Source organism: Clinocottus analis, unplaced genomic scaffold (genome assembly GCF_023055335.1).
Source record: "Clinocottus analis isolate CAN_PGR_092001 unplaced genomic scaffold, fCliAna1.0.p SCAF_17, whole genome shotgun sequence".
Classification (NCBI taxonomy): domain Eukaryota; kingdom Metazoa; phylum Chordata; class Actinopteri; order Perciformes; family Cottidae; genus Clinocottus; species Clinocottus analis.
In genome coordinates, this window is record NW_027175898.1 from 6,543,564 (window position 1) to 6,651,931 (window position 108,368).

The following is a 108,368-nucleotide window of genomic DNA, read 5'->3' on the forward strand; positions in this document are numbered from 1 at the left end:
TCTCCTTTTTCAACACATTTTCAACCAAGTAGCTATCAATAAAACAGCTTGTAATGTTGATTACAGTTTAAGTAAATTAAATGCCCTTTTTTAAATGTATTTCACCCCTAGACTTCCCATTTAACAGCCCGACCACACACACGGATGAAGGAAAGATTGACTAAAATAGTTAGTTGTTTTTTTATATGAGACTGCAGCCTGTTGAGTAATAAAGGTTAATGTGTGTTTACCTTTGCGGCTGGGAATAGATGATGCATATAAACCCCTTTTGCTGGTTGACTCACTGATGACACGTGCCTTCCAGCCTCCAACATGACAGCACATCAATTTGGTATGGTGCTGTGGTTTGGGCCTAACTAATTGCTCGTTGTGTTTTCAAGCAGTGTTCCTCTTCCTATATGAAGCGCTCAGCCTCATGTAATGCTTGTGTTTGACGGCTGCTGGTCTCGCTGGACGAGCCTCGTGCTTGGTTAGCCATGAGCAGAGAATCATGTGCTCTTCAGCAACAGTTAGGTGAATGAAACATCTTCTCCACTGCCCCCAATTAACAGTGAAGGTCGAGCGCCAGAAGGTTATGATGCGATTTAACCCCCTGCATGAGGTCAATTTGACCTGAATAGCTTCCTATTAAGCAGGATAAATTTGTTATTTTTCAATCCATTAAACCTTTTCCCCATAGTCCATTTAGTCAGAACAAACCTTTGGCCCGCCGTAACCTACGTTCTGTTGACGCGAGCAAGCTTCAAGGAAAAAGGGGATGACACAACAATTACCAGAGATGACTTCAAAGTGTTTTCTGCCACAGGCTTTCGCTAATTATCAGTCACCAGTGTTGGATGGGGATCCCTCCAGCGCGAGGGTCAATAGGGTAACACCAACAGCAGCATATAACAAAGACCAAACTTGAGTCCAGCCGGTACAACAGTCATCAATGAAACCTTGTTATGACCATGAGATCCATGGGACAGGACTGCGGGGAAGAATAGGCGTGTGATGCTCAGAGAGGAAGCCTCTCTGACTGCACTGACCTGTCTGCAAGGGCCCCGCGGGCAGACAGATACCAAGGCCTCCGACAGATGTTTTGGGAAAATTGGCCCATTCATCATGACACTAGTGTGGAATCTCTTTGAACTGCTTTTTACATTTTGACATACTTAAACTGTGGTGTGCCAGCACCACAGGAGCTTAATGAAATAGATGGATGATTCTACTGTCATAGATGGACAGATGGATGGATGGATTATTCAGAATGGGGTTCCCTTGTCTGTAAAGTAGGCCTAAGTTCCTGGACGTCTAACGTCACTGCTGGGTTCTTAAATCACACCCCTGAGGGAGCTGTTGGGCTGGATGTGTTCTTGTGCAACTCTGTCTACAAGTCTACACCACACTCTGTTTTGTCCAGCGTACAGGCACACACAAACACACGCACATAAACTGGCATGTCCACAGTTGAGTGTGAAGTCATGGCATGCCTTTTCTTCCCACTCTCCCATACCGCAGCAGTGGGGTTTGAATCACCCAAAGGCAAAGATGACAAGATGGCAATGACAAAGGTTTAAACCAAAACAGTCACGAAGCCATTAAAACTGCTCTCCCCATCAGCTTTCAAATTAATTTCTGCAAAAAATAAAACACAGAGTAGGAAGAATGTATTCTGTGGACTGTCTTTTGTTAACATTCCAGTTCACTGTAATGTAAAAGTGTTTATATGACTCTACCCCAGCCTGCCGGTACAGCTGAGTTTTATACTCAAGCGCTCCGTAGGGAGCAGGAAGAGAGGCCCCGTGTGTTCAGAGCCCCGTCTCCTGAGCAGCACTAAGCACTCAGCGGGCTTCAAGGGCGAATGTTCATTAGGGAGCCAAGTTTTAATAAGCCCGCAGACAGACATGCTGCTAAACAGCCTCAAGTGCCAGAAGAGGTGAGTTTACTTATCCTGCTGGTCCTCGTGATTTCACATGGCATCATGAGCAACGCATCTATGTACACGACCCAACGGTCACCCACTGCACAGCGTTTACCATCAGGTCGGGGAGGGAAGTGTGTGAGACTCATCAGATGCTGAGTTTTCCAGATTGGTGTTGGGTAGATGCAATTGAATCCAGACTAATGGGTCAATGTATATTATAATTCAATCTTTTATGCGAAAGCTGAACATGTGCCGGACGCCCGTCACAGCTGTGCACATTCAATGCAGCTACAGTCGTGGTTAGGGCTAAATGCCCAAGGGCATCTAAGAGAGCTAACAGCGTTCTTGCCCAAAGTTATTTTCTCAGCAGGCCATGAGATGTAAACAGCAACTAGATAATAATATCGACAGTGAAGAGGAAGGAGTAAACAGATCAACTACTTTAGTAAAAGAAACCATATGATCATTTCAAAATACTCATCGTTTTAAATACATTACAAGTTATATTTAAAAAAAAGTCAAAGTAGTAAAGAGTTGTGTGAGCAACATATTGTATCATTGGATTACTGTTACTGATGCGTTAATATGTAGGCAGCATTTGAATGTTGTAGCACAGGGAAGCAACCCGCTTGGCGAAAGCCTTTTATCACATCTAACGTGTATTAATTTAAACATTATGTTCTGTTTGTTTAATCTTCATGAAAACGTTGTTTGCTAGACTTATTCTTGGCATCTTGTCAAGCTCTTAACTTCAATTACACACAAAGAAGTATTTTCCTCCTATACTGAAACATAAGTAGCACAATTTTAAATGGAATAAGTAACATGAGCGGCTAAATATAAATTTGACTACTGTTCATGATATATCCACTCAACTGTATAATACATATCAGCCACCCAAAAAACATATTTTTTTAAACTCTAAATTATGCTCCAAGTAAAGATAAGAACAGGGTTTCCACAGTGGGCGCTTTGGTGTCTTCTGACAAATGGTAAGATGCATGACGGCAGTAATATATTATGTAATGAAGCATACAAACACAAGAGCATATGAAGGTTGAACTCTCACTCTGTCATTATGGAGTGAATTGACTATGATAAGGGATCCAGTGTTGTTTCTGTAATACGTGCTCTCAAATGCAGAATGAGTACCCAGACTCATTCTTCACGGACAGTCTTGGCACAGTCCAGAACAGTGTTTATCTAAGGAAGGGGTAAATGACTAAATGAATAAAATCAGGATGACAACTGAATAGAAAAAGACATGGTGACAGACGTGACAATTATCAAGCGCTGTTAACAAGCGATAAGGTCAGAAATTGTCCTTCAACTGTTTCTACTTTACTGCATTGGCCCCCGAGATAAGATAACCCAGAGGAATCAATCACGTGCCTGTATTGTAAGACGGCGTGGGAGGTTTAGCTAGATTTCAGAGCAAATTCTGGCTAAGCATCCTTGCGCATCTTGTTCTGTATCAGGTTTTGTGTTTGGGATTTGTTAAAAAGGCTGCAAGGGAATTGAAAGGGGCAAATGGAGAATGGAATAGAACAATGTATTGTTTGTTAGAAGTAGATTGATCCAATCTCCCTCTGAAAGTAAACAGTTTTAATAAAACAACAAAGGGTTCCTCTGTGGACCAGTCACCACAAAAAGAAAGGCGTGGCTGATATTAGGCCGCGATGGTCGAATTCCTTGTCCTACTGTTTCCCACCACCCTTTGGTTTTCATCTCACCAGTTGATGGTGTGTGATGAGAAGTTTGGTAATCATTGGCTGTGATTGCTTGCAGAGGGCCCAACCATCTGTCCACCATTTAGCATAAAGAATGGTTTCATGTTTGCAGCGAGGAGTCGGATCTACTTATGAGGTCACTGCGTCATCCCCCATGATGGATAATGTCATATAGGGTCACTCTGTTATTGGGGAATTGATAAAAAAATGCACTCAGTGTGTGTCTGAGGCCAAGCCACATCTGGAGACAACCTGGAGGCTGTTAATCACAAACCTAAACAGAAAATAGCTCAATCTCCTTGTCGCAAACACCCAGGAACTCCGTTAGTTGCATAACAACCTTTATTACGTCATTTTGATGCTTAGCAAAAGACATAAAATGGAAGGTTTTCATATTTATGTGATAATAAACACAGGGTGTCTGCGGATTCTGACTGGAAACTCAAGAGTTACACACTGTATTTACTTGGAAGTTTATTTCCATGCAAAAAGTCCTTGGAGAGGTCTTTCTGGGCAAATTCTTTGCTGATGTAATGTTTACTCTGCCACAAAAATCTTGCTGTTGCATTCTCTGAAGACTGCAACAAGATCACAGATTAATCCAGCGGATGGAAACCAACCACAGTCCATGAACAATGCTGGGTATATCTGATGAAATGTGGATGTCCTTGTAGAACAGGTTGGCTTTGACATGTTGATTGCGGTCTGGAATGGACGGCTTGAAACAGGCAAATTCTCAACAGTAAAGCTGAGAAGGAACTACGCTCTTTTTTTTGGAACCTCGTAACTACTTTGATTGATTATGATAACAGTAACGGCAGAAGATACAATGACTATCAAGGCTTGCTGTGTGGGCAGTATTACCGGTGGGCCTGCTTCCTCTTCTCCAGGTGTGTCTCAATGAAGTAAACAAATCAGAGGCCTGTCAGCTTGTCTATCGTCTGTCTATCAGTCCAGGGGTATGTATTTTCTTTGACTGACTTCATGCAGGAATGTAATAGCACTTCCCATTTGGATCTCAATCTGAGTAAAACTGAGGAAAACTGTAACGCATAAATGCATTCTTTGTTTTGTTAGCGCCAGATGACTCTTAGACCCCCATTAACTTCACACAGTCATAGCATAAAACAGCACACTTTTTTCTTTGAAATTATTCAAAGAGAATGAGTCATATCTCCTCATGTAAACAGACGTGTGAAAGCATGCGTTCAGCAAATGAGAAGAAGCCAAAGGTCTTTAAACTCACATGCCTTAAAGGACAGTTAAAAATACATGTTTCTCCCTGATATTCTTAGTGTAGCAGTGTGATGACCCTTGATGGGGGGTTCCTCTGCAGAGCCTCGTTTCCACTATTCACCATAAAAAGAAAAATATACAGGCAGATCCTCGCATAGCTCACACTCGGAGCAAAGCAAACACTCTCTGCCATGTCCGTGGCCTCTCTCATGTCCTCACTTTAACGTCCTCCCCAGAGTGTCCTGGATGGTTTCCTCATCATCCTGTTGGGTGGCTGACACCCTTTAACAGGAAGGGACTCCTGCCATGACCCACAATGCTAACACAGAAAGCAGAGGGGAGCCTGGATGAGTTACATCATGTCCTCTGCAGGCTGCCTTGCACCTGGAACCTGATAACTTTATGAGGACGGGGACCTGCAGGAGAAATGATTTGTGAAAAATATCATGTTGTGCGTTCCTCATGATTACATACACTGAATCTAATGTCTACATGCAACAATGACTGTGCAGAGGAGTCGTGTGAATCTGCTATTCATGAGAACATAGCTCAAATGAAGTCTCTTTTTCAAAGGTTGCCATCATCTAAACTGAGCGACACGTCTTAGAAGAAGCGGCTGATAGGATGCAGTCAATCTTCCTGTCAGTTCAAACAGAGCCTCAGCCTGTTCCCCTGCCTCAACGGGGTGGTCACTCCTGTACCTACCATCCCTATTCAGGATGGAAGACGCTTCACTCAAACAGCAGTTTCCAGCAGGTGTGCTTACCTCTCTTCTGTTTCATACACATCTCTAACTCACCGGTTTCAGGCAGTTCCCCTTGAGTAAATTCAGCAGTGTGTAGTGTGACGTGTCCAGACTCTCACACACTTCTTCTCTGAGCCAAGCAAAACGTACGCAAATGCAAAATCCTATTAACATCCTGTCTTTGATGCTGCTGTCAAATGGTTTTCCTTTCAACAGATTGGACTTCATGGCACAGTGAAGGTGGAGGTGATATGTGGCTCTGCACTGTAAACATACTGTAAGCTGATCTGTACACAATAGGAAATGGCAAATGTGCAGGCCAGATGTGGATATTGTTGAGGTTGCACGGCTGTGGTCAGTGAAACACGTTGAAAACCTCATCCTCTAACTGGAGAAAGTCAGAATTGACAAACTCTGGGATGACTTTTTCGTTTGAAAGATGACTAACTTCCACGTTGTTGTGGTGTGGCCAAAACCACAGACCAATATGGTGGCTCATTCACCATTATGGAACCATAGGTACTGCAGTGCAGTTGCTCTTGGATACTCCAAGTCCAGCTACTTTATTAGGTTCAGGCGCAGCAGGAGGGTTGTAACATAAAACTCACGCTTGTGAAGAATCTATTTATAAAGTCATTTTAAATCTAGAGATACACTCTTTGAATCATTTGGGGTTAGTTCAGACTGGACAATGCCACAAACGCCGCATCCTGGCTCAGTCCATGTGGATGTGTGGTCAAATGTGACCACTCGGCTGAGCAGGATTTGCTTGGAGAGTTTCAGTGTTCAGGATCAACCCAGTGGCCTGAAGCTCTCCTGGCTTCCAGTAGCTGTGGTTGGAAAGAGGGCCAATGCCAGGCTCTACTGGCAAGTGTCCGCCAGGCTTTGGCGCACTCAAGACCATTTCGGGTGGCAAGCATTAAATCAAGTCTTGCTTATTTTTCTACACCTATTACTGTGGAAGTCAGGATTAATGACAGTGACTTTGGTGCTGACCTTGAGACTCTAAGCCATAGCTATGCAGCTTTTCGTCACATTAGAAGAATGTCTTGTAAACCATGCTGTTCTTCTCTGTGGTTCAGGAACTATATGAAGCATTTTACACGCATGTACAGTTAAAGGGACAATTTGACATGGATATGAGGAGACAGGCAGAGAAGACTAAGAGTCTACAGCCAGTCGCCAGGCCCATGGTCCTGTGAGGCTGTACATATGGGAACACACTTTGAGCAACTAAATGCTTATACCACGCTCTTCATATGTAGCTATTTTAATGTAACACATCAAAGACTGATACGATTGTCATTAGTTTTGTAGGTATTTGTTCATAAACCATAGTATTGGACAAATTAAAATGTTGATGTTGGCACTTGATCGAACTTGAAGGGACAAATTTGTTTTCGTTGCTGACACATTTCACATAAAATCTCTTTGTGGCGCTACAGGAACAGTCAAGGAATCACAAAATCCAATAGGACTCATCCTCTTGGGGCCATAAATATCTGTACATTTCATAAAACTATGAAATATTTTTCACATATTTCAGTCCGGATCAAAAGGGTCGACAGCCTTTAGATTGCCATCCCTATAGCCATGTTACATTTTGTCTGACTTACACACTTCCAGACAGACATGTTAATGAATCTCACTTCACAGCCTATTCAAACCTGCAATGGTGACATGCATACTGATAACAAGGGCGGAGCGGCACAGAGGTGTTTCTGAAACAGAACTACATTAGATATTTGTCTTTACGGAGGAAATACAAGAGTTTTCCAACATACCGAATATAAAACAGCTGCAAATCCCAGCGGGATAACTAACCCCATGAATCAATAGCCTCTCTCATATAAAACATGGACAGCCATCAGCTCGGGGACACTTAATCTCCACGCTTGCAGTTCTTCATGACCGCTTGCGGCTACGAGCTTCTGCTTGTGTCTGACCTCAGCTGCATGGACATTTATATCATTTTCAAAACAGAACATGTGTCGTCAGTCCTCTTTCTGATCCAGGAATGTGAGGCCTTTTCATTTACGCACTGCTAGTTGTACATGTTCAGTGTGGACCTGCAGCATCCCGACTCGGGTGTTGAGAGACAGGTCTCAGCACTTAAATCACAGAGGATAGGAGTAACAGAGAATCTGTGAAATATCAAGAGAAGAGCAGGGAATTCTCTTTAATCAGCAGCGGTATCCCATCCATACATTCCTTTGCTGTACTTAGTCGCCAGCCCAATGTCATCACTGTGATGCACATTTCTCACAGCCGCTTTCTCCATAATCCTGAACAATATCAACTGCAGAACCAGTCATGAAGGAAGCCAGTAAAGACCCTGATAGTGCAACTACAGGCAACACAGCTGAGGCAGAGACCACCTTCCCAAAATGCCAGACAGTCAGGATTGTTTTCGTGAAAGAAGCAGGAGATCTGTTATTTCGTGTGCTGAGCATGCTCACGCTCAGAAATCTGATGGTTCGTGTTTGGACTGAGGCCTGAAGGACCTTTCACATGATACATGAAGTCAGAACACTGTAAAGTGAAGGGTAAACGTCCCGGGGAGAACTTCAGGCCAGGCCTGCTGCTGGAGCGATGCTCTCCTGTCCTTCAACAACGCTGATTAAGATTGGCCCCTAAATCAGCCAAATCATTGCAGATGATGAATACATGCAGCCAATCCAGTTGGCAGTTAATCAGTGACGTCCAATCAGGTAATGAGGACCTGCATGTTGGAATTGGAAGCCCATGGCTGTTCAGTAGGAAGGAGGGAGCGCGGTCAGGATCTAAAGATACTTAAAGCGTGCCACATTTGTGTTCTCTGCCCTGCGAATTACTGTCTGAGGAGAACTATCTTTGATCAGAGGAGCTGATGGACGTCTCCTCAGAGGCAGGGTGTCTGACTCAGAGATGAGCAATGAGGCACTGTGTTTTCGATCAACTAAATTCTTTGGTTGGCTCACCCCGGAACTTCGCAACCCCACGAACCCCAAAACCGAGCTGCAGTCAGGTCTGGAGATGTTTATAGAATGGAACATGGAAAATTTGTCAGAGAAACATGTTTTCTCTGGGAATTAGAATCATCAGATGCATTTACAAAAATGCACAGTATTGTTGTTGAGCGATCTCCCACGGGTTCTCTTGGGAGGGACAAGCGTTCCAACATGGCACATTAGTCTTCATGAGTGCCAGAGGATGACTTTCTGATTTGTGGTCCCTCTTTAGCAACCATTCCTGAGGGGAATTTGAGAGACCATTATGCAAATCCACAGGTGTATGCCAAGACTAAATAACTGGACTCATGCCTCCGAGTACTTCAAGATGCCTTTCAGCCTGCTGCTGATGGTGTTCAGACCACAGGAACACGTGGGTGCAGCGTGGTGGGCCACGGGGCCTGCATGTGCACAGCCGTTTTAAATGTTCATCATCAGACACTGTATGACTCAGGCAGCAAAAATTCAGTCAATGCAAGAGCATACTCCTATCACATCTTGTGCTGATACGGCTGTCAGCTATGCCACCATGGTGAAAGGAAATCAAGCTTTTTTTTAGTTTGGTGTTATTATCACATTTCATACAAAGTACAGCTCTCAAAAGGCTGATTCCATTAGACCTTCGGCTGCCATGAAACCAGCAGGTTTGAATGAACCGTGTTTATATTCATGTGTTCGCGAGGTGTGTATTGTATGTGCGTGGGGAAATGAGAATGTTTGCAATGTTGAAGACTGAAATTGTGGAGGGTCAGCTGAAGACAGGAAAGCTCCTCATCATGTACTGCTGCTGAGCTGTCCCTCCATGAGGCAGCGGAGGAAGTGAGTATCCTCTGGTATGTGATGTGTAGAGCCACTGCCGCCTTGTGTCTGAAACCTGCAATCTGCTGGCCAAGAAGGGAAACCTCTACAAATGAGCTTTGATGATTCTTTATATGTATTCAAATTGTTAGAAAAAACAACTATTTGAATCAATTGTCCCAAGTAAGAAAACAGTGCATTTGAAAGTGCAAAGTGTGTGATCACGAGGCTCAAAAAGTGAGATACGGGGTAAGAATTTATTCCATTATTTGTTTTATTCCCATAAACAAAAGGACCTGCAGTGCGGAAAATTCTCAAACTTTCGCCATCAGAGGCTTGCCATTAAAAAAAAGGAAAGAAAAAAGTATTCCAGCATTAAAGTCAGAGGCAAATATCTACAATGATAAAAGTCACACTCAGGTCATCCAACCCAGAAAAAAACAAACATAAAATGGAGTAGTATATGCTCATGGAAATCAAAACATTCAACAAGAACATAAAACTACAGGACAGACCTCCTTCAAATTTGCTTGTCATGGACATATCTATCAGAACAGCTAACACATGTAATGCTTAAACCACGTTTACTCCTAATAAATGTGATATCAGTCATTGGTACTGGTGCAGAAAACACACCCATCATGAAACATTTTAATAAGCACTTTTTCCACCGTTCTCAGTACATTAGGTCAACATTACACAACCCAAATGAGCACAGAGCCATAGATCCTCTTTTAAACCTCTCAACACCGTAAAAGGTCAGTTAAAACACTCGCAAATGCTCTTCAAATCCCAAGCGGAGGCGGATTTGACTGGTGAGCAAACGCAAAAAATCCCAACCTGCTGCAACTACGGTCAACAATAATGGAGTTAGATGTCTCGGTGGCCCAGTCAAGCTGTTACTGCTGGATGAGACAAATGTGAGGAGTGAAACTGGACCCAGAGTGCTCTGTGGGGAATGTGAAGATATTCAGATGTTCATAATACTATTGAGACTAATTCACTTTTTGCGTCTGAATCTACCTTTACCTAAACGCTCTACAAACCATATGACTGGCAGCACACACTAGTACAAAATGGATACTGAACATGTAAACTCTGGAACAGCAAAATAAATGTTACACATTTACAAAAAGCAAAAAATAGAAAGAAAAAACAACAACAACTCTGTTGGCTCAGGATATTGACAACACTAACAGCATTGTTTTATGGAAGAAGAAAAACAAACTGGGACACAATCTCCACTGATATAATGCTTCAGTTAACTGAAGATGTGGGATAATATGGCTAAAGGAAGGAGGCAGCTATGAACCGACTGGGTGAGTAGGCTTGACCATATGTGTTTAAGGATGAATGGGTAGGTGGCAAAGGAGACTCTGAGGTAAACCCATAACAGGTTGTGAATGTAAACGTGAAAGGGAGACAGTTGTTATATATGGGCTCTCCCCAACATCCACAGTGACCTCTGCATGTACTCGAATAACTGCTATAAACCTTTTACTTACTATTGCCGACTATGCTTCTCTCAGCTATGCACCTCTCGGGATACATTCAGATGCAAAGGGCATGAATAAGGCAGGTTATAAAACATAACAAAAACATTTACAACTCCAGACAAACATAATTTCAACAGTATGGGTCAACACAAATATATTTTTTAAGACGCAATAAGTTAAAAACATGTATAAACCAGAGACATTACTTGGCTTCTTTTAAAACCCATTCCTTCATTGAGGGGAAAAAAATGAATCCATCAAACGTGCCACAATAAAGAAATCCCTTCTCCCTAAATGTCAAACCAAAAAGGTAATAAGATGAAAACCTATGTATACACACTAGTATGTACAAGCATTGGAATAAAAGAGTGATATTATATTTACAAACACACATCAGTCCCTGATCGATTAAGGCCAAAGTGCTGTACATGTCGCTCACGTCACATGGAGGCCGCTGTTGCACCAAAGTGTTCCTCAGTTTGCAAAATGCAAAAGAAGCAGTTATAAAGCAATACTCAAGGCCTTCGCTCTAGCATAACTTGTCTTTCAAACATATAAAACTAAGCAAACTTTAGCATTAAGAAATACAACTAGCCCAAACCTCACCCTTTTCCATCTCTTCCTGGTTTCCTTTTTTACAAAAGCAAGATATTTTATATACAAACAGTAGCACGAGAGTTCATATGTTGAGTTCCAGTTTCAGGACAGTCTTCTGGGGCTCCTTGAAATGCCCTCTCATACCGAGAGAGCATCTATAGAGAGTCTGGGTGATTCTCTGCCAGGAAGCCCACTGTGAAACGCAGATGAATGCAGGAAACTGGTGCACTGGAGCGGGCACTGCTGGTCTCCTCTTGAACAAGTGGAACACAGTGTCAGTGATGGGAGAGTCAGAGCATGCCGAAGCCCTCACTGCCCTCACTGATGGCCAGCTTCAACATCTTGTGCAGTTCCTCATAGGAGTCGTACGTAGGGAGGCACAGCTGGTTAAAACTAGATTGAAAATGGACAACAGAGAGAAAGCCAATGTTTAGATACCAATAAAGCATTTCTGGAGCATTTCCAGATTAAACTCATGGTCACGTAATTAAAACATTTGTAGATCTAAACATTTCAAATATGGTGATATTCTATAACTTTCTTATTAATGAATCAAATTAAATAAACAATAATCTTCTTGTAAATATTTCTGAGCCCGAGTAGTGATTCCTCTGGTCGAAATCAAGACATTTTAAATTATTAAGATATTCCACCATAAATATGAAATCGAGCTGGTGGGGCTGGATGAAAAGTTGATTACCACCTTGATCCGTATATTTAATTCTCTGAAGTCAATAAATGTCTGAATAAACCTTCATCAAAGTAGTTTTTCTTGACATCAGTCTGGATGGAGAATGCAATCGATTAACAGACCGCCATCCTTCCTCCTTTAAGTAAACCTGCCGGTGTTTTCCTACTCACCACGTGTGTGCAGTGGGCAAAGTACTGTGCGTTGGTGCAGCAATGATCTGGAAGGAGGGGCAGAGGGTGTTGAATCCCCCAGGAGGCAGCTGAGAGGAGCCGGTGGTGAACTGTAGCAGACGCGCCAACTCCTCCTGGGTGAAGCTGGACACCACGGCCCAGAACCACTTCATCACCTGTTGAGACAGAAGACAATTTAAATCGCTGGCCTGCTGTTGGAAGAACATGGAGAAACAGTTCCTGTGACATACTTTCTCTCTGAAGTGCCACGATCCTCCAACAATCACAGCATGGGCCTTGAAGTCCTGCACGTTTATATCACCGGTGCCACACATCAATAGCTGAAGAGATTAAAAAGAAAACAAACAACTATTAGCCAGCAGTGTTTTAAAGATCAACTACATTTTATTATGTTCATCACACATACCTCCAACTCATTCTCATCAAATATGGCTAGCAGGTTTTCTGGAACTAGTTCGTTCAAGCCTGCAATTGAACAGGAAATTACACTAATTACGTGCACATTACCGGAGATCTCAAATTAGAGGAATTGGCAAAACAAGTGACTGGCTGCAGCTGTGCTAGTTTCCTCACCTTTCAGGAAGTGTTCTACCTCATCTCTCACCTGGCTGGCTAGTCTGTACTGGGCCAGCAGGTTGAGATAATGCATCTTGTTTTCATTATTCACAGCGATTTGAGATCCCCCTGATATTAGCTCCACCACCTGCAAGAAAACATGTGGCACAATATAAATGTCAAAGAGTATTCGTAAAACAGCACAAGTGTTGGTCTTTGAGAAGTGGCCAGCCGAGGCCAGAAACAGGATTGTGTGCTTGGTTTCACACACTTGACAGTATTAATGGACAAATAATTGTTATCTAAAAGTAACAGTAACAGTTTGAAGCAATATAAATGTATCTAAATAAAAAGAAGTAGGTCAAACTCGACATGGGAAGTTCCTCAGCCAGTTAGTGTGTGGCAATTTATAACAAGCAACAAAGCATCAAACTCTGCTCGTCCACCTTTATATAAACTCACAACTCCCTGTCTTGAAGAACAACGCTCGCCAAAAGAGCAATATGGTTTCTTTTGTTTGGTTTATTCCTCCTATCTCCTGTGGAATTACATCAGGGAAAAGGGGGAGGTTCATTTCCAAAGTGTTGCCTCACCTTCTCCAGCTGTCCCGACTTGCTGTACTTCTCCTCGGCAAACACCAAATCCATTTCACTCACGTCATTGTTTAGGATGAAGCAGACTTTAGTTTTGTAGAACTCCTGGTCATCCGTCTCAAAGTACTGTGTATGGAAAATAAAACGAAAACACAGGAAAATGGCGTTTTTAAATAAACAGGGCCTTTCATCATCTTGATGAACATGATTGGGTGGCTTTAGTTCTCAGCTTTGAAACCTTAAGTTGAATGAATAGCAAAACACGTTTGCTTCTTTCCCGTTAAACAAATCATGCCAAGAAACAAATCAAGTTTATTGGCTACGAGAGGAATGTTGAGAAGTTGATGAGAAAGACCAGTTGACAACATGGCGTAAACAATGAAAACCTTCCAACGTCAGAGGAAAACATCTTTTTCTGTGGGAATGTACCGTGTTTCATACCTTGTAGTTCATCCTGAGGCCAATGATCTGGGCCAAGAAGGAGCGTGTAAAACGAGCTCGGACCAGCTGTTTGTAGGCCCCACCAAGAGCCGATTCATACAAGCACTTCCCCACGACGCGACCGGCAAACTCGTACATCTTGAGACGCAAGTGGGGTGGCCGCTCAGCGTTCGGGTGCACCTGTAAAATGGAGTTGAATGCACTCTTATTTTTTATAGAATAAGAGAAGTGGTTTTAGATGTGGAAGAAGGCACACAGCCCAACTTACCAGGCCCTGGTTGTTGTCGCTGAAGCGGGTGAACAGTTCATTGGAGGTGTCAAAGAGGGTCTTACAGACCAGCTCAAACCACTCCCTGCGAGGCCCTCCCCAGTCCAGAGCTGCAGAGAAAGGTGTGTCTGTAACTTTCATTCTGGTGGAATTTTAAGGCCTTTTTGTTTCGCACGCACACGCACACACACACACACACACACACACACACACACACACACACACACTTTACCTTCCTCATCCTGAAAGACGACCTCAAAGTTCTTACTCCAGTCTGACACCGAGAAGTTCTTTGTAGCCTTCAGGGACTGAGCAACAGCAAGAGGGACAAACACATGAGTCAAGATCATCAATATTGTTAGGATTGCATGGCTGTTTTCAAAATGCAGAGTAATAGTGCAGGAAAGCAGCACTCACCGAGTCTAGAATGGAGTGTCGGGTGATTTTTAGGCAGGTCTTGGTGCGAGGTCTCTTGGAGTGGATGTGCCTGAGTTCACGTTGAAAGAAGTTCACCTTGTCTTGGAACGTTTCAGAGCCACCTGTGGACAATACCATCAAATTACTGCTACGGTCGCCCCAGAAGTATTTACCAAGAGCAGCTCAAGAATGAAACAAACCAATGTTCTTGTGCAGGAAGCGAATGAAGGTGGCAGCCATGATGTTCCTGTCTTTGCAGCTGAGCTCCACAGGAGGCTGTATCCCATCATCCACCACAAGAGTTAGGTACTTGTGAACCGGGTCAGGACCAAAATAGGTGAACTGAAAAGAAAGCCGAAGATTACTGTGAGATTGCCAAACCCCATCAATGTGGCCGGTTCTCCAGGATTTCTGACATGACATCTGCTTACCTTTGTTCCTGGACATACTCGAAAGGTGAAAAGGCGCCATGGGATAATTTTCAGGTAGAACTCCTTCACGGATAATTGCTGTTTGGCATAAAAGTCCAAGTCAGCATCACCTAGCATTCTCGTGTGTTGAGCTCCACCATCTCAAGTACAACATTTCATACTATCTTTTAATGGTCACAAAGTTAAAGCAAATTCCTACTGATTAACATTTTTTTATGCTGCCCACTTACCTTTGGCGATATGTAACAGTAGACCTTTTTTGGTTTCTTGACCTTCTCAGGTTGTCCCTCCACAGGAGAGTCGTGCTCATCCTCCTCTTCTCCCATGGAGGGCCTCCTCTGGGGAGCCAGTAAAGAGGAGGCTGGTAACTGCCATGAAGAACTGTAGTTCCCATTGCTGTAAAGGTATGCCTCGAAGTAGATACTTATGCCTGGAGTGGACACGTTCTTCTCCACACAGGTCTTCTCATTCTCTGTAATATGCAATGAGAGTATGCATATTAGGCTTTGAAAAACAAGCTATCAGGCTAAACAAGTACACTGCATTTTCGTGCCGTGATTTCTTCAATAGTGGTGTATTTTTCTTCTGCTCACCACTGAGAACAATAATGTCAAATTCCCCGTTGCTGAGCGGCTGGTCCGTGTAGGAGATGCGGGCCCTGAAACAGCCTGTCTTCCTCAGAGTCAGTCTCAGCAGAACCTGGCACTGCTGCTTATTGACTTTCACTGACTTACTGTAGTACTCTTCCAGACTGTCATCATCCACCGTGCCCAGCTGCAAGAACAGGAAAACTCAAACTTAATCCTAGCCCAGAACCTGTTCTGTTACACTTTAAAGCTCGTAAACTGTGCAATTTGTGAGCAGAGAGGTGAAACGAAAATGCTGGCTTTCATTTTATAATCATAATCACAAAGTAAATCTTCAAATTACAGTTAACTGGATCATAGAAAAGGGGTTTGATCCCTTACAGAGTGAACATGGACACTGTAGTTGGCTTCATCTGTGAGAGATGTGGAGTTACTGGTGGGGTTCCCATATTCGTCTCTGGGCTCAATCTGCAAAGTGTGCTGCTGGCCATTTGTTAGCACTAGGGTGGAGAAATGGTAGGCTATCTTGGTTTTGGATGGGACAACTGTACCTGAAGTGAATAAAAGAACAGAAAAATAAGCAATTAGCAATAACAATAAGTCAAGTCAATAATCACATGCCGCAAAATAAGAAAAGTTGGATCTAAAACACACACAGAAGTAATACCTGGCTGAAATATCTTGTAATAAGGGCTGTAGGCCACATTGAGGCCACCAAGCTTGACAGCAACCTCATAGCGTCCGGCCTTGCGCACAGTGAAGGCAACTTTTACTACATTGGACTCTGGTTCTTGCAGAACCTCCTGTGTAACAGGGATCTCCAGAGCCAATTCGATGTGGGTGATGTTGACCCTCAGCCCGACAGGCCGGTGGGCCGGAAAAGGCTGGCCATTCTTGTAAAACAGCTAAGACAGAAGCACAAAAGAGACCACACAAAACAAGTTAGGGTGTGTTTACACCAAAAGAGTTGAGAATTATTTGCACCATTAGATTACATGTAAAGATAATGCACAGACATGATTGGTTGCAAAAACCACATTTTCTGACAGGCGGCGCCAATGAGGCAAAGTTTAAATATTTGCCCAACGCTGAGTTGCGAAAGCCAATCAGCGCTGAGATGCTACCAAGAGGTACAGTACATCTTTGGCTTTGGCACATTTGGAGTCAAGTATCACCTGGACTCTGAAGCTCATGGTCTGCCCCACTTCCTGTGGTTCCTTCCAATCCCAAGACACCTTGCAGGAACGTGGGTCAAGGTAGTTTCCCCGGACATAGTCGTAGATGCTGCGGTCACCGCGTCGCCCTGGATCTTCATTCTGCAAGAAGCTGACAACCCTCGCTGCAAGCTCACAGAGGAACTTGATGGTGAAGACAAACGCTATGATGGAAACAGTAATTCCACCTGTCGCAAGAAGGGAAGAAGCACAGAAAGTAAGATGGTGGCAATACACGGTGCTTGCAGAAACCAAAAGAATGAGTTATGTGCCAGGAATGCCAGGACTACCTAAATCACACCAAATCCCAATCCAAACCGCTGACAGTACTTACCAATCACGTAAAACATGAGGTCCCTTATCAAGAAGCACAGCGCCACAGTACAGCCAAATATGAGAGCTCCAGCTGAAAAGACAATTGCACATTGAACCAATGAATGAATCAAATGAAGACAATACACAGTTCCTGCTCTGAGCCTGCTGGTTAAATCTGTATGTTTTTTCTTTATGAATACATAACTCCATGATGGACATCAGCATCCCTACATTGTACATATTCTTTGTCAAATGAAGCAACAAAAAAAAAAGTGGCCGGTTTTTAAATGTGATATGTATGTTTAAATCAATGCCCCGAGCAAGGCTATACAGTGTAACACACAAAGTAATAAGTTTCATAAACCCTACATTTATCCTCAATGTGAAGGAATACCGTGGTTTTGTGAGAGAAAAAGACAAACAAATGTTGGGCTTTACACAGATGATGCAACACTGAACTTCTCCATAAAACACTTGAGCTACTTTCAATGATATGCGGCTCTGGTAGTAAAAACACTTGTGACAACACTTAAAACTTACCAATGGTCCAAGCCATCTGATGTTTACATCTTATATAAAAAATGCCTTTCAATTATCTGCAGCTGTGGAAAGCTACCCAAAGTAAAGTCCAAAGCAGAAAATGATCAGGATCTCACCGATTGTCCACTTCTCATTCAGACGCCTCACAGCAAGGCTGTGCACCAGCCGGATCTCGTAGTCCTGGTCACGACTCCTCCTGGAGCTCTGGAGGATCTTGATGCCTGTGGACAACTTAATGTAGTCTTCGTAGTAGTATCCCCAGCCAGCTAGAGACAGCTGCAGCTGACTGTCAAACTGAGCCAGATCATCCAGATTCATACAACGCAAGTTCTTGAGTCTGAAGAGGAAAACAGAAGTGAAAATATATGAAGTAGAGAACAAAAAAATAAGCGTAATTACTTTTGACCTTAAGTACAACCTTTATAAATAGAACTCTAACATGACTGCTAACTTTCCGTCTATTAACTGCACAAAACTGGTTCTTCCACATAGAAAAGTCTTTACAAGAGTTATCAGCTCAACGCGTCAGTTATGTCAACAGGCTGTAGCGAGACGGTGTGGCGTGTTCCACCAAGTTTTAACAAAGAACTGGAAATGTCCCGATAAACACAGCAGAAAAACATGCTCAGTTTAGCAGATGAGTGGTTATAATTTTAAAAAAAGAAGGTAATCTTGCATGGAAAAGCTACTATCTTTGCTTTGGAACTGGCTTGTGCAGCACTTCACCTTTCATTGTGTGGTTAGCATGGCTAAAATTATGATAGCACACAATATTATCTCCATTATTGCTGAAATAAGATGAAAATCGTCTACCAGTATTAATAGTACTTTAGTGACAACGGAAGAGATTTTTAAACAAAGCTTAAGTATCTGACTTTTCCTTCTTTATCTAATAACATATATCAATAAATGTGACTGTGTTTGTAATTGATCACTCTGATAATCCTAAAAAAAAAAAATCAAGGATATAATTGTATTTATTCTATCATCTTATTCCTAATTACACTATTTATCTGAGAAGTAATGAGAGGTGTATGTGAATCTGCAACCAATCCCCATTTACAGTATATTTTAGCCAATAAATTAGTGTAAAAATTTCCCCAGTGCAGGACTAATAAAGGAATATCTAATCTAATCTAATCAGAAGATCATCTTCTATTAATACGCAATTCGTCACTGAATGAAGTCATACCTGTGTTATATCAATAAAGGTTTAACATCCAGTCAATGGGTTGGAGCAATAGCAGGGGGGACATGACCTTCAGAAATGTGACACAGTGTCCCTTTACTAATATCAAGCTGTTTTACTGAGACATGTGATGACAATGATATGACTTTGTGTTTCAGAAACTCAGTTGACCTTGTTAACTGAGGCAGCAATTTGATAACGCAAGTACTACTTATCATAGCCGGTTCTAGCTGCATCAATAGAGAGCACCCAACGCACATATATAAACACCTGCATTGCTGCAGGGTATCACACAAACAGTCTCTAAAGAATACTTTTTACTGCAGTGACCCTCTGAAACACTGCAGCCTCCACAGCTCAGAGTCAGCAAACTCAGCCAGCCATGAACAGAGAGGCTGCCCTCAAGTGGACATTTGTAATTATAGCCTGTGTTAACTGGCATAAACATGACCACGTAACCAGTTCAAGATACAAAATATGTACATAATCTATGCCGAGAAAAACCAACATGTATGACAAGCCAACAAGAAATTGTTTCCAAAAAAAGAAAAGCTACTCATGTTTAAGTTAAGCCTTTATATTGCTTACGTATGATAATAGTGCCCCAGGCTCTGGGAGCAAAGCCACTCCTGGAAGGCAAAGTCTCGGAGCAGCTGGATGTGGGCCTTTGCAATTTCCCTCCAGCGCTGCTGTTCCTTCACCACCTCCTCCAGACGGCTCAGTACACTCAGACTCAGTTCCTCCAGTGTCTGTACATCTGGGTGACACATGAACAGCACATAAAAATCCCCAATCACAAGCATGCCAACAAATCAGCATCAGTAATGCCCCAGCTCAGGCTTAAATACTGATGAAAGTCTATTATAACAAACATTTAAGCCTGGGCTGATTATCCATGCACACATGCATCTCATAAGCCAGAAAAAGACAAAACCAAAACTAGACTTATTCTGTGATAAGCAACACAATTGCCTTTATTAAACAGGTTTAAGTCAAGTTAGACGTGAGACTTAAACTTGGTATTTCTGCAAAAGCTCAGAAAGGTACTGGATAAAGTTATGGTTGGGGAAAACATCCAAACCAGGAAGTTTTTAGACCAGTCTAGGAGAAGTGTCCTTGTGCAAGTCACTGAAGCTACAACTGCTTACTTCAGTGAGGATCAGAATACCAACCAAACTGCTACACTGCGGTAGCCATGTGGCTGCATCCCCAAATGAAGATGACTGTAAGACACTGACCTTCAAAGAGGTGCCTGTATTGAGAGAGGCTATGTCCTTGGAGCCATTCTTCAATCTGACTTTCTTTTCCTTTCTTCCAGCGCACTTCCCAGAAGAAGATCCACGACACTGAGCAGAAGAGGAATGTCAGGAAGAAGCGGCGGTCCATCAGACCATCTTTCAGCCTTCACTCAGACCCTCAGTGCTCAAAGAAAAGCTGCCACTCACCAGGGGGCAAGTCGAGTTCCTACAATTGGAGAGAAACTGCTTAGGTGGAAAACGAGTAGACCAAAATAAAGAACAAAATGCTTAAATTTCAACAAATGCATTTTAAAGAGGAACATTGGGTCAACTTGGGGCATTAGCACGCCGAGAAGGAGCTTCACAATAAACCCCTTTGTCAAGAAAACATGAACGTTCAAGTGTCACCTTGGAGAAGTGATGGCTGTTGGGAGAATAACATTACATGTAATCAACAGCACTGAAATATGCATGAACAACTTGGCGAAAGAACTCTCACCAACCTCTTTTCAGCCCGGACAAACTATCAAAAGTCAAAGAAGCCCGTTCAAATCTAACTACACTCTTAATCCAATCCGTCCAGCAGTCCAGAGGACAGAATGATGCACCGTCTCTACGTGGGAGCTCAGGTGTCACAGCGTTTCTAAATGTCATCCACCGTTATAAACAAACACAAAGCTAAATAAATGAGCGACCAAAAGGTCAGCTTTTGGGGAACTTTACCGGACAGTCGCTTGGATGACGTTTTCAAAAACCACAACACACCCGGCTGCAGAACATAAACCCCGCGGAGGGACACATCATATATTCTGGTCTATTGTCACCTGGCTCGCTGAGTAAAGCTGGAGGCGAATATTACCTACTGTTAGCATTGTGCCGACCAACCTCCACAGCCACAGTAACCAGCCAACCGGAGCACAATGCTAGCAGCCAAGTTAGCCAACAATGTCAGCGGCATTTCAACAAGCTTGTCGCCGAGCCCACGGCTGTTATCAAGACGAGCAACACGACATGTTCACAAGACACAGCTCGAGATTGCACATCAAACACAAATGAAATTGCGAGTGTGAAACATATCAATAATATATTAAACACTGCATCTACCTTCGTCTGTTGAGCGTTATCTTAGCAGCCGAAAAATGCGCAGAAAACGTGTCGCTGGTTGATTACGTCACACGTAATCGCGTCTCTACAGTACACGAGGGTAAAGAAGAAGGTCCCACTCAGAGCTCTGATCTCAAATATAAACCATGGTATGTAATCTTTAACTGCGTTACACCGCGACTGTCTTTATAATGTACATCCATTACATTATTGTGTGTATTATTCATTTGGCGTTGACGTTTTTTAGCAGGCAAGCACGAGCTAAATGAGCTAGCCTAGCGCACACCGAACAGTCATTTTAACATGATTTAACTAACGTTATACTTCCAACATCGTCGACTGAAAGGAATCCTTTATTTGGCTGCATGTATAATTTTAAATTTATCAGTCCAAACATCTCGGTCTCAGATGAATGAAATTTAAACGCCTTAAAACGCTACAACCGTGAATGTAGCCCGAGTTAGATTTAGCTATGCTAACAGTTGGATGTTTAGCGTTAACTACCGAAAAAAAGCTTTAATAATGTCAGGTTTAGGAGTTTTTCAATGATTAAACGAGATGTTTTGGTCAATGATGTTTTGTATATTTATATAGTTTGTTTCAACAGTGTTCTCTCCTGCTTTAAAACTGTTGGTAAATGTTGGTCGTAATGAATTTCTCTGTTTTACTTTGCGCAATCAAGGGGAAGCAGAAAACAAAGAAGTTTGCTGCAATGAAGAGAATGATAAGTCTGAAGGATAACAGACTGTAAGTTTTCACTAAAGAGGAAGTTAAACCATCTTGTTCTTCTCTTATTAATCCAGCTAAGTCTCACATACGAATTCAGCAAAACAAGCCATTGAATTGTTACAGTATGTGAGGATCTTAAAAGTCTGTGCAAGCACTATAACTCCTCGTTTGCTTTGTAGAAAAGAGAAAGACCGGGCTCAAACAAAGGTGAAAAAGAAGAGGGATCCCTCAGCGCTCAAGGAGAGAGATGTGTAAGTTTGCAGCACAACAGTTTGAATAACACGTTGAATGACTTGAGGTGGATGGCCCCTAAATTTCATTTCTATTTGCTTGTTACCATTTTGTGCAGGACAAAGCACCCATCATGCCTGTTCTTCCAGTACAATACTCAGCTTGGTCCACCATACCACATTCTGGTAGACACCAATTTCATCAACTTCTCCATCAAGGCCAAACTGGACATTGTTCAGTCTATGATGGACTGCCTCTATGCAAAATGTAAGGACTGCTGTCAAGTAGTAAATATTAATAATGATCTTAATCATTTTCTCAATTTAATTGATGCACTGTATATATAATGAATGATGACGGTTCACAATTATTATTTTTTCTCTAATTTTCTCCAATCCAGGTATCCCATGTATCACAGACTGTGTGATGGCTGAGATTGAAAAGCTCGGGATGAAGTACAGAGTTGCACTCAGGTACAAGCTGCGAAATATATAACTGCACTTGTGGTATGAACTCATAAATTCACAAGTCGCCCTATAATCAAATATTTTGCTGGTTTTGTATTTGCAGGATAGCCAAGGATCCAAGGTTTGAACGGTTGCCGTGCACACACAAGGGGACATATGCCGATGACTGTTTGGTCCAAAGGGTAACACAGGTAATGTAATGTTCAGTTGTTTCTTTTAGGGTTTTATGTGATGTTAATTATAAACCTGATTTTTAATAATGAAAAAATGTATACGACAATGCAGCTGTATGTATCTTGAACTTACACTCTAACACACCAGGGGTCTCATTTATAACTGTTGCGTCCGCACAAAACGGGGCCTGAAGGAGGCGTACGGCACTCCCTTCTCTGCATCAACATTCATTAAGTGCTTTGCATCGACCATTTATGATTGAATGTGGGTGTGTAGCGGACGGAGTGAGAGGCTGAACTAGCTGCGCACATTCACAGGTTGTTTTGGGATTTAAAAAAGGAAGTACTCCTGCCAATGAACAGGCGTACGCATAATTTTCTAAATATGAATGTTTTAGCGTACGTGTATTTCTTTCTTTTTCAATGTATGCAAACATTTAGCAGGGATCCTACCCATGAGACCCCAGTGTTTGTTCGTTTCTTTTTATTCTTTACAATTATTTAAGTAATGGTCTTTTTTCACTAGACCAGGCATTTTGGCTTGAAATAGAAGGAGCACAGTTGTAATTGATCACATTTAAAACTAGTCACTATATCATTGCAATGGATAAATGTATGACACGTTACTCTGTGTAGTTTTGTTACTTCAGTTATATCAGGAGCATAAATATGTCCACAGCACAAGTGTTACATCCTGGCCACTGTGGACAGAGATCTGAAGAGAAGAATCAGGAAGATCCCCGGCGTACCCATCATGTACATCTCAAACCACAGGTAACATTATTCCAACTTTTGCTTTAAATATATGGCAGCTTTCATCTGTGTGCCTTTCATTTGCATAACATTGTTAATCTGAACTCCTTCATCAAAAACACAGTTAAACTGATTCTATCTGTTTGTTTTTCATCCAGGTACAATATTGAACGGATGCCTGATGACTATGGTGCGCCAAGGTTTTAACATTTTACAACTGAACTAGACCTGTAAATAGACATATTTTCAAATTTATTGTGACTTTCCTTTTATGTCAATCTAAGCGAGTGTGAGGTTTGATTTGGTGAGGATAGTCTGTTTTGATCGAACAGGAAATTACTTGTTTTGTTTATACTTTTTGTTACAAGAATAAATCAATTGTTGCAATGTCCATGTCTTCATTTTTCCGTAACACATCAAATATGCAGCGGTATGTTTGTCACAAAGATGCATAAGTAATTTCAGGTTGCCGTTTTTATGCAGTTGCTTGGATCTTTGATTAGAGAATATATGTTTTTCTTTTTTTCCTACAATGCCATTTATTGAAATATACAATGAAAGCACAGATAATGCAAATTATTATTATTATTAATATTATCATAAAATGACTTGACAGATTAATGACAAACAAGTCGACTTTGACATGACCAGAGCCTGCTGGACTGCAGGGTGTTTCTGTATTAGATTTTTTACATATTTTTTGTTTCAATTTAAATTTTAATAATTAATGCACTTTAAGTCATCCGTCCAACGCAGCACCAAATACTTCACTATTACTATTGCGTTCGTACTGTAAATAGCCCAAAGCAGAAGAATATGCAAATACATGTCAAACGGATCTCCGATTAACGCTTTACCGGGAGCACCTAAATGCAGCATTTGACACGGCTGAGATCATCCGCTCAGTACCGCGCATGCGCAGTAAACGGGGATCTGGGAGTGTCTGAGCGACTCCTTGGAAGTGAATCCAACCCGCAGTCACTGAACACAGGAGCATCTGCATGAACAATGAACCGGTGAGCGCCGGCTGACAGAAGGCGATGATCTGGTGAAACGGAGAGGTGGACGCACGAGGAGTGTCGAGGAGATGGGATTGTCCGGCAGCACAGATTTAGCTGGATATCTGGGGTGTGAATGACCTCTAACGGTACAGGGAATTAGTCATTTCTAATACTTTATTGTCTGCAGAGTCAATCCTCTTACAGGCTGCTGTGGCGTTACAACGGTCAATGCTTATTGTTGAACTTTCATAGTATCGTCAGTAAAATAGGCGACACGGCTAAATTGCCTTACTGTCTTAATGTATTCATTTATATGATCGTGTGATTATTGGATGGCCGACAGTCTACTAGATTTGACCAAAGAGCTGAATAGTTACAGCAAAGTCGTTCTTTATTCCAAAAAGGATTATTTTGTAATACTTCACCGGAAGGGAAATCAACTCCAACTCGAGGGGTGAGTTTTCACTACAGTAGATCACCCTTACATTTAAGACTCCCGTTGACTTTTTTATTTTTTATAATTGAAGCACAAGCTGCTTGATGTCATGAGCTGGCCATCTGTTGTGGAAACCTACTTAAACCTGCAAGAAGATTAACCAGTGAAAGGTTCAAGGCGTCAGTCTGGACGTTTCTGTGCCTTGGCTTCCTGGTGGAGGAGGGATGCTGAGGCCCATCGTGGGCTCAGTGGAGCAGAGAGACGAGGAGCAGGAGGAGGAAGGAGAAGAAGAGTTGAGGGATGGAGGGGTGCCCTTCTATGTGAACAGAGGAGGCCTCCCAGTGGACGAGGAGACATGGGAGAGGATGTGGCGCCATGTGGGTCGAATACAGCCCAATGGAGAAGCTTTGGGGAAGGAGATCCGGGGTGCCACTGACCTTCCCAAGGTAAGGTGTCTGATATGTTTGATGTGTAAAGTTGCTGCTGGTTGTACATAACACTATGTAGTCACACTATGCAGGTGAAGCTCACACGTGGTGGAGAAACAGTCTACACCTATGTGTTAAGGGGAAAATGTTGAGTTACGGTGTTACTATACAGTCACACATGTGTGCGCAAATTGAAATACTTGACTGTGAATGATTAAATATTTTGTCACCCTAGTAGTAAAACAATGCATGTTTTTTTTCTATTCTCCCCTGCACGGAGCATTTTCATACCACAGATGTTTTAGACACCAAAGAGCAATACTTTTCATTCATTTGTCACAAGAGTAATACGAATGCTCTTGCCATTAGTTAGCTGAACGGAGAAACAGCACCGTGGTCACATGACACTACGCACTCGAGTTGCAATGAATGTTGGGATTGTACAACGATGAGGCAGTAGTTTGGATGCTCTGTCCCACAGATTCCAATGCCGAGTGTGCCTACATACCAACCTACCACCACCACCCCACAGCGCCTGGAAGCCATACAGAAGTACATCAGGGAATTGCAGTATCCTTTGACTAAGTTGGTATAACTGGCTGGTTACTACCACAGTCATTATTGAATGTATCTAAATGCGTTTGACAATAGTTGGAAAGATATATTTCATTCATATATACGCAAATGGATATACATAGTGTCCGAACTAAATTTCATTAATCCTACTGACCCACTGTTTCGGCACACTGATACATATGTCTCAAACACAAAGAAGTAGGCCACTGTTGGATACTTTGTTCTATATTAAGCTTGACTTCCAGTCAGACACTAAATTCATCCATAATTAACCAACAGCCTATGAATATCACAAAACACGATCAGTGGCTTTCTATTCTCCCCGCTGCATGCAGCAGAGTATTCTCCCAAAGTGCTCTGCTCTGTTATGGTGTGACCTTAACTGTGTCCTACAGGTACAATCACACTGGAACACAGTTTTTCGAAATTAAGAAGAGCCGGCCTCTTACCGCGTAAGCATATTTTTGTCTTTTATCCAACACTGGTCACCAGTGATAGAGACACAAGTTCATAGTCACAGGATGTTTTGCCGATGCTTATCGTTTAGCCTGTTCTGCTAATGTGCTGCATGTGGATCAGCTGTATCACCCCGGGGCTTTGTGGGTAGAAACTAACGTCAAGCAGCAGCCAGCAGGACACACTTTTCCTGACCTAGCTTTATTAGATTTAGTCGTGCAATTACTTTTTCAGTAACAGTGTGTGCATGTCCTTTGTGGTGTCCTCAGTTGTGTATTATATCACAGATGACAATTGTTCTGCACAGGTTGATGGACATCGCTAAAGAGATGACGCGGGAGGCTCTGCCAATCAAATGTCTGGAGGCGGTGATCCTGGGGATGTATCTTTACTTCATCAGGTCATGTTGCATGCCACTACAAATGCTGTGATATCTTCCGCTGTTCCTGTACCCGTCGCGGTTTGTTGACGGGGCGGGATTTGCTTTTCGGCAGACTTCCTGTACGTTGTCTCTCCAAATGTCCACCGTTTCCTTGACCCACCTCCGTACAGTTCCCTCACCAACAACATGCCCGGTGTCGAGCGCTTCCCCCTCAGCTTTCAGTCTCAGTTCTCAGGGAACCACTTCCACCACATTGTGCTGGGTGTCCACAGCGGGGGCCGCTTCGGTGCGCTGGGCATCAGCCGGAGGGAGGACCTCATGTTCAAGCCCCTGGAGTTCCGGACACTGATGGACTTGGTGCAAGAATTCGAAGGCGCCTACAGGGGCTACTGGCACACCCTGCGCAAGGTCAGGATTGGCCAGTACGTGTCCCACGACGCTCACAGCGTGGAGCAGATTGAATGGAAACACTCCATACTCGACATAGACAAGCTGACCAAGGAGGAGCTACGGAAAGAGCTGGAGAGACACACTCGAGACATGAGGCTGAAGGTAGGGGAGGAGTTTTCATAAGCATTGTAAAAGTCTCATTTTCTTGCTGACGTCAATACAAGCTGAAGAAGCTCCTGCAATGACTGGGGACAACGAGGATGAATACAAGTTGTCCTTAGCTTAACTGCTTATTAGATTTCTGTTGACGTGCTGTCTCCTCATACAGTGTGACACAGAGTTGACCCGGCTATTTGAGGAGCGATTTCTCTCAAACGATGCTCTCTCATCGCCTCTCGTGCTGACATAATGAAGGCAGCCTTGATGCTGAGCTCTGTGTATAATAAAACTAATGCGATGGCTTGACTCTGCTCGGCCGGGCGTCATGCGTGACCGGCTCCATCCATCAATGGCAGTTCCTTTACGGCGAGAGTGCTCGGCACAATCACATTAATGATAAAGATCGATTTCAGCCACTGACTGCGAAGACATGAGCGCAGTTGATTCAGCTGCATGTGGAGTTTTAGAGTCATTCTGATGTTTGTGCGTGTGTGTTCGCAGATAGGAAAGCCTGCACCGCCCTCTCCCACCAAAGATAGGAGGAACAGCATGGGGTCGCCCCTCAGAGGACCAGGCAGCCCCATACGCAGGATCAGCCGCATTGAGAGACGGTACCATTGATGCTTTGTCCTCGATAACTTTATTTTATTGTAAAATTTCCTAGTCGCTGGAAAATTTCCTGCACAAAGGAGAAGTAGTTTATGAATTAGTGACGATTTCCTTCTCATGACTAGAACTCAACGTCTCATATATTTGTGTCTGTTTTGTTGCAGTCCCTCTGGAGAGAAGAAGGTTTTGGAGCAAAAATCAGCTGCAGACATGAACGGATACCAGATTCGAGTCTGAAGAACTGTAGTTTGCTTGTAAAGTTACAAGGTACAACACACTTGTTACACGGGGCCACTGGTTTACTCCAAGTCCCAATTCTATGTACACATTGTCCTATTCACAGGGCCCAACGTTGAATAGGTCACCAGCAACTTCCCCAGTCAAAACAAATGCCTCATTCAGCTTCGCTACATCTACGTTGTTAGAGGCTGTCTGAAGCAGTTACTGCCCGTAGTAATTGCTGCTGGCAACGTTCCCAAATGATGAAAAGGGGACAAGAGTGCAGCACTTTGTAAACATTTTAAATAACTGCAGAGTTTTAAGAACTTAACTTAACCTATAATGTGACTACCACTCAGTGTAAATGTGCTACTGGACATATCATAGGTTTCTGTGGTGTTATGTTCAACAAAAGCTCTTCTGCAATCTGTATCGTCGTACTGTAACGTGTGCAAATTCATGTCATGTACTTTTAAATCCACTTAGGCTCTGCTGGGCAGCAATTGCTTGTGTAGTGACTAGTTTGCAAACCACTACCCTTGTGCCTTGTATGAAAACTCAAAGAGAAGAAAACAACTTTTTTATATCCACCACATTATTCTCATTGTCTAACTAAACACAAAGCAGTGCAACCTCTGCTCTTCCAAAATGTTGAAAGTGAATGAAAGTAAATTGTGTGAGGCAGTTTTTTTTAATCTAATATCCAAATGCTAGCACATTTAGCATGCAATTGACCTTCTAAAGACTGAACATGGGCTTGAACATACAATATACAAGGGTGTATTTATGAGAGTTAGGTCATCTGTAACTTGATATGAGAAACAAAAGTTATTCTGTATGAATATATAAACATTTCACATGAACCAAGAAGATTATCAAGGTGACTCACAGCAACGGACCTCCTCCATTTTATGTGGATGTACAGTAACAAGAAGTCGATGTATAACTGCTTTATATATACATTGTTTCTGACTTTTATTTGTAGCAACTATATCTGATATTTCACTTGCCTTAAGTGGTGTGACTTCCATTTAGGCTATGGTGTAAAGAAGTTTGTTTACAGCACCTTTATCTGCATTTTGTATTTTTTTTAAATGTAAATTCTCTCATTTTATACTTCCTTCAGTGTTGGCGATCACCAGTAGACCAAAATTGACCACACACTTGGGAATATGTTGCCACAACCAACATTTGTATGTGTACAGTAGGTGTTGTCCATTTTCATTTCAGTGCTCTAGTGTAACACAATCATTTTGTACAAAAAGACTGTTCATTTATAGGATCACAATAAAGGGTCACAATGATTGTGGCAACACATTTTGGGTTTCTGAATGCATTTTCTGATAATAGTTTTTAAAAAAAATACAAATTCATGTCTATGTATTTAATAACGTTGCCCTTATTCGAGCAGCCTTGGTCTGAAAAATGCGGTGAGTAATCAGTAAGTGTGCTGTAATTAGTTGTCAGGCAGGCTGGGTGTCAGACAGGGAGTGGTGCCAGTTCTTTTTTCTGACCAATAGCTCAAACTGAGCACTAAGTGTCCTGAGTTGAAGGGCAGCTTTTGGCACCAAGGCAAATGAGGAGCAGAGCAGACTCGGGAGCTCTCTTACGCTTCCTGTTTAGTTTATATAAAGGAAACTTAATGCCAAGAACTCCCTAAAAGGGAAGCATAGGCCTCAGTGTGCAGCAGAGCACTAACTCAAACACTTTAGTCAGAGCAAGTGGGACAGTGTGTTCACCGTCTAGATCTCAAAATCTTTCAAACTATGGAAACAAAAGTCATGGTTTGCTATTATCATTCCACCCGTTATATTGTTGATGTGCTGCCATTGTGCGCTTCTGCAGTCATATCAAGTAATAGCTGGCAGCCTGTGCGCTGGGCTCATGTTCAGGGATGCTGCTGTTTAATGGATCCCCAAGTGGATGAATGTGAGTCCACCACACGAAGCTCAGCAATCAGCCAAGAAGCCTTAATGGCAGCTACATTCAATGAAACCCAGTTAGCAAGGAACCACTTTCATGTGTGGGCCAATAATGTAACTCCAAAAGGGCTGCATGTGCGGTAAAGTACTGTCATGGTACAGTGTTCATGTAAAACCACATCAGGAAAGAGTGGCGAGGTTTGCGCAAGTGAGCTCTTTAAAACAAGCATTTGTTAATGTTGTGGCAGTTGCCTTCGGGAATTATGAGATACAAGTCATGATGAAGATAAACAAACCCCTCCTTCCAGTGGACTCCAGACGTTAAACACCTGGTCCACCAGTGTTTCTAAGATGTAGAAACAGAAGGCATGATGACCCATTTGGGAAAAGAATAAAACCTACTGACCTTCTTTGTTTACGTGTATGCATACATCGGTGCATTTGATGCCACGGGGGGATGAAAAACACACCCAATTGGATCCCTTTACTACACATACCCTTAATCGATCATTGCATTACAGTATACAGCAAATAGATTTGCATTGACAAGAATGAGTAAAAGATGTCCTACTGATGGTAATCACCTCTGGAGACATTTTATAGTGCACACATGCACAAAGCTGTCTTACCCCATCATGCATGAACACTCAACTTTCTAAATGAATTATTCATTCATGCATCAGCCAGACGTTTTCTCCCTGAACAACTGAGTACCTAAGTGGAGTGGGATGGGAGGGGCAACGCCAACATTCAGGTCACTATCTCAGCACCAGACCCAGCAGGAAACACAGGGAGCCAGACGCCTAACTGGAGGATTTCATGCTGCTGAACGCTTTTGACTGTGCCACATTATAAATCTGAGAAAGAGATACACATCTGTGATGTGTTGAAAAGCTAAAATCATCAAAGAGCCACAACAGAATGGAAAATATTTATTTTATATTTTTACCATCCGAAAAAAATATAACTGACTCAGAAATCTAACACGCTTTAAAAAAAAAAAAAAGGGTTTAAAATAAATTAAAAAGCGAAGAGCATCTGAACAGGTCAGTGCATTATCACACCAAGAATTATTAAAGCAATCACTGCCTGCATTTTTTTTGAAGAACTATTACAGCATCATTAATAAGATTTGTCATATGTCAGTCATAGCGCTGCATTGTTTATCCGATGACAATCAAGTGAAAAAAGACTGATTTTTGGCATCCATTTTTTTTCCGGGCCCTTTTAAAACAAAAATATAAACTTCCATTCAGTTGGAAAACTATGAGCCTTCGATGCAAAAAGTGAACTGTAAGTTACGTTATTCATACTGACAAAAAAAACCATAGAACTCCTGAATTATTTAAATAGAAACATGCTAATCCTCTGACATCACTTTGAGTTCACCCAGTCTTTCCCATCATGCAGCACTCAGGTCCAGCTGGAACTTGGCCAAAAGACTGAGATGGTCAGATGGGAATATGTGATTGGGCAGGCCCCTCATTGACCATAAGACATCCTCCGATAGTAGGGAAAGAGAACCAATCAGCTTCAGACCCACACTCACAAAGTCACCAGCTGAGAAAAAAAAAGAACCAGAATAAACATGTTATCTACAGTAGCCAATTCATTCAGAGCTGCAACACTTTCTTTTGAGTCATGTCCTCATACCGTTTTGATCGCAGATTAAGATGCGTCTCGGGGTGTAGAAGATGTAGTCAACAGTAGCTCCCCCTTCAGAGTGCAGGGTCGAGACTTCTGGATTGCCGAAGCCTGGAAGAATGTGCTTGTAGACCGACTCCAAGTCAAACTGATGCCGGATGGTGTGTCTGAACCTGTGCCACAAAACATGCAACTAAAATCACATCACAAGTCCATCTAACTGAGCCTTTAAATAAAAAAATAAAAATCTTGTTTTGTTCATTACACAAGGCAAACTCACTTTTTATCATAAGATTGATTTCCCCTTGAAGCATCTGCGCATTAAAAGAAAGACTCAGATATTCAAACCATTACGGTAAAACGTGATATTGTGATTTTTGTATTGTAATCCCGTACCTGGTGTGTTGTCTGTCACACCTGGGATTTGCTCCAAGTCCGCAGGACGGACACATGCAGCTGGACAGAAGCGCAGTTGCTGCATGAAGTCGTGTCTGTACTGATATTTTCCTACACAGGAAGAACAAACATAGGAAAGGAAGTGAGGAGAGTGGAAATTAAAACACAAAAGACTGAAACTCTTTCCATGGAGCAAGATTACAAAAAAAAGGTACAACAAAATGCCACAACTTCAAACAATGACCTGATTTGAGACTTTGGCTCTTCAACGTATCATTAACTGTTGAGTACTGGCAGCTGTCAGTGATTCCTAGTGAGCTGGGCCACAGGGGAGCATTCAGTCTGTGACAATGAATATTTTGTGACAGGTCCTCTTGACCTGATATCTGTTGGACATGGGGAATACATACATGGTTAAAGAGGGAAATCCTGCAAACATGAATACACAAAAAAACAAACTGATACAACTATTACAAACAAGTGTGGGAGAAGCATAAATATATTTTCGGTTATTCTTTGCAATGTTTAAGTCTCACCATCCATGCTGGCAGACCCTGGAAGTAGAGCTCGCCGGTGGTAATCAGCTGGTAAAGAGGCATTTGGGGGACAGAGTTAAAGTCCCCACACAATATAAGGTTACAGTCTTCACCTTTGGCCTTACAGGATTTGACGAGGCTGTCAATTTCTGCCAGCATTATGGCTAGCTGAGCCAGCTTAACATCCCCCCTCCTGGGGTTGAAGAGCAGGTGGGTGTTGGCCACGCACAGAGGTAGGCCCTTTGCCTTGACTGCCGACCCCTGGGTGACCACTGGCTGAAGTAACAAAACAATGGCCACATTGTGCCGGTCCAGCAGCTCTATCTCAGGCCTGAAGAACTCCAGCGTGGTGACCGACAACTCAGAGAAGCAACTTCTACGATAGCACGTAGCACAGCCGTCTGTCTTGTTTCCCGTACGCCGCTTGAACACGCAGGTGTAGCCTGGAGCGACAAGATGAAGAGACAATATATGTAATGGCTGTCATAACGTCACCTAACATGATTGGCACACTGTATTTTCAGAGACTACTTACCCATATGAGACAGGACTGGATACAGTTGTTCATGGTAGTGGTTTTCCTGAACTTCTTGGAGACAGAGAATCTAAAACACAAAACTTATTAGTGGATACCTATGTATTACAATTAAAAATGTATCTAGTTAGTATTTATGAATGAAACAAAAGACAAATGTTCAGAATCTGCCAGCACTTGACTCACATCTGGTTCCCATTTCTGTACTTCCTCTAGGATTAGGCTGCAGCGGCAGCTCCAGTCGAGTACCTCTAGAGGGCAGTGTGTGTACAGCTCCGGATTGGCCTCGAGTAAGTCCTGAGCAAGGATGTTGTAGGACATAACAGTGAAGTCCATTGAGGCTTTGGTGAACGGCAAGGGCTCCGCTGCAGTGGTACTCTCATCCATCTCCTCCCATAATCTCCACATGACTGGGTGGAAAACAAACACATACATACAAGTCTGTGCAAATAAACAGCTGGATGTTAAACCACCAGTGATATTAGACAAATATCACTACTGTGGATATATTACAGTAAGTGAGAAAGACTGTTCCAGTAAAGTGAGCTATTGGAGTCTCACCTTCAAATGGAACATTCGGCTCCATTGGAGGGTAATAGCTCGCGACAGGAAATTGCCACAGTGGGCACTGCACCTCTTCTGCCAGGCCAGGTCCTACAGGAAAGTGCCAGCTAGCTTGTGTATCCTGTTGCCTACTGAGTTTAAGGCAGCTTTGCGTGTTAGAGGGAAGGCATGGAAATGTCAGCTTGGTATTGCTTTCCCCACCATGAATTTCTTCAGCAGCCAGGGTCACATATTCGTCCCAGCACTCGGTTACTTTAGATGCAGTTTTAGGTGGAGTCGTCGACTCTTCTGCGCTTGGCATCTGTATTTTTTCCTGCACCGGACTGGTAGTTTTTTGAGCGCGGCCCTCTTTTGGCCAACACTCTAATTGTGCCCCAAGTGCGTTTTCTGGACCAATGTCCCCAGTTTGAAAAATTATTCCATCCTCTGTATTTTGCTTCATATGAAGCACCTCATGAATAGTTATTTCTCCAACCTTTTGCTTGGGAGCTTCCACTCTGTCCTGCTGCAGTCCATTGCTTGTCTCTGCTTCTTCCTTGATCAATGTAGATTTCAGCTCACTCATCCTTGAAGTAGCCCCATTCTTTGTTTCTTCATGCAGGACAGCCACACACTGTTGTTTGTCTGCGACAGGCCTCGCATCACTTTCCGTTTCTGGACTTGGTTCTTTCATCCTTTCCTTCGTCTCTCCCTTCGTCCCACTGCTCTGGCTGAGCCCCTGGTCCAGCGGAGTTTTCTGAAACTGGGTGAACCTTCTGGTTGTGTCAGCGCCACCATCCCACACTGCCTTGCCATTAACCTCTGTAGGAGGGAGACCCTTCTTTGAAGCCTCTGGAAGACAAGATTAGTGTCAGAAAACCCTGATGCATTCATACTAAGCTTCTTTGCCAACATGAAAAATGCTGTTAAATGCGACAAATTAAATATTTCTAACTGAACAAACTACACAGCAAAACAGTCACACGTGGGGACGTTGTGACGTCACGAGGAACGCGAGCTAAAAAAAGAAAAGTGCAAGCTAACGCACGTTTCTACGAGCTTAAGCCCGATTTAGCTGAATGGCAATAAAATAATGTGGCTAACATTCCCGTTTTCCTAAATGAGGAACTAGTAGCTCACACCGGGGAACCACAAGAAGTGTCACACCAGGTTATTTTGTTTCAATAACCAACGGAGCTCTCGCGCCAACAAATGTCGAGACGAGCGGCTCAGTCAGCCGCCAAGTTAAATGTACCGAGAGCTCCTCACGGCTCCTCAACTGAAATGCAAAAAGTGACACCGCCACTTTTAAATAAACATGAAGGTGCTGCAAGACTTACCCGAGTGTCGACTTGTCACGAAGCGTGATAGTGGGAAGAGCAAATAATACAACAGGCTGCCAATCATGTTTCTGTACTGAAATTAGCGCATGCGCGTTCTGAAGTTGGTAATGATGAGAAAGGTTAGGGGTCGCAAGTCATACGCCACTGGTGTGGTTTCCTCGTGGATGTGACTTAATCTGGTTAAAACAAAAAGCACACAACATTATACACAGCAAGATAATATGACAATGTACAACATCATATAAAATGTCACTTTACTTTAAACCAATGCTTCAAACCACATAATTTCACTGTGTCATGCTGTAGCCTACCTACAGTTTTGCTTAGTGTTACAAAAAAAACACAACATTGCAACCACACGGAGGCATAAATTATTGATGTCACTACACATGAAATGTTACCTGAGGGGTAGAGTTACCTGCTGGATAGCACAGCCCTATTTCATTTCTCGGTGCTGCTAGCCCATACAGAACACATAGGAATAAATGAACAAATAACCAGAAGAATATTCCTTTTGTATCTGGGAAGTGGTTTCAGACAGGACATATAGGCTCTGACAGCTTCCAGCAATGTCAACGCTGTCCTTTGAGTCCCTCTGCCTAAAAGAGGATGATTGTCCATCCCCAACTCAACTGCAGGCTGTGGACGATGAGTTTGACACAGACTTGGACTCGGATGGTAAGTACATTAAACTCGTTCTTGGATTCATTATTGCAGTCGTTGGCTAAAGACAGTATAAGCCACTTTGTTGTTCTTACTGTAAAGCTGTACATTTGTACTGTTAATTCATGATCATGTGGTAAAAAAAAAAAACATTCCCAAAACAATGCAAATAAATTTCTTGTTTTGACAAGTCTATATATATATATATATATATATATATATATATATATATATATATATATATATATATATATATATATATATATATATATATATATATATATATATATATAAATATAAACTTGCATATGGGCTTCCTCATTTCCAGAAATAGAGGAGAGCAACAAGGAGATGTCTATACCTGAAGTGTACCTCCAGGCCTGCAAGCTGGTGGGTGTAGTGCCAGTCTCCTACTTCATACGAAACTATGATTCTACAACCATGATCCTCAACCACCATGGGCTGGGACCTTTGGGGTGTAAGGCACTTGCTATTGCTTTAGTGGTAAGTTTAAAATGCATGCTATTGAGTGCAAACTTTTTAAAATTGTTTAAATAGAACATTTCTGATAAGCTCTTTGTATTTAGGCTGATACGTATATCAACACTCTGGAACTGGCAGACAATCACATTCAAGCAGAGGGAGCCGAATACCTTGTGGAGATGCTGAGGGCTAATTTCGCCATCCAGCACCTGGTATGTCAGACTGCTAACCTACCACTAGAGGGCACAAGAGCTTTGCAGGTGGCATCTTTACTTGACCTTTCCAGTGGAGTGTGCAGCGTATACTGGACCAGCATCTGTTTCCCTTTCAGGATTTGTCCGACAACTATCTGCTGTCTGCAGGAGCTGAACATGTGGCTAAAGTGTTGCTGGACAACATTTCAATAAAATCTATTAAACTTTCAGGTAATATTAACAGCTTTTACTGTATTTATTGACAGAAGGATGATGCACTGTGACCAGATCAGGCCTGACTTCAAAATTAAAAAGAAAACTATTTTCCACTCAATTTTATTCATAAGTAAACTTATTCAATATATTTATACATCCATATTTTTTCCAAACAGGAAATGGATTCACAGATGATGATGCAAAATATTTTTCAGATGCCCTGTTGGTAAGTGATTACCTGACAAATTACATTTTAGTTGCGGTTTGTTGGTAAGTAGTGGTAGGCTACCTTTTTACTTTTGCATTTATGATGCCGTTAATATGTTTTACCTGTAGACCAATTCCAGAATGAAGGAGCTAGACCTGAGCCATAATAAGTTTTGTGGAAAAGGAGGGGAACATATGGGACAACTGTTGGGTACTATACAATTTAATAATCCTAATGTCTTTGTAGATGTGACCAAATAAATTGCTTTACTCTATGAATGTATTGCCAATAAAGAGAAATTACCACAGATGTCTTCCATCTCTACAGCAAGTAACGAGGGTCTTGAGGCGCTGGATCTTAGCTGGAACCATCTTAGAATGAAAGGGGCTGTGGCTCTTTGTGCTGGACTCAAGGTAAGGTCAAATAAGGGATCTATTTGATCACAGACTTGGTATGCAACATCTGATCCCATTCTCTATGTTTAGGTGAATATAATGTTAACACACCTCGACTTATCATGGAACGGTTTTGGTAATGAGGGCGCTCTAGCCATGGGAGAGGCCCTAAAATTCAACAACACTCTTGTGCACCTCAACCTCAACAACAACCGCATCACCAATGAGGGTGTCGGCATGCTGTGCAGGGGTCTTGAGTTCAATGACACACTCAGAGTCCTACTGGTGGGTGGACAAGGTTGTGTGAAGCTAACACACATCATCAGTATGACGCTGGTACTTTTTAAGGTGATGTATATTTTTACACTCCCGCAGTTGGCTTACAACTCTTTAACAGTAGAGGGAGCACTGGCCCTGGTTAATGTGGTGAAGAACACTCCTAGAACTGCTTTGGAGGAGATCAACATATGTGTGAGTTAGTGTGGCACCCTGTTCTCTGTTCTGTCATATCATTTAATCACAATTCAAAAAAATCTATCTTTTCTCTATCAAAGTGAATGAGTGTGTCCTGTCTATACTATCTTGCCAACACCATCAATCTGTTTTATCTTTTGACCAGAATGTGCTGGTAAATGAGACATTTGTGCATCTGTTGGAGGTTACAAGTCAGGAGCATCCCGCTCTGGATGTACAGTACGGAGGAGTGGGAGGCTTCATCGCCAAGAAGCCACCAAAACGTGTTGATCCAATGAAAGTCATTCAGGTGTGTTTTGGTCACACAATGAGAATAAGTAGGCCGGAAAATCTGAACTGAATGGCTACATTCCAGCATTTCATATGAAAATATAGTATTTAAAATAAGTGTTTTACTTAAGTTTTTTTTCTTCATTAAATTAGCAAAGCTGTCAGCTGAGGTCAACTGTTTCTGTTTAGTTCAACATCTATTTCGTAATTTTCACAATGTCTTTTGTTTTTGAAGGACTATTTGGATCAACGCAAGCTACGCCTGTGGGATTTCTTCAGGAACATTGACAAAGATGGCACAATGCGAGTCCCTGTTGCTGACTTCAGGAAGGCGGTGCAGGTTTCCAAATAAATACTGTTTTGAACTGTGCCGAGTCATTGACATTTGCAGGGCAAAGTACCATTAACATCGACCTTTTGAAATCGTGCATGATTAACTCTCTTCTGGTCCTTGTCACAAATCTGTTCTAATGCTGAATCAGTAAAAGCACACTGTAAGAGACTAGTGAATCCCTGAAAGAATCATTTGTGGAACTGATTTCTCTTTCTGTCCCGTGAAACCATGATAGCAATCAAGTATTCCTTTGGATCGATACCAGATTGAGGAGCTGATTCAAAGACTTGATCGCGACAGGACAGGAATGGTAGACTACAGGTGAGCATGCCTCCCACTGTTTGATTACAAGCACTGCTGTGTCTTCTAAATTGTTTCACAGAGTAGCCTATTAAGGTTTATTGTTGCAAAACACTGAGTGATGACATTGCTGTAAATTTGTACAGTTATATTGTTGTTTAATTGATGGTGTAGTCAAACCAAATATGTTTTAGATATGAGCTGGGAATTTGTCCAGATCTTCACCGTGAATGACGCTTGTAAATGAATGATGTTATCTGATGTTTCTGTACAGGGGACTGGCAGATACAAGGAAACAGATGATGAGGGACCACCGCCGCCAGCTGAGGAAGGTTGAGTCGCGACAAAAAAAAGAGAAACAGAAGAGCGACCGTATCCTCAAGACCTTCCAGAGCGCCGTGGAGGCTGTAACACCACGCAGCTCAATGGTCATATCTCCAGGAGGAGCCAGAGAGGATTCAAGTGGCCCTCAGCACTTCTCTGCCACCCCTCTAAGTTCTTGGCACCACATTGTCATGTCCAACAGCAGTCGCTATTCTGTCACTAATCTGAGCAATGAGCATGACCACCTGCCCATGTTAGGAGGCTCAACACCGTATCGTCCCACCAGTTCCCCGGCCATGCGCTCCTACTCACAGCCGAACCTGCTGGATGACTCCCCTCGCTCGTCTCCAGGCAAGTCCATCTCTGCCCAGGGTATACGCTCCGATCCAGAGATGAGCTACAGCAAGTTGAGCCCCACTGCGTACAACCTGACCAGGTCCAGGCCGGCTCTTGATGCCAAGCAGCCAGTGGATAAAGCCAAACCCAAGAAAGTTAAGAAAAAGAAAACCACCAAACGAAAGAATTAAAGACTCAAAGAGTTCAACTGTCAAGTAATTGTAAACATCTGTATAATTGTTTAACGTGTAATGATTGTTTTGCCTGTTGGCTACTTTGTAACACACAATTATATAATAAAGATAGATTTTAATTAATCATATTGTTTCTAATTAAAAAAAAAGAAAGACAAATGTGTGTTGAGCATTCAGAGCATCTGGGGGAACACTTGGGAGCTCTGTCAGATGGTAGACCCACCCATCAGTGATGCAAAACCAAACATGAATGGATCATTTCAAACAAGTATTTCATTATTGTTTGCTGAAGATAACAATAAGTGTCGTATCTTGGCATACGCCTAGACTAAAGGTGCTGGGAACTAGGACAGGTGCTGAAACCCGCAAGGTGTCGAAACTGACTATATAAGCCCTGAAGATCCTGCTTTCTCAATCATAACAACTGCACCAACGATGATCGGTACTCTGTACGTCTTGGCACTGTTGAGCTCCACTGTGGCCTGGGGGGTACGTATGGCACGACTCAGATCAACTGATTCATTCTTTTAAGCTGATTCATTGCATGTTCATATGACCTTTTTTAACAGCATGTAGGCCTGTGGAGGGAGGGGAGTGTGAGGAATGAGACCGGAGGTGGAAGTGGAAGTGGGGAGAGGTGCACTTGTGACGCCTTCTTGCCCAGTTCCACCTTTCCTATTCAAGACCTGGTGGTGGTAGAGCAGACGGCTGTGGAGATCTCACACAAACTGGAGCTGGAGATGGGCAAGGTGCTCAGGCATATTAGAAACGTGTGCAAAAGATGATAACATATTTGAGATGGTCAAATCACATGTCAAATCTTTTTAACTGACTTTATTACAGCTGGAAGACTACGAGACCAAACTGACGGCATATGCGGAAAAGATAATAAAGCTGACAGCAGAAATAGAAAAAATGGAGAAGAACTCTGATGCCTCCAATGATGCCGACATGGACGAGATTAAGGTGGAGATCAAACAAGTGGAGGCTCTTATTAAAGAGCTGCAGCTCTCCATCAGCGGCTCCACCGCTGTCTTTGTGTCTCTGCATGTACAAGTAAGTCCAGATGACGGCTGTCACTGCATCAACTAATCCTCATGATGTCAATCCACTGGTTAACCATGCGTTCACTTTCAGATCACAGTCATGGTGGAGACCCTGAACAGGCTGGAGGTGACCTACGACAAGAATGTGGTTCTGGTGACGCGTCGGGAGTACGTCAAGGTGCAGCTGCAACTGGAGGAGTGCGAGAGGCGCCACCAGGAGCTTTTCAACCCCAACATCGGTGAGCTCATTTCCACTGATATCCACATTTATTAATCTCAGTGCTCTTTGGACTTGCATTAATTTCCCCTCCTCTCTCTCTCTCTCTGCAGGTTCTTGTGCACACACAGGTATCATAAAGGTCAGCAAGCCCATTGTAAGCCAACTGAATGCCCATCTTAGTGCTGGCTACAAATACGGTGGCTGGGGGAAAGATTCAAAACCGGTCCCTGACAGAGAATCTATGTACTGGTACTCTGGGTACACAAGTGGCTCCATCGTTGACATTAGGTTCTACACTAACTACAAGAACCTCATTTTGAGAAACCACTTCCAGCATCACAACCTACACAGCGGTTGGTTTGGCACAGGGAACAATTTCATCATCCGTGACAACAGCCTGTATTATCAGATCAACAGTCCGTTTGGGTTGGCTAAACTGAATTTCACCACCATGAAATATGAGTCCAGGGTGATTCCCAGAGCTAGCGGCAGATTCTCCTACTCCAACTCCCCCAATCAGAACTTTGACTTTGCTGCCGATGAAAGCGGCCTGTGGGTGACCTTTGCCACAGAGGACGCCAGTGGTCGGATGGTCATTGCTAAAATAAATGAGCCTTCTTTTGGGGTTGAGGAGGAATGGCAGACTAGTGTCTATAAACCAGGAGTGAGCAATGCCTTCATGGTGTGTGGTGTTCTGTATGCAGTCAGAACAGTCGATATCCAAACTGAAGAGATATTTTACAAGTATGACACCAAAACCAAACAAGAGAGTTACGTCAGTGTTCCCTTTGAGAGGTTCCACGATAAGTTTGCCAACCTGGACTATAATCCCACTGACCAGAAGCTCTACATGTACAATGATGGCTACTATGTAAACTACCATCTGTGGTTCAACTCCACTGCAAAAGCCACTGTGGAACCACCATTTATCCTGTCCTGAGTCAGTATTTGTGATTTACTGAAGGATAATATCTGATGAATGAAGCAATTATCGTATCGTTCTTTCTTTTCTTGTACTATACATGTACTGCATCATTTGTATTTCTTCACTAATAAATGATATCAAGCACTACAACGGTGTCAAGTGTGTCCTCATGGATAAAGTGTATTAAAACGAGAATATTATTTATACACCTCGCTCCTTTTACCCACTCATCCTAGAGCCAAGTTTCTGAAACTAAGAGAAAGTAGATGTGCTAAGCTAGTTTCTGATTTATAATGGAATAATAATGTTTTCTCATTTACTTGATCTAAACATGACAATACTTGCCATGTTCGAAAACTTACCACATTTTGTTTGCTTGTGAGGCTTGCTGAAAACAGACATCTTCATATAGGTGTCATATTCTCTTATTAATAAAGGCCTCTCTAGCGCCCACTAGAAGTTGGACAGGCGATGCAGAACAGAGACATCATTATTGTTATTAGTAACACATGTGCTTTACCTACAACGACAAGTCAACATGTCTCTTGTGAAGAAAAAAACAGTTTGACAGATAAAAGACCAACAAGAAGTTTAGTAAGTAATACATCCTTAACTTCTAATACTCACCTAACGCTGTGCAATTTCTGGCCCCTCACTATTCATATTATATATATATATATATATATATATATATATATATATATATATATATATATATATATATGTATATATATATATGTATACATATATATACATATATGTATATATATATATGTATATATATATATATATATATATATATATATATATATATATATATATATATACACACACACACACACACACACACACACACACACACACACACACACACACATACATGTGAACTAGCAGTAATACTATACATATTTTGATATTGTTAATTTAAGTTCATTGATTTCCTTTAGTTTGCCTAGGACAACAGAATAATATATAGCAGGTGTTACTAATTACATTAATCATAGCTTCGTTATATGTGAAGGTCTCAGTAAGACAAGCACACCTGAATGTGAAGCACGCATAATGCATCAAACCTTTACACCTGTGCTTTGCCTGCTACGAACCGTCATAACAACAGCTATTAAAAAGGTTTATTGAGTTCTTCAAACCACTCACTGACCGCTCATGTCCTGTCTGGAAGCATCAGCATTCATCATGTGTCTTCAGTCATTACGTTTATTTTTCCCCGGTTAGTTTGTCATCTGTCTCTATGTAGAAGCAGATGTAGATGGACATGCAGATAAATGCTATATTTGGAGATCACCCACAAGCATTTCAGCTTAAAACAGATTTTTTTTTTTCAGTTATCTTTGTTTACATTGTCATTGAACTACTTTGGAAATTTATATGCAAACATTAAAAACATTTTGATTCCATATTTGTTTTTTCGTTCAATTTTACAGTCTCATGTTTCTAACTGTCACACCTGCAACATCTTCTCTTTACAACTGCATCTTTTGTTTCAGTGTTGTTCCTGAAGTGATTCAAATTACTCATGCCTGGGGATTTTCTGATGCTTTTATTCATATCCGTTCGTCACATTCCATATTTACATGCAATTTGGTCTCTGCATTTAACCCATGCTCAGGAGCAGTGGGCTGCTGTGAAGCTCCTGGGGAGCAAGTCAGCATTTCACTCCCAAGTTGTTCCCTTCCGGCACAGTATCTCCTTTGCTGTTGAAAGGCACCACCCAAGTCACATGATGTAAGTATGCAAGTAACCATGTTGATAACAAACTACATTTTCATTATTTTATTCACAATACTGTGAAATCTGACTTTTACAAGGACGAACATACAAATGAATAAGCTCTGTTAAGAATTCATCATGAATAAAAAGGGTACATTAAATTGAATGTGCTTGTTGACATGATGACGTAATAATATAACATATGCACCACTCAGTTACCAGACCATAAACATTACAAGGTGCCTCCAGGATTCAATACATGTGTCATTTTTCTCATCCACACCCATGTTCATATCAAACCTGACGTGTCGGATACCTCAAACGTTATTGTGAGCAAACAAGGAAAATGCCATAAAGTCATGATATACTTGTAAATGAACAGCTGTCCTTGTGTTGAAGTTCCAGACAACTCAAATAACACTCTGGGAAAAGAAAAGATGTTTTTGATAATGCGATAAGAGCTGTCTTTAAAAGCCCTCTGATCAGGACACGGATGAGACATAAACTGAGACATGATGCTGCCGATCATGCTGCTGCTGCTGTTGCTCAGTCCTGCTTTGGCCTGGATTGTGAGTGATTCTTCTTGCAGGTGGATTGCTCATTCATTGTGATAAACTATAATAGTGGTTCATTTTGAGTTTTGATTTTTCAGCCACTGCATGATTGGGAGTCTGGCAATGTGACTGCATCGGTGGGTGAGTCAGGCCACTGCGTTTGTCATGTGTATCTACCGGAAACCACCTTCCCTGCTGACCGCGTTCAGCACATGCAGCAAGTCAGCAAGGATCTGATCCTGGAGATGGAAATTCAAATGAACAAGGTGCAGTAAGACCTATTAAGACAGAACATTTTGGTGAAACATCATCATGCTGATTTATGTTTCTTCCCTCTTTTAGATGGTAAGTTATGAGGGTATATTGGAGGCCTACTTGAAGGAACTGGTGGACCTGACCATGAGAGTGTCCATGCTGGAGAGCAGTCCTGACAGCTACATCAAACTGGACTTTGAGCTGCTCAGAATTGAGCTCAGAGAGTTTGAGGTTCTTGTGTCTCAGCTCAAAGACTCCCTCAATTCCTCCTCGCCCATGTTTGACAGTTTGTATACTGAGGTGAAAGAGCCATTGTTTTAACTTGCAAACAACGCCACTTTCTTCATAATTTGAATATTTTCATTTCATGAATGTGTTTATTCCCAGATCCGAAACATGACTCTCATCGTGAACCAACTGGAGACTTTTGACAAGAGCAACCTGGAGGTGATCCGCATTGAGTTTGCAAAGCTGCAGAAGAAGCTGGAGGAGTGCCAGAAGGAGCAGGAGTTCATCAAGCCAGATATTGGTACGGCAACTAGTCAAAAGATGATAGTCTAAAAATATGTTTATTGTTCCCCAATGTTAACATTTTTTATTTTCTTTCCAGGCAACTGCAACCACACAGGAATCATGAGCCTCAGCAAGCCAATGGTGCTCCAACTAAATGCTCATTTGAATGCAGGTTATCAGTATGGGGGCTGGGGAAAAGACTCCAAACCTATCAGAGGCTATGAATCAATGTACTTCTATGGTGGATACAGCTCTCCTTCTGTGCATGGCTTCTATTTGTACTCCAATTATGAAAAGCTGATTCTGAGGTCCTCGTTCAAACGCCATGACATGCCAAGCGGGTGGGAAGGTACCGGTAACAATTACATCGTTCACAGTAACGCCATATACTACCAGCATAATACTCCTTTCAGTATGAGCAAACTGAATCTGACGAGTTCCAAATACGACTACAGAGTCCTCCCAGCTGCAAGTCAAAAGTTCTCGTACAGTTACTCAGACCATCAGAACATGGACTTTGCAGCTGATGAAAATGGCTTGTGGGTAATGTATGCCTCAGAGGAGAGCAAAGGCAAAATTGTCCTCGCTAAAATAGATGAGAAATCTTTTGGCATTGAGGATGAGTGGAAGACCGGTGTGTTCAAGCAGTTGGCCGGCAACGCTTTCATGGCTTGTGGAGTCATGTACGCCACCAGGTCAGTGGATCTGTACACAGAGGAGATCTACTATGCCTTTGACACCAAGACCAACGAGGAGAAACACCTCAACGTTCAGTTCCAGAAGTTCCAGGAGAAATACACCAACCTGGACTACAATCCCTCCGATCAGAAGCTCTACATGTACAACAACGGCTACTATGTGTCTTATAGTGTGAGGTTCAACAAAGACTGATCCCTCCCCTCTGTGATCTTTGTATTGTGATTGATACGATTGATCTGTATGTACTTGCAATGTCACTGCAGCTCTATAAAGCCATGTACTGTAACACAGACTTTTTACTCTCATTTCCTGAATAAAATCAAACTGAAGCATTACAATTGTGTGAACTTAAAAAACTTTTTAGGCATATGAATTACATTACACACAATTACACATTCATAGATTAAATCAATAAAGTATGTTTTATTAATAGGCAATTAAATGAAACAACTAAATATAAACTACTGAAAGATCCAGTGTGCTCAATCCAATATGGCCCTTTTAAAGTATTGAAATATATAAACAACAATACGGCAATACTGTATCATCAGATTTTAAATGGACAAAGACAAAAGGCAAATTCCCACTCGCCAATCTAATGTAGATGTACATTTTTAGTTGGACAGTAGGTTGAAGAGGCTTTAAATCAAATTGGATAATGATTCAATTGTGAAGGCTGCCAGAGATGATGTCCATGTGACACACGCACACACACACACACACACACACACACACACACACACACACACACACACACACACACACACACACACACACACACACACACTGTAACCTCAACAGAATCAAAACAACAGATACACAGCATGTTAAAGATTTAAAATCAAGTACAAAGTGAGATGCAGAAGACTGTTATAACCAGTCACTGTATCTTTTCATGATTATACTTCAGAGTGTGAAGGTCAACATGCAGTTATTGTTCTGCGCTGCTTGAACAAAAGAGAAATGATGCTCATGTCTGCTTTTCCAATCGACAGGATGAATCCAGAATAAATTGCTTTGATAGATTAATATTCCTGGCAAACTAAATTTGTTCCGATTCTGTTTATAATTTTCTACAAAACATAATGCACTTCAATGAATCATTGAAACTGTTGACCACGAGGTGCTTTGTGGGGGAAATGTACAGAGAATACTGTATGCATTGATCTTGTTTTGTGATTATGTTGCCGGACAGTAATTGCTTTTAGTATACACTGATTATCCTGTGTCTTTCAGCTTGTCAGCTACGGAGGTTACATGTGACAGAAATTATGTTTTATTTTCTTTTCAGGCAACTGCAATCACACAGGATTTGTGAGCGTTGGCAAGCCTACAGTCAACCAACTGAATGCTCATTTGAACCCAGGATAGCAGTATTGGGGCTGGGGTAAAGACTCCAAACCTTCGTACATGGGTCCTGTTTGGTTTCAATTTGAGGAACAGGGTGGAAAATAAAGTGTGACTAAATGAACATTTTAGATTTTTTTTAAAAAGAAGAAAAAAATCATTGAACTAAACCAGAGCGCTCCCTTCCATCTTTTTGGATAAAGTTCCACCAACTGATACATCTCAGACCCCCCTCCTCTCCTTACATTCAGCCTCCACCCCCTTCCTGTAAACCAGCCCTCCCTTGGGGGGGTAAGGACTCTCCTTTGTGCTGAGACTGGAGCCTGGCTCCATCTGGCACTGGGCACCAGCAGATTATGGATTCTGGGCAGGGTGATCCCTCCATTCATAGTGGATGGGAGACATCAAAGAAAGTCTGTAATTAGTATTGAATTTATATATTCAGCTATTTGCATATGGGACTTGTCAATAGTCAGCACTAAAAGCTGAGCACAATCCATTTTGGAAGAAATAGTCATGAGGGTTGAAAATGGCCTTCAGTCAGTGTACACAAAAACAGTACTGTCTCTTTAAATCGACCAGCATCTGTCAGGATGAGAGGGGGGAAGTGAGCGCCTTGTGTGAAATGGTACCCTAAAGTGACATAATGCTCAGCCTATCGGCAGCCACGCCTGAGCTCGGTCCTCCTCCCCTGCTCCTGAGAGGAGTGTGTTCAGGCTGCTGAAGACACGGTTGCTGCTGATGCTGCTGCTGCGGGTGGAGGGTCCAGGGCATGCTCGCCTCACATCAGGTACAGTGTGTGTGTATGTGTGTGTGCGTGTGTGTGTGTATCCGTGTCTGTTTTCTAAGCTATTTGTCCATGTATTCATCATTGTGATCGCTAACTCTTTAGCTACGGGGGTGCATGTTGAGAAGATGATGATGGAGACTGAAGATGGCTTTGTGTGTTTCATAACACTCCTTAGATGATGTCGCCTCCATGACTGCAGCTAGGATGTTGTGTGTGTGTGTGTGTGTGCGTGTGTGTGTGTGTGTGTGTGTGTGTGTGTGTGTGTGTGTGTGTGTGTGTGTGTGTGATGTTTGTGGTTCAGGCTGTAGCCACATTCAGAGAATGGCAACATCATATTTTACATCAATGGGAGGTTTACTAGTCACCATTAGCCTTCCCTCTCTGACTGGTAATACAATTGTGTAACGTAAACCCACAATTGCATATTATTTAATGATTCTATTTATACAATATGGGTCAGCAAAGAACGCATTTGCCTCTTAGAAATAATTTACTTCATGATAATATAAGTGTGAGGGTTGATGTCAGTGTGTCCACAGTGTAGCACATATTTTTGTGATTATATATAAGATTTGGGTGTGCACACCAGTGTAATCTTTAGGTTTCCACCAACCTCTCCAGATACAACTCCATGTAAATTACCTGAGACACGTGACTATACGCCTCATTGCTTCCTGTCATCTTGGACGTTTGCAACTCTTTCCATTCACCAGAAATGGTCGGCAGACTCGGCACACGCTTGTATCCACTTCCTGTGCTGGAGTTTAACTCTTTGTTTCCACTGGCTCAGATGACGATGCTTTGCCTCAAAGACCTGAGCCTGGGAGTCACAGGCGGCAGACGCACGCCGAGCCGAGTGACACCAGACAGAGATGTGTCCTGTTGTTGATGAGACAGGGGAGCAAAGGTGAGTCCCAAAAACACTCCGTCAGAGCTGCCGTATGATTCACTTCCAGCGACTTAAGTTTCAGTTTCAATTTCTAATTCAAAAAGACAGCTTGTGTAGCTTGACTTTCTACCATGTCTGAATTAAGTCCAGCTCAATCAGCAGTCATGTCTAACTTTCTATGCTGTGTTTAGGCCCATCTGGTCCAAAACAAGGCAGCGATGGCAAAGAGAGATTATCTGGTGGAGGCGGCCAAGCAGATCCGCATGGCACTGGACAGCGAGGTCAATGAGGATTATGAGGCCGCCTTCAGTTACTATAAGAACGGGGTGGACTTGCTGCTGAATGGGGTTCAGCGTAAGTGGAAAGCATCTGGTCTTACACATAACTATTTATGGCACATCATAGTGTGACTGGGGAATTTGAAGAGGCGTGTTTGCACAAGACATGTGATCTGAACATGTGGGACAGAATAAAAAACAGGAAGTAACAAATTAAAGGTCGAACACAAATGTCCTTGCGGGCCAGACATTTTCCGCATAGTGTAACCATTACGCTGTGTGTAACTAATCATTATCCTAAATAAAAGCTTAGGTTCAGTCAGTCTTGTCTGGTTCCAGTGTTTGTCTTTTCTAATAGAGCCTAACTTTTTTACAGTGGACCCAAACAAGGAGCGTCGGGAGGCTGTGAAGAGGAAGACAACCCAATATCTAAAGAGAGCTGAAGAAATCTTCATAACACATCTGCAGGACAACTTGGGGAAGGGAAGCTCTCATTTAGGGGTAAGACGAGGACAATCATCACTCACTACCATTTACAAAAAGTACATCTTATTGTTACTCATTTGCTCTGAATGTACGGTGACTGTAATTCCGGTGGAGGGTTGAGGCATTTTCAGTGTTCTCATAAGTCTGATATTAAATAAGCATTCCTAGCTTCTACTCTTTTAGGGCTGATGAACACAAAAAAAGCTGCTTCTTATGTTGCTTCTTATATTAGATGAAACATTCGGTGCCTTTCTGTCTCACACTAAGACTTATTCATCTCAAACTCTGTGGGGAACATGTCCCGGTTGCTTTGTGCTTTATTGTTCTGTCGCTGACATCCTGTGTGGCCCTCATCACCAGGGTTACAGCAGCCTGAGATTTCGTCCAATCAGACACTTGAGTTCACCTGTGGAGGATCTGGAGATGTGCAAAGTGGTGGGGGTGACTGATAAAGTAAGAGTGTAACGCCGACTGCCGCTGTGCGTCTGTATCAGTGATGGCTTTGTGTAGTGGCACTCATTGATGTTATACTATGTTTTAATTCCAAAGGTTCTGATTGTCCAAAGTATGGTCAACAAGGAGACATTTGTTGTTAAGGTGAGTATTTAGTTTCTCTCCACGAATATATTAATAATAATATTAACTTTATGTATATAGCACCTTTAAAAACAGAGTTTACAAAGAGCTCAACAGAGAAGCAAAGTATAGTCATAGATAACGTCAATACTAGTAGAAAAGAAAAGAAGAAGAAAAAGGCAATGAATACAACAACAAAAAACAACGAAAAAGAGCAAATAGAATAGAAAACAAACAAATAAATAAAATAAACTAATAAAAACAGGGGAACAAAATGACTGCATTAAAGGACATAAAAGGACAACATCACTTAAAAGCAATTTTTTAAAAATGGGTTTTATACATTAAAGGAAATCATTCCTTCCTCCTGTGTAATAATACATTAATAAATTAAGACAGGTCCATATGTCCACATATAGTCTAGCCACTGAAAGTGGAGATGTTTTGGGGGTTGTTGCCGGGCAGGAAGCCAGTACTTATATCCTGAGGCAGGCCAGTTGACGGGAGCGCTCTGCATCCTGTCTTTCTGAGTATCATCCAGCATTGATCTGCTTGAAAGCTCTCACCCTTTTAGTCAGTGAAGTGCACCTCAGATATCAGTGACCACAGAGACATGGTTACAGACAGACAGTAATCTCTAAACAGGCCATTTTTTTCTTCTTTTAACATTTTCTGGTTAAGTACCCTGTTTTCGTCACATTAATATGTGCATTTTCTAAAAACATTAGTCATTATGTACGTATGTGCGTGTTCTTGCAGAGTCTGATGAAGTCGAGCTGGGAGAGCAGGGATCAGCCGACCATCATTCCTCAGGGGGTGCCATACATGGTGAAGCTGCTAAGATACTACGTCAGCGAGGATGCTGTGTACCTGCATCTTGAGCATGTCAAAGGTGAGCTGTTGACAACTGCTCTGTCCTCAGCGCTGTTGGGACACTGTTTGGTGGAATTTAAGAGGTGAATTAGCTCCAATGTCTGATCCAGTGTTTCTTCCCCTTTTGTCCCAGGTGGGAGGCTCTTCTCCAAGCTGCACAAGCTGAGGAACGAGAAGGCCAAGGAACACCCAGACTGCTTCGCTTCTGGCCAACCCACCATCAAGCTGAAGACCAGCTACACCTCACCCACAATCAGCACAGACTACCAGCACAACAGCAGCGGGAGTGCAGGAGTGATTCCGGATAAATTAAGCGATGAGAGCCCCGACACAGACTTCCCCACCTCATGGGACGAGACTCAGCAGCGACTGGAGAGCTGCGGGACTCACTCCTACATCGAGGAGACGGGTTGTCTGCAGAACACACGCTCCGCAGCATCGTTTTATAACAAGCTCGATCGGCTAACTCTGACTTCAGGCCCGGTGAGGACCCGCATTCATCCACCAGCTCCCAGTTTGTGTTTGCACTCGGGTCAAACTCAGGAACAGCCTGCTCTTCCTCTCGCCTGCTCTCGTGTCAGTCAAGCTCTCGATGTCATGTCAGAACTCCATAAAAATAAAGCTGCATTGGGACTAACAGAGTGCAGCTCTGAGTTTGAAGTGGCCTGGAAAGTTGCAGATCCAGTTCATAACTGCGTACAAATGAACCCCTATGCAGTGACCGACAGTCATTTCAATAGCACGCTAGGACAAACACCACCTCACACAAATCAGACCTCATTTGCCAAAGTGGGATCACCAAACAGTGAAACTAACGGTTTGAGTTCATCCCCTGCCATTTTGCATCTTCCTCTCCATTGCCAAACTCAGATCCGTGGCAGGGCATCATGGGAAACCAATGGCTCACACCTAGGATCTGTTGTGATGGGAAACTCTGCAGATGTGGTGACTGACTCGAAGAGAGACGGCAGCAGTCCCACCACAGAGGAGAGCAATGGCATGGTGGTCATAAGGAGCACAGACAGAGCGGTATTTTCTGACCACACAGACGCCTCAGAACGTTCCGGCCCTTTCTCTGCTTCCCTCTGCCACGGCATTGCAGGGAAACAGGGGGCGTTTTCAGGGACCCCCTTGGCCCTCTCACGGGTGAAAGAGGAAACACATTCTGGTGGGACAAGAGAAGGTGTGGAGGAGGCCTGCGAATTGCTGTGTCCCGGAGAGAAGGTGGCATTGGGAAAAGAGCAATCCTTTGTGGGCTGGTTGTCCTCCGGCACGACTGGAGCCTCGTCCCACAGGGGGGACGAGGATGTGGATGATTTCCTTAAATCAGAAGGATCGGACAGGCAGTTGGAAGACCAGATCATAGAGGTGGATGGCTGGTGCCACCTGCCTCGGCTCCCCGTGAAGTCCTCCATGCCTACAGGTAAGGCCGTGCCGACCTGCTGGGGGCTTCCAGAGGCAGAGGTGCGCGTCTGGGGGGCTCAGATTCTGCTGGCCCTGGAGAGTCTTCATCAGCAAGGTGTGCGGTGTCGGGACCTCAACCCTAAAAACGTTCTGCTCACTAGCAACGGTGAGTACATGAAATACCTGCGTGAGATTGCTTGTGGAAACCTGCAGTACTTTAGATTTTGATCAAATGCAATGTTTTCACAGGAAAGGTGTGTTTGACTTTTTTCGGACAGTGGAGTGAGGTTCAGTCAGAGATCAGCTACAAAGCCATGGAGCAGATGTACTGTGCACCAGGTAAAGATATGCATTACTGTTAGCCGTGGTTGTTCCCTGGTGTAATCTGCCCTCTGGTGGCAGGATTAAGTCGAGCCACTTTGCGCTGAAGAAAAGGTCAAGCACTACACATTGCATGGGAAAATTAAGATATTGCAGCAACAATTTCAATAAATGTTCTGGATGAAAGCGTCTAAACTCTTATTGCCTGTTGTATGTTGACAGAAATCGGGGGGGTGTCCAGGCTTACGGAGGCTTGTGATTGGTGGAGCCTTGGGGCTTTGTTGTTTGAACTCTTAACAGGAATGGTAAGTGAAGACTCCACAAGCGCGTAGACCAACAGAGTCAAAATCTGCAACTTTGTGGCACTGGGGTCAAGGTTTCTCACACTCTCTGCTCACTGTGCCTCCAGCCTCTGTGGCAGCTCCATCCCGCAGGAATCCATTCTCACACCCAGCTGATCATCCCCAACCACCTGAGCGCTGCAGCTGCATCTCTGCTAACAGAGGTTAGAGCTAAGGCTTAGGGCAAGGGCTTCTGTTCTAAATGTTATGCTCAGTGTCCTTAAATTGTAACACTCACACACAAATGGTGTGATTTAATTTCACGCTCTCCATTTTGCCGCTTCGCAGCTGCTCCAGTTCGACGCTGGCTATCGCTTGGGTTCTGGAGGCGGAGGCGTGAGTGACATCAAGTGTCATCCCTTCTTCAGCAGTGTCTCCTGGAAAGCTTTGAGCTGCTAGCAGGTGCAGCTGCCTCACCTCTGACTCCTCGGTTCTGCATCGGAGTCGATGACTCCTCGTGTGGACAAAGTGGACACTGCACCAGATTTCTTGTTCTCTTTGTTTCCCAAAGAAAAAAATCTCAATAAACTGAAACATGAACATAACAGGTGAACCATGTTGATTCTAAAACGTTACATTAATTTATTATGTATATTTACATTTTACAGTATCCATGCATTTTATCACCATGCATGAAAAAACTGACATATTAGAGTAAATTCTGACTATTACAATTGTTTGGACTGTCCACCAGTAAATTCTGTAAAATAACAAGAACATCAGGCAATAAATTGTTCCCTTTTCTCCATCCCGAGTATTTTATTCACTGGCGGTGTGCAATTACTCAGAGAAAACAAGGTCCCAAAAAGGACTGAGACAAAGACCAATCTAGGTTTATCTCTGTGGCATGAGACTATAATTCAAAAGGTAGTAACTTTTTCAGTCTTATTAGTTCTCAAACATTGTTCAACAACCCACTGACAAGTTAAAAGGAAAAGTCTGAATAAATGAGGAGAGGAACAAGAAAATGCTTCCATTCAAGGTGTACTGCATGATAAGCGGTGAACCTACAGCAGCGTAGTGAGAGTTAACAAGTAACTTAGTGGTGGTTCTTTTAATCCGTCACCCATCTGTGCGTTACAAGTGGTAAGCTGCCCTTCTACTCCTGTACATTTAGCTACACTGTCAATATGAGAGCACAACAACAAACAAACAAAAGCTATCGTCGAGTATTGCAGCTTTTATTGTTTAAAACTTTTTTCTTAAATAGTCTTCTTTTACAGCATAAAGAGAATTTTCCTCATTTCCTGTGAAATAGATGGCATAAACCTCAAGAGATTTCTTCACTTAGGACTTCATTTTAGAGCATAGTGTTTTATGGTTTCTGGCCCAACATGAGTTCATTGTTCTTCTCTCAACCAAAATAATAAAATGATACTATGCAGTTTATCTTTATGTTGGTCATTCACCTCACAATACATTGAGATTGTAGAAAATGACCCATGCTGCATGAGTAATAGAATATATACTTTTTTGATCTAGAGACCAGCACCACTGACACCCCTGACCTCAACATTTTCCCACAGCAGCATCAACCCTGTTGTCACTGCCAGCCTTACAACTGTCCAATGCATAACTCAACTGTTCTCAAAAATGCCTTTTTTTAAAAATAGTTAACCAAAACAATAACTGCAGTTACGTGTTCATCAGCTGGGTACAGCCAGCGTTTATGTGTTGTGGTTGAGTTGGTTGGGCCTGGAGTGCTCAAGGATTTACATGTCGAGGAGCAGCACCCTGGGGTCCTCCACCACAGACTTAATCTTGCGCAGGAAAAGGACGGCCTCTCTCCCATCGATCAGACGGTGGTCGTATGTTAGGGCAACATACATCATGGGACGGATCTCCACCTAAACCAGAGGAAAGGAGGCAACGCATACATGATTACAAGCATGCACGTGATGAAAACGCTATAACTAAATTGTTACAAAGGTAACAATTTATGTCAGATTTCACAAACAATCAACTTATTTTTAAAAGCAAAAGTATTCATTACATTATTCTTAAATTAATATTATTTTGTGTACTTTATGTATTTGCATGTTTAACATTCAGCAAACAAACCTTGCCACCGACTGCTACAGGCCTGTCAAAGATGCCATGCATGCCTAAAATAGCAGACTGCGGGGGGTTGATTATAGGTGTGCCGAACATGGACCCAAACACGCCGCCATTACTGATGGTGAAAGTTCCTCCGTCCATGTCCTCAATAGCCAGCTCATTCTTACGGGCCTACGAACACAAATCCATCAAACAATGAGCAACTCTCAAGATAAGAGTCTTTCTCAAGTGTAACAAACCAAGAATGAATAACTACAATCACAACTCCAAATGTGACATTTTATGCACTATAAAAAGTAAAAAAAAGTTAAATTACCTTTTCTCCCAACATATTAATAGTCTTCTCAATGTCAGTAAAATTCATTCCCTCTACGCTTCGGATGACAGGAACCACCAGACCCTGAGAGAGAAGTTAAATGACTGAATGTTCTGCCCTTCACACTCCAGACAAGTGGGCCATCAAGCACTTACATTGAGCATTACAGTATAAATGCACTTGTGTCACCTTTGGCGTTGCCACAGCCACACTGATGTCGACGTAGTCCCTGTACACAATCTCTTTGGTTGTGTCATCAATTACTGAAAAACACAAATTAAGTTTGAACATTGAAAACAAAAATATGTAGACGGGTTAAAACTGTGAACCATCACTACAATATCAATTTCCTTTTAATGTGTGCCATTTCTTGCTACACGCAAGCAAATTGCTGTGGAAGATAAAACCTACAAACTATTTTAGATTTGTAAAAGCTTGCAAAACAGACACGACCCCCACTCTTCATTGTGGTCTATCTAAATAGGTCAGGGTGGTCTAAAGGCAGTAAATAAGTCAGTGTTGGTTTTGAGGTTTTGGCAGTGAAATGCACTGAAACTTAAATCCTTTTCTTCACCACAGACTCTTGCAATGACTTGTGCCCGTGCGTGCAAAGACAGTCAAACTGACACCACAAGGTGACGTTTCTCAGTTCGTCGAGGTCTATACCGGCATTAACAGCAGGTTGGTCGGCCAGAGCGTAGGCAGCAGCCTTCACAAATGCAGACATGAAGCCCAACTTGATGTTGTGCTTTTTCAGGAAGGCATCCTTGTAAGTCTTCCTCATCTCTGTGATGTTGCTGCAAGAAAATAAATAAATGCAGAGCTCAAAAAACATTTCAGGATACTGAACTTTGGTAGTTATGAAATTAAGTATATTTTGAAAGAAAAAGTAAATTTGTGGGTCTAAAAGACTAGCAATATCTGGGGATTGTAATATACATTCATACAAAACATGTGAGATACAGAGCTGCTTATTGTAGGAAATAGTCTTTTTTTATTTTATTTTTTTAAGTAGTCTGTAATACCGATGAATCACTGAAATTCAATAGGCCAATCATGTGAAACGATAGCTTCGGACAGATGAACTGAGCTGGTTACCGCTTTATCATACAAATGTTTTTATGAGTGATCATTGAAAAACATTTATGGCATTTATTAACTTCATGAAAATAGTTTATCATACAATGTAACCATGTTATGAAAGATACACTCTACAGAAAAGAAAAATGCAGTATGTCTTTTTATGTCTATAAAAGAATGCTGTCACAATCGCGGTGAATTAAAGCTATTGAAATTGGCCCTCTAATCGTTTCATCATTGCTCATTTTTCTCGTGTATCTCTCTTTTTAATTGTTTGTTTTCCTGTCTCTAACCCTGTTGAAGCTCTAGGGTTTCTCCGCTAACATAATTAGCCCCTCCCAAGACACAGACTCTCCGAGAAAGGAGAGAAGAAGCGATAAAAATCTTCACTTTCTGGAGCCTGTAAATCTTATTGGGCTGTCATAAAAGCCCATATCGGTTGAGGCAGCTCTTCCACTCAGAGCGCAGGTCTCTGTGGGCCCCTACAGATGCTCCAGCCTCCTGCTCTGACGAGCTCCTTCGGCTCCAGATGAGCCCTAGCATGGGAAGTCTTGCTCCAGACCATCAATGTCAATCTAATTAGGATACATAGAAAACCCTGAATAGCCGAAAGCCGACACCACACATTTGCGGGGAAAAGAAATCCTCAAAGTGTCCTCTTTAGCACAGGGGGCAAGTGCAGACAATAACATTTCCTTGTAAATTAATAAAACCCGTTTTAACAATTCTTATCTTCGTTTTAGATGGCATTACGACCAAATATTTACATTCCAGTGTTTAAGAGGATATTAGGTTTCAAAAAGCTTTTCCTATTTGGCAGTTTCCAATCTATAACCATTTGTGCAAGTGTTGCTCTGGCCTTTAACATACAGTAAGTATACGACGCATTGCTTACAAACATGTTTATTGGTATTTAAACAGATTTGTTGCCCTACACTCTATAAGGTCCGTTTTTTTCCTTGAATGGTTTCAATTTCTTCGTGTTAATGCAGCGGAGCCCATTTCACATTTGATTTCTAGAATAGCATTGAGGGCTTAATAATGTAGGTCAACTAATTTTGAATTTCCTACCTCATATCGACCTCATTAAAGGTAGTCAACATAGCGCAGGTGTTTTGGGCTTCCTTCAGTCTCTGGGTAATTCTAAGCCTCATGCGGTTCATCTTAACCTGAAACGGAAAAAAAATAATCATCAGATTCAGTAAACAGCCTGCAACTCTTACTTTACAAAACCATTAAACAAATCCAAAAAACGTCAGATATCTTATTTTAGTGTTGCGGTGATCTTTGAACTCTACCCTGCTCTCGGTCCTGGCTCCTTTAACCCCTCCCTCAGCTTGAGCCACTGGGGCAGCGGCAGTGGGTTTGATGGCTGAAACTAGGAGAAGGACATAAAGAAGCAGTTAATATCGGGACACATTGGTTCAGTGGAACGGGTGGAAGCCTCTGTCTGCAATGATTAATCATGTAAGCTGGAGGTCAAGAGCACAGATGTCACGCAAAACAGTTCTCACATGACACAGACCGTCTGTCTCAGGACAACTAACCTGGTTTGGTGTCCATAGCATGTGCTGGCACAGGTGGCACAGGGGGCATTGTGGTGGGAATGGGGCCCACAGCTGAGGGGGCAGGAGGAGCAGCAGAAGGTGGTGGAGGGGCTGCAGCGGCCGGGGCCTCGGCTTTTGGAGCTTCTGCAGCTTTGGGAGGAGCAGCTAAAGACACAGAGGTAAACAATAAGAATATGACTGACTTAAGAGTATTATCTGAATATTACTATTTTCTATAAATATCGTAAAAATACTGAATTGAAGACCTCCTCTTCGAAGCGTAAAGAGTGCAGTTCCTGACTCGACCTTCCCTCCATCAGGGACCAGAAGCTCTTCGATCACCCCTGCAGCCGGAGCGGGAACCTGCACTGATGTCTAGAGGGGATAAATATACAGCATCAAAATAATTGTATGTTTAAAAAAATAAATGTAAATAGTTCTAGGATATTTTCTAAATTTGCCTGGTGCTTAAATAATGCATGCATTGATTCAAGTGTAAACTTAATGTCACAACTTTAATGTCGTTACACTTTTAAAAATGATCAAACTATTAAAAAAGATTGTCAGAAGAAAATGATACACGTCAGCAATGATTAGCCATTTCTATGTCTGTTACACAAGCACCAACAAATATAAATGTTTACACGGTAAATATGAATACTATGTCCTAAAATAACAACATGCCCAAATACAATGAAGGCTTTCACTTTTGTAGGCAAAGCACAACAACTACTTAGTGAATGATAGATTTGTATGATATTTACTTAGTATTACCTTATCAGTCTCAATTTCGCACACCACCTCATCCTCCTTGACGGTGTCTCCAACAGCTGCAAGTAGAAATCTATATATTATCACCGAAGTGCAAATTGACTGTTTTGTTTAATGCGGTTGCGATTTGGCATCATCTGTAACCACTTATCCTTTACAGGATATGTAATTAGTTACCTTTCTCCCACCTCACGTCTCCTTCTGTGACAGATTCGGCAAATGCCGGAGATTTGACTGTGACAACTTCATCTCCTGGAGAACAAATTTAAGTCAAATAATCTGTATGTTTTCACTTAACACATTGGTGGGTGTGCTTTATATTCAAATAAGTGCAGAAATCAACGGAATGCAGACTGAAACATACTGTGGGCTACAGATGTCCTGAAGTACTGAATTTGGAAGACGCTGGACCGGGGATCAGATTTTCTGAAAATATAAATAAAAAGAGAAATGAATAAAAATCCCCAAATTAACTAAATGCATCCCCCAAAAACATGACTGAGATTTGGCTTGTGTGTATGGAAACAGATGCAGTGCCTTGTAAAAGCGTTCAGCCCCTTTGGTGTTTTTCCTACTCTGTTGCATTACAACCTGGAATCTAAATGGATTTTGATTTTATGTAATGGAGCTACATAGAATAACGGGAATTGGTGTAGTGAATGTTTTTATTATTGTGAAAACTGAGAAGTGGAGTGTACATATGTACCCTTTGCTATGAAGACCCTAAATAAGATCTGCTGCAACCAGATACACCCGTTCTGAAAGGCCACAGAGTGTGCAACAGCACGACGCAAGCAGCACCATGAAGACCAAGGAGCGCTCCCAACAGGTCAGGGACAAAGTTCCAAAGACATTTGAAGCAGAGTGTTTGTTTTCATTTCTTAAAGCGATGGCTTTTCTTCCAGCTCCTCTTCCATAAAGCTCTTACCAGCTCTGTGGAGAGTATGCCTAAGTGGTCCAATGCACAAATACTCCAATCTTTGCTGTGGAGCTTTCCAGCTCCTTCAGGGTCGTCTTTCGTCTCTTTGTTGAATCTCTTATTAAAGCCCTCACTGCCTGGTCCTGGAGTTTGGTGGGTGAGCCTCTGTTCAGCAGGTTTGTTGTGGTGATATATTATTTGCTTATTCTAATATAAATTTTAGTATTGCACGGTGGGATGTAGTACAAAATCTATAATCCAACCCTGACCTGTTGGGAGAGTTCCTTGGTCTTAATGTTGCAGCATGTGAACATATTCTGAGATCATCTGACTCTTGGATTGCACACAGGTAGACTTAATCCAACTAAGTATGTGACTGCTGAAGGTAATTGGTAGCAACAGATCTTACTTTAGTTTCCCTGGAAAAGCAGAGAATACATAGATGGCCAAAGTGCAACGCTTCCTATCTGCAAAATGATCTAGGAAAATTGGGGTAAAGCATAGCATCCTGCAAGAAAACACGTTTTTGTTTTCGCAAAAAAGTATTTTTTTTTAAGCTAGGTTTTGCTTTTTGGCCATTGATATGCACAGACCACTTTTTATAATATATATATAACTGTTTTCCCTACGCTAATTTTGACTCTTGTGTGTAGATACATTACATCAAATCTAACAACAAAAAGGTTGTAATAAAGCAAATAGGAAAAACCACAAGGATGGTAATACATTTGCAAGGCCCAGTAGGCTAAAGACCTGGTGTTTTAATTAGTTAATTAGCATACTTACACATTGTTGTTCAAAGTGAACTGGCTAGCTGATAGAGCTGTAAGAAAATTGACATGGACAATGTGTTAACTTCTTGCAGCAGGACTATCCCAAAGCACAGACTGAGATTTAAGAAGTCATGCTTGAACAACACATACCTGCGGTGGCCCGACGAGCTAATGCATTATTCCCCTGTGACAAGATACAGTGATGATTTGCAAAACGTCTACAACTTATTAAATATGAAAAATTGTGCAGAAACATAGCTTAATGTCTGGAATATTGACATCAAGGTCAATAACTATGTCCAACAGTGAGAATACATAACAATTGGGACTGTGCATGAATGACAATAGAGTGAAGAACAGGGAGATAAGTCAGTGCTGTCGGTCAAAGGTCACTTCGAGGAGTGAGACTTTAGTCACGATCAATACATGTACCCGGCACACAGGGGGCTTTTAGTTGCACCAGTAAATGCATCACACTAACGTTACACGAACAGCTGTATTAAAGCTTAATGCTGTAACGTTAATCTGACTGACACACCGATAATTAAAACACTAACCGGAAATTCACTGATATTTTTCTTTACCGACTAATCGCTCTAGACCAAAGAAACATTAACATATCGCTTTCATGAAGTTCCCTCAAATGGTCATCTTGATTTTTCTGTAATAAACCCCAATATGACCTCAACATGACAGCTAGAAGCACGGAGCCAACCGACCCCTTAATTTAACGCTAGCTTCGTGTGACTCGCCGGCTATATTATTTAACATGGACAAGCTACTTTCTGTTGAGGGTCAAACCCCTTTACCAATCATGTGAAAAGGTGAGACCAACCCCACACAGCGGGCACTGCTTTTAACTTTAACCCTGGCTGCAACCAACCCTCGCGCAGGAAGGTGTCATACTGTCCTTGGCTTACAATGTTACGTCCTGACCGTGGCCTTCAGCTAACGCTACAGCTAGCTCAGGTAGCGCTGCACACATGGGAGTCTCGCGCGCAGCCGAAAGCCGCGAGGAGTCCCGTCGAGGGTCGCGAGGACACCGTTGTACTTGCGTGTTGCCTACCTGACGGATAGCGGAGAGGGAACGGCCAAAATTCCTAGTGAGACACCGGGAATGGGATAACATGGTGGCTGTGTGACAGCAGCCTGTCAGCGGAAGGGATCTCCGGTCACAGCGACAAGCCGGAAGAAGCGAGGAAGTAGTGTGGGAGAAACCAAGTGCCCCGAGTGGGGGGCTTAGGGGGAGTCCTCATTGTGGTCCCCTCTGAATCGTTCCAGACAACTTTAAATAGTGGTCACTGTATAAAAAAACAACAACCTCAAAATGAAGTCTTTAACCACCTTCACGGGTAATAACAGGGAATATACCATACAATTATATAATAACACATGAATAAGATAATAGACGATACGATAAGGCAATGCAGGAGGGATAACAATATAGAAACATAACAACAACAAGATAAGTTTCAACTGACAAAGCTAATAGTTTAGTTGGTTTCTATCTTTAACTTCAAATATGCACCACAGGGTTTGAAATGTATATTATTCTAAAAATATTTAGACATGTTTTTATTTTTTTATTTATTTATTTATTTTTACAATTTACATACTTATCTGTATTCAGCGTGCACTTTAGTTTTCACACTTGTCTTCTTCGCCTTTATGTGTGCTTTGTGTTTGATGCTGTGTCCGTTTCACTTCTGGGCCACTTATTGCCCGTTGGAGACAAATAAAACAACAATTTAAGGATGGTAACAGATTCGCCTATATTGATTTATGTAGGCATACATACATCATGTCTGTATACATACAGAATTATTGACCTATTCATATTTGCCAATTGCCTCTGCAATTGCTATTTTTGGTAACTCAGAAGACTTCAATCTATCAGTTTTGAAACCCACCTTTCAACCACAATGAGTAGTAGACTATCACTCCAACACCTTAACACGAATTTTCCTCCTCTTGACATTATGTGGGCGATTTGCGTCTACCTCGTTGCTTTCACATGGCCACGCCCCAGCTCCGTCTGATGCTCTCCTCTCCTCTCTTACTGTCCAACTCACAGTCTGCGCAGGCCATCAGCTCGGCAGCACGTCCCGGCGCAACAGGTAAGGTCCCGTCACCGCGCTCACTCTGTGTGTGTGAACTGTGGTTAGGCTGCAGCTCTAGAAGTGTGACTAATAAGTGCATGTCTGCAGCTAGACCTGCTTTAAAACCCATCACTTGAGTTTAGCGGTTTTTCTTCAGAGGTAGTTTTCACACTCCCACGCATGCTTTTACAACAGCTGACAACTACAATCCAACCTCTGGTGAGTTTTAATCATTATCAAGTGTTTATTCCATTTATTTAGATTTTGGATTTTTTTAGATTATGTATAAACTATACATAATAGTTCATAAATTAGTTTAACATTAAAGCAATTGGTTGTAAATTGTATGTTCTTCAGGCAGTGCACAACAGCTAATTCCTAATTGTATCTGTTATATTATAAAGGATTTTCAAACTGTAAAGAGTAAAGGACACATTGAAATTATTCCTGTCCACAACTAATCGGACAATTCAATTATCTCAAACTTTGCTTTGCGGAATAAGAGAGTTGTTTTTACATATTCTCCTAATATATTTTTGGTACTGAAAGAAGGTTTTAATTAAATTTAAAGTGAAAAATACAGATATACATGGGACTGATATAGAATCCACTAACATAGAAATAAAAAGTAAAATATGGTCTTTTCAACTCCATCTGATCCATTTGCACATACATTAATATTTTTGTACTTGCATCACAATGTGGGAAATATTCTCTGAAAAACACTTAAAAGGAATGCAACCAGTGAATCAGATAGTCAAGCTTTTTACTTTTTTACTAAGATCAGCTCTTGATCATTCCTTAAGATGACGATAGAACGAAGGTTTCATGATACATTCTCCTGTAAATAATACACAGAGCCGCTTCCTGTGCGTGGTGGTCTATTGCTTTCAGAAGCTGTAATTTACCTTTCATGAATAACGTTTGTTATTTTTGTCCTTTGTGTTATCCATTATTACAAACCCATTAAATTATACAAAAGAACACACTCTCTTTTTGAAATATATTGAGGATTTTTTTTCTCTCTTTTTTATTTAAAGAGCTTTGCATCTTGAAAATAATCTAGTGTTCTTTAGTTTTCTATATATAACTGTAATTCTGTATTTGTTTGTTAAGACAAAGTGTAATTTGAGGTTTTCTAAACAAATTTACAAAACTACCTGTGAATGTTGTATCTGTTAAATGAATCTGATCATTATTCAAGTGTATGTAATATATTTAACAAATGTAAAACATGAAGAGTGATTCCATGCCATTATCGTAACAGTTTATTTGAATGCCACTGTTCAACAATAATCATAGAGACAAAAAAGATTCAAAATGTTTCACTTTAAATTACAAAAGTCAATAAGCAATATAATACATATACACATACAGGATTTAAGAAAAATAAAGGGCTAAAGCATAACAAAATCGGTGCTCATCATCCTAACAGTGTTGCTGTTTTCTGTCTTTTCAGATTCTTGTATTTCATAGCTCTGACTGTGCAGCGTGTGAAGCTGAAAGACAGTTTCCTCAGTGAGCCTGAACCTCAGTCTTCCCAACCAGAAGATGCACAACCCCAGTGAAGGCTGCCTAGACGACGACAAACCTGATGTCATGTTGCCTTGCTTCCGCAGAAACATGTACGACGAGCCTCTGGCTTCGTACTCCAGTGGATCCATCATCTCTCAACTCCTCCGCAAGACCATCCACAGCAAGAGGGCTCTAGATGAAAGCCACTTCTACCTTTCCAGCTCCACTGCCGCTGACTCCGGTCAGGAGGACCAGTGCAGCGTCTCTTCAAAGGACAGCGCGGTGGAAGCTGCCTCTCCCAGTGGTCACGTTTCTACAGGAGCTGGTACGGAGGGGGAGCATCCCGTGCCGGACCACCTGCAGGCCAAAAGGGCCAGAGTGGAGAACATTATCAGGGTCATGGCAGGCTCTCCCAACAGCAGGCAGCATGGAGACAGTGAGAGGTCTGACACAGATGCCAGAGACACCAGAGAGGCCAGAGAAGCATACAGAGAGAACAAACGTAAGCAGCGGTTGCCTCAGCATCAGGAACACAGTGTCGGAGGACCGGCAACCAGAAGACCTGGAAGCAGCAGTAGTGACAACTGCAACACCAAGGATGAGGAGTGTCACAAGCTGAAAGAGCAGCTCCACAGCATGCAAAGGCTCCTGCGTCAGCTCCAGGAAAAGTTCCTTCAAGTTTACAACCAAGAAGACCCTGAACACCTTGACAGAGATGAGACAGAAGTCGCTGTTGAGCATGACACCCTGGCAGAAAGCACAGAGTCGCGCTATGTAAGCGCTGAAGATGAGTTTGAAAGGAAAAATAGCCGAGTGACTGCAGAGTGCAAGGACCGAATGAAAGTAGTTGGTAATTTGGCACACCAGAGAGAAAGTCAGAACCTGCAGGAAACCCTGAAGCAGGAACTCTCCAGGGCTGTGAATGACTGTGTGGACAGGGTGTTCAAGAAGGTGTCCTCCTCGGGGCTGGATCTGTCCCCCCAGCAGCGCATGTGCTCATCTCCAGAGATGCTGATCAGCGTGGGTGCGGACAGGAAGAGCCAGCAGGCCGGCTCCAACCAGGAACGGCCCCAGGACGAGGAGGCTGCAGGGAAACCCCGCTCTTTGGAGTATTACGAAAGCTCCGAGGCCCAAAGTCCACAGGACCAGACGGAGGCACTGTCACTGGTGATCCGCAAGCCGGCCCTGACCCCTCTGAGGTCCGTCACCCCCACTGTGAAGAGGCCCTATCCTGTCCACCAGACACCGTTTCAGTTCAATTACAGCACCCCTCTGCATGACAGTCAGATCCTAGAGCATCTTCTTAAGTATGGGCCCCATTCCAACTTTGGGGGTCTCCCTTGCATGCCCCCATCAATGGACAGGACCTCCCCAGATACCGTGGACCTGCCCTGGGACACCATTGCCATGAGGTCCAAGGTGACGTCCAGCCACCTCGGCCACCACCCGCGCGCCTCGTCCCTGGGGGCAGTGACGGTCGACAATCTGTGTCTCCCTCATGTCAAGATTGAGTGCGGTGAACTGCAGGGCATGGAACGAAACCCCTACATGTCACTCAACATATCCTTTCACAGAAAATAAATAGTTTGAGGCAGAGCAGCACTGCTTTTTGCCTTTTTTTGATGCAGGATTTTTTAACTATATTGCTTAATAATAATGACAAAAAAATTGAGACATATATTATTATATATGTAGCTTGAAAATGCAGTGATATATTAAAAAAAAGACTTACCTGTGTAAATACAAAATAGCTGTTATAGAATGATCTCATAATGATTATACATTTTATTATACATAAATTCATACAAGTATAAAAATATGTCTTGAAAATAGACAGAATTTGCAGTGAAAAGCTTTATGTCATATCATGATATTCTGCACTAAGTCCCTTAAAGCAGGGTTTGTTCGATAATATCTCATATATACTATATTTGGCTTTTATTTTAGAACAAACTCCTTATATTTTAGCTCTTCTATTTGAACAATGGCTGGTTGAGGTTCATTGCAGCATGGGCAGTTCCAGTAACAAACTTCAAGGAGAATTTTTTCTTTGATCTTGCTAACCCCATAGAAAATTATAGCGTCTTCTTTAATCCGAGCAGAGTAATGACTTTAAGTTTAGAAAAAGACAAATAAAAAGGAATACAAGGCTTTGATAAGAATTGCCAGGAACAAAAGCCAATTTTTCAAAGGCAGAGAAAGCATCGGTTTCTGTTTCAGGAAGCGTCGTTTTTTCTGACTTGAAAAGGTGCAGGATCTATTTCTCCATCATCAGAGTGATAGGGGTGCATCTAAAAGGTCACATCTGAGTGCTGGTGAAAACCAAAAGTGCCTTCCAACCATAACACTTGAGCTCTTGTCTTGAGCATTTGTTGTTGGATACCTTTGTCAGAGTGTATGATTGAAATAGAGTGCAAGATAACAGTTTTTTAGTCTCATAGGAACCCAAAGAAAACAACAAGTTGTTATATTCAATGGGGAAAATGTGGGATTTATTTCAGTGTGTGTTTGCTTATTCACATCAAATAATATCTACATTGTGTCATTCTTCATCATTCGTTAAGTCAAATTTGTATAGTAAATTATCCTAAAATAGTCACATAAGTGTTCAATATTGTGGATTCTCTTGTCGCGACGCATCAGATAGGATTATTATGTGTTGCCTCTCAGGATTTGCTTTATCTCTACAGAGCAAAGAGCTCTGCTTCTCTTTGAACAATACCCCATAAATCTTTCATCCCAACTTCTATATTTCAAAGGTATACGGCTTCCCTAATAAATGTATGGCGTGGTGACCTGATACGGAAATATTATGACCTAAGGCATAGTGCACTACAGAGAAAATGCTCCTGAGCATCTTCAGTGCATAGGGGGAAGCTTGAGAAGGTGTTGAATTTATTAAACTTGCCAATACAGGAAATATATGTTGACATGTTACAATATTTCTTTTATATATAACACTAACTGAAAAAATAATGTAGAAAACATATTATTTGTGACTTTTTATTTATGACTTTTGTGAGATTTTACACAAGTTCCAATTGCAGGATTTCTTTTTTTCTTCAGGGGGGAAAAAATATAGCAACATATGTCTTCTTTAAATCAACTTAATTATATCAGAAAATCAGCTCCTTTTTTCAAAACATTTCAAAACAAGCTGTCTTAACTGCCAGGCATGAAGTGCTTCGCTCTCTAATTAAAAATCCCTAATCTAATTCGTAATTCTGTTTTGCCAATAAGCACATGTTAGGGTCATTATTGACTCCCTGGTTAATGCCGAGCTGTTCTTTAGGGAAATTCAATTTAGCTGAAGATTGAGGCAACACAATACTCTGGTCTGCTATCACTTTGCAAAGGACTTTATGCTGTGTGTTGTATTTAATTGCTAGGGTTTTTTTTTGCCTTAACTTAAATGTGAACATCCAGGAGGGCCTCACCCCGAGCCATCTGAAGAAGGCAAAGCTAATGTTCTTCTACACTCGCTACCCCAGCTCCAATGTGCTCAAAACATTCTTCCCTGATGTCAAGGTAATTTAATTTTGTACATATAAATACATCTCACTTTTTATTTAACATGTCAAAACAACCTGCAGGATTGTTTGTCCTGCGTTTAACTCCCCGGTGTCTACTTGTCAGTGTGTGTTTGCCACGGAAAAATCAGCAGTGTGTCGGAGGAGAGAAACAAAAACGCAGAGGGTTTAAATAACAAAGCCACTGAGCTGCTAGTATGTCCTGGGGGCAGAGGGAGATACAGGGGCATTCTCTCTTTAAAAAAGCCACTCCAGTCAGCAAATGGAGTGACAAAGGACTCTGTAGGCAAGGCATTGCTATTGAGTGTCAACAGAGAGTTGGTATTAGACTTGTGCGGCAGCAACCAGGCGGCGATGAGCTGGCCCTAAACACAACATCCTGTGTGTTTTGGCCTTGGGCTCGTGTCATGCCTCCTCTTCTATCTCCTCTTTTTGTCTTCTCTCTTGTCTCCCTCTCTGTCTCCTGTTGTGAGCTCTTCTCATTCATCCTATTTATCTCTGCTTCCTTCTTTTTAGTAGGAACAGTACATCCTTTCTGCTTATGTTTCAAACTCCCACTCGTACTTCCTCTCCTGCCTCCCCTCCAGTTCCCTCTTGAGTTTCTCTTCCATCTCCTCTCCTATCTTCTCTCCTTCCACCGCGGCCCTGGGTCTCTGAGCCAGTGCGGGCCCCTGCCTCTCAATCTGCTCTGACCCCGGGGGTCAGGGGGGAGGATGCTGTTGCTGCAGCCCGGCGAACGTCTCCTCCTTGCTTACAATCCTGTGGTGGGAAGTGGCACTGAACAAAAGAGCACCTAATCCCAGTGTCTGATTCCATCCTATCACCCCGAGTCAATGAGAGGGAAGCTTCCTTCTGTCCTTATGCTGCCGCTTTCTCACCCACCACACCAGAGAGAAGAAGCGTCTTTGATGCCTGCCCAGCCCTTAGGCATTTTTTCTGTCTTTCTGGATGAGGAGATAGAATAACAAGACTAATGTCAAGACTGAGTTTAGACATACAGAGCCCTGACAGATGTTTTTTCACCCCGGACATTGGTGGGAAAAGCTCAGAGCAATTAATGTCGCATAGAGTGACAGACCATTTGGTGGCATTTTGCCCTACAGGTACCACATGATGGGTTTCAGTCAATTATTGAAAAGAGGGCTAATGCCAAAGCATCAGACGGCCATTTAATTTTTAATTGAAAAGCATTCATATTTTTTAATTTTGGTATGCCCTAATTGAAGTCTGAAATTGAATTGCATATTTCATTTATCCTAAAAAGGATGATCCCTGCTTTCATTTCCCTTCTTCACAGAGAGCTCAAAGGTCAGAAAAGCACTTTTTGGAGCTGCCCAGGATTCATTGCTCTGCTCAAGGACAATCCATTTGAACAGATTATTGTCGCTGCAGATACATCTATGAGTTTGTCAGTCTGCTACAAAACTTATAGATGCTATATGTTTTTTCTCTCCAGTTCAACCGCTGCATCACCTCTCAGCTGATCAAGTGGTTCAGTAACTTCAGGGAGTTCTACTACATCCAGATGGAGAAGTTTGCCCGCCAGGCCATCGTTGACGGCATCAGTGATGTCAAAGACATGACAGTCAGCAGGGACTCAGAGCTGTTCCGGGCACTGAACATGCACTACAATAAAGCCAATGACTTCCACGTAAGTGTCACTCACTAGTCATACCTCCTCTATGTGGCAGTGTGCACTGTTTGTGTCAAGATAATTCTACCTAGCTTATGTTTTGTCAAAAGAGTTCCTGCTCTCAGTGTACACTGTGCAACAAATAAATAAGGTTTCCTTAAATTAAAAGAGAATATTTGCAGTTCTAGTCTTCTTCCATTGTGGTTTAATCCACCAAAATATACTCATATTAGACATTTTTGTTATACTTGTTACATTGACCTTTCTGGGAAATGTGCTTATTTGTTTTCTGATGAGATTGTTATATTCTCATTTCTGTCGGTTCAATATGAAGCCACAGCCACAAGCTGATAAGCTTAGTTTAGCATAAAGACTGGAAACAGGGGGAAATAGCAGCGTAGCTTTGTCCAAAGGTAACAAAATCCATCTACCAGCACCTCTATAACTTCTCATTAATATGAAATGTATCTATTTATTATTTAATCTGAGCAGTTGCCTGCAAACATGTTAAATTCTTGTTTCATACTTACACATCAAATGAGACATAAACCGTTACATCGGGGGTTCTGCTGAAGTATGTTCTCCTGTCAGCACGTATGTCCGTGTGCTGCGCTGACCTGTGTGTCACACCGCACCTGTGGCTGGCCAGCCTTTACAGACATTATCTAAACTCCAGAGTGATGCTTTATCAAACTGTGGGAAGAGGAAGCCGCAAAATCCCACTAAAACAACTCAGGATTAGAGGACCAGTACGCCTGAGCGAGACTGAGATTGCTACTGATGCGGAATGCTGAGAAAGACGCTGTGGATTCCGAGGGAGAAGGCCGTTTGGTGGGAAAGGGACGGCACCGTTTTCTTTACCTTGGGACCAAGACATTCCTTTCCCAGGGATGCTTTTGTGGCAGGAGATGAGGGGAAAGAAAAATAACGTGTGCCAACAACTGTTGTGTTAACTGGTCAGTGGATGGGAAACAAGGGCTGCAGGGCGGGTTTTCTCCCAGCATCACTTGCATCTGATGTGTTTTTATGGACCCTGCTGTAGTTATAGGTCACTGCCATTACTCACAATCACAAGTTTATACCTAAAGCTAAACGTAGCAAGTCTTATAGCAAATTATTTTAATCTCCCATACTCCTGGTGGGATTCACGTTGATGTTTTGTTGACCGGCCCTGGCGGGTTGGTTGGAATCCATGTAAAGAACAACTCATGAGTAGCGAGTTTAGGTTCAAGAAAACAAGACTTGCTAATCAAAGAGGCATCGAAATGAAAGCTAATGATTGCGGCATTGCATTTATTGTATGTGTGCAGAGAACAAAGACATGAGCTCCCTTTCATCAGTTAGAGTGTTTGAAGAATTGCGCTACAGGTCTTCAAGACCGATTGTTCAGTATGCTTGTAACACGGCATCACACAAAGCACTTTATCTGTCATTAGAATATGATTTTAACTGGATTGATTTCACTCATGGATTTTTACTTTTTCCCTCTTTTACAGGTTCCTGACAGATTCATGGAGGTTTCTGAGATCACATTGCATGAGTTTTACAGTGCCATTTCTGCAGCCAAAGATTCAGACCCCTCTTGGAAAAAGGCCATATACAAGGTGATCTGCAAACTGGACAGTGACGTCCCGGATGAATTCAAGACATCTTCCTATTTATAGGCTGAAGTGGATCATTACAACAGTGAAGGAATTGGAGTTAGTCGCTAACAATTCCAGATTTTTTTTTCATCCTTTCTTGTAGTGCATTTTAGTGAGGTGAAATGTAGATGTTGGATAATTCATAATTTTGTAGATCTGTAAAAACACGGACACATCCATTTTAAGTATTAATAAGCTATATAGACTGAAATGCTGTATGTTCTACTTTTACAAACAATCAATTATTCTGAAATGTTAATGCTCCTGTGGTTTATTCTATGGTTAAATGTTTACTTGTATTATCTGCCTCAACACATTTAGAAAGTTACTGCGTTTGTAGGTGTATGAACATGTATTATCACGAAACTAGAGCGTAGCCTGATTTCGCTGAACTGGAAGAGCATTTTTTGGCAATTACTATCAGTATTAGTTTGCTTTTCATTTCATTTCAGAGCTGTGTGTGTTGTTTAAATGTACATGTGCTGCTGTTTCATGTTGCATAGTTTTCTATAATCATGTTGTAAATGTTTAGCTCCCCAGAATGTGCATGTGGAAAAAAAACAAGTGACTGTTGTGGGTTTTATTATGATGTATAAATGGTCATGTAAAGTACAATCATTTTCAGATATTTCATTCACAGACACTGTATTGGATGATTATTAAAATTAAAGATGCACTAAATTATAATATACACATGGTATGGTTTCTTTGGAGATGCTTTCACATGTTTTACCATTCAAACAAGACACACACCAGGTAAACGTTTTGATTTTAGTTGTAAAAGTTGAACTCTCCCTCTGAAAATACTATGAGCCACTGCCATGCCCCTAAGGTGCCTCTAATCCACGTCCAGCAGCCAGCGGTTAAATGTCCCCCAAACTATGCTGTTCACATTGTTCACCGAAGCCAATTCAAGTCAACTTTCTAAGGCCTGCATTCATTGTGTGGCTGGTGCGGATGCGGACAACTGCCATGTCTTAAAAACAGCCACAATGCATTCCCTCCTCATGACTAACGCTCGAGGTGACCTCATATCACAATTGTGCCACCAAAGCAAAATTCCACAAACCCGTTGACTCTTTCTTCCAGGCACCAACTCAAAGCGCGCCGATCACAAACAAGCACACGCAAGCACACATGCAAGTATGGTGATGTCAGAAAAATCTCAGACGAGCTATTTTGGATGCCTTGGGCTGAATAAAAAACTGAAAATCACAGCAATAAATGAAATGTGATAAATTCAATTCAATTCAATGCCAATTGTATAGTTCACTATTGATGTTTTTAGCAAATCAAAAGTTTTATTGTGTGTTTGCAGTTGACGTTAACAAAAGCAACAAGGTGCCTTTGAAATAAAGAGAATAAAGACAGGAACGCACAACCGCGCTGACCACTTTTTAAACGTACATTGTTTCTTATCACTAGACACATAGTCAGTGTGCAAAACCAAACATTTAATAGGAAAAGCAATTAGGCACCCAAGCACCAATTACATCAGAAATGATAACATTAAGGAAATTAAAACATTAGTTGAATTGGTTGATGACAAAGACTGGAGACAATAAACCTCACTAATCTTTTAATAGATATTTCTTTTCAATTAGATCTGTCTTCTTCAGTAAATTGATTTATATTCTCTACTCAATTAAAATGCCTCTGGTTGAACCAAAGTGCTTTGCTCAAATTAATTTGTTGTGTAACATTTTCTAAACAAGACTTGGTAACCTCGAATATAATGAAAGAAAACAAAGAAAATACCTTCAGTTTGTTCAAATGCCTCTGGCTGACAAGGCTTCAACTTAAACGGTGCGATATGAAATTATTTTCTGTACGGTCAAAGATAAAACTCAGCATGCTCTGTAATGAAGATGAAATGAAAAGCGAAAGGCTGAAACAAAAACACAGTGTTGGAACAGATGCTTTGTGTCACGCTTTTAACCTCTTTAAAATGAACATTTAAATGAAATTGTTTTTAAGGAAGCTGTAGTTTTCTCAGTCGCACGCTGAAAGAGACTGAATCAATTGGACATGAACAGAAAAGAGTAACAGCATCATCTAGTGAATCTCTGCTGTAGTACACACAGCTCGGCCGGCCTCCCACTCAAACGGACTCATCTCTCACAGTGAAAGTGCAATACAATACTCTTTGGTGTAAACAAACTGTTTTACATTTTAGCCAATCACTATTATTCTTTTAAAATGAAATCAACTCTTTAAAAAATCCACTAAAGCTACTAAATACGCAGCATCAGATTCAGCCGTGTACAAAAGTCTCCACACAGAGGTGCACTTGTCACTGTGTGGAGACTGAACTGCTGCTTCTTCAACACCGCTCAGTTTTTTTCCTCACAGCGAGGCGCTCAGGGAAGCGGAAACGGTGAAATCTTTATTATTATTATTATTATTATTATTATTATTATTATTATTATTATTATTATTATTATTATTATTATTATTATCATCATCGTATTTTATGCATTTGAGGTTTTAAAAAAAAAGCGTGACTGATAATGTGTGCAGTCAATGTATGTGTGTAATTAATAGGAAATGAGCTAGTGTCTCCGTAACCCGGTCCTGGAGAGACTAAGGCAGGATCAAACACCCCTGAGCTGGAGACAAAGGCAGCTGGGGGACCGGGGGCATTGGGACAGTTCCTCTGTTTAATCTCCTGCTCATAGATACGGGCTTTTTTGGCAGGCTCAGTCTGGGAGGGCGCAGGGAGCAATAGGGAGTGCAACTTGAGAATGGAGGCCGCTGACTTTAGGCTGCCCTTCAGACAACCACTTCTTGGTGTAGTTTGGTATGATCACCAGTAAATCTTTATTAATTTTAATTGGAGCCCCCATTTAAAAGAGCAATTAAAGCGGATTAATCGAGCCCATCCCGTATAATGTCTTCTGTTAATTAGTTTGTCAGCACTGTTTTAATATCGCTTAATGACTTCATATTTCAGGGATGACATTAAAGGGATGCTGAAGGAAAAGAAATGGCCTTATCACAATGCGTTGCTTTAATGGGAGATGTCCCCCGCCAGTGGGCAAGGTCAGGCCTGGGGCCGCTGGGGAGGAAGAGGCTTCGGGGTGGCACAGAGGCAGCCACCTCCAGGGAAACACTGCCTCACACACACACTGCCATGCAGCCAGTGTTGTACACACACTCTGTGTCGTTCACTCAGTCTACAAATAATTCTGGTTTGAAAAGTGTGGATCCTTGCTGGATTCTGCTTTCACTCTTTTGCCCTGCCTATTTGGGAGAATGATGGGAAAGTTTTGGGGAAACAGATGGAGAATGATATAATTCAAGACTCACAGAATGTTTCATCACACAAATTGCACTGCAGGCAAGAAAGCCACCAGGATGCTGCATAGCATTCAAAATCATAAAATCTTCACATCAACACTGACTGACATAGCAGTGGTTTCTGAAGTGGGTGCAATGACACCCTGGGGTACCTTAGGGATGAACAAAGAGTGCATCCATAATCAGCAATCAACTACACAATCTGTGGCTGTATCTGTGTGACCTGGTTTTCTCATCTCTGGCATGCATGAAAAACAAAATGAGGAATCCGCTCGGATTCAAAGTCTCACCTCTTCAGTTGTTTATTCTAAAACAGCAACATAGTGTACAGCTGACGTGTATTGTCCCTATTATTGTACTTAACACATGTATCCATGGTGTCATTTTAATAGTAAAGAGTGTATGTACATGCCATGTGTTATGTGAATGGAGTGGGAGAAAGAAGATGCCATTAAAAAAACTCCCTATAAGAGTTCCATGGTTTGAAAAAGAGTGTCTTAAGAAAACAAACCAAAGCCGGATATCCACAAATACAAAATATATTTCATTTGCCACGCAAATGCTTTACTTTAAATGTAGTTTTACTTAACTTGTTTTGCGAGTGTGTACAGTGCACTCCCTTTTTTGTGAAATACCAGATGTGTAACAGAAGCACTGAGAAACCGAAAATGTTCGTCTGGTGGGTGTTAACACAAAGTTCAACTCCCCTTTGAAACAGAGATTTGATGTACTGTAACAGGGCCCCGCATCGTGCCTGCACATTAGCCTGTGATGCTCCCTTCACAGCGACACTGAGCCAAAGGTGGCCCGGCAGCAAAAAGTTGATAAAAACCAACAGCACATCCTCCTTATTGCAGCTCTGGCTGGCGTGCATCCCTGCTAATTTGAGTGTGCCCTCGCACCTCCACTCATCTCAGCAGATTCATAAATCTCATTCCCATTATCCCGCTAATTAGCCGGGATTACAGGAGCATGTAATGCCCCCGCTTCCCAATAGATTGATTGGAGGACGGTCTCTTTGTTTTGAAATCACTTCCTGATTGATGTACAGAGCCCTAGTTTGCAATTGTAATGGCCCAGATGTTAACAATCAAATGCGTTTCCGCTCCAGGAAGTAACAGTCTGTCATGGAAGAGGAGCCAGCCGAGCGTGTAACGACACATCACAGGAGTGTGGGGAAGGAGGGACTGCGGAAGAGGGGATGGAGGGATGGAGGGGCTGGCTTGAATTGCTACTGAGAGAGGGCATACTGTCCATGCCCATACATCCATCTGACGTACTTTGGTGGCTTTTGCAGGACACAAATCGTTACATTGGCTTTTCTGAGGCTTTATTCTGATTTGGATTTGTTTGTCTTTTGACTGAATTGGCCCCTTAATTCTTGCAGGTATCTGAAAAGCCCATCCTTAGTTTGGTCATTGTAATTAAAGACGGTATTTAAAGGCTCACGTGACCTGGCTTCCGGCTGGAAGACATGACTTCATCAGCACATTAAGTGTTTTGTCAGTTCCATCTTCCAGTCTGTCAAAGCGATCCACTCTGCAAACAGTAGAGGGCACTATTGTCTAATCCAACTGAATCCTTCGCTTTCCTCTTCATTCCTTTTTTCTTACCCTTCACCAATAAATCACTTTCCCGGATAGTTAATGGATATAGAAGCAGATCATGAGTGAGCTATCTGTGGGGTGATAATTTAAGTGAAGATCCCCACACTGATTGCAGTGAAAGGTTATTTATTTCAACAATAATGCAGGACACAAAGGGGGAATCTGGGCGAGATTACCAGCTAGGGTACGCTAGAGTGCTCATCTCCAATGGAGCAGCGTGTAAATTGGGTTCACTTTCCCCAATGAAAATACAGACTGCAGTTTATTTCAACTTTATGCACATGGAAGGCTGTGCTTCCCTCTCAAGGGTGGCAGGGGACTTAGCGATGGCTGTGCATATGAGGGGAGGGTGGGTTTAGACCTTGAAAAATGCCCCTTTTGTCCCTGAGTCTCTGGAAGGCTGAACTATTGAGGTATGGTCCCCAATCCACCAGATCCCAGTCTCTTCTAATTAAAAAGCATGATGACAATAAGGAAATGATCGAAAGCATGTTGGCCTGCATAATGGACAGAATAAGCACAAGATCCGAAATGGGACTAAGGTGAACTCTTTGTGTGTTTTTGCCTTTGTGTGCATGTTTGTGTGCATGCATGTTGTGCACACAGTGGAGCTGTGCACTATTGATTGACTGTGTTGGTGGAGAACCGCAGGGCACAGAAGCCAGCTCGGCACAGATACTCCAGTTCTGCCCTCATGCAGAAAAATGCATGATTAAGGCCCAACTGACATGTCTAAAAAGTCCTGGAGAGGGAAGAGGAAATAGCTCCATATGCTGCCCCATGTGGTCACAGCATCCTGAAAGTATGGCACCGCTCACTGTCTGGTTCTGCATCACTTCCAATAGCCACCAATCACCAGGCTCGACAAACAATGCACTGATAAACACATGCCACAGCCTAGCAAAGGAACTTAAAAGCTGTGGTGTACAATGCTCAGCGAACTTGGGTATAAAATGTTTTCTTTAACATGTCTGTCATGCTCCAGGCTTTCAACTATATGCTGTCAGCCAAGATATGCATCGGACATAGATCCAATGCTATGTGAGATATAACCATTGGGTAGAGGATTGGAGCCCTTGAGCTGCATGATAAGCACTGTCAACGAGACATAACATATGTATCTATGCTATGCTTTGCTTAACGCTCCGGCAGGCTTTGGTTAACTTTACCTGGGGTGGCAGGTGAATTCCCCAGCAGTGTTTGAAGTAGTGCAGAGAATGAGCAGGCATAAAAAAGCCAAAAGGAGTAAAGTGAAGGGCCGTCTTTAGGACTCCAAGGTTCAAACTCTCCAGGGCGGATGTCTATCCCCAGATGGGCCTCTTGATCACCAGGCCCCTTCCTCAGGGTGATGGAAGCTAAGCAGCCCTCTCAATGCATGCAGCCTTCCATCCAGATGGGTGGATCACAGGTCAAATCGTCCCAGACAACTGACTGGGGACATTTGGGTGGCTGGTCCCAAGGGGACAGCATGGGACAAGAGGGAACCTGCCTGAGACGGGCAGCTGCAGCACTCCCTCCTGGCCTAACACACCCGAGGGTGTGCCTGCTGCTCAGCTTGTGCCCCAGTGGCATGTGACAAATGGTGACATGCTTCTGCTCCCCTGCTTTGTTAGATCGGTGGCCCTGATTGAAAGCAACGCAGCAGGCATCTCTTAGATCCATATGTCTGCAGAGAGACGGAGGGACAGGAACGAGAGAAGGGCCAGACTCTTCTGCAGCTTTAGCGAACGCTCTGACAAATGAAAATGAAGTGATATCATTCCGCCGCATAAACATATGCAATTTTCTGCAATGATGGGATAGGCGAGATGAGCATGTGCACTGCCATCATTTTATTTACATATGGATGAGTCCATTTTTGTTTCCATGCACACCAGTTTCTTCATTAAAATGTGCAGCTCAAGTCATTCAAAGAAGGATCATATTTCATGGAGGAATGAGGAGAGTTCCAAAGGATTTTGAAGAAGTAAAACAAGAAAGAAGGCAACTGAGTCAGGCCTTCCACTGAAGTTCCAGCAGCCTTTATTAAAAGTGCGGCATGATTGATAACCTGTCAGTCATTGGAATAATCACAACCAATCCCGTCTCTCGCAGCCAGCTCTGCTTCCCGCCCTCATCCTTTATGCCCCTATCACCCCCAACACATCCACTTGCCATTGAAAACCTGTAATTGAATGAGTTTTTGTCATTATTGTGATTAATCATATTAATTTGAACTAATTAAGAGATGGTTCAAAGTTATGACAATTAGATTAATGAAATTAGTTTTAACTTTTTTTTACCCAACCTAATAAAAAAGGGAAAATCAGACCAGGACTGTTATGAAACAGTTGGCAATCTGAATTTTGGGACTAATTGAATGTCTGATTTTATTAATGATGAAATTTATAAAAGTCCTTGAGGGGGGAATTAACGCAGATTCAGCTGGTAAGAGTGGAAAATTAATTAAAATTCCTGGAGATATTCCTGTCATTAAAGGCATAGGCCCTGTTAACCCTGGTCCGACTGTGAATGGCTGGTGTGTAGACACAGGGGCTGACTGCAGCAAGATATATGGTATTTGAGGATGAGAAATAAGCCTTAAGAATCCTCCCTTAACTGGGGTTATTAGGGGTTCAGTGTTGAAACTCTTTGTATTTGTTCAGGGTTTTTCTCATATGTGATTTCTGAACACTTTAAATTCCAATAAAAGTCAGAATACAATTTTATTTGTAGAGCTCTGAGTGTGCAGACAGACACTTGCCTGCATTAGAACCATTACAACCCAATTACATATCATATCAAGGACAGGGGTGGAAATAACTATTTACAGTTACTCTTCTAACTGTAACATGTTTTTTGTAAGCTCTACTTTCTTGCCGTAGCTGCATTTCATTTAAAGTCACATCCATTGCCCTCTGGAGGCCACACATGTTCAATGTGTAGCTTCCTTCTCTGGCTGAGCGTCTTGAGTTGTGTGTGTGTGTGTGTGTGTGTGTTTTAACTTGCACCGTGCCAACAATCTGTGAACAAAATGCAATATTTTAAATAATAATTATTTGTTTATGGGTTAAGGTTAGAATTATTATACCTCAGCATCGAAGGTTGTGTCTACCTTAATTAATCACGGTTTACGATCCAACCCGGCCAGCGCGCTAAGTGATCCAAATCAAACACACCCAACAGGTGCGGGCTTTATCTGGCTCACTCTTTCAGCTTAAAATATTGCAAAACGGAGCGCAACAGACCAGAGAATCACTGGGACAGAGAGGCTGAATGCACTGGGTGCTTGCTCTGAACAAGGCCTTTAGAGAAGGACTCCCGTTTACTTCAGACAGGTGAGCAGCCTTCAACACACTAACCTTACTGGACCCAGAGCAGGCAGTCAATGTCGCTCTGCAACAATGCATTGTTGAGTCTGTGAATTTGCTTCTGTGTCTTAGTGCTGCTGTTTGGTTTGTATTGTTTTTTATGTTGTCTGCTTTGATGATTGTTTTTTTTTTTTATGTTGGTTGCACCTGCTGAGGTGTTGGATGCTTTTTTTTCTCATTATTGTCTGTCTTTCTTTTTTTTTTAAACCTGTTGTGTGCACATTTTGGCATGGGCTCCATGGTGTGATGTATACACAAGTTGAAATGTTACACTTTTATTGTGTATGTTAGTTTGAATTTTAAATACACTAATTAACCTGGTGAACATATTATCATCTGAACAGCCAAATGGTAGTCTTGACAGTGGGAGCATTGTGAGTGGTAGAATGCTGATGTCAGCATTGCACAGGTGTGTGTGTGTGTGTGTGTGTGTGTGTGTGTGTGTGTGTGTGTGTGCTTGTGTGTGTGCTTGTGTGTGTGTGTGTGTGTGTGTGTGTGTGTGTGTGTGTGTGTGTGTGTGTGTGTGTAAGCTTTACTGTGATTGAACTGTTCCAAGTTGTCAATTATCTTGAATATGTTATTGAGGACTTTGGAGATTGTCAGTTCCTATGTTTCCTTGTAACATCATTTTCAATATCCCAATATTTGTCAGGAAAAGATAACACTTAACTTTCTTGTGCTACCATCAAATAAAAAAGTTAATTTCCATGTGAGTCAAACTGCAGTTTTTTGGGTCAATTCCAAGCAATCGTGGTTCTGTTGCTTGCCCGGTGCTGGTGATTGACACCCAGGTCAACCCCTGCCACTCCGGGTGCAGTGGGGGTCTGACACTTGTGTTGCATGGGCTCTACGCGCTTCTTCAGCTCTGCATATTCACCAGCCTGTCTCCCTCTCTGCAGGCCAATTCATAATTAACAGCTGTTGGCTTGTCAAGAGTGGCCCTGGCCGTGGCACACACACATATATTTATATTCACTGTGAAGACCCCCTTGCCATGGATGGATTTCAGAGGCCATGAACCCATCCTCTTTCCCTGAATGATGGACACTCACCTGAAAGCTCAAAATACATACTTAGTCAAGCTGCTCTCACCATCCCACCACCTTCCCCTTCCCTCGCTCTGTCTCTCTCTCTCGCGCCTCCTCCCTCACTCATTTGCTCTGCATCTCTTTTTCCTCTTTACCCTCCTGCGCAGCACCTTCTGCCACTATGTCAGGAACTTTTGCATTATGTCCAGTCCGTCTGGCCTACGAGGAGGCAATATGAAAATGCAGTCTGGCAGTGGCTGGCCCTTTGCTATGTGTTTGTCATGCCTGTTTAGCTGAAGTTGAAATGTAAATATAGACCGCGGGAGATCTTGACTGTGATAGGCTGCTTGAAATTCTAATAAACAAGTAGCTGTCCACCTGTAATAAATGATACCCATAAAAAGGGGTGATTCCTTGAGCAGATAAAGATGAAAAGTAATTGTTTGTGCTCACACAAAATTAATCAGATCAAAACAGGGGCAATCATTTTAAAGAGACACCAGACCCATAAAAAAGGCAAAGCTGTGATAAAGTATTGGCTATCAGGCATGCAGTCTGGAGGTTAGCATTACAATAATATGGAGGGCCAGTATTCATGCGGCTGGAGATAGGATTATTGCATATATTCAAAGAGTCAAAAATGTTTATGGTACATACGTATACGAGCAGAGGTTCACAAAGACATTCAAGACACAAGGTCATAAGAAATGGTGAATTTCATTTTTACAAATATTTAGACGTTTTACAAGACTGATATTCTAATACCTATAAAGAGTAATTATGAATGATGACCTTTTTTTTCTTTTCTTTTTTTACAATTTAAGTGATATCAATGAAAAGAGATCAATATATTATTTCCATATATTATTTAAATAATAATGGATATAGTGTTTGATCTGGTTACTTTTTTGAAAAAAAATGTATGAAATGATAATTACAAGGGCATGCTCAGCACTGTACCTGATGGCATTTGTCTATCACCATTTTCACATGTGTGTAAAAAGAAGCCTGGTTTGAATGAGGTTTGCATCTTGTTTGCTTTGTCATGGCTGCCATCACTTGTATTGAAACTAAAACACTTGCGGTGCCAGCCAGGTTGTGTTCCCCTCACCCAGAGGCCATACTGATCAACACACACAGTTCGTGCCATTCGGTCTGAGGGCCCAGATATGATAGACCACCTGGAAAGAGGAGAGGCAACGCAAACATGGTTATTTTCACAGCTTTGATATACTAAACACACAAAATCCACTCCAGCAAAGGGGCCAATTTCCGTCGCTCAGTGTTTAGTCGTACACATGCTGAGGACATAGAGGAGCTCTGTTCAGCTCTTACGCTCTGGCTGTGGTCCTATGCAATGTGTTTACCAGAGCAGTGGAGAGAGACCCTGGTACACACAAACAACCGGGAAGCTCAGTGCCCACTGGCCACCTTGGAGATCATCCATACTCTATTTCTATTATGAGGACTGCTCATTTTGTGTAATACTGAAATCTCCATCTTTCCTTTTCTCCAAACTCAATGTGATGACTGAATCCTTGTTCTTCTGTCGGTGCTCTCTTCTTGTTGTGCTGTTTGGTAAAAGATCAGTGGTAGAGGAGGCGACTCGCTGAGATGCTCAGATGAAGCTCAAAATGAGTTTTGCCCCGTCAATTAACAATGACCTGCTTTTCTATCCGAGCACTAAGCTGCCAAACTAAAGTACAATGCGCTCTGAGGGTGTCAAATAGAAGAGATCAACAAGTCTTCCATTAAGCAGCTGTCCTAATTGAGTGGGTGATGAGGCTACGGCTTCTCTAGAGGGTATTGTATGCTTTGGCAAGTGTCTCATCTAGTTACAGGCAAAAGATTGCATTTGAAGTGAGGGAGAGCCAGCAGCCAAAGGCAGCACTTGTGTGAAACTCTTTACACCGACCAAATTCCCTGCTCTCTTTATTCTTGTCTGGCAGGTTGTAATGGAGTTAATTGTACAATAAAAGCTATTCTCTAAATCATTTCCTCTCTGTCCATACAAGATTGATCACGGAAGCAATCTTTTCTACTGCTGTAATTTTCATATTTAATGAGCGTGACTCCAAAACTATTACACTAATTAGTCAAATCTCACATATCGGTAATGATGCTCGCAGTAATTAATATTGTATTTAATTATAAAGTGACCCATTTCAATGGCTTGCATGCAGGCGCTGCTGGTTGGTTTGCCTGCGGGTAGGAGGGGATGTTAGAGAGGGGGAGGATGGGGGTTGGGCTGTTGGACAGCAACATGGAGATGGATAGAGAGCTAGAAGGGATGGGGAGAAGTGGGTGGGGGTGTAGACAGGTATAGGTGCTGTGAGTGTCTCTCTCTGTCGAGCTGCTCCACTGCAGATTTCCCGTTTCCTGCAGCATATGTCTGTGTGGTTAGCATGTGCTCAAAGCCCCCTCTTTCTTTCACTGGAGGCAGCCAGCCTGTGTGATTTATGTGGGGCCCCTGTTCCACTGTGCATACACTGGAAAATCTCCAGTTTACACAAGAATTGCCTGAAAAATGAGATCTGTGACTACATTCTTTTCATTAGCGGCTTACGCTAGCGTGGAGCTTGGAGCCTCTGAGACCCTAATGATGCACACGCAGGCCCGTAGCCTCCCAGCTGCTCTCAGGCTCTCATTACCTTCAATCCTCATGTCACAAACACTCTTATTTAATTTCCACAACAATTAAAAAAGGAAAACAATTGCTAAACTTGTGCTGCTCGAGGCAGCTGAGTGCTGTGTGTTCGGTGGCGCTAACTAAATGTTTGTGCAACAACAAAGACACTCACATTTTGATGCTGCAAAGAGACACTATAAACAACAGCTGTATTTCGATATTGTGTTCTATACAATACAAAAGCAAGGAGCTCAGAGATAGGAACTGACATTAGGATGGATATACTACAATGATATTTTATTACCAGGGGACTCAGTTCACAAATGTGCACTTATAAATCCCAAACCATACCTGTCCATCTGTATAGTGACAGATATTCTCTGCATGTTGTCTGCATGCCTGCACTCCTGCAAACAAACACACAAACAGCATTCAATCTCTCTTATAGCATAAGAACACGCAAAAGACCCGTCCCCCTCGCCCCCCTCTTCCTCCTTTCCACCTCTCCAGCCATCAGTAACAAACAATGACGCTTTCGTTTCTGGGCAGCAGTTCAGTTCTCTTATCTAAATAAGATTTACCCTTCATTTAAACGGGGCCTCCATCAGTGTGGAGAGATGGCAGAGGAGTAGGCAGCGGGATAGAAGACCTAGGGCACCTCATTTTATCTTTATTTATGTCTCTCTGCCTCGCTCTTTACCCAGCAGCAGGACTGGGTGTGCACATGCCACCGCCGAGACGCACTCAACAATGTAATTGGGGTGATGAAAAATTATCGTGATTGGGGGCATTGCCTCGCTCGCTCTCATCCACCTCGCCGCCCTGTGCTCCCCAGCCCACACCCGCTCCTCCCAACACCCTCTCCCCTCTGCCTCCCCCGACTAGTAATAACATCTCCGGGCCCATCTGTCACCATCTAATGTGACAAAGTTTTTATCACATGTATTAAGGCGGCCAGATTAAAAAGTAAATACGGCAATCTCACCAGGCCCTTGCGCTGGCAGGTTATGGCGCATTTCACGGTGGCCTGAGCACCTCATCAGTGTTCCGCCGCCTGTGCCCCTGGCAGGGAAACAAACAGGCCCCCAGGGAGCGGAGCCTGAGGGGGGTGGAGGTAGAGGGGACCGTGGTGGGGTTGTGAGTGGGTTGCGGTTGGCTGCAGGGGGAAAAGAAGGGGATGGGAGGTGCTCTGCAAGCAAGGGGGATTGGGGTTAAGGAGATGTTAACGGATACCATTAATGTTATATGTCTTCTTCCCCAAGAGGTAGGCGGCAGCCTATATTGGTCCTTTTGTTCCCTCCACGTTTTCCCCTCTTGCTCTCCATGGGTTAAGAAGGTGGAAGAAACGGAGAAACTGCATGGAAGGGGAGGAGGCGGAGGGCCAACATACCTGAGTAGATACGGCACCACGGAAAAGGATTTCACACAGCAACTAAAGAGCAGAATTGGATGTTGATCTCCCAAACTTCTCGCTCTCACCAGGTGATTCATCCGTGGTGTAGCCATGCTCTCAGTCGTCGTCCTTCCTCCCTGCACCTTTCTGCATCCATGGTCAGTGGCTTGCTTCTAAAGTAGGGTGTTTTCCATCTGGCCCATCCATTCAGGAGGAACACGATGGGGCTCTCAGCACCACGACTGGCAGATGGGGAACTGAATGCAGTATGCCTGTCAGATTAGCTCCTGTAATGGCTCATTTGGGCTCCTATGAGGAGATATTAGCACATGTGTTCCATACGTCTGTGCTGAGCTCCATTAAACTACCAGGAGAATCCTTCATAAACACAAAACACACACCTCAGGAGTCTCTTAACAAGGGTGACCAAGTAGAACAGGGTAGTGAGAGTTTTTCAGGAAATGTAAGACAGGAAATGAGTACAAGATGACTGAACAACATCGACACTGGAAGACTCTTGACAGCGATTCAAAGCAAGAAAAGTGTTGTTTATTTGTGTCCCACACACTCTTAGGTGTGTTCATAATGAAGTGGCCAAATCCTCTTTGAATAAAGCCCTAATGAATCTAAGCGGCAGCAGGCTTGGCAGAGCAGCCGACAGAACAGGGTGTGGAGATTGTCAGCCGAGCACCTGGGATAGCTGGGCTGCGTGCTGGGCTGTATGGCTGACAGGCTGGCTGCTGACAGCTTTGTGACAGGTCAGTGTCTTTGCCGGAGCGCTATCCGTAGCCTCCTCCAGAGGGAGAGCCAGCGAACATGTGTAGCTGTCTCTCTGCCTGTCATTAGGGGCTGCTTAGCGAGAGGGCCCCAACGCGCCACTCTAGTTCACAATTAACTTCGCAGGGCGCCGGGTGTGACAGACAGTGGATAGTGCAGGATGGTGTCGGGCCAACAGCGAGGACAGGGCGGCCGCTGTGCTGCTCCCGTCTGCAACAGATGCTAGTTCAGATGCCCGGGACCTCATGTCACTGACCAGTCTCATTTCCACCGCACTCCATGGACCTGAGATGGCACTTGGACAAAGACCAGGAAATTCAATGGCAGCACATACCCCATACACGTGTCTCACTCTGCATAATGTAGTGGAATGGATCACTGAGGGGCTGTGTAGAACTATACCTACCGTACAGTTGAATAGACGACATGCATGCTGTGGGTCAGCTAAGGAAAATGTCACAAGGTGCTCTCATGCAACATCTTGTCTTCCCCTCTGACGACACTGCAAGTATGAACGTAAAGCAGCTTCATGCATTGTCATCGCCTCAGATTGACATTCTGTCCTGCGTCGAGACCTTCTCTGTGATGTCTCGGCAGTTCAGTGCACTCGGTGTTTGCGTGCGCACGCGCACAAGAGAGAGCATGTTTGCATTTCCACGGCAGGCGTGATGTGCTGCTGATGTCTGCCAGCCAGGGCCACACTGCGGACAAAGGACGCCCATGGTGCTGAAAAGGCCAGGGCCAAACACTTAGAAGTCAATTCACCAGAAACGAGTCCACCAAGAAAGGTCAAGTGGACACATTACTGCATTCAGTGAGGAAGACATGGGCTTTATAGGGCGGAAAAATCAATTCATAATCTCCTAACTGAAGGTTTTTCTGTGTGCGTGCGTACCTGCTGTATCTCTCTCTTTCTAGATGTGTGTATCATGATGCTATATTATTGAACGACCTATTGGGTATCTAGTCTTACCACAGTTTTCAGTCACAACACTCACCTTATCCAACTCCAGAGTGGTGAACTGAGAATCTAAATAGTACGGCTGAGTTGAATGAACTGAGTATGATGCCACAGAAATGAAACGAAGCAATCCCAGAGCCTTTTAAAGGGTTGAAATATCATTTTTACACACGGTAATACAACACACTCGGGAACACAGTGCAGAGGAGGAATATCTAATAAAGTCTTAACAGATTCAGTTGTTTTTTTCAGCACCTCAGTATTTCTGCCAAGTGGCCATCTATCATTGATTCCTGTAGCCATTGTGATCAGATATGTGAATGACCTCTCATTAAGTCAAATGCAGCAGATTAATCAGGGCCAATGGGTCCTGTTCAGGAGCAGGATGGGAGAAGGGGGAGAGACATAATGACTGGGGTATGAAATGAGATTGAGAGGAGGAGGAAGAGGAGGAGGAGGATGAGGAGGAGGAGGACGAGGAGGAGGAGGAGGAGGAGGGGGAAGAGGAAAGGAATGTAAAGACAGAGGAGAGAAATGGATCATCGTACTAAAGTAGAGAAAGGAGAGAGCACAGTATGCAAACTGCGCAACACTTACTGAATTACTCCGTTCATTTTGTTTTAATATATTTTCTGGACATACAAGGTTTCATAGGGAACTTATTACCAATTCATTTCATTTTCTTGGTGCGGCACCAAAAAACAAATAATCACATCACAGAATTTATTTTTGTCATCAGAGAGATTTGTTTTACGTTTAATTCATTAACTGATTGAAAAGTTAAGTTTGACTTAAATGTTGAAGCTTTTCAATGAACTGTGAAATATTCAAGATCATTTTCAAAAAGGTCTTAATTTCTAAGCTCAATAGGAAACGTACAAAACAAAGTCATTTGTAGATTTATTTCCTGAGCATTTTGACTTATCTTTTGATTAATAGATCAAGGTTTAATTTGTGATTAGGTCATTTTTTTTGGGCACGCTCATCGAAAACATTAAATATCATCCATCACCATTTATATATTTTTTCAGGTTCTGCTCTGCAGTAAAGAGCCTACCAACGTGTACTTGATGTATGAATATCAATGAATATGAATGTCAAGAGATAACAGAAACATAACCATACATAATACATATAGGTAAGTGGCGATGCACTATGGACTTCTCTCCATACGAGTGTCAGAAGTTTGCTCTTTTGCTTTTTCCATCTCTTTTCCTCCAAGAGCATCTGTCTGTTGAGTGCATCTCAAGATTTGCCCACTGAGCACTTCAGTCTAACTGCCAATTTACTTTGAGTATCAGCCGACATGACAGTGTTCATTTTGGGTTAAAGGTGCTCTATAAAACATTCATAGCATTAATATAGCAGCAAACAACTGTTTGCTATGTAAGGATATAGTAGAGTCACTCTCCAGCTGTGTGTGCGTGTGTGTGTGTGTGTGTGTGTGTGTGTGTGTGTGTGTGTGTGTGTGTGTGTGTTTATCCGAGCTTCTGTGCTTTACTGTATGTTTATGCACGTTCATGCCCCCCCCCTCCTCCCCCCGTCAGCTCTTTCAGCACTGTTTCGTTGTGAGTGCTGAAGGCAACATTAGCTGCGAGCCGCCATGTTGAGTCCGTTGATAAGCAATTAAAATGTCCTGAATTTTGAATTCTGCACCTTTTTATATATTTTGAAAACAAAATTAAGATTTACACATATTCATTTTACATCAGTTTCCTTTATTTTGAACCTGAGCGTCAGATGTATTTCAACAGATATCTATTTTAAAGTTAGTTTTCACTTTTGCGTAAATTGTCAGATTTCTCTTTCTGAAGTTTAGTGCTGCTGTACATTAAGCTGATAATTGTGTTTTTGTAATTACTGCAGTCCCTCTGCTCTTATTATTTTACTACAACAAATAAAATATTTCTCTGGAAAATGGTTGCAAATCCACCAGTCAGTATCATAAAAACACACATAGTCTTCAGCCGCTGTTTAGCAAGAATAGGCTTTCACGATGACTTGTGGTATTTATAATATAATAATATATAATATATATTCATAACCTTTAATCTGCTTTACTCTGACTTCAGCATTTATTAGAAAGGAGCAGACATTAGTGATCCTACATTGAAAATAACGTGAGTCAAGTTCCCGGTCCACCTACAAAAAACAATGTGTCAAAATCATTTTGGAGCAAGGAAGTCATAATATATATGCAATAATGATACAATTGATATTATCCAAACCTGTCAATCGACGACACACAAACTAAATGTCTTACAATGTGTCTTCTTTGCCTGCTGACTACTGATAATTCCTTTTGTTCTGTTGTGTATCTGGTCACCTGTGATTACCCTCGTCCAAAGTTGTGTGAATATTGACGGGTGGACAAGGTCAAGAGCCAGTGGCCCTCCCACCTTCTTGTGCATTGCAATTAACATTGAAGCAGTGGGAGGGAGGGGCCTGATTTGACTAACCAGTCAAAGAGCCAATCAACTCTGATTGGCTCCTCTTCCTCTGGTGTGGAGTACCTACACTGATGGTTGGTGAGGAAGGGGGTGTTTAAGCTTTTAGCACAACTCCCACTACTTAGCGTCTTTGTTTAGCAAAATGGTATTCCTGATTTAATTAACACTACAATTAGATGTGATTGCATAAACACTCTGCTAATAACGGCAGAAACCCGCTTTGTAAGCGGTGCAACATTTGAAGGAGTTTTTCTCATTATGGCAATGAGAGCAATCTTGTTACACAAATGATAATTAGATGTCATTAGCACATACAAACTGGGTTAATTAGGGAGCAGGAGCACAAACACTTGAGATGGACTGATCAAAGTTCCAGTCTGACATCGTTAAGCCTAAATCCAGCTGAGGGTCGGGCCACAGAATAATGACTCATATCAGCTTTAGAGCCGGACCAAAAACAAAATCCGCATACGCAGAGCCATCCATTATGGAATGTATTTTATCATTTTCTCAGGCTCCCCCTTATCGTCCGAAGTTTTTTTCCTCTTTATTCATGGAATATTCTTGTGGTAATCTGTAGCTGCTCATAGCATCCCCCCACTGCTACAACAAGATGGTAGACTCACACCTGAACTTTGATACTCTTTAGAATAATTGCATATCAGCATACAGCATCACCGTGGTGCACACCAAACAAGCTCTTATGCATGGCAAAAACCCCAGTGTTTGCATAAGCCCATTTATTATGAGTGATAGCGCTGCCTTCACTGACATTTCGTAAACTGGAAGCGCCTAATCTTGTTTGGGCTTGATACTTATTAAAATACCAGAATAGTCAGGCAGCCGATGTCCAAAACAACGCTGGCCATGTCCTGATAGGCGTCATGTTTTTGGTTACAAATATAAATACATTTGTCTTGTGGCGGGCGGGCTGGCTGGCTGCTGGCTGGCTGCGTCTTTGTACGATGCGCTGTCCGAGGTGAGATGAGCCCTGTGCCTGCCTGCCTCAGTCACATGATTTATGATCTTAAAACAGCGAGCAGGAAGACACAGCTGAATATGAAAAATTCCCCGTGGCTGGCCAGAGAGCAAGTCTGTCTTCCCTCCACAGCTGGCCCAAACTGCAGCCTAGTCAACTGCTGTCAATATCCCATGAAGACAATCAGATGTGTGCTCCTATGCAATAAAGGCAGGTGAAGAGGGCCTTTGATGGCGGTGGGGAGGTTAGTAACTGAAGACAGGTGGGGGTAGTGTTGCCGAAATAATTGAATTCTACAATGGCTGGCAGATATCTGAATGTGACTTTGTGCAGCTCCAATCCTTTATCCCTTCCCAGTCCGAGTATTGACAGCTAAAAACAACAGCCATTATCTGTTAATTACATTAACATTTTATCAGCGGTGGGTTGGTGGGGTGCGTGTCCCGCAGCTGGAAGATAGCTGTCAGTCAGCAGCATGAGCGTGGAGGGGAGTGGAGAGGGGGCTGGAGGATCAGGCCCCGGAGATGCAGCCCTGAAGGAAAGAGGGCTTTCTCCGAGTTGCCCTGCTGCCCCCACGCCCCTGCCCCTTCCAGGCCTAACAGGGAGGGGGGCTGACAGGGGCTCGGCACCACCTCCTCAGTTGTCCTGTCCACAGAAGACAGGCCAAGATAACCGCTGACACCTGCCAAGCTATCCAACCCCAGGGCCAGAGACTCACCAATTCAAGCAAACTACTCAGGACAATGGACTTGAGACACATGCAGACGTGTGATCAATGTCACTGCAGCTCTCGCTGAGAACTACGGGTGGAGCTGTTGGCTCTACAGCCCTCTTTTTCAACTGTAATTGTACTGAACCCCTTTTTTCAGCCGTCTATCTTTGTATATCAATGAGCAATGCTCTCTGGCTCTGTTGGCCCTGCAGCTCGTTTCTCATTACAGCTCTCATATGTTTTATTTATGCCGTCTGTAGAGTGTCCAGCTCAGCCTGGGCACTGGCATGGGTGGCAGTGCCAAACAGAGGACAATAAGAGCGGGTGCCAGCTAGTGCTGCAGGACTTGGCAGTGAAGTGCGTGTGATGGCCCCAGTCAGGGATCGGAAAGATGGGTTCGGCTCTGCCTGCAGGTCTTTGGGGTGATCCACAGACCTCAATCGCATTACCCCCTGGCTAGTGGGGCTCCCGCTGTGGGGACTTGGCCCTGCCCCTTCCCGCTCCTGGCTCTGTTTATTGATTGGAAGCTGACTTATAACTTAATATTTCACCTGCTTATTTCCCCCACTGAGGCTGCTTCCTGTCAGAGGGGCGACGGAGGGATCAATGGGAACCTTGTCTGAGCAGGGGAAGGTCCCGGCAGGGGTCGGCCGCTGATTGACAGGAGCCCTGCATCCAGCTGGCAGCAGGACAGCTCACGGTCAATGAGAAAAGCCATGTCACTCTGGTCGTATTGGGTCTCCTCACAATTAACAACGTTACCTTGTTTTAACATGGGAGGGTGCTGCAGTGTCCAGTCACTGAGGGGTTAAGCCTGGACCAATGGCTGGGCGGGATACACACAAACACATATACCAAACCATACACAAGAAATGCTAAGAACCACTGCTGACAAAGAGAGAGTAAGAAAGAAAGAGATATCAAGTGTAGTAATCAAAATGAAAAATGGGTCTCCGGCTACTTTAAACAAGAGCTAATTTATCACCAGAAAGTACGGATAAGTAGCCGAGTTGTTGCCGTTCAGTAAGTACCCGTTCTGCACCAAATTATTCCACCCCTGCCTGCGTGCAACCATAAATCATACACTTCCACACATCTTTTCCTATTAGCAGCCGTGTTAGGCATGGGTGCGTGCTCAGCTACCAAACACAGACTAATAGGCTACAACTTTTAATTTTGAGAATGCAACTCCCCCTTCAACACTCTCCTCCTCCAATCCCTCATATTCGAGTTCCCCCCCATTCCCCCATCCCCCTCTGCTCACAGCACAATATTCACATTATCACCTACAGGAGCATTACACAATCATGTTTATCACCTGGTGCCAGCAATTCAAGAGCCTGATTGCAAGTGCTGTCCTCCCCCATAGTCCTCGTTTTGTGTCATGTGACTGGGGGGCTTCACATTACAGACAAGAGCACAGCCCACAACTATAGATAGAGCTGTGATCTTTTAGCTCCGGACACTGGGGAAGCACCGGCTAACGCTACACTTCCTGGATGGAGATTAGACCTATCAATAGAAAAAAACCATACAGCAAATAAACTAAGATGTACTGGAGAAAAAAAAGAAAGGGGCTCCCTTTTTTTACTTCACAGTTTTGATGCAAAGTTCCTAACTGCGCTGCTGTGTCTATGCAATATTTTTTAAGATAAATAAAATATTTACTTCATTTGTATACTGAATACAATTCTAATTAAATGTACAAGCATCAAGATTGGAAACCAGGAGAAGCAGCTTTGTCTAATTGTTAAAAAATCTGTGCATTATTATTTCAAAAGTTCACAAATCCACTGTAACACTAAATCTTGTTTTGTACAAAAAAAGAGTCAAAATTACAATTTTACTATTTTGTGAATCAGTGGCAGGCAACCAGGCTTCAGGAAGTTACTGCCACCCGCTCTAAAACATTCAATTATTCCGTTATTAATTGTTTTATTTGTATAGATTAAACAAACGAGATACAACATGTTAATTAGTCCGAAGGTGCTGATGTCATTTACCCCGGTGACACTCTTCATGCTGAGCTAACCAGCACTTGTTTTCATCTAAATTTTTAGGATACAAATATGGAATTGTTATTTATCTTTTTATCTAAAATCTTGTCCTGAAAGCAAATGAATGTATTCTCTAAAAAATCAAACAATTTATGTATTAAGGAAACAACCAAATATGCCTTATTTCTAAATGCATATGTTACATCAAACGCTTGAAAACCCTCGCCTCCACCGAATAACAACAGCAACACAATGGCCAGTGCAATAAATTCATCACACAGACTTGCGTGTTGGATCGGGAAGTCCCAGGGAAGACAGCAGCGCCAGCCCCAGTCAAATGCTAAGGGGACGTTATAGGTGATGGATGGAGTCTTTGACTTCCAGTAGAAGTGGCATGATGGCCTGGCATCTCTCTGAAGTGCTCCGCTCGCATTGTGACCAAATCCTGTTATGTCCCTGTTTCATTGTGGTGACAGCATGAGGAATGCTTGGTTTTGTTCTCCCCACTGTTGCTATCCATCATGTGTGGAGAACGAGAACGAGAGCGCAGTGGCACTTTGCTTTCCACCTACTACCCCCCCCTCCTCCCCTCCACACACACACACACACACACACACACGCACACACACACACACACACGCACACACACACGCACAAACACACGCACACACACGCACACACACGCACACCTACTCACCTTTCCCTGCACACTCCTCTCTTTTCCTCTCTGTTGAGACATCCTGTCTTTGCCACAGTGTGCCCGGCCCCCTCCTTTTCATCTACACGTGTGTTGTTAAATTATCCCCCCTGTTTTTCACATACTCCACACTCCATTCCAGGGGAGCTCTCTTTATGGGGCACGTGAAAGGACAGAAGAGGAGGTATGTGCCGCAGCTCTATTCAGAAACACTTAGCTCGTAAAGACAGCCTCCCCTTACCCAATCAATCCGCTACTTAAAGGCGGATGTAATTTGAGCTCAGTCAATGTGCTTGGTGTTGAAAGCATCCTGCCTGGTTTTCCTAACCTGGGAAAAAAAAAGCACACTAATGTCCAAGCATCTAATTAAAGCTTGAGTCTCACTTGATCACATTCTGGAGCGGTCAATGGGGGGAGGGGGGAGTTGGGCGGGTGTAATAGTTTAATTATCTCGCCCCAAAGTGGTTAAAGCTAATATTTAATTAGAAAATAAACAGAAAACGGAGGCCTCAGTATCAATTCCTGATCAATGAAGCAGGGCGAGGACCTATATCGTAATAAGGGGGGAAACTCCTATCTTATATTGCCACATAAAAGAATCATAATTAGTCAAACGTAATTAGCAGAACATTACAGAATTACAAGGCTGCACAGCGATGCCTTTCATGCTTGTATGAAGAGAAACGAAGGAGATGACAAATCAAACCTTGACAGATATGGATAGTTTATATACTACAAACCTTCCAGTTCATTTAGTGTAACATAATACGTACATATAGAACAGCATTGTCCTCTGTTTCTTTTGGACACGATCATATTTAAGGGTTTGATCTTGGTAATACCCCATCCGAGTACTGTTATCACAGCCAATAAGGATAACAAATTATAACCTGTGTGTGGATATTTATTGAGGAACATCCCACCTCAGGCGAAGTATACAGACATGCTGTTATTCTGTTGCTTAATAAGAATCCAGGACCGGCTCTTGGCATGTAAGTGTGTGTCAGTGTGTATGACGCAAGCTCAAGTGTTGAGATCTTATCTCATAAAGAGGCTTATAAATGTACAACTATCTCATGTCACATAAAGGAGCCCACTGATTTATTCCTATTGATCAACTGCCGGGGGCCGCGACAGCCTTGTAACGGAAATCAACACTCCCTCACAGCCACGGCAGTCTGGCTGCACTGAGACTTATGCACACAAGTCGTCTGCCTGACTATACGGATTAAAATGGAAATTACGCATGATTTAACATGCCTCACTTGAAAGTAACTCCATGGGCAGGAATACAACATGTATTTGCAGAAAAGACTGGCGAACAGGTGGACGTACAGAGGCATATAAAAATTGAACCCCCAACTTTGGCAGTCTTTTAAAAAAACAAGTGAAGTAAACTGACACCCAAGTTTACTAAGTGTTTATGTGGCATCACAGCTGACCAGTGCTAGAAAATGACCCTCAACCTGTCTCTGTATGGTGCCCCAGAGGTGTCATAAAACCTGGGCAGGGAGCTTTGCTTGGGATGACAGAGTGCCAGGCGCTCTCCCACCAGGACCTAATTTCCCCCTGTGAAAATGGATAGCACGTCCATAGCGTAGCTTAGTTTAAAATGCAAAATGTGGACATTATCTGGCATGGAGATTCAGCGGCATCCATCACGCTATGCTAATGCAGCCTAGTGGTTAAGATATTCTAATGTAAGCCACCCTGGAGATGTAGAGGAATTAACACAAACAGAGCAGGGCGGCGGGAACACAGAGGGGTCAGGAGATAGGACAGGGGAGCTACTCCTGAGACAGGCGCAGACACACACACACACACACACACACACACACACACACACACACACACACACACACACACACACACGCACAGGCTCAAATAAAATTGAACCCACAGTGTTTCTGAGCCTGTGCACGGGCAGACATACTCATACAGTCTTTATTACTTATTTATGCACTTACACTTCATCAATACACACATTGATTTGCAGGCGCACATGCTAACACACACCATTGGTCAATCTATGTCAGAATTACACTACAAGGCAATGATGGATCTTAACATTTAATGTGATCCCTTTTTGTCGGGCTAAATGCCGTTGTGAATCAGTATTTAAACCCACCATCCATTTTCAGAATCCTGAGGCACACTCATTGTTTGACAGCATCGAGTACTCGCTCCCATATCCAATTCATGCTCTATTCAGACTTTAATGTTTCCATTCCCATTGCAGCTGCAAGAGCAGTGCATTTGTTTTTTCCCCGTCCTCCAGGCTGTTTGCGGGCCGTGCAGAGTCCCAGCAGAGTTCCTCTCCTTAGCTTAGCGCCGCTTGTGGAAGCTCTGTCCCAGTCCCCTGCTCAGTCTGCCAGAGCTGTAAGGGAAGGCATTATTATCATTATATTAATGTGACATTAATTGCTTTTACTTTTTCACTCCATTAAGTGTACGCTATCTCTTTGGGAGCCTGGCCAGATGGTTTATCACTTCCCGTGCTGTTGGTAGCACCATTAATGGGCTAAGACACTGGGCTATAAAATAATTGCGCCGCAGTGTTGGAAATGTTCATCGCGCTAATTGAAAAGTAATTGTGGAGGTATAGTGCAACTGTCACGGCATAAAAGCCTGTGATAGGAGAGGAGGAGGGCTTTCTAGTAAAAGGCTATTGTTTGCAGTCACACAGTACAGCAAGTGGCCAAAGCACTAGTGGAAAAGCATTTATGCTAAATGTTAACAGGAGCAATGATCCATTGAAAACATAACTTTTATTTTCTACCACCTCACACATTAATGTGATAAATATGTCACAGCAATTCTCTTTTATACCGTCGTGATTTACATTGTCTTCGTGTTTTGCTATGTCTGTAACCCTGTCTACATATTGTAAAATTAACACTGTGAGCAGGAGTATATGAGTCAATTAAAGGTGTAAAATGGCGATGCAGGTCCCTTTAATAGTTGGGGCAAAAACAGCAGGGCAGGGAGTGTTTGAATAAAAATAAATAAAGGGGAGGGGCGTAAGATCATACCAGGTGTTCTATAGCCAAGCGGTCACGTCAAGTAACCTGGAAACTGTCAAGAAATCATGCAGGGCAGTGAGGAATGAGAGTCGACTGTCTTAGTGCGGTGTGGACGTACAACCGTGCCTGCCTGCAGCGAGGGGGACGGGGAGCAGACAAAAAGCAAGCACTGAGTCTGAATCAATGACTTTGGAGACCAAAACCTCATGAGCAGTCACCTCAGATAAAACATTTGGTGCATCTCTGATTTTCCGTGATACTACATATCTTGTTGAGATATAAATCAGAATTACAATTTCAATAACCACAGCGCCACCAGTAATGAGAAATGATTTACTTCTAATGAACTTTGGATATTACATTGCAGAACCAAGAGTATTAAATCGTTAAAAGTGTTAATGTAACATTATAAAATGCCATTAAGCTGGCAATTAATCAGCTTGAAAAATAAAAAAGGAGGTTTAACTGCCCCAAAACCTATAGATTTCTAATTTCTTCACCATACTGCGGGTGGAGGTATAAAACCCTGCAGAGCTTCGTATGCTAAGAGGATCCAAATGAAGTTGTTGACGCCACAGCAAATACTAAAAGTGCTTTTAACAATTATCTGAGGTGACAAACATGAAAAACCAAGAGTCATAAACATTTCCAAGAGGCAGTTTTCCTGAAACTCAGAGTGGTGTGATGTGTGTGGATGCCGCTAAGTGAGCGTCCATAGTTTGTGCTTGTCCCTTTATTGATGAAGGCTTGTTGTTTGAGGGGATGCTGTGGGTTAACGGAAGAGCCGGTGGGCGTTCGTTTAAGCCGTCATTACTAAAACAAAGCAGCCTCTCGCTGCTTATCAGCCCCTCATCGACTCCCCTTCGAGCCCCTGTCGGCCAGCATATTGACACCCATTGACTGGGACTTGAGGAAGAACGGGATGGTGAACTTGTCTAACACAGATCAGGGTCAGGGCAAGGGACAAGGGGTGGGGGGTGTTTGTTTGTGTGTGTCCGTGTGAGACCCCCGCTTTCTCCCGCATGGATCCAATAGTGCTGCGTGTGCTGATAATCAATGACATGGGCTGAAAATGAGGCCTGAAATTGGAGTGATTGATTCCAGCAGTTATGATGCCACGTTCATTGATGCCTTTTGATTCGCGTTACTCTCCTTTCGATCCATCTTACTTCCAAAATAGCCACAAACAACATACACACTGTGAACTGTGTATGTGGGCCACTTTGGGGAAGGAATAAATTCTCTGTAGGTCAAACAACCGACATGAACTGTGAGCCACCTCAACCCCTCACCCAATTTCCCCTCCCTCCCTCGTTCTCTCCTCCTTTCCAAGGTCAATATCCTGAACAATTAGTCCAAAGAGGAGGAGGAGGATTTGAAGCATGGTCGCACCCTCTCCAAATGCCCCCTCAAGGGCTTCGGGGGGCAGCAACGGTATGTCAGACCAAGTGAAAAGTGTACCCATTCCCTCTTTATGTCTCCATTTTCTACCCTCATTAGGACCATTCATGAGCACTTAGAGGCCCCCTGCACATCCACACATCACCCCGGTCAGGTCTGCCCTCTCTGCGACGCACCTTTCCCAATCAAATAACTATCATTAAAACCCCATGTGTCTGTGTGTGTGTGTGTGTGTGTGTGTGTGTGTGTGTGTGTGTGTGTGTGCGTGTGTGCGTGTGTGTGTGTGTGTGTGTGTGTGTGTGTGTGTGTGTGTGTGTGTGTGTGTGTGTGTGTGTGTGGCAGATACACAGCTATTTGTACCCATATAGTACGATCATACTAATGTATTATTGATTTGTCCCAGTCACCATGGCACCAGGACAATAGTCCAGTCCTGCTGGCCACTGGTCAGCCTCCCAGCGGCCCCTGCTGTCTCTCTCCCACCCCACTTGGCCGGCTGGATGATCCATACTGCCGCGGATTAAAAAGCATTGCTCCCTGTGTCTTTGCGTGGAGCTCTGTAACCTAAAGCGTGCAGGACAGCAGTGTCAGAGGACAAAATCTAAATGTATTCATAAACTTAAATTCCCAAAGTGGCAGGTCCATACAGACGTAAATCTGGAGCTCATCCTCCTCTTCTCTCTCTTTCTCTGTGCCAACGCCCGCTGGCCTGTCAAGCCTCAGAGGAAGAGTAAACAAGAGCGGGGCAGTCGTCGGGGAGGAAGAAGGGTGTGAAAATACAGCGAGGTGAAGCGAGTACATGTGTTGAGCTCACAGACACCAGTCCCTTGTGAGTCCATGTGCAGCACTACCAAAAGAAAAACAGAGACAGGATCATTACATGCAGCTCAGGATGTGCTGTTTGTTCTCACAACACACTCACCCACTTGCTAACATACATGGAGAAACGTCCTCGGTTCTGAATATTTTTACTGCGAAACACTGTCGAGTTGACGTCATTTTGAATTCCAAATGTCTGAGACTTTGTCTGGACAGCTGCGTCTGTCCATCCAGCGGACCACACACACACGCTGAGAAACAAGGGGTGGAAGGTTTTCAGTGGCAAAAAGGCGGCAGGAAAGAAAAGGGTTCGATGAAAAGAAATACAGAAGCGGGCAGCTGATTGTTCTCAACGTCTCAGCTGCCTAAAAACAAAGAGCACAGGACTCCATTTTTGATTCAAGTGAATGATTTGCATAGAAAAGTTCATAAGCGCGGGACATACGGATATGATCATAAAAGAGGGCAATAAAAAATTTAACTATGACAGAATATTAAAAGTGGCAGTAAATTGAAGGCAGGCTGCAGAATGACCCTTGCAGAGTGACTTCCTCGGTTGGGACTTCTAATCTCGGCGTATGAGAGGGGCACTCACTGTACACAGAGAATAAAACATCTCCTGCCGACCCCTGACAGATATGGTTGTCTCTCACACTTTCATCCTGCCGGATAGTTAAGATTTAAGATAATGACACAACGACTTTCACGTTGATGCCGACATTGAATCTTTTTAAGAGGCCTCCCGCTGCCGTGCTGGGACGGCCTGTCAGCTACTGGCAGTGAAAGAGTTGAATGTCTTGCGCACAGTCGTTTCCCGATGTCAGGAAGAAATTGTTCGTAACATCGGCCCCTCACACTTGTCTCAACTCATTTATTTCAGCCAAGGTCTGCGGATATAAATAAAAGGAAATGTTACTGGAGCATTCAAACTCGGCGTCAGCCTTGAATCCAGTAATGTAACCACATATCATCAAAAGTGCTGAATCTCCCTTTGTCACCACACATGACATGCAATTCCTCCAAACATATTTACGTTTTGTTGCCAATCATACGAATAAATAATCACTGGAAGTCAGGACAGCCCTTTAAAGCTGACCTCTACAGTAATACTGAGCGTAGATCAGATTTACCCTGTGGCTACTAAAAATAGGGATTATTTACCACCCACAAGCTTTTTCTTTAACACACCAGGTAACCAAGCCTCTTACAAGCGGTTTTTATTTTTTTTAATAATGAATGCAGTTCAACAGGTGGTCCATAGATGGAGCTCTTCTCATTAGAATATACATTACATTACATTACAAGGCTGTCCTCGGGTAACTGTGTGCTGTCCTTCATTCTTCAGCAGCAGCAGAGCTGAGCTGCAGTATGGGCTCTACCTTTACCTGCCCTCTGTGCAGGCAGAAAAAAAGGCTGCTGTAAAAAAAACCACATCCTGCCTTGTTGAGGGGGAAATGTTGAGATGTATCTAACTTTGTCTTAAAATGATAAAGTGACTATTTTAATAGTTGTGTTTCTTTGCCTTATTTAACACACCGGACCCCTTGTGAGCAAGTGTCAAACCACAAACCACCGGGTCCCCGGAGCAGTACGACTTAATTGAGCTGTCCTGGGAAATCTAATTACAATAATGCACAGAGGATTGTGTAATATTCCCTCTGCTTCTACTTCAACACCTATCCCTCTCTCTCTCTCTCTCACACACACACACACACACACACACACACACACAGACACACACACACACACACACACACACACACACACACACACACACACACGCACACAGATGAAATGATATGGGAGGGAGAGAGGAGGCATGCAGACAGGGATGTGTTAGAGGGTTGGGTGATAGGCACAAACTGCAACAACGATAAAACATTTTCACAGGAGATGTTTTAATCACGATTCATGGGCCAGTAAACCTTTTAAACAGCAGTCAGTCAGACCTGCTGGGTGGTGAGGACAACACAATGACACTGTTATATGACCGAAGAGTGCAGCATGGGGACAAAATAAAGTTGCTGCTTCTTTGCTTTTTCAAATTATTGCATTTTTTTTTATGGTTCCTCATGGTTTGTGAGAAGGGTCTGCACAAACGGGCTGAAGGTGGGCGGGTGACGCAGGAGGACAATATTAGAACAAAAGCGCACTTAATTTGCACATTTGATATTACATCGTACAGCTGGGCAATGATCATAGCCGCATCACTGAAGAGTTATTGAGCAAATCACAGCAATTCAAAAGCGGCCGTATGCAGTGGCTATGAGTCGAGCTATAGGACACACACACACACACACACACACACACACACACACACACACAGACACACACACACCGGGTGTCGTTATTGGGATTTCTAAAATAATCCATCTTCTGACTGTGCTCATTGACAGTGTTAATTCCACTGAAAAGTTTCCTAAAATGCCTGCCGATATGTGAGAGCTTTTACTGCACAAAGACAATAGGAAGAGTCCTGCAGCTTTGCACTGAAGGTATTGATGCTTGTCAGGCACCGACAGAGGCAACCTTTGTGTCTGGTGCGGACTGACAATGTGAGAGACATTTTTGGCGGCTGCATGTTGCACGAGTGACAGCACAATGGGAGATGACTGGACAGCGAAATGAATGAATTAGTGTGATTGTGTAAGATAAAATTGACCTCAGAATACTCCTGTGTGTGTGTTTGTGTGTGTGGTTGAGTGTGTGTGTGTGTGTGTGTGTGTGTGTGTGTGTGTGTGTGCGTGTGGTGTAAAAACAGACGCATATCAAGGGGCCGGAAAGCAGATGTGATTTGTGTATAGTTTCTTATGAAGTCAATATGTGTGTATGTGTGTTTGTGATTGAGTGCAAGGTCAAAGGGACACAGTGGAGAGACGGGGTGGGGAGGGGACTAAAAGGGGGGTTGCTACTGTGCCCAAGGCCATACCCACACAGACGGACACCATATTGAAATTAGCAAATGGACTGCATAGTGTCGCTTGCTGCCCCATTTGCGGTCCCCTCTTCTCCGAGTGATATACAGATGCACCCATCACTGGGACATCACGGTTTCAAAGGGGCAGCGGGGTGGGTGTACTGGCTATCCCCCCCCCCCCCCTCACCACCACCCCACCCTCCATCCTAAAATGAAATGGGTCGACTCTTATTTATTTACAGCATGTTTTGCACTCATCCCATAACACTGTAAATTACCTGCATGGTCAAGGCTCCTTTCTCAGGCAAGGAAAGAAAAGGACATAAAACATGTGATCTATATGATATTTAATTCAGGAATCACATATGATCTGTCAATTTCCATATATCATGCTTTATGAGTCATATTTTAAATACAAAATCACGTGTATGAATATAAATGTGTGAATTACGAGCGGTCATATGTGTTATATGATGTACAATATGTCTATAGGCCCCAGACAAGAGTGTCTTGCCAATATTTATGAGAGTTCTGCAGTCTATCTCGTAAGAGGAGAAGGGATGGGTGAGTTCCTTGCTGGGGTCTTAGGTGGTTGATCACGGATCTATTTCTCACATTGTGTGCAGTCTCATCATGCTGTTGACTGTTTGACTCCCTGTTCATCTCTTTCTGAAATGCAAATAGCATGAAAATGGAAACAAGAATGATCACAATAAAGAAGATGATGCGGAGCGTTTTACGGCCAAAAATACTTCAAGTAATTTATTGTAATAAAGCATGTTGGAGTTTGGTGTGTTTGATACAAGAAAGCCTGACACTTACTTGAACTTAATTATACGGCAAAGAAGGCAGCAATGGAGACAGTACTCCATACATGAGTGTGTGTCTGTGTGTGCGTGTGTGTGCGTGTGTGTGTGTGTGTGTGTGTGTGTGTGTGTGTGTGTGTGCAAGTTTGTGTGTGTGTGCAGAGAGAATTCCATCAGAGGGAACTCTCTCGGGAGCAGACCTGGTCTCTAGCTGAAAAAGAGCAGGGGCCTCCTCCATTATGGCAAACAAGTGCATTTGCTTTAAGGCCAGTGAAGATTTCTAACCTTTGCTTGACATGCCGAAAAGGTCAGGTCCATCCGTGGCTTCCCCCCGGAGTTGAGCCTGACCATTTTCTCGTCCTTTGGAATCCAGGAAATCCTGGGATCCACTGTACCAACAAGCTACAGTGCAGATAGTTGTCAAGTGACGTGACAAATTGTGTTTTTCTGCTTAAATCACAGCCCACCAATTTTGAAATCTTGTTTTTTTTTACAGCTTGATTTATGCAGGATTAATTTAACACTATAACCAATATATATATATATATATATATATATATATATATATATATATATATATATATATATATATATATATATATATATATATATATATATATAAATATATTTTACATATATATGTAAATATATATATATATTTATATATTTATATATATATATATATATATTGGTTGACAACTATTTTACAATTTTACAAGTAATATATTAATATATATGTATATATACATATATATATTAATAGTAAAAATGTTAACTAGTTGTCTAAAATGACAAGTCAATAAATATAAGCAATTCTAATTCTTTCCGTTTTAAATATTCCAAACATGCAGAAAATTATGAACTATCACAGCTGTACACTCGGATGAAGCAAATGTCTTAATATAATTCAAGACGCAGGCCCGACCCTCAGTAATAACAGGGTAATTGTGTTAAACGCCTGTGAAGTGAGCACACATGGCAGCCTGTGTGAGTTTTTCTCCATTTGATGGACGTATCCATGCTTATCAATGCTCCTTATCTCCCTTCATTATTTCCAAACCAGTGGTTAAATTGGAAAAGCCCATAAGAACGTGTGAATACATGGCAGAGGCAATAAAACAGTAGAAGAGCCCCTTCCACACACACACACACACACACACACACACACACACACACACACACACACACACACACACACACCTCACAACAGTGTTTTCCTTGGGTGAAAGGAGATACATTCAGCAGATAGTTGGAAATATTTCTGCTCCCCCCACAGCTTCATATCAGTGAGCAGCACAGATAAAGATACAGTTGGGCAAATAAATCTGAAATGAAGGGAGAAAACCCTTCACAAGCATTTATCGTGTGTGTGTGTGTGTGTGTGTGTGTGTGTGTGTGTGTGTGTCTGTGTGTGTGTACAGGTTTATTACCTGCCCGCTCTCTAAGAGCGCTTGTGTTTCTACAATGTTCAAGTGTTCGGGAACAACTGATTTTAGCTAAACGCTGTATTTTCTGCGCTGCGCTGGAAGGTCAGTGTGGTCTCGTGCTCGCGGGCGTGCTGTGTGGCGCCGATTCTCACTGAATCCTTTGGGACTTGTTCTCAGGAGGTTTTGTGGGTTTGCTTAATTTCTTATCGGCTAAAACAGAGAAGCGTTTTCATGCAGCTCCTTCTGAAGGACCAGAAACTTATTGATTATTCACCAGATTTGTTTTACATTTTTGCTCCAGATTTTAGTCTGACACGAGCAAGAGATTGTTATTAGATTAAAAAAAAAAAGAGTGTTTAAACTGCTCTAATGTTTAAAGTCGTGGCTTTCGCCGCATGATTGTATAATGGCCCGATGAAAAATGTAACCAGAGTTATTTGACAAACTGGGACACAAATTCGCTGATGGTTTTTTAGGAGAGCAGCTCAGCCATGCATTAAGTGGTGAGCAGATCAGGCGTGTAACCTGATGAATGCACTTAAAACGGTGAAGACGGACAATGAGAGCACAAAATCTCCGATGGCCACAGCCCTGTGCCTGCTAGGCACTTTGACAGCCTATTGATCAGCCAGAGAGAGTCTTGAGCAGGGTCAGAGGTGTGAGGATGCATGACTCAGATACTGCTAGTGGGACAGGTACGGGACAGCAGTAACCAGGATCTATTAGGAAATAGATCTACTCTTGAGCCAGTTACATTGTCCTTTTGTTGAAGATCAGATGGGTTGTTGACTGCTGGCAATCACAGTTCCCTCTGTGGAGATGGGTGGAATTTTACCTCCAATATAATACACAACAACAATATAGCCATCTGTCTGTTGCTTGAAATTGATGTGACGTAACGTTTCTGTCTGGGACATTGATAGCCCGCGGTTGTGAAAATGCCCAGCTCCTGTTATTGAATAGTAATAGGCTTGTCGGCCGGTGCCTCCAATTTCACAAATGGAGCAATAAATACACATAACAGAATCAGTGGAACAATAAGAATGCCCATAAAGGATGGTTGCGCCTCAAAAACAAGGAGGCGAGAGCGGCGACGGGAAAGGGAGAAAGGGGAGGGGTCGAAAGAAAATTTGACAAAGAGAAGAGATGAAAAGTGTGTGTTGGTGTGTGTGAGGGAAACGCACACGGAGAGTGAGTGAGAGAGTGAGAGAGAGAGAAAAAGAGATGGTGGCCCACTCTTCATTTCTGTGCCACAAGCTCTCCTGGGCATTTGCGTGCTCCGTTTTCAACCTAAGTGTAATTCGAGCCCTGGGTTGATACAAAGTGTATGCAGCAGCTCTGTTCAAACCCAATCACTCACCCTGACGTGTAATCCTTTCCCTCACCATCATCAACGTTGCTTTGGGAATAATGAAACACACTTAAGCAATACACAGCAGTCATACAGCTGCGAGCGAAGCCGCATCTTGATGAGATGCCTCGTAACTCTAATGAAAGGTGTTTTGACCTGTCAATGGAGGTAAATGATTGCCTCGCTACTGTATCTGTGGGAAACTTATCGATGGCAATATCTGGCCCAACCGGATGATTTGCATGAGAAACGAGAAACACATTGCTTTTAAAAACACAGCATCTGGCGACCGCGCTCTATATTTTATTTGCGCGGGCCTCCGGATCTCCTTTTTCTTTCTTTTCATCCTCAAGTCATCTTGTCTTGTGATGCCATTGTTTCCACAAAGAGGATTATTACAATTAATTGGTTAGCAAGACATTATTTCAAAAAGGGAAATTGGCTTTTATAATTATATAGAGAAGGGAATACTTTCACTCCCTGGAATATCAGCTTCCTGAAATAATGGAGCTACAGCTCCTCACTTCCCCCACCTCCATCAGCGTTAGCGTGTCTGTCTGCCTGTTTCCTGTGACGGATCCATTTTCAACAGCTCCTGGCCTGCAGAGGCTGCGGTTGATGGTTGGGTGGCCTGCGTGAATCTTCGGCTGGCTTGCCTCGTTTACTGCCACCCATCTGTGGTCTGCTGGGAGCTCCGCTGTGCTCTTTGTTCTGTCCCAGTCCTGAACTCCCAGTGTGTGTGTGTGTGTGTGTGTGTGTGTGTGTGTGTGTGTGTGTGTGTGTGTGGCTGGCCATAGTGAAATGGGTAAATACACTGAGCAAAGGGCAGGGTGGGTAGAAACATTATACTGATGGGAAACATTTTACAACAACTGCAAAAAATATTATTTCTCGTCATGCTTGTGGCTCGAGGGATCCATTGGTCTGTTAGGGGAAAAAATATCATGACATTTTTCTTCACACGTTTTTTGGAAGTTATGAAACTTGTTTAAAAAGAAAACACATCACTTTTAAAGTTGGTTTGCCGGTTAATGCTGTTATTGTTAAATGTTTATTGTTAAATCTTAAATGTGATGAACCTCCCGTCAGGACAAATTCCTTGTATGTGAAAAAATAGATGGCGGTAAATGATTCTGATTCGTATATTTCCTTCAGACATTGTAGGCAAACGCCAGTTGAGGTTTCATCTAACTTAAGTTAACACGGGGGTGTTAACTGCATGCCAAATTAATCAGAGCACACAAGACCAAATCGCTTCCTAATAATGTCACATTGCTTGTGAACAACCATATGACTTGCTGACAAGCAATGTAGCATTTTAAAAGCTTTTATTATTTTTGAAAGTTTGGCCAAGGCCTCATTTTACATAATACACCGGTGCAACATTTCATCACTTCCAACAAACTTCATGGAGAAAATGAGGATAGCCTTTAACCAAAAAATCTGTTTTAGCTCAGCTAGAAACCGCAAATCCGTCAGCATATTAGCGTGTCGTTCAACTACCGAGCCCGTTTGTAGCCGCTACCGACAACACTATCTTCACTTCACCTGTCTCTCTTCCGCTGCGCTGTGAGTGTGCGTGCAATTGTGTGTGTGTGTGTGTGTGTGTGTGTGTGTGTGTGTGTGTGTGTGGAGAGCACACTCGGTGAAACACGAGCTTTCAAACAACCAATGACAGACTGCTAACTGGTGGCAATGTCTTGGGATGTTCGATCTATAATCCCTGATTCTGGCTGCTTCAAGTAGAGATAGCAAGTTTATTGTGTTGGGGATATATATATATATATATATATATATATATATATATATATATATATATATATATATAGCAGCACTGCAAATCATTTAGCAGCGGTGCTGCGCCGCTGTATGCAGGTGAAACAATGGAGTCAAAGAACTGCAACTGAAAGAATGAAAGAATGTGCACTGTCGCACAATACTAACGAATAAAGGCCTTTTAATATCTATCACTAATATATTTATATATAATATCTTCATATTGCACACCCCATATGGTACTTTTTGGTCTAAAATTTAAATATCTAAAAAGATCGTTGGATGGATTGGCGGGAAAGTTGGTTATTGGTGCACAGATAATGTATCCAAATGATTTTGGTGATTCCCTGACTTTTCCTCGTAGACACAGAATAAGGTTTTGACATGTGTTGTCTTTAGTGACATGTCAAAAAGCTATTTGATGGATTGTCAGTAAATGTATTTGTTTACAGGCATTCACGTTGCCCTTAAGAATGGATGTCGACTTTGATGCATCCTTAACTTCTTTATAGTGTCAACATTGACTTTTTCCAATACTTTGGTTGATGACCAACACCCTCAAAATGAATGGCATTCAGACTCATTCAGAAGCAAATATTCGCATGCCCAATGATGAACATAGTAAACATCATACTGGATGTTAGCACTGTCAACGTGTTAGCATGCTGACGTAGTAGCCTCACAGAGCCGTGAGGGTCTTGTTTAAAAGCTATTAACTCAAACATAATTGTCTTATACTGGTTAATATGATGTATTACATCCTATAATACTTTTCATCTTTGAAACACAAAAAAATCACAGAGTTCAGGTAGTATTTAATTCATTGATCCTTTACCTTTTTGAAAATCAAAACGTAAAAGTTACACAGATATTGGTGATTCAACGATCAGAGATATCAATGTACACCATTGCCAAATGATATATTTCACACCATAAATACTCATAGCACAGAAGCAGGAAATCAGTTACCTACCCCTGTCAGCAATTTATCATCAAGGGACCAATTCTGACACATTGATGTTCATAAAAACACATACCCGCTTAGTAACCAAAATGGGGGTCACACCCACTGATGGCCAAGTCATGTGGTCAACATGAAGCATGCTTTACCTTTACAAACAGATCATGAAGAATGAGTGGGAAGAGAAGATCGGTAACTACAATTACAAATATTTTGGCAGGAGCACTGAGGGAGAGGAACAGTTTTAGATAGAAACATGGATGGCTCAGGTATGTCACAGACATGTGAGGACGATAAAGAGCAGAACGTGTTGGATCAGAGAAATATTGACAATATGATAATGAGGTAGTAGTCAGCAGGGCGCTGCATACTTTATTTTCAATGGTATTTCGGCAACCTACTGTATTGATGCTGATTTATTTACACTTAGACTCAGCTTGTAATGTAAGACATGTTCTCTTTTTCTTCACACAGTGCCATATTGCAAGAAAAAAAGGAAAACAGGGAGATGAGAGGACTTATTATTAGGATTGTTATGGCTGATCATCTTAGGGCCACTACAAATTTCTAGTTGTAACGATTTCCTGCAAAAGTTTTCTTTTTTTACTGCACTTTTATTGAAACAAGCAAAACAAGTCTTCTATCCGAGGGATTTAGAATATGTCACTTATTAGCATACACATTCTCCCAAATCTAAGTAAAAGCATGCTTTGAGCATGGTTCTAGTCAGAATTGGTCCCTGTTGCATTGCACAACAGCAAAATAACTCAAGTTACATTGTCACCCTCTACAGTGGAGCTTGTTAAATGGGCAGCGGCTAGTTCAACTTGGGGTGATTGGGTGCTGGAGTGGGTCGTCGTCCTCCATTACCTACGTGGCCAATCAGGCTGCTGTATAAAAGGCATGCCGGCCGCTGGATCAGTGCTAGCCATTGATATCGCAAGCATGGCGGCAACTCTACCCGACTGCAATGTCAGGGATTCCTTTGATCACAGTATCATATTATTGTGACAGCACCACAATTTATCACATCACATAAAGTCCTTCAGTAGTATAAGCATTCGCCTCCGACACATTCTCTCTCGCATGGAGATGAGTATGTACTACAGTATTACTCACGTCCAGCGTATTGGACATGTAGCTGAACACAGGGAGAAGGGAGCACAAGATCTCTCTCTCTCACACCTTGTACTGACACCCTGTTGGGTTGCTGTTACCCTTAGGCGTGTGCTGACACTTTGTTTCTTGCATAGCTATTCACATGTTTATGCTCAGGCATCCGGAGAT

The 108,368-nt window shown here is 42.6% G+C and overlaps 10 protein-coding genes across 14 annotated transcripts; 7 read left to right on the forward strand and 3 right to left on the reverse strand.

The window, feature by feature from the left end:
• Positions 1-9,659: 9,659 nt before the first annotated feature.
• On the reverse strand, positions 9,660-21,320 carry arel1 (apoptosis resistant E3 ubiquitin protein ligase 1). Of its 3 annotated transcripts, none has more exons than XM_068580004.1 (22): positions 21,273-21,320; positions 20,376-20,394; positions 20,169-20,276; positions 17,858-18,078; positions 17,221-17,292; positions 16,848-17,074; positions 16,340-16,577; positions 16,054-16,223; positions 15,679-15,859; positions 15,316-15,557; positions 15,086-15,163; positions 14,855-14,996; positions 14,655-14,776; positions 14,470-14,545; positions 14,238-14,347; positions 13,970-14,149; positions 13,529-13,654; positions 12,954-13,083; positions 12,787-12,845; positions 12,611-12,700; positions 12,360-12,535; positions 9,660-11,891 (listed from the first exon to the last, which is right to left on the reverse strand). In XM_068580004.1, the coding sequence occupies exons 4-22, from the start codon at positions 18,057-18,059 to the stop codon at positions 11,789-11,791; spliced, it is 2,724 nt and encodes a 907-aa protein (XP_068436105.1). In that variant the 5' UTR covers positions 18,060-18,078; positions 20,169-20,276; positions 20,376-20,394; positions 21,273-21,320; the 3' UTR covers positions 9,660-11,788. The 3 variants fall into 3 exon arrangements, with proteins under 3 accessions (XP_068436105.1, XP_068436104.1, XP_068436106.1); XM_068580003.1 differs by adding an exon at positions 19,519-19,687 and having other exon boundaries at positions 20,169-20,394; XM_068580005.1 differs by lacking the exons at positions 20,169-20,276; positions 20,376-20,394 and having other exon boundaries at positions 21,273-21,304.
• A 4-nt stretch (positions 21,321-21,324) lies between these two features.
• Positions 21,325-24,016, forward strand: fcf1 (FCF1 rRNA-processing protein). Its single transcript, XM_068580009.1, has 8 exons — positions 21,325-21,421; positions 21,955-22,019; positions 22,181-22,252; positions 22,351-22,499; positions 22,633-22,705; positions 22,803-22,890; positions 23,552-23,646; positions 23,784-24,016. The coding sequence occupies exons 1-8, from the start codon at positions 21,419-21,421 to the stop codon at positions 23,830-23,832; spliced, it is 594 nt and encodes a 197-aa protein (XP_068436110.1). The 5' UTR covers positions 21,325-21,418; the 3' UTR covers positions 23,833-24,016.
• A 561-nt stretch (positions 24,017-24,577) lies between these two features.
• vash1 (vasohibin 1) lies at positions 24,578-29,568 on the forward strand. Of its 2 annotated transcripts, XM_068580007.1 has the most exons (8): positions 24,578-25,080; positions 25,154-25,508; positions 25,972-26,060; positions 26,462-26,518; positions 26,830-26,904; positions 27,075-27,456; positions 27,955-28,064; positions 28,227-29,568. In XM_068580007.1, the coding sequence occupies exons 2-8, from the start codon at positions 25,287-25,289 to the stop codon at positions 28,297-28,299; spliced, it is 1,008 nt and encodes a 335-aa protein (XP_068436108.1). In that variant the 5' UTR covers positions 24,578-25,080; positions 25,154-25,286; the 3' UTR covers positions 28,300-29,568. The 2 variants fall into 2 exon arrangements, with proteins under 2 accessions (XP_068436108.1, XP_068436107.1); XM_068580006.1 differs by having other exon boundaries at positions 24,578-25,508.
• A 1,593-nt stretch (positions 29,569-31,161) lies between these two features.
• On the reverse strand, positions 31,162-35,264 carry angel1 (angel homolog 1 (Drosophila)). 2 transcript variants are annotated; one of them, XM_068580462.1, is made up of 10 exons: positions 35,198-35,264; positions 33,876-34,709; positions 33,501-33,724; positions 33,315-33,384; positions 32,780-33,222; positions 32,488-32,629; positions 32,244-32,354; positions 32,128-32,161; positions 31,857-32,020; positions 31,162-31,763 (listed from the first exon to the last, which is right to left on the reverse strand). In XM_068580462.1, the coding sequence occupies exons 1-10, from the start codon at positions 35,262-35,264 to the stop codon at positions 31,606-31,608; spliced, it is 2,247 nt and encodes a 748-aa protein (XP_068436563.1). In that variant the 3' UTR covers positions 31,162-31,605. The 2 variants fall into 2 exon arrangements, with proteins under 2 accessions (XP_068436563.1, XP_068436564.1); XM_068580463.1 differs by lacking the exon at positions 35,198-35,264 and adding an exon at positions 34,906-35,004.
• A 505-nt stretch (positions 35,265-35,769) lies between these two features.
• LOC137788113 (leucine-rich repeat-containing protein 74A) lies at positions 35,770-39,588 on the forward strand. The gene is made up of 13 exons (XM_068580941.1): positions 35,770-35,878; positions 36,192-36,367; positions 36,451-36,558; positions 36,678-36,771; positions 36,933-36,982; positions 37,093-37,174; positions 37,292-37,377; positions 37,450-37,644; positions 37,735-37,830; positions 37,979-38,122; positions 38,339-38,443; positions 38,673-38,758; positions 39,012-39,588. The coding sequence occupies exons 1-13, from the start codon at positions 35,770-35,772 to the stop codon at positions 39,586-39,588; spliced, it is 1,908 nt and encodes a 635-aa protein (XP_068437042.1).
• A 438-nt stretch (positions 39,589-40,026) lies between these two features.
• olfm4.1 (olfactomedin 4, tandem duplicate 1) lies at positions 40,027-41,797 on the forward strand. The gene is made up of 5 exons (XM_068580539.1): positions 40,027-40,080; positions 40,161-40,340; positions 40,435-40,647; positions 40,729-40,876; positions 40,968-41,797. The coding sequence occupies exons 1-5, from the start codon at positions 40,027-40,029 to the stop codon at positions 41,795-41,797; spliced, it is 1,425 nt and encodes a 474-aa protein (XP_068436640.1).
• Positions 41,798-44,022: 2,225 nt separating this feature from the next.
• Positions 44,023-45,723, forward strand: olfm4.2 (olfactomedin 4, tandem duplicate 2). The gene is made up of 5 exons (XM_068581118.1): positions 44,023-44,079; positions 44,163-44,330; positions 44,407-44,619; positions 44,707-44,848; positions 44,930-45,723. Exons 1-5 carry the CDS (start codon positions 44,023-44,025, stop codon positions 45,721-45,723), a joined length of 1,374 nt encoding a protein of 457 aa, XP_068437219.1.
• Positions 45,724-47,585: 1,862 nt separating this feature from the next.
• Positions 47,586-53,564, forward strand: rps6kl1 (ribosomal protein S6 kinase-like 1). The gene is made up of 12 exons (XM_068580459.1): positions 47,586-47,668; positions 48,459-48,575; positions 48,749-48,911; positions 49,212-49,336; positions 49,682-49,774; positions 49,871-49,918; positions 50,657-50,789; positions 50,904-52,340; positions 52,424-52,513; positions 52,718-52,800; positions 52,905-53,000; positions 53,125-53,564. The coding sequence occupies exons 3-12, from the start codon at positions 48,776-48,778 to the stop codon at positions 53,233-53,235; spliced, it is 2,352 nt and encodes a 783-aa protein (XP_068436560.1). The 5' UTR covers positions 47,586-47,668; positions 48,459-48,575; positions 48,749-48,775; the 3' UTR covers positions 53,236-53,564.
• On the reverse strand, positions 53,404-61,474 carry dlst (dihydrolipoamide S-succinyltransferase). Its single transcript, XM_068580460.1, has 15 exons — positions 61,367-61,474; positions 60,451-60,484; positions 60,314-60,350; positions 58,973-59,034; positions 58,786-58,860; positions 58,612-58,667; positions 58,104-58,212; positions 57,838-58,002; positions 57,589-57,668; positions 57,362-57,459; positions 55,877-56,007; positions 55,400-55,473; positions 55,211-55,294; positions 54,898-55,065; positions 53,404-54,683 (listed from the first exon to the last, which is right to left on the reverse strand). Exons 1-15 carry the CDS (start codon positions 61,427-61,429, stop codon positions 54,549-54,551), a joined length of 1,371 nt encoding a protein of 456 aa, XP_068436561.1. The 5' UTR covers positions 61,430-61,474; the 3' UTR covers positions 53,404-54,548.
• A 2,476-nt stretch (positions 61,475-63,950) lies between these two features.
• prox2 (prospero homeobox 2) lies at positions 63,951-70,741 on the forward strand. Its single transcript, XM_068581041.1, has 4 exons — positions 63,951-65,474; positions 67,335-67,442; positions 68,901-69,095; positions 70,574-70,741. The coding sequence occupies exons 1-4, from the start codon at positions 63,951-63,953 to the stop codon at positions 70,739-70,741; spliced, it is 1,995 nt and encodes a 664-aa protein (XP_068437142.1).
• Positions 70,742-108,368: the final 37,627 nt, after the last annotated feature.

Bases quoted from the DNA above. Each gene is read 5' to 3' on its own strand.
- vash1 (XM_068580006.1), top strand. From the start codon at position 25,287: ATGCTGAGGCCCATCGTGGGCTCAGTGGAGCAGAGAGACGAGGAGCAG. The intron at 26,061-26,461 runs GTATCCTTTGAC...TGTGTCCTACAG, and splicing joins AAGTACATCAGGGAATTGCA to GTACAATCACACTGGAACAC. The intron at 26,519-26,829 runs GTAAGCATATTT...TGTTCTGCACAG, and splicing joins AAGAGCCGGCCTCTTACCGC to GTTGATGGACATCGCTAAAG.
- LOC137788113 (XM_068580941.1), top strand. From the start codon at position 35,770: ATGTCAACGCTGTCCTTTGAGTCCCTCTGCCTAAAAGAGGATGATTGT. The intron at 36,368-36,450 runs GTAAGTTTAAAA...CTTTGTATTTAG, and splicing joins CACTTGCTATTGCTTTAGTG to GCTGATACGTATATCAACAC. The intron at 36,559-36,677 runs GTATGTCAGACT...TTTCCCTTTCAG, and splicing joins ATTTCGCCATCCAGCACCTG to GATTTGTCCGACAACTATCT.
- fcf1 (XM_068580009.1), top strand. The intron at 22,500-22,632 runs GTAAGGACTGCT...TCTCCAATCCAG, and splicing joins GGACTGCCTCTATGCAAAAT to GTATCCCATGTATCACAGAC. The intron at 22,891-23,551 runs GTAATGTAATGT...ATATGTCCACAG, and splicing joins TGGTCCAAAGGGTAACACAG to CACAAGTGTTACATCCTGGC.
- prox2 (XM_068581041.1), top strand. From the start codon at position 63,951: ATGCACAACCCCAGTGAAGGCTGCCTAGACGACGACAAACCTGATGTC. The intron at 65,475-67,334 runs ATATCCTTTCAC...TTAAATGTGAAC, and splicing joins ACCCCTACATGTCACTCAAC to ATCCAGGAGGGCCTCACCCC. The intron at 69,096-70,573 runs GTAAGTGTCACT...CCTCTTTTACAG, and splicing joins ATAAAGCCAATGACTTCCAC to GTTCCTGACAGATTCATGGA.
- arel1 (XM_068580003.1), bottom strand. From the start codon at position 20,316: ATGGACCGCCGCTTCTTCCTGACATTCCTCTTCTGCTCAGTGTCGTGG. The intron at 16,578-16,847 runs GTGATACTTGAC...CTTCTGTCTTAG, and splicing joins CCATGAGCTTCAGAGTCCAG to CTGTTTTACAAGAATGGCCA. The intron at 15,164-15,315 runs GTAAGTGGGCAG...TATGCCAAACAG, and splicing joins ACTGTTACATATCGCCAAAG to CAATTATCCGTGAAGGAGTT.
- olfm4.1 (XM_068580539.1), top strand. From the start codon at position 40,027: ATGATCGGTACTCTGTACGTCTTGGCACTGTTGAGCTCCACTGTGGCC. The intron at 40,081-40,160 runs GTACGTATGGCA...CTTTTTTAACAG, and splicing joins GCTCCACTGTGGCCTGGGGG to CATGTAGGCCTGTGGAGGGA. The intron at 40,877-40,967 runs GTGAGCTCATTT...CTCTCTCTGCAG, and splicing joins GCTTTTCAACCCCAACATCG to GTTCTTGTGCACACACAGGT.
- rps6kl1 (XM_068580459.1), top strand. From the start codon at position 48,776: ATGGCAAAGAGAGATTATCTGGTGGAGGCGGCCAAGCAGATCCGCATG. The intron at 48,912-49,211 runs GTAAGTGGAAAG...ACTTTTTTACAG, and splicing joins GCTGCTGAATGGGGTTCAGC to TGGACCCAAACAAGGAGCGT. The intron at 52,514-52,717 runs GTAAAGATATGC...GTATGTTGACAG, and splicing joins GCAGATGTACTGTGCACCAG to AAATCGGGGGGGTGTCCAGG.
- olfm4.2 (XM_068581118.1), top strand. From the start codon at position 44,023: ATGATGCTGCCGATCATGCTGCTGCTGCTGTTGCTCAGTCCTGCTTTG. The intron at 44,331-44,406 runs GTGCAGTAAGAC...TCCCTCTTTTAG, and splicing joins TGGAAATTCAAATGAACAAG to ATGGTAAGTTATGAGGGTAT. The intron at 44,620-44,706 runs GTGAAAGAGCCA...GTTTATTCCCAG, and splicing joins TTGACAGTTTGTATACTGAG to ATCCGAAACATGACTCTCAT.
- dlst (XM_068580460.1), bottom strand. From the start codon at position 61,429: ATGTTATCCCATTCCCGGTGTCTCACTAGGAATTTTGGCCGTTCCCTC. The intron at 60,351-60,450 runs GTATGTGTTGTT...ATTTTCTTACAG, and splicing joins AGCTCGTCGGGCCACCGCAG to CTCTATCAGCTAGCCAGTTC. The intron at 58,003-58,103 runs GTCTTCAATTCA...CTGTGTCTTTAG, and splicing joins CTTTACGCTTCGAAGAGGAG to CTGCTCCTCCCAAAGCTGCA.
- angel1 (XM_068580462.1), bottom strand. From the start codon at position 35,264: ATGATTGGCAGCCTGTTGTATTATTTGCTCTTCCCACTATCACGCTTC. The intron at 33,385-33,500 runs GTGAGTCAAGTG...TTTGTGTTTTAG, and splicing joins TACAGAAATGGGAACCAGAT to ATTCTCTGTCTCCAAGAAGT. The intron at 32,021-32,127 runs GTGAGTTTGCCT...TTTGTGGCACAG, and splicing joins AATCAATCTTATGATAAAAA to GTTCAGACACACCATCCGGC.